The sequence below is a fragment of the Chiloscyllium punctatum genome, chromosome 15, assembly GCF_047496795.1.
Source record: "Chiloscyllium punctatum isolate Juve2018m chromosome 15, sChiPun1.3, whole genome shotgun sequence".
Classification (NCBI taxonomy): Eukaryota; Metazoa; Chordata; class Chondrichthyes; order Orectolobiformes; family Hemiscylliidae; genus Chiloscyllium; species Chiloscyllium punctatum.
The window spans coordinates 11,627,783-11,771,961 of NC_092753.1; the positions used below are offsets into that span (position 1 = coordinate 11,627,783).

Consider the following 144,179-nt stretch of genomic DNA (forward strand, 5'->3'; position numbering starts at 1 on the left):
AAACATGGACTGGGACTGCCATAGTGTTAAAGGTTTAGAAGGAGAGGAATTTGTTAAACAAGTACAAGAAAATTTTCTGATTCACTATGTGGATGTACCTACTAGAGAAGGTACAAAACTTGACCTACTCTTGGGAAATAAGGGAGGACAGGTGACTGAGATGTCAGTGGGGGAGCACTTTGGGGCCAGTGACCATAAGTCTATGAGTTTTAAAATAGTGATGGAAAATGATAGACCAGATTTAAAAGTTGAAGTTCTAAATTGGAGGAAGGTCAATTTTGTCGGTATTAGGCAAAAACATTCAAAAGCTGATTGGGAGCAGGTGTTCAAGGGTAAAGGGATGGCTGGAAAATAGGAAGCCTTCAGAAATGAGATAACCAGAGTCCAGAGAAAGTATATTCCTGTCAGGGTGAAAGGGAAGGCTGGTACGTATAGATAATGCTGGTTAATTAAAGAAATTGAGGGTTTGGTTAAGAAAAAGAAGGAAGCATATGTCAGGTATAAACAGGATAGATCGAGTGAATCCTTGAAAACGTATTAAGGCAGTAGGAGAATACTTAAGAGGGAAGTCAGGAGGGCAAAAAGGGACATGAGATAGCTTTGGCAAATAGAATTAAGGAGAATCCAAAGGTTTGGTAATAAATACATTAAGAACAAAAGGGTAACTAGAAAGAGAATCGGGCCCCTCAAAGATCAGCAAAGCGACCTTTGTGTGGAGCCACAGGAGATGGGGAGATACTAAATGAGTATTTTGCATCAATGTTTACTGTGGAAAAGGACATGGAAGATATAGAATTTAGGGAAATAGATGTTGACATCTTGAAAAGTGTCCATATTACAGAGGAAGAAGTGCTGGATACGCATAAAAGTGGATAAATCCCCAGGACCTGATCAGGTGTACCCTAGAACTCTCTGGGCAGCTAGGGAAATCATTGCTGGGCCTCTTGCTGAGATATTTGTATCATCGATAGTCACAGATGAGGTGCTGGAAGACTGGAGGTTGGCTAACATGGTGCTACTGTTTAAGAAGGGCGGTAAAGACAAGCCAGGGAACTATAGACTGGTGACCTTGACGGTGGTGGGCAAGTTGTTGGAAGGAATCCTGAGGGACAGGACGTACCTGTATTTAGATGGGCAAGGACTCATTAGGGATAGTCAACATGGTTTTGTCCTTGGGAAATCGTGTCTCACAAACTTAATTGAGTTTTTTAAAAAAGTAACAAAGAGGATTGATGAGGGCAGAGTGGTAGACATGATCTATATGGACTACAGGAAGGCGTTTGACAATGTTCCCCATGGGAGACTGATTAGCAAGGTTAGATCTCATGGGATACAGGGAGAACTAGCCATTTTGATACAGAACTGGCTCGAAGGTAGAAGACAGAAGGTGGTGGTGGAGGGTTGTTTTTTAGACTGGAGGCCTGTGACCAGTGGAGTGCCACAAGGATCGGTGCTGGGTCCACTGCTTTTTGTCATTTACATAAATGATTTGGATGTGAACATAAGAGGTATAGTTAGTAAGTTTGTGGATGACACCAAAATTGGAGGTGCAGTGGACAGTGAAGAAGGTTACCTCGGATTACAACAGGATCTAGACCAGATGGGCCAATGGGCTGAGGAGTGGCAGATGGAGTTTAATTTAGATAAATGTGAGGTGCTGCATTCTGGGAAAGCAAATGTTAGCAGGACTTATACACTCAATGTAAGGTCCTAGGGAGTGTTACTGAACAAAGAGACCTTGGTTCTTAGCTCTTTGAAAGTAAAGTCACAGGTAGATAAGATAGTGAAGAAGGAGTTTGGTCTGCTTTACTTTATTGTTCAGAATATTGAGTACAGGAGTTGGGAGGTCAAGTTGAGGCTGTACAGAACATTAGTTTGGCCACTGTTGGAATATTGCATGCAATTCTGGTCTCCTTCCTATTGGAAAGATGTTGTGAAACTTGAAAAGGTTCAGAAAAGATTTACAAGGACATTGCCAGGGTTGGAGGATTTGAGCTATAGGGAAAAATTGAACAGGCTAGGGCTGTTTTCCCTGGAGTGTTGGAGGCTGAATGGTGACCTTATAGAAGTTTACAAAATCATGAGGGGCATGAATAGGATAAATAGACAAGGTCTTTTCCCTGGGGTGGAGGAGTCCAGAACTAGAGGGCATAGGTTTAGGGTGAGAGGGGAAAGATATAAAAGAGACCTAAGGGGCATCATTTTCACGTAGAGGGTCTGTGGAATGGGCTGCCAGAGGAAGCAGTAGAGGGTAGTACAATTGCAACACTTAAAAGACATTTGGATGGGTATATGAATAGGAAGGGTTTGGAGGGATATGGTCTGGGTGCTGGCATGTGGGACTAGACTGGGTTGGGATATCTGGTCGGCATGGATAGGTTGGACCGAAGGGTCTGTTTCCATGCTGTACATCTCTATGACTCTGTATCTTCTGGGCTCAATATCAAACTCAACAATTTTAGGACTTAAGGCACCTCTCCCAAGTCCTTATCCCTATTCCACACAACAGGCCTTGTTGTCACATGGTCTGCTATTACACACAATATTACAATGTTAATAGTCCCCATTATCAGCTATCCATTCTCCTAGGCTGATTGTTATCCAGTCCTGTGTCTGTCCAAGAGTTCTTCTCACTCTTTGGACACTATATCCACCTATTGTTTACCCCTTACCCCCTCCCACCCAAGCGTATCTTCAGCATAATAAAAACTATTTCCTAGCTACCATCACTTTTGAAGAAGGGCCACTAGATCTGAAATGTTAATTCTGATTTCTCTCCATATATGCTACCAGATCTGCTGAGCTTTTCCAGCAATTTCTGTTTTTGTTTCTGAATTCCAGAATCCACCGTTTTTATTTGGTTATAATCAGTGGTAGATTGAGAGGTAAATGTTCACTAGAATACCATTGCAGATTCATTAAGACAGCCAAGGACCAAAACCGATCCAAACTAGAGACCCAGAAAGACACCTGGCAACTTTGGCAAGGACTGAATGACATCACAGGTTCTAAAAAGAGACAGTGCAAGATAGCAGATGATGACATAGATCAACGTCTTCTATGCTCGCTTTGAGCAGAATTTCGGCAGAGAGGTAACACCTATTCTGACAAGTCCTGACGAACCTATCCCAACAGTCACTGCATCAGAGGTCCGATCAGTTTTCCTTTGTGTGAATCCAAGGAAAGTGATGGAACCAGACAGAGTACCAGGCCGGGCACTCAGACCAGGCGCAGATCAACTGGTAGAGGTCTTCTCGGACAGCTTCAACCTCTCCCTGCAGCAGGCCACTGTCCCTGCCTGTTTCCAGAGGGCCAACATCATCCCTGTGTCTAAGGAGGCTCATGCAGCATGTCTCAATGACTACCGCCCAGTGGCCTGAACTTTGGTGGTCATGAAGTGCTTTGAAAGGCTGGTCATGGAATTAATCAACTCCAGCCTCCCCACTACTCTTGACCCACTCCAATTTGCCTATTGGACCAACAGATCCACGTAAGATGCCATATCACTTGCCCTTCACTCCTCCCTAGAACATCTCGACACCAAGAACAGCTACGTAAGAATCCAACTCATTGACTACAGTTCAGCCTGCAACACTATTGTCCTCTCAAGACTGATTACTAAACTTCGTGATCTCGGAGTAAGCCCCACTCTCTGCAACTGGATCCTCAGTTTCCTGACCCACAGGCTACAATCAGTGAAGACTGGGGACAATATTTCATCCTCACTAACACTCAACACTGGAGCCCTTCAGGGGTGTGTACTCAGCCCCCTACTGTACTCACTGTATACCCATGACAGCGTTGACAAATACCACACTAATGCCATTTATAAGTTCGCTGATGACACCACCATAGTCGGGCGCATCTCAGATAGTGATGAAACAGATTACAGATGGGAGATGGAAAACCAGGAAAAATGGTGCACTGAGAACAACCTAGCCTAATAATGCCGGCAAAACCAAGGAACTCATTATTGACTTTCGGCGGGATGTTACTCATGCCCCCCTACACATTAACATCACAGAGGTGGAACGAGTGGAGAGTGTCAAGCTCCTGGGAGTGGTCATCCACAACAAGCTTTCTTGGACTCTTCATGTGGTTACAAAGGCCCAACAACGTCTCTTCTTCCTCAGGCAGCTGAGGAAATTTGGCATAACGGCGAATACCCTTGCCAACTTTTATAGGTGTGCCATCGAGGGCATTCTGTCTGGATGTATCACTTCCTGGTATGGCAACTGTACCATTCAAGATCGGAGATGGTTACAGAGAGTGGTGAACTCGGCCCGGACAATCACAAAGGCCAACATCCCATCTATAGAATTCATCCCACCCTGGCAATGCTTTTCTACAATCTCTACCACTGGGGAGAAGGCACAGAAGCCTGAACACATGCTTCCTGACCCACAGGCCACAATCAGTGAAGACTGGGGACAATATTTCATTGTCACTAACATTCAACACTGGAGCCCTTCAGGGGTGTGTACTCAGCCCCCTACTGTACTCACTGTATACCCATGATAGCGTTGACAAATATCAGACTAATGCCATTTATAAGTTCGCTGATGACACCACCATAGTCGGTCAAATCTCAGATGGCAACGAAACAGACTACAGATGGGAGGTGGAAAACCGGGAAAAATGGTGCACTGGAAATATTGAATGGACTGACAAATTCTTAACAATCGCCTGCACCTGTGTTTTTGTTTTTGCCGCTATTTACATATTATTTACTATCTATGCTACTTAACTCTGTGATCTGCCTGTATTGCTCACAAAACAAAGCTTTTCACTGTGCCTCGGTACACCTGATAATAAACTCAATGCAATTCAATCCATCTGAATACTACATGAGTTCTAGAATAAAGATTGTGTTAGAAAATAAATTATATGACAAAAATCTCTTCACTTTTGAAGTGAAGAGAGGCCCTGTCAGATGCACTATTTGGAAAACGCAGGAGTGCAGGACCTCATCCACTGAATGATTTGACAAATGCTTTTGTGATATGAGATTTCCGTGTGTACTGGTTCCTTTTTAGTCTGGTACACCTGGAGAAATGTATGCAATTCTGAGCACAGTTCTCAGGGACCTTGGAGGGAATGTAGCACAGTTTTGTCAGAATGATAACTATACGTTAAGGATGAAGCTATGTAGAGAGATTGGACAAACTATAGTTTTATTCCCTGGAATTTAGAAAGTTGAGGTAATCTATTTGAAACATTTAAAATGTCAGGGGAAGCAGAATCATGACTATAGGTCGGAGCTCCTTCCTGTTGACATTTTTAACATGTAATTAAAGTATGTGTTTTTTAAAAGAGTTCTGGTATAACCAAAAAGGGCTGCAGATGTAAATTAAGTGGCTGTCAGAGAGAGAGAGAGTGAGCGAGAGAGAGATAAAACCATAGGAAGTTACACCTGAATATGTGGAAGGAATCTGAAACATTCGCTATGCAAAGGGAAATAGGTAAGTCAAAACAGACTGGACTGTGATTTCTTGTGATTACAAAGATAATGAGGGGATGACGACTCCCTGCTTAACACAAGTCACACCCTGCAGACCATGTCCCAACCTACAGACACATTTTGTGATTTTCCTTTTGAGGAAGACACAAGGACAGGGATTAAACATTCAAATTTAACTCAACTGCAGAGTGCTAGTGGGACTGAGGTTTTTGGTGCATAGTGGGCTACAGTATCCAAGTGTACTAACTAGAGTTGGAGTATTTGCATGTTGTGAAGGTCACAGAAAATTGTTGATTTAAGATTCATTTGTGAATTTGGTATAAAATCTACATTAGGAATGTTATATTGTTATTTATTGTTATTTATTGGTTGAGGTTTCAAACCAAGTCCTTTTAACCACCTCATTAACGAATGTAAATGTTCCAATGGCATATTTTGAAGTAACGTAGGGCAGTTCTTTACAGTATCCAGACCCTTAGATAATCCTCAACCAATGATAGTCAAATAGACTATTTGGTCATTATTTCCCACCATTTGTAGGACATTGCTATGCACATATTAGTAGTCACATAGAATTTCAACTGCATAAAGTACTTGTTGGGCTGTGAAGTACTTGGAATGTCTTATGAAATGGCACAGCACAAATGTATGTTATCTGTGGCTCCATTTGACAGCACCTCTCCCTGAAGTTCAGAGGTTCAATTTCCACTCCAGGATTTTTCAGCACAAAAATCAGTACTGATACTCAAGCGCAGCACTGGGGAGAGTTGCATGGTCAAAGAATGTGAGCTTCAAATGCAATGTTAAACTACCTCACAAGTGGAACCAAAACATTCCCACAGCATTGTTTCAAAGAACAGATTGTTCTTCCCGGCATCCAGGCTAATACTTACCATTCAATAACATTACATTAGAACAAATTATGTGATCATTGTCACACTGCTATTTGTGGGTTTTGCAGTGCTCAAACTGGTGGCATTTTTTCCCTAAATTTCGAAAGTATTTAACTGGCTGTAGAGAGCTATGAAACACCCAGTGGTTGTGAAAAGTCTCATCATTGCAAGTTTTATTTCCTTGTAAAGTGCAGATGCTGGTTAAACCCACTCTCCATGGATGGACAAAATATTTGATGATTAAAGGAACTGAAACAATCAATTTCAGAGAATAAACTTTCTGTTGTCCTCCAGAAAATCCACAACAAAATAAAATTCAATAAATTAAGATTAAATCCAGAATGGTAATTGATACTAGTGAACACATTTCTTTAATTTAATTTAATTTCTAGTTAGGCTGAAGTCTTAATTATGAGAAAATCATCCATATTTTCATTCTCTGTCTTTATGATTTGGCTAGAAATATTCACCAATTGCTGACAGAGCCACTGATTCATTCTTTCAGTTCTGTTTCTGTAACAGATTGGTATTTATCCCTTTAAAATGGGAAATTTCAGTTTCTGCGACCTCTAAGTATTTTTATTGCTCACAATCGGTGGGGTTGGACTACTTTCCACATCTCTCAGGCTTTACTCCCATGACAGACTCTTGACTTTTTTCTCTCACTGTTACTCATTGTGTTTGCATTTTGCGGATGCATGATTTGATCTCCATAGTCAAAAAGCGCGGCACTGGAAAAGCACAGCTGATTGTGAGGAACACCAGAGTCAACTTTTCGAGCATAGGCTCTTCATCAGGAATGATCTACCATAGTCAGTCAGCATTTTGTGCTTTTAATTTTCTACATTTTGGTTCTTTGTCTAATTTAGTTGTCATGAGTATCTCTTAGAAGATGTCCTTCTTAGTTTTGTGCGTTACACAGCATGTGTTGAGTTGTAAGAAGTGTAAGGTGTTGAAATGCTGAAATTAATTTTTGAACTTGCTGAGTAAATAGTAACTTGCGAGCAGACAATTTAGCGAAGACAAAGTTGGGTAAATCTGGTAGTGGTGACAGAAACTTGGTAAGAATGGGAATTTGGTGCTGGAGAGAAGGAAGTGCTCAATAATTTAAAACAAGTAAGTGAAATAACATAACAATATTTTAATTAACTAGATCTATATTAAATACGACTTTTGTGGACAATATCAACATTAATGGGGCCCAAATTGTATTAAATGAAAACTTGGATTATTTGAACAATCTAAACGATAAATAGGAGTAAGGGAATTAAATGGATAGGGAAAGCTAAATATATATGTAAATAAACCATAAATAGATGGCACTGTGACAGCTGAGACCAATTCCCTCAAATTCCTGTGGATGTGGGAACTCCAAGACTTTTCACAAATCCTGAAAAACACCTTGTGCAAAAAGTGCCTCCAGGGGTTCAAATAAGAGCTCTGGGTGTCTTGTCTTGTGATGCTGCTTGAATAAGTGCAAGGCATTGGGAGGCTGTGTTTCCTGTACCCCACATCCCATGAGGTAGTTACTCTGAGCTTTAGAAACTTCAGAAGAATAGTAACTGAGTATCTGGGTGGATAGGAAGGTGCACATCAATAATTCTTTGGGAGTGTGGCACTCATAAAAATTGTTTTCAATGCTGGCTATTGGAGAGGGTGAAAATATCTCAGAACAGTGCAGCCTAGAAACCATGGTGCTGTGAGGTGATTACCTGCAACAGGTAGGCACAGCAAAATACAAAGATGCAATGCTGATAGGGGAGTAATACACAGTGGGGATTAAAAGACTCCCCTATGCTGCTTGACAAGGACAATTAACACATGTTGACCTGTTAATATATCAATCATCTTAGTGTGCAAACTCATCAACTTCTCTAAAAAGCTGCTTCATCAAAGTCCTCAATTGCATTTCCTGTAACAGAACTTATACAAAACAATGCCTTTTGGAGAGTTGGCACCAGGGCCTGGGTAAGAAGTCATTGTCTCTGATTCCTCTCCAACTTCTGAGCCACCTTAGGCCCGAGTGTCCTAACTTTAACCTTCCTCTTTAAATCCTTAGGGTGCTTGGAATTGAGAACTATAATCACAGTGGGGTTGGACTGCTGTTTGTAGCAGTTTTACACAACTGCGTGCTTTGCTAGCACGTATCAGAGTGTCAATCACATTTCTGTGGGTTTGAAATCCATTTAAATCAGACAGCTAAGGATGAAAGTTTTTTTTTCCTGAAAGAGATTTAATAATTCAGCTGCATTTTTATGGAAATCTAGTCACTTCAAAGTCATCATTTTTGATAGATTTTTCCAAGATTTATTTAAACAGTGAACAGTTGCTATGGTAGAATTTGAACTCTTGTCTACAGTTCAAAAGTGCGGATTACTAATCCAACAAAGGTTGGATTTTCATCCTTGAGGTGGTAGCAGGAATTGGGAAATTTACTGGCTCTGTAAAAATAAATAAATTACTAAATATATTACTTTTGTTCCAGGATGGTGGCTGTGCTCTGGAATCAGGCCTGCAACTGTTGGAAAGGATTGGGGAGCAGGAGCTGCCGGTGGACAATGGGCTGTTTAAAAAGCTAGTCTCAGTGCTCTGGTACTTTGCCCCAGTTGTACAATTGGTTCTGCTATAACACGCTTTTCTTCAATGCGAATTGGCTTTTACGTGATTGAAGAATATAGACCATTATTTGTAGAACGCGAACTTTCCTTCCCTGCATTGGTATAATGCAATTCCAGTCCTATTGGTTTATGTGGTATTGCTATGATGTGATTTTCTTATAATGCGGGATTGCAAGGGATTGGAACTATTAGACCAGAACAGACTGTAATGAAAACAATAAAAGAGAAAACAACTTTCACTGCTCCCACACATTCCCCATCCCTTCTCTATTGTAAATTTATGTCCCTCAGCCACCTGAATAATCCTTTGATGCCTTCCACATGAACCAGTGTTGATTAAATAACTCAAAAGGCCTCACAAACTCCATGCCAATCTATGTTCCTCCCGCACTATCCCTGGCCCTTATATATTCCATGCCAATCCATGCCCCTCCACGCCAATCTATGGCAATTTAATGCCAATTATCCAACATATAGTCTCAGAAGAACCATTGGACTCAAATTGTAAATGCCATGTGTGAAAAGGCTTTTATAACTTACTTAAAAAAGTTATTTTATGACATATTCATAAAAAGGTCATTGTTAAAGTTTCAATTGCCAAATTGAAAAGCACTTGACATTGTTTTCTTTAGTGTAAATAAACACTGAGCAATTGAGAATTCAATCTTAGAGACAAAGTTTTCAATCAAGCAATGTTTACCTTAGGTGCAACTGCTTCAACATACTAATGGACAGCTGAGCTTGCCATGTAATCAGGTATTCTTGCCTGTCTTCATCCTTCAGCCAAAATAACTCAGTTTTCATATATCAAATATTAAGCTAAGGGAAAAGAGAAAGTCAAACAGAAACAAGAGAAAAAATAAAAACAAATAGGGAGGAAAATATACTGTTTGCATCATTCGAATTTGATTCCTTAAAACTTAATAAACTGAATTGTTAAAGTAAACTCTAAAAGGTAACCAGACAAGAAAGCAGGATAGGAGAAAGCGAGGAATGAATTTCACTGAGTGTGAATAAACCTCTTGATTCGTGGCATCCACTTATAATAGGAGAGATGACGGAGTACTAAATACAATAGAGCCAAAAGAAGAATAGGTTTAAGGTTTGAAAATGTCACTCCAACAGGGTAGTGATAGGAGTGAAGGGATTGGAAAGAATGAGAATAGCTAGTGGAATTGTTAATGAGTAAGGAAAACACTGGAGATAAAAGAATGAAAAAAAAAGCTACAGATGATTAGAGGTATGAGTGAGCAGGCAGTTATTGAGGACAACATTTTCACTTCTTTGTTTGAAATAACTCTGCAGAGGCTGATATCCCATCATCAAATCACTCTTTATTTACACATGAATGGTCCTTGGTTATAGTACAGATCGTTCTGGCATAACGTGTGTTTCATCAACATGAATTGGCTATAACACAATTTATGCATTGTGGACGCTGTTTGGATAACACAAACTTTCTATTGAATGGGTATAGCAATTTTCTATGTCGCAATTTTCTACAGCGTGATTTCTGTAGTTGTTTTCCACAGTGCGATTTTCTATAGCGCTAAGTTGCAGAGGAATGCAACTGTTGCATTATAGCAGAATAATGCTTCATACAGAGTCAGGCACCACAGAATCAGTATTTGACAATCTACAATTTTACGTTAGCCACAGGTCCCTGATTAGACCAGGTTAACAGCACCAGTCAATGCATTCAATGAGGCCCAGTTGGTTACAATTATGACAAAGTTCACCCAAAATGTATCTCCTTTACTTGCTATTTTATATAACATAGTCCATACCTATCACTTGACATGCATAAGCTGATGAGATGGGTATAGATATAAAACAAGTAAGCAGAGACACAGGTAGTGAAACAATGGAGAGAAGAAAGACAGGCAGATACATAAAAGGAAATTCAAACTGACATAAGACCAGACGGTTTGACAAATGTTTATTAAAATTGTAAACCATGTGTTCTTTAAATATTTTATTTGAAGACCAATAAAACTGAAATATTTTAGCAAGAAATAAGAGGTCCTTACCCAAATACAATGTTAGTAATCTTTATTAAGTCAGCTCAAGGTTTATAAAATCTAATAACGTTTGCACAAAAGCATCAAAACATTGCTATCACAACATTTTAAAGATCTGGTGCACTTAACAAAGTTAGGTTTTAACCAGCTTGCCAACAAATTCATTTTCATAATAATTTTCTGCTTTAATTTTAGAAACATTTCCGAACTGAAACTACACCATGCAATATTAATAACATATGCATTGATACACAGTGAAATTCCTCTATCCAAAAAGAAAACATAAACAATGTTAATATTTTTGTTAAAGTAACCAACAAAGGAGCTTTATTTGCTACAAACATTGCCTAGTATAACTTCTGTCATTTTGAACATCATTCATAACAACAACTTTGTTGTTTTAAACATATTAACAGTATTTATTGCTTGTATTTTATATGTTCAATATAGTAAAACTTCCACATTTTCAGTGATGGGAGTTATTTATTCTGTAATTCCAAGACACTGTCTCAGGTGTGCTGCAGTTTTTTCCATCTGTTGTATGTCCCATGTCAACTGCCGTTTGTTCGACTGAACTTTATTCAATTGACAATATAAACGTTTAAGTATGGCTTCACACCTTTTTTTCTGCACCTGAAGAAATTAAATGTTTTTTTTAGATTGATCCAAAACAAGAGCAATAATTAAACATGTATATCTTCCAAACTCTTGAGAAATCTATTTACAGATAAATGACATACATATGAAGTACTGTGATAAAGTGTAGGAATAATTAGATCAAAGCAAGGGATTTAGAAAGAATTGGAACAAAGGTACAAATATGAGGAACAGGGGATGAGACACATGAAGGATGGAAGAAAGGGAGTAACAGAGTGAGAAAAAGGGACTAGAGGCAAGGAGCAAGAGGGGCAAAGCCTGTGAGGCACATGCTGATGTGGCATGTAAAAAGTAAAATAAGATAGGAGGTGGTAGAGACACAGCAGACAAAAAATGGAGTGGGACAGGTTGAAGAGAAGAAGGGAGACAGAAAACAGAGCAAAAGGAAGAAATGGATGGAGTGAACAAAAGGCAGAAAGCATGGTGCGGAAGAAAAGAATTGGTAAGGAACGGTGTTGTATAAATAGGCAGCTTGTGATTTTTAAAAAAACTATAACAAAATAGCTGAAGAAAATTGTATTTGATGTAGCATTTCACATAGCTCAAATCATGGCCTTCACAGAGAGATAACAAAATGCCTTTGAGAATAACAGCAAACTCTGAGTAAGATGGAGCTAGAATACAGACAGTAAGTCTCTTCTTTTCTGATAAGGTTAGCTCAGATGGAAACAGTCAGATTCAAAATTACCTTTTTAATCTGAAATATAAAGGAAAAGCTTGACCCACCTTAGATGAGGCCTTTTAAACAATTATAATTGCATATTAGAGTGGAAACATATATTTGCACAATAAGAGTAGTTTTAATATATTAGACACAGGGACATGTAATTAGATTTCTGTAGACAGTCAGTCTTGGATGCAGAGACTAGTTTTGATAAACCCCATTAGAAAACCTTGATAAAAAGCTTTGGTACCAGCTAGTTCGAAGTTTGTTATTTAGTATAGATTAGAAGAAAAGCCTGAGCCTACACCAATCAAGATTTTTAGGTTATTGTCACTACATATTAAATACACCTACATGAATATGTTACAACTTAAAATGCAACCAATCAACTAATATTAAAGGAATTCAACTGAATTTCCTTTCAAGAAATAGCAATAGGCAGTAGAGAGGAGCTTTCACTCCATGCGCAGGGAGACCGGAACAACAAAAAAGTATAAATAAGATAACCATGTCAAAGAGCACCAAGTGACAAATAACATAGCAAGAGGGGCAGAAACAATTATGAAACAGGGTAATTATGACATTGTGAGAATAAACAATCATTGCTTCACAATTGAACAGTCTAAAGAATAATGGAAGAAGGACAGAAAAAAAATGATAAGTCAAGGCTAAGAAAGAGATCATACCCAGTAGAACCTTAATGAATACAAATAAGATTCTTTTAATGACTTGTAAAGCTATAAAAGTGATTGAATTTCATTCCTATAGATCAAATTTAAATAGATGCTATCTTATTTAGAAAAAGGTAGTATGAAAAGTTTTAAAGTAATCATAACAAGGTTCAGCCTGGCATCAAACTTCAGTTTTAAACCATCTTAAAGTATGCCCATAGAAGAAGGTGCAAATGACAGAGAGACTGTGTTTATTTGACTTTTAAAACTCGTGGGAGAGGGGTGCCACTCCTGAAATTGGCAGCTTTGTCACAGAATTGTAGTATTAGATGTAACTATGTACAACTTTATAAGTATCTTTCTATTAGAGCCATTACAAACTTTATAACAATTGGTAGAAATTAACCTCCCTTCAAATCTTCTGTAACAAGGTTAGCGAGGAATATAAATTGCAAGACAGAATTTGAAAAGTCCTTAGTAATCAGCAAGTATACGATGCAGCCGGCAAAATCTGGGAAGGAACGTAATAGTCAGTATTGCAATCAGATGTATTGTAAGAGTCCATGAACAGGTGATGGGGGTCTGGCAAACATCGCAAGATGATGGGAAGATCTCAGGTTGACCACAAAGTTGTCTAACATTGATTGTGTATTCACATTGTGGGATATGGTGGATTAATGTTACTTCTGCAATTATGCAATTCCATCTTACAAAGTAAAATGAACTCACACCAGTGTGTAATTGTTTTAGCCAAGAGCTGAGTCAACAAGAATGGAAACAATGTGGAGGAAATATATAATTGTTTTTGTATTAGCTAAAACTCTATGTCAGAAGGTAGACATTATGGGCAAGTAGATAAGATGTTGTGAGGGGATGAAGTTAAGCTAGATACGCCTGTACAAACAGTAGATATAAACATGTGCTTCCCACTTTTACAAAAACACAGGAACAAACCCCAATTAAAAGGGTCATAGGGATCAGAACGGCCTCGGGAAAGGCACAGATGAAGGGGGTAGATAATGATGAAGAAGGGATATGCCTAACAATGACCTATAACAGGGTAAGGTCAAACAGCCTTGTGAGACCAGAAATAAGCATTTTATCACAGACAAGGCCGGATAAGGCAAGAGGCAAACAGGGGTAATGGGGGCCGGTCTTAGGGAAGTGGACGATGTATGCAGGGGAGGGAGCAGTGTAAAACAATAGACATCAAATCATATAAATGTTATGTATGAATTGAATTTAGTGTGTGTATGTCCCTTGCCTTGAGAAAGGGACATCACACCCACTTGCAAGTGTAAAATAAATGGCACTACTGATTCAGATCTTGTCTCGGACTGAAATTATTGAAGTGAGTGGGCTTTGTTTCTCACAATTGGGGGCTCGTCCGGGATTTTCTTCCATCACCGGGGGGAGTGGCTGGCCTTGGACACTGGGAAGACGCGTCCCGTTCCCCATTGAGGAGCGGTCTCGTGTCCCGGTTTGGTCTGCTCCCTTGGGTGACTGGTACGAATCCCACAAGAGAGACATCTGAATCAGACAGTGATAGGAGCTCGATAGACAATACGGCACAAAGGGGCCAGGCAACTCTGTGCACAGACCAAGGTAAGAAACCTGACTTTTAAGTATTGCCTTGGTGGCCGGGATTGAGTTTTAGTAGTTAATAAGGGACTAACGAAGGAACTCAATATGGGTTGTGTCGTAGGTAAGGAAAAAGCCTCTGGGAAAACAAAAGAAGGAAAAAGCAATGGAATTGGAGGCGGGGTCCCTTACAACATACCTCCAGAAAGTTCTTTGGGGAGGATGTTGTGGAATTGGCAAAATAATACTTGTACAGGGGAAAAAGATGATTAAATATTGTTGCTTCATATGGACTAAGGAATCCATTCTTCGTCCCGCCTCTTTTGGCCAAAATTCAGGTCGGACAAAGACTGGGTTTGTAAATATCTGAATTTATTTGTCAATGAGTGAGAGAGAGAGAGAGAGAGAATGAAGAGAGCTGTACAGCTGGTCGAAAGTTTAACCCTTTGTGATTTGGTTTGAATGCACATTTGTTTGTTGGTGATTGAATGTTTGCGTTTTATTCCCTGGAGCTTGAGTTCCGGGACTGTTTTGATTCTGATTTTTATTATGGAAACTTAACATGATTTCTTTTAAGGTTAAGGATTCTATAGAGATTATGAAAGAAAAGAATAATACCTCCTGTTCTTCTTACAGGTCATGACTGTCTTACTATCAGTTTCTAACTAATCTCTTCTATCTTTACATGAAAGCGATTTATGGAGGACAGTTGAAGTTTCAGTTCAACATTAGATTGTAGTAAAAACAAGATCCTATGGTTAATATCTGTGACCTTGGATTCGGCCATTGTTCATGCATTAGAAGTTTTTTTCTTTAAACTTGAATAGACAAATAATTTTAAGGCAGCTCTGATTATTTCAAGACCTATAGTATTGTAATTGAGCAATGATTGGTCAGGACTACTTAAGAAAACTAATTTTGGATTTAAATTAAGGGACTAAAACTGGGTGATTACAGTGGATTTCAAAATTGGGAACTGTATGCATTTTACATTTTAAATATTAAATACTGAATAAATGAATGTAAATATATAAATATATTTACAAATTTGGAACAGGCTTTAAAGTTAGTCAAGCATGAATTGATGAATTGGTGTTTGAAGTTATGGGGAGCTAGAAATATTGCAATATTTCATTAAAAAAAAAAGAAAGAGGGGAAGAACGTAATGACTTATCCCCTTCGGGAGGTACCAATAGGGGACAAAGATTGGGTTTGTAAGTGTCCCCCTCAGCAGTGGGGAGGTCAGAATATTTAAAAAAGAAATGAAGGTCCTGGTTGAGGATCTGGTAGGGTTGTCTGAACAAACTGATCAATTTTTGGGGCGCAGTCTGTATACCTGGGCTGAGTTAATGTCTATTTTGAATATACTATTTACTGGGGAAGAAAGGGGACTTATATGGGGAGCAGCCATTAAAATATGGGACAGGGAACATCCGATTGGAGATGGAGATGCTGGACAGGGAGAGGTGAAGTTTCCCCTCAGAGACCCCCAGTGGGAAAATCAAAATCCGGAGCATAGAGAAGAAATGAGGGAATTGAAAGACCTGATTCTAAAAGGAATAAAAGAGGCAGTTCCGAAGTCACAGAATTTGACTAAAGCCTTTGAAGTTAGACAGGAGAAAGATGAGACTCCCTCAGCTTTCTTGCAAAGATTAAGAGACTCAATGTGGAAATATTCTGGAATGAACCCTGAGGACCCAGTGGCACAGGGTCTTTTGAAAGTACATTTTGTGACAAAGGCATGGCCAGACATACAGAGAAAGATACAGAAGATAGAAGGGTGGAGTGAAAAGCCATTAGATGAATTGTTAAGAGAGGCACAGAAAGTGTTTGTAAAGAGAGAGGATGAGAGACAGAAACAGAAGGTGAAAATGATGGTAGCTACGGTTGATGAGGTAGTTAAGAAAAGAATGGAACCAATATTGAGCAACCGGAGCGGCGGGTGGCAGCATGTCGGACAGAGAGGACAAGGGGAGCGTTTGATAGAGGTTTCGAGCGACAGGGGAAGAGCTGGAGGTCTCCACAGGCAGGATGCTATTATTGCGGAAAGATAGGGCATTTTAAGCGGGAATGTCCGGCTCTGAAAAGGGAAGAGAGGGCAATTCCGCTTATGAATTTTGATGAAGAATAGGGGTGTCAGGGGTTCCTGCCCTCGGGGGCCCACCAGGAACCCTTGATAAACCTGAAGGTGGGACCCTATAAGGAAGAGGTAGTCTTCCTAGTAGATACGGGGGCAGCACGGTCATCACTGAATTTTAAACCAAAGAAAGTAGAAATGTCGACACGGTCAATTACTGTTTCAGGGGTTAAAGGGGAGGGATTTACTGTTCCAGTATTTGAACCTATGATGATAGAAGGTCCTAAGGATAGGGTCAAAGGGGAATTGTTGTATATCCCTGATATAGGAAGTAACTTACTAGGGAGAGATTTAATTATCCTCTTAGGACTGGAGATTAGAATTCAGGAAAAAGAATTAGTTGTCCAAATGGCAATGTTGACAGAGGATATGGAGAGAGAGATAGACCCTATTGTATGGGCTAGAGAAGGGAATCGTGGAAAATTACAGATCCCCCCCCTTGAAATAAATTTAAAAAGGAAAGGGGACATTGTCTGTGAGCGACAATATCCCATTTCCATAGAAGGTAAACGAGGACTGCAGCCAGTAATTGAAGGATTGATTAGAGATGGATTGTTGGAGCCATGTATGTCTCCTTATAATACCCCAATACTACCAGTGCGGAAATCCGATGGAAATTATCGATTGATGCAGGATTTGAGAACATTATATCAAATAGTACTGATCAGGCACCCAGTGGTGCCAAACCCCTATACCTTATTAAGTAAGATCCCTCATGACCACAAATGGTTTAGTGTGATAGATTTAAAGGATGCCTTTTGGGCCTGTCCCTTGGCAGAGGAAAGTAGGAATTTGTTTGCCTTTGAGTGGGAAGACCCTAAGACAGGACAGCAACAGCAATACCAGTGTACTGTGCTTCCCCAGGGGTTTACGGAATCCCCGAATTTATTTGGACAGATGTTAGAACAAGTATTGGAGAAATTTAGCAGCCCCAAGGGGACTACCCTGTTGCAGTATGTAGATGACCTCTTAGTAACAGGAAAAAGAAGAGAAAGAGTAGTAGAAGCCACTAACAAATTATTGAATTTCCTGGGTCAGCAGGGACTGCGGGTATCTAAAAACCAACTACAATATGTGGAGCAAGAAGTGAAATACTTGGGACATTTAGTTAGTGAGGGAAAGCGAAAGATAAGCCCGGAACGGATAGAGGGAATAGTGGGAATGCCACTGCCCAGCACTAAAAGGGAGTTACGCAAATTTTTAGGTCTAACGGGTTATTGCAGATTGTGGATTGATTCCTATGCACTGGAGACTAAGAAATTATATCTCAAACTATTAGAGGGGGGAACCCAAATGTCTAAGTTGGGATGATGAGGAAAAAGAACTAGTTGAGAAACTCAAAAGAGATTTGATCCATGCCCCTGTGTTAGCCCTACCTTCCCTAGATAAACCTTTCCACCTCTTTGCTACCGTGGATAAGGGAGTGGTTTTGGGAGTATTAACCCAGAGGTGGGGGAAGGGATTAGTACATGAAGAATTGATTAAACGGGTCTTGGAGTCCCTATTACTTCCCAGAGAAATAGCAGTAGTGCATGTAAATGGTCATCAGAAAGTAAATGAACCAAAGGTTAGGGGAAATAGATTAGCCGATGAGGTGGCTAAGGAAGCAGCCCTGAATCCACAAGAAGTGGCGATTCATTCCCTAATACCTACTGTCCCAGGTCCTCGGGAAGCTCCTATATTTACTGAAAGTGGAGAAAAAGAATTGAGAGATTTAGGGGCTGTAAAAACAGCAGACGGGCCTTGGAGGTTACCTGATGGAAGGGAAATGTTAAACAAAATGATGATGCGAGAGATTATGGCTGTCCTACACCAAGCCATTGGGGAGTACAAGCAATGTGTGATTTAGTTCTTAGGGAATATGGATGTAAAGGAATATATACAATTGCTAAACAAATATGTGAGGGATGTATCATATGCAAAAAGGTAAATAAGAAAGTCTTGAGAAAACAGACCCCGGGAGGAAGAGACCCAGGACTGAGACCTTTCCAGAGTATACAAGTAGATTATACTGAACTCCCCAGGGTAGGCAGACTAAAATATATGCTGGTCATAGTAGATCATTTATCTGGTTGGGTTGAGGCATACCCCCTAGCTACCGCCACTGCAAGTGGAGTGTCTAAAACAATATTGGAGCACATAATTCCCCGATATGGGCTCGTGAACCATATTGATTCCGATCAAGGAACACACTTTACTTCTAAAGTGTTACAGGGGGTAATGAAAGGGTTGGGAATTTCCTGGGAGTTCCATACTCAATGGCACCCGCCATCATCAGGAAAGGTTGAGAGAATGAACCAAACACTCAAACGACAGCTCTCTAAATTGATAATAGAAACTAGACTCCCTTGGACCAAATGTTTACCTATAGCTCTCTTGCGAGTACGAACAGCCCCAAGGAAAGATTTGGGACTATCCCCCTATGAAATCTTATTTGGATTACCTTACTTGGGAACGAATGGAGAATTGCCAATTCCCGAAACTAAAGATTTGTTTTTAAAGAAGTACATACTGGGTTTGTCCTCCTCTTTGTCTTTCCTAAGAAAACAGGGTTTATTGGCACAGACTCCACCCCTTGAATTCACCGTTCATTCCATCCGGCCGGGAGATTGAATCTTAGTAAAATCATGGACAGAGACTAAATTGCAGCCGGACTGGGAAGGGCCGTACCAGGCTCTTTTGACTACCGAAACGGCAATAAGGACAGCGGAGAAAGGCTGGACTCACTACACTCGGATCAAAGGGCCAGTGGACCCTCCCGTGGAGAAAGAAGTCTGGACAGCCGAATCAACGCAAGATCCGCTGAAACTCAGACTAAAGAGACTTTGAGTAACTAATTATATAGTGGCGACGCGAGCGCGGGATTATTTCTGTAAGATTGTATATTAAGTCTTTTTGTGCTTCAGCATGATGTTTAGAATACTGGGAATGCTTAGAGTTATGATGCTAGCTCTCTTAGTATTGGCATTTCATCAAATATCATTTTCATATGTATTATTAACGGTTCCTGAATCTGATAACCCACAAGTAATAGACGCTGATGTATGTAGCTTAGTAAATTGTGGGGACGTAGATAATCAGAGACAGTATCGCAGCTCTGAGATACATCTTAAGTCCTATGGGGATGGCCTTGGGGACGGTACTTGGTATAACAGTCTTGTCACAGTACACCGGGCCCCCTTCCGACCAGCTCGCGATTGCCCTGATAAAAAGTGTAACCCAATATACCTAACAATAAGGAAAACCACATGGCACGAAACAATCCTGGGTGGGGCCACCTATGAGATACAATTAAATGAAACATTTGGGATAGAAATGAAAGCAAATGGGAAGGATTTCTTGGGCTATTGTTTTTGAATTAGCGTAGGACAGGGAAAACGGGTAGAACTACTGGGTAATAAGATACAATCTTTCACCCCTCCCGATGATCCTAAAGTAGTAAAATTTATAGAGGTAAAGGACTTGAAACAGACCATTGAAATAGAAACTGGGTACGGGGATGCAAATGCCTGGGTTGAATGGGTAAAGTATACTGTAAAAAGTCTGAACAAAAGCAATTGCTATGCATGTGCCTCCGGTCGACCAGTGGCCCAGGTGGTTCCCTTTCCGCTCGGGTGGAAGCGAGACAGGAAGGGCATGAAATGTATGATAGCCCTGTATCAGGATGAGACTGCGTGGAATGATAGGAATTGTACCTCCCTATCACTGATGTTCCCTCCCTTGGAGAAGAAAGATGCAAAAGTTCCCCCCCTGTTTTCTGCCGCAGTTGGAAATCACACATCGTGTGTGTAGACGAGGTACAAGTCAGTCGAAAGATTTGGGGGAGCTGAAACTATGTACAGAGATTAAGAATGTCACCGAAACGGAGAAGGGAGGGAACTACTCAGCATTAAAGGTTCCCCGAGCGGATCTGTGGTGGTACTGTGGAGGCAAAATATTGAGACCCACGCTATCTCCAGATTGGAGAGGGATATGTGCAATTGTACAATTGGCAATTCCATTTACCCTGGCATTTGAGAAGGAAAACAAAGGAGGGAAAAAGGGAAGGGGTAAGAGATTACTGTGAGACACTTCTTTCGATGACAGGATTTATCTTGATTCGGTAGGAGTCCCTAGGGGGCTACCTGATGAATTCAAGGCTCGTAACCAGATTGCAGCAGGCTTTGTGCCAGCTCTCTTTTGGTGGGTAACAATTAATAAAAATGATCATACCCTGTATACGAGGGCTCACCCAAAGGTTGATTGAAACAGCCTTAATGAAACAGATGCCCCTAAAAGGGAATCAGGCTGAAGGACTTTATCGACTAAATAATGAGGAGATGAGTGAGACCAAGATGGATGAAATCTCTGGGATGATGCTTGCGAATTTCGGGAGCGATGCTTAGAAATAAAATATTTGCAGAAGATAACAAATGGTAATTAAAGAAAGAGGGGGAATTGTGGGATATGGTGGATTAATGTTACTTCTGCAATTATGCAATTCCATCTTACAAAGTAAAATGAACTCACACCAGTGTGTAATTGTTTTAGCCAAGAGCTGAGTCAACAAGAATGGAAACAATGTGGAGGAAATATATAATTGTTTTTGTATTAGCTAAAACTCTATGTCAGAAGGTAGACATTATGGGCAAGTAGATAAGATGTTGTGAGGGGATGAAGTTAAGCTAGATACGCCTGTACAAACAGTAGATATAAACATGTGCTTCCCACTTTTACAAAAACACAGGAACAAACCCCAATTAAAAGGGTCATAGGGATCAGAACGGCCTCGGGAAAGGCACAGATGAAGGGGGTAGATAATGATGAAGAAGGGATTTGCCTAACAATGACCTATAACAGGGTAAGGTCAAACAGCCTTGTGAGACCAGAAATAAGCATTTTATCACAGACAAGGCCGGATAAGGCAAGAGGCAAACAGGGGTAATGGGGGCCGGTCTTAGGGAAGTGGACGATGTATGCAGGGGAGGGAGCAGTGTAAAACAATAGACATCAAATCATATAAATGTTATGTATGAATTGAATTTAGTGTGTGTATGTCCCTTGCCTTGAGAAAGGGACATCACACCCACTTGCAAGTGTAAAATAAATGGCACTACTGATTCAGATCTTGTCTCGGACTGAAATTATTGAAGTGAGTGGGCTTTGTTTCTCACAACAGAATTGCATGTGTCGTTAGAGGGGAGATGGCAAGCACCGATGTCAATATTGCATGTAACCATTGTGGCATGGTATGTATAAATATCCTGTACTTTATTGGATAGGTAGAGTGTCCTAGAGACCTCTCCTGTGCTGCATTTTGGTAAGGAGCTTGGAGTAAAGATTGATTTGTGCTGCAACTCAAGACTCCTCTTTAAATAAATCTTTTCCAACAGATGGGGAAGTGAAAAAGGTGTGAAAAGGATAAAAGGTAGTGGAGGGAATGAAGGAATAGAAATGAGAGGTGGAGAAAGGATAAGAATATGAGAAAGAAAAAAAGAGGGCAGACGGTGAGGAAGATAGTGAGGAGGGAATTAAATGAAAGCATGTGGAGAGGAGGGTTATAGATTGGTGGATGGTTGTAAGGAGTGTAAATGTGAAAGAACCTGGGAAAAAGGAGTAGAAAGGCAGTAGGAGTATACTTAAGAGAGAAATTAGAAGGGCAAAAAGAGGACATAGGATAGCTTTGGAAAATAGGGTTAAGGAGAATCCAAAGAGATTTTATAATTACATTAAGGACAAAAGGGTAACTAGGAAGAGAATAAGGCCCCTCAAAGATCAGCAAGGCAGCCTACGTGTGGAACTGCAGGAGATGGGGAAGATACTAAATGAGTATTTTGTATCAGTGTTTACTGTGAAGAGGGACATGGAAGACATAGAATGTGGGGAGATAGATGGTGACATCTTGCAAAATATCCACTTACAGAGGAGGTGGTGCTGGATATCTTAAAATGCAGAAAGGTGGATAAATCCCCAGAGCCTGGTCAGGTGTACCCCAGAACTTTGTGGGAGCTGGGGAAGTGATTGTTGAGCCCTTTGCTGAGATATCTGGGTCATTCACAGTCACAGATGAGGAGCCAGAAGACTGGAGGTTGGCTTACACAGTGCCACTATTTAAGAAAAGTGGTAAGGAAAAGCCACAGAACTCTAGACCGGTAAGCCTGACATTGGTGGTGGGCAAGTTGTTGGAGGAATTCTGTGGACAGGATTTATGTGTATTTAGAAAGGCAAGGACTGATTAGGGATAGTCAACATGGCTTTGTACGTGGGAAATCATGTATCACTAACCTGACTGAATCCTTTGAAGAAGTAACAAAGAGGACTGATGAGGGCAGAGCAGTGGATGTGATCTATATGAATTTCAGTAAGGCATTTGACAAGGTTCCTCATGGTTGCCTAGTTAGCAAGGTTAGATTTCATGGAATACAGGGAGAACCAGTCACTTGGATACAAAACTGGATTGAAGGTAGAAGACAGTGGGTGGTGGTGGAGGGTTGCCCTTCAGACTGGAGGCTGTGACTAGTGGTGTGCAACAAGGATCAGCGTTGGGTCCACTGCTTTTCATCACATATATAAATGATTTGGATGTGAACATAGGAGGTATAGTTAGTAGGTTTGCGGATGACACCAAAATTGGAGGTGTAGTGGACAATTAAGGAGGTTACCTCAGAGTACAATGGGATCTTGATCAGATGGGCCAATGAGCTGAGGATGGCAGATGGAGTTTAATTTAGATAAATGTGAGGTGCTACAGTTTGGAAAGACAAATCAGAGCAGGACTTATAAACTTAATGGTAAGACCCTGGGGAATGTTGCTGAACAAAGAGACCTTGGAGTGCAGGTTCATAGTTCATTGAAAATGGAGTCGCAGAAAGATAGGACAGTGAAGAAGTCATTTGATATGCTTTCCTATTTTGGTCAAAGCATGGAGTATAGGAGTTGGGAGATCATGTTGCGGCTTTTGGAATATTGTGAGCAATTCTGCTCTCCTTCCTATCTGAAGGATGTTGTGAAACTTGAAAGGGTTCAGAAAAGATTCACAAGGATGTTAGGAAAAAGTGAAGGGCTTATGCCCTAAAAGTTGATTCTCCTGTTTCTCGGATGCTGGCTGACCTGCTGTGCTTTTCCAGCACAGGGATCTAAGGGGCAACTTTTTCACACAGAGGGTGGTGTGTGTATGGTATGAGCTGCCAGAGGAAGTGGTGGAGGCTGGTACAATTATAACATTTGAAAGCACCTGGTTGGGTATATGAATAGGCAGTGTTTAGAGGGATATGGGTGGACAGGTTAGGATGTCTGGTTAGCATGGATGAGTTCAACTGAAGGATCTGTTTACATGCTGTACATCTCTATGACTCTATGACTCAAAATATGATGACAAGGTCACAGAGTCATATTCTGTAACTAAGGATTGTAGCTAGGTACCTAAGATGGTGCTGTAAGTAGCAACGTTTAAACTTTTCACTTTACTCATTTGAATACATATGACCACAAAGATAATTCAATTCAATTCAATTCACCATATGCTCTTTGAGCTGCGGGTCTAATTGCTTGGGACACCTCCACATCTGCACCAACAGTAACAGCCGTGCTATCCAATTTAATTTCCTGTACAATCTGCCTCACTCTTAACTCCCCCAAGAAAGCAGAAAGAATCAAGCCAGGGAGTGGGCTGTATGGTATCAGGCTCCTCACCCCTGATGTGGAGAGCATCTTGACTCTGACCACCTCTGGTGGCTGACTGACTGTGTTCCAGTGTCCCTGGACTAATATCAGAATTTGCTCTTTTCAATGCACTGGGACCCCCTCAATGAAGGCTATCCTCCACAACTTTCCTGAGGCCTGCTGACCACCATGTCAAACTTTCTGCCTATGTCTCAGAGCTAAATGGCACACCTTGACAGAACTAACATGAGCCTAGTAGTTCTGGCTGAGGGGGCAGAGCACACAAAAGCAAGGCAGTTCAAGACAGGGATGCTGTGAGTATCCAGGTTAGCACAGAGTAAGTGAGTGAAGAGCCTGCAGATACATGAGTTAGATGTGTTCCTGAACACACATCATCCTTGCTGCAGCATTACAATTACAGTTGCCAGTGCAGTCTAAGACGTAGCATTAAAATGCACAAGAATTCTCTATTGATTGTAGATGTGTTCATGAGGTTTGAGAGGCTGGCACACATCAAATGTCATTGCTTGTGGACCTGGGGTGCCTGTGGCAAATGGTGCCTGAGATATTGGTGCCTGGTGTCCAAGATAAAGGTCCTTCAAGCTGAACGCACTAGGTACGCACTCTGAATTCCATACTGAGATAACTTAATGTCCAGCTAGTTTGGTGCATTTGTAAGTGAGGATGCTAGTACTAATGAGACAAGTTAAAAGGCATTTACCAGGCAATAATCCCCTTTAAGTGGCAACTTGGTGTTGCTGAGCAAGAAATTCACCACATTACTTGTCAAATCATAGGAAGTAATGCAAAATGCTCCAGATATTGAGCTACGTCTCAAAGTCTCGCATGATTATGCCAGAAATCTCACCATGACAATGCTATTTCAGACCCTTAAAAAATTCTGCCCATAATATTTGGTCACATGGCCAATACTGCTAACACCGAACCAGAATGGTTTAGAAGATCAAAGTTAGTACTACACAATAGAAGATAGATTGTGGTTTTGCATACTTAGTCTGTAGATAGCTAGCCTCTTTAGCCTCTTTTGTGAAGCATTGATCAGATATACAAGAAATCTAGAGATCTATTGATTCTGTGTTTCGGGTGGACTTTGCATAATGGCAGATAGGGATTCCAAACTGATATTTTGGATTGGCATGTCCATTCTTGGAGACATTCCCATTCATGTAACTGAACTAGAACTTTTTGGGGGCTTGAGATAGTCTATGGTCAATTAAGCAACGGGTTCCTCATACTTGGCAGCCATGTTAACAACTCATTGGTGTGTATTTTAAAATATAAAAGACACTTCCAGTTACAGGGTATGAAGCTGGGAATTTGGTGAGTGAGGGAATCCAATGAGGAGGGGAAAGAGGTCCTTTGTTCATTTTTAAATTTTGTTTGCATCCACAAGAGTTGGGGTTAAAAATGGCATGAGCGACAACAAAGGGCCAGAGGGAGCTCATGTCTGTAAAATGCTTAACTGCATTTGGAGAAAAATAAAAAGTGACATCAAAATGAAGCAGATAAATGATTAGTTGGTGAGTACTTTACCATTTTGCTCAGTTTTCTTTTAAAGCTCAGAAACTGTATTAGTATTTGTAAAATTATATTAATAAGCTTTACTCACTGTAATAAAACTTGAATGATAGAGTTTATTAATAAAAATAAATGATATTACAAAATAAAGATGGGCAAACAGCACGTGTGTTGTCGCTACAGCATGTTGCAGCTCCTGCATGCCACTGTAACTTAGGACAAATTTGTCTGTAATAAGTCTGTGCAGCTTGAGGAAGTTTGGCTCAGAGTTGAGTTGCAGGCAGAACTACAGACACTTCAATGCATCAGGGACGGGGAAAAGTTACCAAGAATCTTCATTCCTGGAGATGGTCACACTGTTTAAGAGATAGTTTCTCCTTTGGTTAATAGAAGGAGGATGTGACTGCAAAGGATATGGGAACTCTGAAGGCTGGGGTGGAGATGCTTCAGCTTTTGCAATTGTTCAACGGGTTTGAGGTTCTTGCACTCCGTGTGGATAAAAACAGTGAGTGCATGGAGGGTAAGCAGATAGAGCATGATACCAAGCACAGGAAACCATTCAAGCAGGGGATTTAACATGAACATAGTAGTTGTAGCTGACCGCTTAGTCAAAGAAATAGACATGGTCCTCTGTAATCAAGAGTGAGAGTCCAGATATCTATGTTGCCTGTCTGGTGCCTGTTTTTGGGACATCCTACCAGAGATATTTGTAACATCCATAACCACAAGTGAGGTTTCACAAACTTGATTAATTTTTTTGAGGATGTAACTAAAAAGATACATAAGGGCAGGGCAGGAGACATTGTCTCCATGGACTCAGTAAAGCCTTTGACAAGGTTCCGCATGGTAGCCTGATTAGTAAAATTAAATCAAATGGGATTCGGGGACAGATTGTCAACTTGATACAAAATTGGCTTGATGGTAGGACATGGAGGGTAGTGGTAGAGATTGTTTTTCATTTGTGACCAGCGGTGTTCCGCAGGAATCATTGCTGGGTCCACTGTTGTTTGTCATTTATAGAAATGATTTTGATGAGAAATTTTGGAGGTATGATTGGCAAGTTTGTGGATGACACCAAGATTGACGGTATAGTCAAGAGTGAGAAAAGTTACAAAAGGCTCTTGATCACTTGGGAAAATGGGCTGAGAAGTGGCAGATGGAATTTCATTTCCATAAATGCGAGGTAATGCATTTTGATAAAACAAACAAGGGCAAGACTTATACAGTTAACAGTGGGGCCCTGGGTAGTGTTGTTGAACAGAGAGACCTAAGGGCTCGGTACACAATTTTTTGAAAATTGTGTCACAGTTAGACAGGGTGGTTATGAAGGTGTTTAGCACACTTGCCTTCATTGCTCAGACCATTGAGTATTGGAGCTGGGACATCATGTTGAGGTTATACAGGAATTTGGTGAGGCCACTTTTGGAGTATTGCATTCAGTTCTGGTCGCCCTGCTTTAGGAAGGTTATTATTAAATTGGAAACGGTGCAGAAAAGATTTCCAAGGATGTTATCAGGACTGAAGGATTTGAGTTATAAGGAGAGGCTGGATAGGCTGGAATGCTTTTCACAGGAATGTAGGAAATTGAGGGGTGACCTCATAGAAGTTTATAAAATAATGAAGGGTATAGATAAAGTGAATAGCGAATGTATTTTCCCTAAGGTTGGGGAGTTCAAAACTAGGGGGCATATTTTTATGGTGAGAGGAGGAAGATTTAAAAGGAACCTGAAGGACAACTTTTTCACAGATTTGTATGTAGGATGAACTACCAACGTAAATGGTAGATGCAGGTAAAGTTACAACATTCAAAAGGCATTTGGACAGGTACATGAATAGGAAAGATGTACAGGGATATTAGCCAAACTCAGGCAAGTGGTACTAGTTTAGTTTGGGAAACTTGTTCAGCATGGATGAGTTGGATCGAAGGGTCTGTTTCTATGCTATATGACTCTAGGCTGGAGGGGAATGTACAGTTGGAAGGAAAGATTCAGTACTCATTATTCAATGATGAGTAGATAGCAATGACCATAGGCAGAACTAGGAACGAGATTCTGCTGAGGGAGTATAAACAGCTATGGACTAAATTAAGAAAAGTAAAACCTCAAAGGCTTATTGAAAAATGAGCAAACAGGCAAAGAGTAAATATAACTGAAGAGTTTCAAGATTAGTGTGGGAGAAACAGACTTTGATTACTGTGCACTAGCACTGGCGAAAATGGGAGGCGATATGTTGGGATGCTCTTCAGAATCATGTTGGGATCAGTTTTCTTGTGAATCATATAACTAGGGCTTTAACCTAAGCAATGGGGTGAGGGACCAAGTTTTGGAAGATTTTATTAATTAAAAGGAGAAGGGAAAACAACAGAGTAAGTTAGCAAAAAGGGAAGCGCCAGGGACACGGGTTCGATTCCCACCTCGGGTGACTGTCTGCGTGCAATTTGCACGTTCTCCTCGTGTCTGCGTGGGTTTGCTCCGGGTGCTCCGGTTTCCTCCCACAATCTAAAGATGTGCAGGTTTGGTGAATTGGCCATGCTAAATTGACCATGGTATTAAGTGCATTAGTCAGGGGTAAATATTGGGTAAGGGAATGGGTATGGGTAGGTTACTCTTCAGAGGGTTGGTGTGGACCTGTTGAGCCAAAGGGCCTGTTTCCATACTGTGGGGAATCTAATCTAATCTAATCTATCTAAAATTTGACTAGATGGGCTAAAGTGTACAAAGAGAACGGTGTGACTGTAGATCAGGTGGGAGATTTCAAAAACAGCAAAATGACAGATGGGACAAGGTATTTGCAGAGGGGCTGAATGGCCTAATCCTTTTTCAACTTGTATGTTTCATTTGAAAGACACACAGCTTTACATCCACTCTACTTTGAGATGAGATTCCTCTCTTGACCCAACCACCAGTGTGACTTAAAGAGACTAACAGCTGCATATAGGTTTATTGCTGGTTTATTTCTTCTGGTAGCTGCAGCAATTTTAGATACTTGATCAAGGTGTTGAAGAAGGGATAAGGAAGAAGGGGAGAAAGATTCTTAGCAGGAGGCCAAAACTACAGGAGATATTTAGTGTGCTGATTTATTTGCAAGAACAGATTGCAGGAGTGTTGTGATGACTGGGAAGTCATTTATATAATGGTATTCTCAGAGATGCTGGCAGTAGTTTAAGGTTCAATGCAGCAAACTGAGAATACATGATAAGAGTCAGAGCGCAGCTGCAGGTTGGAGTTGAGACCACTGACCTCAGAAACAGAGAATTGCTAGCATTTGGTGCAGTAGTAGTGTCCCTACCTCTGAGCTAGGTTCAAGTCCCACTGCTCCAGAGGTGTGTAATAACATCTCTGAACAGGTTGCTTAGAAAATATGTAATGAGCTTACATCATGATACTAAACCTTGACCAATCATACATAAGCACAGCAAGAGCTTCTATTGACTTTGGCAATTTGCCTCCTGACTTCTGCAGCTTTAAATAAGTTGGTGGTAAGAAGTTAAAATGTATGGTCACTGTGACAGCCACAGGAAAACAAAATCACATGGCCGTGTGGATTGCAGCCATTGCTGTTAGATGTTGCGCAAGTCTATAGCAGCCTCTCTGAAAAAGTATAGTTCCCCTGCGCTCTGCTCCTCACATAATTCCAGGCATGTGACTCAAGGACTATAATCACTATTGGCTGGGGAAACCCTCTGGGCAGTCCCCCTGTGCATAGTTCACTATGTTTATTTAACCAGACTACTGTCACCAGGATAGCATTCACCTTCAGCTCTGAACTTTCTCAGGATGTACCAGGAGAATGATGTTCAAAGAAGTAGTCTCCAAAGTTCCCTGTGAAAATGTAAACAATGTAAATGTGATGATTGGTACAGTAAATAGATACCAACGATCTGAAATTTTACAGGGGATATCCTCTCTAAACGCCACTTCTTATCACTGTTTGAAAGCTGTTGCTGCACTATAACTGAATGGGTCTAGTCCTGCCCAGTATTTCCATTCTGACATGTTAATATGAAGTTTGGGTTTTGCTGTAGACTGCTGTTTGCTTCAGATAAATCCCTTGGTCACCCTTAAAACTCTGTCCTAACACAGCGATGGGTAAGGAATAGTGGGAGTAGAGCAGTAAATTGATCACTGTGATTTTGAAGTCTTTCTTAACTCACTTCCAACAGCAGAGGGAAACCTTTTCTGATTAAAGGAATAAATCACACCGCCAATGTTTTTGTTAAAGCCTTTTACTTGGTAAAGTTATCTGCAACAAAATAAACTTTACATGGAAAGTGTGATCTCTAATAGTCATTGAGATGTACACCATGGAAACAGACTCTTCGTTCTAACTTGTCCATGCCGACCAGATAGCCTAAGTCAATAGCCCCATTTGCCATCATTTGGCCCATATCCCTCTAAACCTTTACTATTCATGTACCCATCCAGATGCCTTTTAAATGTTGTAATTCTATCAGCCTCCACCATTTCATTTGGCAGCTCATTCCATACACGCACCACCCTCTGCATGAAAAAGTTACCCCTTAGATCCCTTTAAATCTTTCCTCTTTCATCCTAAACCTATGCCCTCTAGTTTGGACTCACTCACCTGGGGAAAAGTCCTTGTCTATTTACCCTATCCTTGTCCCTTATGATTTTATAAACCCCTTTAAGGTCACCCCCTCAACCTCTGATGCTCCAGGGCAAACAGCCCAACCCACTCAGCTTCTCCCGGTAGCTTAAACCCTCCAACCGTGGCAACATCCTTGTAAATCTTTTCTGAACCTTTTGAAGTTTCACAATATCCTTCCTACAGCAGGGAGTCCAAAATTGCATGCATTATTTCAAAAGTGGCCGAACCAATGTCCAGTACACTAGCAACATGACCTCCTAACTCCTATGCTAAATGCATTGGCCACTAATGGCAAGCAAACCATACACCTTCTTAACCATCTGATCTACATGTGACTCCACTTTCAAGGAACCATAAACCTGCAGGCCAAGGCCTCTTTGTTCAACAACACACCCCAAGATTTTACCATTAATTATACAAGTCCTGCTCTAAAGTCTTTCCAAAACGCAGCACCTCTTATTTATCTAAATTAAATTCCAACTGCCACTCCTCAGCCCATTGACCCATGTGATCAAGACCTTGTTGTACACTGAGGTAACCTGCTTCACTGTCCACGACACCTCCAATTTTGTAGTCAAATGCAAAACTTACTAACTATACATCCTATGTTCACATCCAAATCATTTATATAAATGACGAAAAGCAGTGGACCAAGCACCGATCCTTGTCGCAGACAGCTGATCACAGGCCTCCAGTCCGAAAAACAATCGTCCATCTTCTACCTTTGAACCAGTTCTGTATCCAAATGGTTAGTTCTCCCTGTATGCCATGTGAATGTTGAATACTTAAATTTTGTCCCTCCAAGGCAGATTTGTATTTCACGGCTCAGGGATGGGCAGGACTGGCAGCTTAATGTTCCAGGATACAAATGCTACAGAAAGGATAGAATGGGAGGCAAGAGAGGAGAGGGGTGTGGCATTTTTGATAAGGAATAGCATTACAGCTGTACTGAGGGAGGATATTCCCAGATATACATCCAGGGAAGTTATTTGGGTGGAACTGAGAAATAAGAAAGGGATGTTCACCTTATTGGGATTGTATTATAGACCCCCTAATAGTTAGAGGCAAAGTGAGAAACAAACTTGTAGGGAGATCTCAGCTATCTGTAAGAATAATAGGGTAGTTATGGTAGGGAATTTTAACTTTCCAAACATCAACTGGGACTGCCATAGTGCTAAAGGTTTAGATGGAGAGGAATTTCTGAAGTGCATACAAGACAATTTTCTGATTCAGTATGTGGATGTACCTACCAGAGAAGGTGCAAAACTTGACCTACTCTTGGGAAATAAGGCAGGGCAGGTGACTGAGGAGTCAGTGGGGGAGCACTTTGGGGCCAGCGACCATAATTCTATTCGTTTTAAAATAGTGATGGAAAAGGATAGACCAGACCTAAAAGTTGAAGTTCTACATTGGAGAAAGGCCAATTTTGATGGTATTAGGCAAGAACTTTCGAAAGCTGATTGGAGGTAGATGTTCATAGCTAAATGGACGGCTGGAAAATGGGAAGCCTTCAGAAATGAGATAACAAGAATCCAGAGAAAGTATATTCCTGTCAGGGTGAAAGGGAAGGCTGGTAGGTATAGGGAATGCTGGATGACTAAAGAAATTGAGGGTTTGGTTAAGAAAAAGAAGGAAGCATATGTCAGGTATAGACAGGGTAGATCGAGTGAATCCTTAGAAGAGTATAAAGGAAGTAGGAGTATACTTAAGCGGGAAATCAGGAGGGCAAAAAGGGGACATGAGATAGCTTTGGCAAATAGAATTAAGGAGAATCCAAAGGATTTTTACAAATATATTAAGGACAAAAGGGTAACTAGGGAGAGAATAGGGCCCCTCAAAGATCAGCAAGGCGGCCTTTGTGCGGAGTCACAGAAAATGGGAGAGATACTAAATGAATATTTTACATCAGTATTTACTGTGGAAAAGGATATGGAAGATATAGACTGTGGGGAAATAGATGGTGACATCTTGCAAAATGTCCAGATTACAGAGGAGGAATTGCTGGATGTCTTGAAATGGGTAAAGCTGGATAAATCCCCAGGACCTGATCAGGTGTACCCGAGAACTCTGTGGGAAACTAGAGAAGTGATTGCTGGGCCTCTTGCTGAGATATTTGTATCATCGATAGTCACAGGTGAGGTGCCAGAAGACTTGAGGTTAGCAAACGTGGTGCCACTGATTAAGAAGGGCGGTAAAGATATGCCAGGGAACTATAGACCAGTGAGCCTGACCTTGGTGGTGGGCAAGTTGTTGGAGGGAACCCTGAGAGACAGGGTGTACATATATTTGGAAAGGCAAGGACTGATTAGGGATAGTCAACATGGCTTTGTGCGTGGGAAATCATGTCTCACAAACTTGATTGAGTTTTTTGAAGGAGTAACAAAGAAGATTGAAGAGGGCAGAGCAGTAGATGTGATCTATATGGACTTCAATAAGGTGTTCGACAAGGTTCCCCATGGGAGACTGATTAGCAATGTTAGATCTCATGGAATACAGGGAGAATTAGCCATTTGGATACAGAACTGGCTCAAAGGTAGATGACAGAGGGTGGTGGTGGAGGGTTGTTTTTCAGACTGGAGGCCTGTGACCAGTGGAGTGCCACAAGGATCAGTGCTAGGTCCTCTACTTTTTGTCATTTACATAAATGATTTGGATGCGAGCATAAGAGGTACAGTTAGTAAATTTGCAGATGACACCAAAATTGGAGGTGTAGTGGGCAGCAAAGAGGGTTACCTCAGATTACAAAAGGATCTGGACCAGATGGGCCAATGGGCTGAGAAGTGGCAAATGAAGTTTAATTCAGATAAATGCGATGTGCTGCATTTTGGGAAAGCAAATCTTAGCAGGACTTATACACTTAATGGTAAGGTCTTAGGGAGTGCTGTTGAACAAAAAGACCTTGGAGTGCAGGTTCATAGCTCCTTGAAAGTGGAGTTGCAGGTAGATAGGATAATGAAGAAGGTGTTTGGTATGCTTTCCTTTATCGGTCAGAGTATTGAGTATAGGAGTTGGGAGGTCATGCTGTGGCTGTACAGGACATTGGTTAGGCCACTGTTGGAATATTGCGTGCAATTCTGGTTTCCCTCCTATCGGAAAGATGTTGTGAAACTTGAAAGGGTTTAGAAAATATTTACAAAGATGTTGTCAGGGTTGGAGGATTTGAGCAATAGGGAGAGGCTGAACAGGCTGGGGTTGTTTTCCCTGGTGTGTTGGAGGCTGAGGACCTTATAGAGGTTTACAAAATTGTGTGGGGCATGGATAGGATAAATAGGCAAAGTCTTTTCCCTGGGGTTGGGGAGTCCAGAACTAGAGGGCATAGGCTGAGAATGAGAGGGGAAAGATATAAAAGAGACCTTGAGCTGCCAGAGGAAGTGGTGGAGGCTGGTACAATTACAACATTTAAGAGGCATTTGGATGGGTATATGAATAGGAAGGGTTTGGAGGGATAGAGGCTGGGTGCTTTCAGGTGGGACTAGATTGGGTTGGGATATCTGGTTGGTATGGACTGGTTCGACTGAAGGGTCTGTATCCATGCTGTACACCTCTATGACTCTATGACAATAAAACAAGGTTTGTGTGCTGTGCAGTAATTATAATTTGTCATCTTTTTCTTTCTTTTTATGAAATCTGAGTCTTTAACATAATTTCCTAGTTTTCTTCTCATGACCCGTTGGCAAACCTTATCATTCATGATTTGGAGATGCCAGTGTTGGACTGGGGTGTACAAAGTTAAAGATCACACAACACCAGGTTATAAGGTAAAAACAATGACTGCAGATGCTGAAAACCAAATACTGGATTTGTGGTGCTGGAAGAGCACAGCAGTTCAGGCAGCATCCAACGAGCGTCGTTGGATGCTGCCTGAACTGCTGTGCTCTTCCAGCACCACTAATCCAACACCAGGTTATAGTCCAACAGGTTTATTTGGAAGCACTAGCTTTCGGAGCACTGCTCATTTATCAGGTGGTTGGGGAGTAGAAGATTGAAAGACACAGAGTTTATAGCAAAAATTTACAGTGTGATATAACTGAAATTATATATTGAAAAAGATCTGGATTGTTTGTTAAGTCTGTCATCTTTTAGAATTACCATATTGGTTTCAGTTCTTTCATATGTAAATTGCAAAACCTTTTTAAAAAGTTACATTCTCAAGTGAACTTTAACAATTGGTGTCATGTCGGCCCAGATAATGCATTGGAGGTGTGAGTTGCCCTGTGTGAGACTGTCTGTGTCACAGTTGTCAGACTGATTCTAATCTAAAAAATGGATTTACAGATTCCTACATGGATTCATCCAGTTTTTGAGGAAAGTAAAATGTTCACCTGCAAGTACAAATTCACCCCACAAACGTATATGTGTATTTGTGCACGTGTGCATGTGTGCGTGCATGTGGGAGGGTTATGACTGTCTGTGAGAGAGTGTGTGTATGGTGTGAGTGTGACTGTAAAGGGGTATAGGTTTGTGAGAGAGTGTGTGCATATGAGTGTGGGAGTGTATGTATGAGCTTATGAGAGAGGGTCTGCGTGTGTGTGTGAGTGTGTGTGTGCTTGTCTGTGGGTGTGTGTATAGTGCAATGGGGTCACCTGTTGTGTGACAGTTGAGGCCATCCCCATGGGTAGCGAACTTGGCTATCAGCCTTTGCTTGGTCACTTTGCGTTGTTGCCTGTCCCGAAGTCCACCTTGGAGGATGGCTCCCCGAAGGTCCGAGGTCGAATGTCCTGATCCACTGAAGTGTTCTGCGACTGGGAGGGAACACTCCTGTCTGTTGATTGTTGTGCGTTGTCCATTCTTCTGTTGCCGTAGCCTGTGCTTGGTCTCGCCAATGTACAATGCCTTGGGACATCCTTGCCTGAAGTGCATGAGATAGACAACGTTGGCTGAGTCACATGAGTACCTGCCACGTACATGGTGGGAGGTATCCCCATGCGTAACGGTGGTATCAGTGTTGACATTTTGACACGTCTTGCAGCGTCTACTGTGACAAGGTTGTATGGTGTTGTCCTGAAAGCTGGGCAGTTTGCTACGAACAATGATCTGTTTAGGTTTTGTGGTTGTATAAAGGTGAGGAGTAGAGGTGTGGGAAGGTCTTGGCGGGGTGGTCATTCTTATTGATAATGTGTTGTAGGCTGCAAAGAACATGGGGTCGTTTTTTGGCTCCTGGGAAGTATTGGACAACCAAGAGTACCCTGTCGGTTGCAGCGCATATCTGTCTCCTGAGGAGCTCATTACGGTTCCTCACTGTGGCATGTTGGAACTGGCGGTCGATGAGTTGAGCGTCATACCCCATTCTTATGAGGGCATCCTTGAGTACTTCCAGCTGCCCGTCATGTTCCTCCTCATCTGAATAGATCCTGTGCAGGTGTAGAGCTTGTCCATACGGGATGGCTGTTTCAGGTGGAAACTGGAGAATTGTAGCATTGTGAGGTTGTCTGTAGGTTTGCGGTAGAGTGAGGTGCTGAGGTGTCTATCCTTGATGGAGATGCATGTGTCCAAGAATGAGACAGATAGTAGAGAGTAGTCCATGGTGAGTTTGATGGTGTGATGAAATTTGTTGATATCATTGTGTAGTTGTTTCAGTGACTCCTTGCCATGGATCCAGAGGAAGAAAATGTCATCAATGTACCTGGTGCATCGTGTTGGTTGGAGGTCTTGCGTAGAGAAGAAGTCTTGTTCGAACCTGTGCATGAAAAGATTGGCATATTGGGGTGGAAACTTGGTCTCCATGGCTGTTCCATGTGTCTGGATGAAGAACTGGTTGTCAAAAGTGAAGACGTTGTGATCGAGGATAAAGCGGATGAGTTGTAGGACAGTGCTTGGAGATTGGCAGTTGTTGATACTGAGTACTGAAGCTGTTGCCGCGATGACATCACTGTGGGGGATGCTGGTGTAGAGTGCTGAAACGTCTATTGTGATGAGTAACGTTCCCAGTTTGACTGGTCTGTGGGTGCTGAGTTTCTGTAAGAGATCTGTAGTGTTGCGACAGAAGCTGGGAGTCCCCTGTACAATGGGTTTCAAGATGCTTTCAACATAGCCAGAGAGGTTCTCACACAGGGTCCCATTGCCTGATATGATGGGACATCTTGGTGTATTGGCTTTGTGTATCTTTGGAAGGCAGTAGAAGTCGCCTATGCAAGAAGTATGTGGGATGAGGGCATGTTGGGAACTCTGAAGGACTGGATCGAAAGTTCTTATTAATGTGCTCATTGGGTGTGCTCTTTTGTCAGATTGGCCAGTCACTGCCTGTATTGTTCCTGGTTGTTCAGTTGTCGGTACACTTCCTTGCAGCAGTCTGTTTTATTCTGAATGATGGTGGCTCCTCCTTTATCTGCTGGTTTGTTGACAATGTTGTGATTGGTTTTGAAAGCATGGAGGCGTTGCGTTGAGGTTTGGTGGTTGTTTAAAGGCAAGATGCGGAGGTGTGGGGAAGGTTTTGGCGAGGTGCTCATCCTCATTGATAATGTGTTGCAGGCTACAAAGAACATGATGAACCTCAAGATAAGAGACTTAACAAACAATTCAGGTCTTTTTCAATATATAATTTCAGTTACATCACACTGTAAACTTTTGCTATAAATTCTGTGTCTTACAATCTTGTACTCAACAACCACCTGATGAAGGAGCAGCGCACTGAAAGCTAGTGCTTCCAAATAAACCTGTTGGACTATAAACCTGGTGTTGTGTGATTTTTAACCTTATCGTTCATGTTATGAGTTACATTTATTATGTAGACACTGCACAAACAATAACAAATATTTTCATACAGGTGTTGATTAAATATCTCATTAAATACTGGGAAGATTAATGCTAATATTTTGGTCTCCACTCCAAATTCCATTCCATAGCTTTCAGTGCCATTTCTCTCCCTTGCAACAGCCTAAGATCAAACCAGTCAGTTTGCTACTTTGGCGTCACGTTTGACCTTATGAAAAACTTCTGACCACATATTATCACATCATCAAGACAACCTATTTCCACCTCTGTAACAAAGTTTGACTTCATTGTCTCAGTTCATCTGCTGAAACCTTCAGTTATTCCATTATCACCTCTGGATTTGACTACTCCAATTTATAGGAGAAAGTGAGGACTGCAGATGTTGGAATCAGAGTTGAAAAGGATCGTGTTGAATAAGCCTAACCGGCAGCATCCAAGGAGGAGGAGAATCGAGGTTTCCAGCATAGGCTCTTCATCAGGAATTCCTACTCTTCTACTCCAATTTATAGCTTGTTTATTTCCCACTTCACTCTTCGCAACTTCTATCATTCAAAATCCTTACCTTGCATCAAGTCCTGTTCAATAACTCACATGAGTATCCATTAAAGCTACATTTTGATAAAATAATTCAATTTTTTTTGTTTTAACCCATAGCTTTGGCCTTCATCTGTCTACTAACCCATTAACCCTGCTAATTTGAGATGGCTTCACCTAAGTTTGATCTCTTCAGCATCCATTAATTTCAATGTAGCAAGTTGTGCCTGAGACAATAGACAATAGGTGCAGGAGTAGGCCATTCTGCCCTTCGAGCCAGCACCACCATTCATTATGATCATGGCTGATCATTCTCAATCAGTATCCTGTTCCTGCCTTCCCCATAAACCTTGATTCCACTATCCTTAAGAGCTCTATCCAACTCTTTCTTGAAAATATCCAGAGGCTTGGCCTCCACAGCCTTCTGGAGCAGAGCATTCCACACACTCATCACTCTCTGGGTGAAGAAGTTTCTCCTCAATTCTGTTCTAAATGGCCTACTCCTTATTTTTAAACTGTGAACTCTGGTTCAGGACTCACCCATCCACGGAAACATGCTTCCTGCCTCCAGAGTGTCCAATCCTTTAATAATCTTATATGTCTCTATCAGATCTCATCTCAGCCTTCTAAACTCAAGGGTATACAAGCCCAGTCGCTCCAATCTTTCAACATAAGATAGTCCCGCCATTCCGTGAACCTATGCTGCACTCCCTCAATAGCCAGAATGTCTTTCCTCAAATTTGGAGACCAAAACTGCGCACAATATTTCAGGTGCGGTCTCACCAGGGCCCTGTACAGCTGCAGAAGAACCTCTTGGCTTCTATACTCAATTCCTCTTGTTATGAAGGCCAGCATGCTATTAGCTTTCTTCACTCCCTGCTGTATCTGCATGCTTGCTTTCATTGACTGATGTACAAGAACATCTCGATCTCGTTGTACTGCCCCTTTACCCAACTTGACTCCATTTAGGTAGTAATCTGCCTTCCTGCTCTTGCCACCAACGTGGATAACCACACATTTATCCACATTAAGCTGCATCTGCCATGCATCTGTCCACTCACCTAGCCTGTCCAGGTCACCCTGTAATCGCCTAACATCCTCCTCACATTTCACCCTGCCACCCAGCTTTGTATCATCAGCAAATTTGCTAATATTACTTTTAATACAATCATCTATATCATTAATGTATATTGTAAAAAGCTGCAGTCCAAGCACTGATCCTGGCGGTCCCCCACTGGTCACCACCTGCCATTCCGGAAGGGAGCTGTTTATCACTACTCTTTGTTTCCTGTCAGCAAACCAATTTTCAATCTAAGTCAGTATTTTGCCCCCAGTACCATGCGCCCTAAGTTTGCTCACTATCCTCCTATGTGGGACTTTATCAAAGGCTTTCTGAAAGTCCAGGTACACTACATCCACTGGATCTCCTTTGTCCATCTTCAGAGTTACATTTCGGTTTGAAGCTTTAGGATTTCTTGCCTAAATCTCTCCTTTACTTTACCTCATTTTTCTCCTTCAAGGCATTCCTTAAAACTTATTATTTTGACTAAATCTTTGATTATTTGACTGAATATCTTCTTTTATGGCCCAGTGTCATATTTTGTTTCATAATGCACTTGCAAAGTAACTTGGGACATTTTATTATATTAAAAGGTGTTATACAAATCAAAGTTTTGTTGATTGTACTTGTACATGCACAGTACATCTAATTTACAGTCTTCATATGCCATCTGGTGGCTATTTGTAAAAGTTTTGCTGTAGTTTTGGATTGCATTGCCCCACATGCTGTGGAGTTTTAATTCAACAATGAGCTCTGTTTTGTCAGGATAATTGCTTGGAAGTCAGCCAGGATGATATGTGGATCGTGATGTAGTCGAGAAAAGCCACGACTGAGCTAACCGAGGAATGCTGTAATTTGCAAGCGGAGGTCATGGCTCGATGCCAAGCAAAGTGAGAGAGTAAAGCCCATACTACAGATCACTCAACATACTAATGTGAAATTAATAGATTAAAGTCCCAATTTGTAGTCCAGCATGGGATAATGTGTGCTTTCAGGACCAGGGGCAGAAGAGGATATCAGCCATGAAGTGGGATGGGACTGGGGAGGGGAGGCCGCAGAGAGCATACAGGAGAAAGCATGCTGGTATGCTGAGATTTACCCTTCCCAGTGGAACCCCTACTCTCAGGACTCTCACCACCATCAGCACCCCTAACTCTGCTTCCCTTACCCAAAGAACTTCAGTTCCAGCCAACCATAGAGCCCTTTCTGGCCTCAATGAACCCTCTAGCCATCATATGCCGAGAACTGTGACTAGCATTGACACCACCCAATTCATGATGGCATAAATGGCAGAAATAGCCAAAAGAAAATCTCTTTCATATCCACCTCAGACCTCTATTTATTTTTTGATAACTCCCACCAAAAGAGACTTTTGCATGGGCTAGAAGACCCTGAGGAAATCAAACTAACAGTTATGTGCTTGAGCTCTGCAGTCCTCTCTGCTTTGCACTATCCAGAAAACATGGGCAGAGGAGAACCTGAGGACAAGAAAACTGCAATTTTAGCTGTGTTCAGACACAATAGAAGGGCTAAATGATTGTTGGCAAAAGAAAAGGAACACTCAACCATATTCACCAGATGCTTATGGACTCATTTCACTGGTGTCTTCTGCAGTTGGACAGAACACTGCTCGAAGTGCAGAACAGGACCTAGTCTCACATGCTACTGAAGAAAGTAGGAAGATATGTGATCATTTTGACCCATCCAATGACACAGACATGGAATTGTGGATGCTTTGGCAAATGGCTCACGCATGGGAAAAGAAAGGATTTGAACCAGGGTTAGAAATAGTCAAGTCCAGCAAGGCTGGAAAGATGAACCGAGTCAGGGTAAATCCCAACCCTGGCCCAGTATGGGCAATGAAGGGGAAGATGGAAATAAAAAATGGCAGCTACAGAGATATCCTACCCCCATAGGGAAAGGTTGGGACCCACTGCCACAGGGGAGGGGCTACAATTATAGTCAGGTAGGTCATTATGCCAGGGAGTGCAAAGCACCCCACCAACAAGCACAGGGAACAAACGAGAGATACCCTATCATGCAACTAGACACCTTGGAGTGCAGGTTCATAGCTCCTTGAAAGTGGAGTCGCAGGTAGATAGGATAATGAAGAAGGCGTTTGGTATGCTTTCATTTATTGGTCAGAGTATTGAGTACAGGAATTGGGAGGTCATGTTGTGGCTGTACAGGACATTGGCCAGGCCACTGTTGGAATATTGCATGTAATTCTGGTCTCCTTCCTATCGGAAAGATGTTGTGAAACTTGAAAGGGTTCAGAAAAGATTTACAAGGATGTTGCCAGGATTGGAGAATTTGAGCTACAGGGAGAGGCTGAACAGGCTGGGGCTGTTTTCCCTGGAGTGTCGGAGGCTGAGGGGTGACCTTATAAAAATAATTTACAAAATTATGAGGGACATGGATAGGATAAATAAGCAATAGACTCCCTGGGATCGGGGATTCCAGAACTAGAGGGCATAGGTTTAGGGTGAGAGATATAAAAGAGACCTAAGGGGCAACGTTTTCACGCAGAGACTGGTACATGTATGGAATGAGCTGCCAGAGGATGTGGTGGAGGCTGGTACAATTGCAACATTTAAGAGGCATTTGGATGGGTATATGAATAGGAAGTGTTTGGAGGGATATGGGCCAGGTGGGACTAGATTGGATTGGGATATCTGGTCGGCATGGATGGGTTGGACCGAAGTGTCTGTTTCCATGCTGTACATCTCTACGACTCTATAACTGGCTGCAGAGTCTGGATACTGCATAGGATATAAGTCCTGACAACATTCTGGAAATGACACTGATGACTCATGCTTAGGAATTGGTGTGTCCTTAGCCAAATTGTTCAGTTCAGCTACAATGGTGCATCTACCCAATAATGAGAAAAATTACCCAGCCTATGCCTTTTCCATAGAAGTAGGATAAAGTCAAGTTAGCAAAACTGGAGTTAATGGGAATCAGAGGCAAAACTCTGCACTATTTAGAGTCATATCTAGCAGTCACAGTTCAGCTTTGAACGTCCATAAGATACTCAGAAATACTGATGTTTGGAGGTATTTAGCAAATTTAAGCAGGCTCCTAACAATTTATACTGAGAGAAGGAGGAAGACTTGTAGTGTCTTGGGTTTTCAACCTTGTGAGCACCTAGGTGTATAGTAACAGAAATCCAATCCAGAATGGCTGCTAGGCAACAACTTGCACAAAAGTCCCTAAAGTCATTTCAAAGCCAAAGACAATAATCTCAGTCTCCTATCCTTTAAAAAGCTCTTCTCATTTTCTCCCAAATTTGTTTGACTTTCTGAAATTAGCAGATAGATCAGCATTCATTATAATATTGTCCTAATTTCCAAAAGACCACATGGTAATAACCTTTTCAACCCAGAAAATGTCTAAGCAGTTCTGTATCTTCCTATTTTTACACATAGGCCATAAATTTAAATATGTTCCCAGTAGCAGTTTGAACATCTGTGGTTCACAGAGATGGATAAAGAAGTGCAATTTCTTTCAAACAGATCAAATTTCATTCTTTGAAATTTGCGTCACAGGTAGACAGGTTAGTTAAGAACGCGGTTAGCATGCTTGCCTTCACTGCTGAGACCTTTTGAGTATAGGAGCTCGGATGTCATGTTGAGATTGTACAAGATGATGGTAGGACTCTTCTGGAATACCATGTGCAGATTTGGTTGCCCTATTATAGGAAGGATACTATTAAACCGGAGAGGATTTGGTAAAGATTTACCAGGATGTTGCTGGGAATGGAGAGTTTGAGAAATAAAAATAGACTGGAAAGGTTGGGACTTATTTCACTGGAGCGTAGGAGTTGAAGGGTGACTTTATTGAGGTGTATAAAATCACAAGGGGCATAGATAATGTGAGTGACAAGGGTCCTTCACTTAGAGTGGGGAATTTCAAAACTAGGAGACATATTTTAATGGTGAGATGAGAAAGATTTAAAAAGAACATGAAGGACAACTTTTGTTTTACACAGAGAGTGGTTCATGTGTGGAATGAACTGCCAGTGAAAGTTGTGGATGCAGGTACAGTTATAATGTTTAAAAGACATTTGGGTAAGTTCATGAATAGGAAAAGTTTGGAGCGGTATGGGCCAAGTGCAAGCAGATGGGACTAGTTTAGTTTGGGAACATGGTTGGCATGGACTGGTTGGACCACATGGCCTGTTTCCATCTTGTATGACTCTATGGCTCTATAAAATACACCTTGTGGACTTTAGTCATTTGTGCAAGAAGTCTAAAGCAGCAGGAATCATTTGACGAGGCAGGTGAACCTTTTGGATGAGTACAGGAGTTCCTTTTGGAAAGATGAGGTGGCATTTTGCAAAGAAAAGATTTATTTTGTGATTGTTAAAAGTAGGAATGAATGTGTGTAACAAGTAGATACACTCATTGCCACTGTCAAGCTGTCATGGTATTTAAATTTCCAAACACGTTAAATTACAAAAAAAAAATTCAGCCTGCTTGACTGCTTGCAATTTCAATAGATGGTTTCTGACATGAGAACATGAGCTTCCATTATAGGTTGGAGGAACGATTCTACAAGGTATTGTAAACATATTGGGGTTCTGTAAGCTCATGAGTTTGATTGACTGAGTCAAGTGGTTATAATGTCTCTAATATGCAGCTATTAATAAAAATAGTTGCTTTCATAAAAATAAGTGCTTTCAAAATTTTAAATAAAACAGTATCTCTCAATCTACATTGTTCAGACAAGTCATGATTTTAAACAGCCTTCTCAAATCTCCTTGCAAGTTTTTATTATCTTTAAAAGGACTGTCAGTTCGGAATAGCCCAACATTTGTGCTGGGTGTGGCAAACAGGGGCAAATTAGTGCCCCTCTTTGCAAACAGGCACCTGGGAGTCCAGGTGGACAGGATGGTGCAGAGCAGGGACAGTACCCTACGACTGGCAGAGGATTCCCTCCCATCAGACCCTGCAAGACTGGTCTGAAGTTGTATCTGGGTTATTGCAGTCTTAGTCATCTGGTGGAATGTCTAGCAATGAAGGAAGAAGATCAATGACTTTGTCCATTTGCCAGGATAAATGACACCATCTTCTTTCCGTTACTTCACTCTCATTCCATCTGTGCTACTGCATCCATCTCCCACCAAGGTCCTCCCTCCTAATCCTGCATGGCTTCTGCACTGTCTACTCACTTGTTTGGGACATCTTTTCACCTTGACCTCAAAACAACCAGTACCAAAAGTTGTGCCACATACCTTCATTTCACTCAATCTCTGCCTTCCTCTCATTTCAGGAAATAATTGTCCAAATAGGGCAGAAGGAGCCAAATCTGATGATGGGCTGCACAATATTTGGCTCTTTATCCACTATGTCCACATCTTCAGACCAAAATTGGAGGCTACTCTTGACATACTCGACCTGGATTCCTTGACCGAAGACTGCCTCCCTTGATACAACTGAGGATTGGTAACAACTATGACAAGAATCCTCGCTTTGCATCTTTGCTAAATAGCAGTGCAAATTAGCCTGGTCCAATTTGTGAGCTGGGTACCTGTCAGTTATTCACAAGAATGATTCCAGGAATGAGAAATTTTGTTTATGAGGATAAATTAAAGTGGTTGAGACTATTCTCCCTGGAGAGAAGTCTAACAAGAGATTTGATACAAGTTTACAAATCATGAGTGGGCTGGATAGAGTAGATAGAGAAAAGCTGACCCCCGCCGCCCACCCCCACCCTCCACCCTCTTACAAGAAACAAGAATGGTAGAACATAAATTTAAAGTTATGTGGAAAGAATCAAGGGTAATGTGAGAAAAAAAACATTTTCATTCAGCAGTTAGGATATAGATCTCATTGCTTGCAAGCGTGGTGAAGGCAGATTCATTTCAAGAGGGCATTGGATAATTATTTTGAAGGAAATAGTGTGCAAGGATGTGGGTAAAAGCAGGTGTACTGCACTAAGTAATGAAGCTCATTGGAAAAGCTGGTGCAAGCACAGAAGTCCACAGAATCCCTACAGTGTGGAAACAGGCCCTTCAGCCCAAAAAGCCCACGCCGGCCCTCCGACAATTAACCCACCCACACCATTCCCCTATCCTATATATATGCCTGACTTATGCACCTAACCTAAACATTCCTGAACACTATGGGCAATTTAGCACAGTCAATTCACCTAACCTACACATGTTTGGATTGTGGGAGGAAACTGGAGCACCTGGAGGAAACCCATGCAGACACAGGGAGAATGTGCAAACTCCACACAGAGAGTCGCCCGAGGCTGGATTCGAACCCGGGTTCCTGGTTTTGTGAGGCAGCAATGCTAACCACTGAGCCACCGTGCCATCCTAATGATGGGTGTGAATGGCCTTCTTTTTCCCCATAACAATTCTGTGGCAGCATGCAAATAGCCCTTGCACCAGCTAGTTGAAGTTCAACTTTACAGTGCAGAAGTGTCCTAGGGATCAGAAAGGTGTTATAAAGATCCTGAGAGGCTGGTAGATATGAGATGCCAGCATCAACGCATGGGGGATGAGTACAGCAAATGCCTTGGAATGTGATATTGTCATTGGGTGTCGAGGAATATATTCCAGGGTGCAGGTTGCCAGGTACTTGTCTTGACTATCATGATGGGAATTGTTGATGATTAGTTTCTTTGAAGTAAGTGGTAAAATAGGAAGTTGCATGTTAAAAGATGAGATCATTGCTAATGAGGCTGTTAACCAGCAATAATCTCTGTCAGTAGGCATCTTGCTATTCCCTCAGTAAAATCATGTTTCGACTCCCAAACTCATGTTGGAAAATGCAATGAGTTGCTCTCAATTTCAAGAAAGGCCACACCTGACTTCATATGTGATTCTCCCAGATTACTCGCCATAGCACAGATTGTTCAAGCCCCTACAATCGGTTCTGATATAAATGCAACAGTTCCGTTCTTGCGTGATCTCACGTTACAAAAAAGTGCACAATAGTTGGTGCCATTTAAACTAATGGGACCAGAATCGCATTATAGCTAATACGGTTTAGAAAGGTTCGCATTCTACAAATAATGGTCTAAATTCTTTAGCTGTGTTAAAACCAATTCATGTTGAAGAAACACACACTGTAGCAGAACAGACTGTATATCATTGCAACCAACTTTCCAAATGAGACCAAAGCAAAGTTTTACAAAGGTTCAGAATAATTTATTTGCCTGAGGATTATCAGATCAGATCATGAATGTGTTGAATGGCCTACTTCTACTCCCAAAATATTTTGCATTTCATGACTTTAATTAGAAATCCCAGGATTCCATACGTCTATTAAGCAATTTCTCAACTTGTTCTGCATAGTCATTGATTTATACACATATGTCTCCTGTTTCTGTGCCGCTGAAGCCACTTTGGAATTTTATCCTTTATTTCCCATTGTCTCTCTTCATTTTTCATCCCAACATGTAACACATCACAGCTACTTGAAACTAATACACGTTTAAACATGAAAAAGGAAGCAGAATGTAGTGAAGGTGAACAAGGTAAAAGAGTCAAGCACAATACTGCCGGAAAGAACAGAATATCATCAAGTGGGAAATCCCTTGTGTATCACATTAATTATTTTCTAAAAAGATTCAGCTGCATCCTTTAGATATGATTTAACCTTTGCAGCCTTCTCAAAATTTGAACAACTTATTTTTGCTAGGAAACCATTAACTCCCTCCCCAGTTACCAATACAATTGCCGTTTAGTCTGATTTAGCAATCTGTATGTAATGCCACAAAATAAAGGATTCATGGGTTTCCTGCCATTCAGTAAATGTTTTGCACCCTGAAGGGTTATATCTGAACAATTAACCTGTATTTTCTCTTTACAAATGCTAATAGACCTGCTGTGTGTTTCATCAATTTCTATTTTGCTTCTTTTCGTTCTGTGCCTGGTCCAGGCTCTGCTCCCTTTATTCTACGCAAATATTAGCATAGATTTACAACATGCCACAGGGGTGTAAAACTGCTATTGCAGATCAGTTATTTTTACAGAAACTGAGCTGATTTCCATTTCTATTGATCTGATTGATAATGACTGGCCAAACTGCAGACTTTTTTTATGTCTGGGTGATAAATGGTAAAATCTCCCATGATGCATCTCTCGCTTGATTGATATTGCGTAGTGAAGAGTGGCAGAGCTGGCAGATGTCCCTGTGATGATTTGGGAGGATTCACTGATATAAGAGCTTAAAGAGGTCATAAACTTCTCCGTTATGCACAGGCCAGTCTAGTGTAAATGAAATTACTCTGATTGCTTCTCTTGTGAATTGGATTCAATGAACATAGGTTGGCTGACAAAACCAGAATGCAATTTGCCAGATAATAAATCAGACATTGAAGCTCATATTCTCACGTAAACTGTGGGATTTCCATCTATAATTTTTATAGTAATTGTTGGTTTAGTAGTTAGTAACTAGTGGTCTTCCTGTGTGTTTGAAGCTAATAATTAACTTGTAAGCATTTCTGCTTTCATGGCAATTTCTTTATAAACATTTTTTTTGAAGCGTGGCTTTCAGCGAATAGGTTTTGTGCACTTATGAGTTTTATTTTACATTGCTTGTGACCCAGCATAATAAATAATGGGCCTCAAGTGCTTGTTAGGGAGTTCTGGAATTTTTTTTAAGCTTAAGGGAAACACTTTAGCTGAATTAGAGAAGCTTTTAGTTTCTTTGGGTATAGTTAATCCTGTAAAGAACTTGGAATAGGATGGCTTATACAGCAGTGCTCCTGAGAAAGGAATGATCGAAATAGTGAATTAGATTACCATGGGGTGAAGAGCGAAGAGTCAGTCGTAGACCAGAAACACTGGAAATAAAAACTCTGAAAAGGAATGTCGTGTCTCCAGATAGAAGCTATCTGGAGTTCTAGCTGAAGTTGCAGGTGGGTTAAACTTACCAAGGTATTAAGTATAAGGACTCTGGTGTGAGGATCAAATCAATGGTGTTTTGGATTCTATATAAAAGTTGTTTTGTTTCTTTGCAATTTATAAAAGTGTGTTGTGAGATTAATGGGGTTATACTTTTGCTTTCCATTTAAAATCTTTGCATTTATATCTTTGTTTCTTTTGTCCTAAACATCCACCATGTTGTTAAAGTTAAATCGACAGCATTGCAAACTTACTTTTTCAAATAGAGATCATTTTGCTAAAATCAAAACAAATAAAACTATGATCTAACAAACTGTGGATCTCAACTTTTAGTTTGGAATTCCAAATGTTATTAATTAAATAGCTCTTAACATGGCTCTCTGTAAGATTCAAGATGATGGCAGTCTGAAAAGTCTGCTGTGTTGGGCTCTGTGCCATACCCCAGGCAAGGTGGGCTCCTACCCTCCCCTCATTAGCCACCCCGAAGAAAGATTGTTAGTGAAAACAGGCAGAACACCTAGAACATTTTAACTTTGGATTTGGAGGCTCTGGAGTCGAGATGAAGCCAACTAAGAGAAAAGGAGCAAAGCAGGCAGGGCACTCCCCTACTGTGCTGGGCATACCCACAATCGCTGCTTCGACTCCCGTGGCAGGCATCACTGAGCTCTATGGAGCAGCAGCACCTACTATTGGAGTTCGCAAAACTCAGTGAAAAAATCAAAACTGCGCTGGAACCAATTTCTTCCATGCTGATAAAGCACGAGCAAGAGATTCAGTCATTGGATTGACATATGGAAGTGGTCGAGCAAAGGACTGCAGCAGAGAACTCTTAGGGGCAGGTCCAAACCTTGGAAGGTCAGGTTCGGGCCTTGCTGGATCAGGTTGATGACCTCGAAAATCGAGGTCGGAGAAAAAAACTGCATGTAGTGGGTCTTCTGGAGTGTGAGGAAGATGAAAATCTGGCTGAGTTCCTGGAGAAGTGGCTCCGGAGGTGTTGGGGCTGGAGATCGAGTTGGGCCGAGTGAGTGTGGAGCAGGCCCACCGGATCGCAATGTGCAGGACCGAATTGGATCAGTGCCCCCACCCGGTCCAAGTGCGACTCCAGCACTATAAGGAAAAGCAGTTAATAGTAGAAAGACTGGGAAGAGATCCACAGGCTCTGGTTTATAAAGGTTAAAGAATAATGTTTATTCAAGACTTTTCTGGGGTCATAATTAAGAAGATGAAGGCTTTTGATGATGTTAAGAAAAAAATTAGAGACTTAAGTATTCAATATTCTCTGAGTTAAAAATCACACACCAGGTTATAGTCCAACAGGTTTAATTGGAAGCACACTAGCTTTCGGAGCACTGTTCCTTCATCAGGTGGTAGTGGAGGGCTCAATCCTAACACAGAATTTATAGCAAAAATTTAAAGTGTGTTGTAACTGAAATTATACATTGAAAAATTGATTGTTAAGCCTTTCATCTGTTAGAATACCATGATAGTTTCACTTCTTTCATGTGTAAATCACAAAACCTTTTTTTAAAAAGTTGCATTCTCAGGTTAGCTGTTAACAATGGTGATAGCTAAACAATATGTTGTAGGTGTTAGCCCCCTGTGTTCTCTGTCTATACTGTGATGTTTAGATTGATTCTAATCTAAAAAGTGAGATAACGGAGTTTTACATGAATGCATGCAGCTTTTGAGCAAAGTACAATGTAACCCTGCAAATACAAATTCACCCCACAAAATATATGTGTGCATGCAGGACTTTGTCTGTGTGTGTGTCTGTCTGGGTTGGGGGTTGTGAGTGTGAGAAAGTGTATGTGTGTGTGGTGAGTGCAGAATGTCTTAAGTCTGTGAGGGGGTGCATGTGTGAGTATGGGTGTCTGTAAGGGTGTGTGTGGGTGTCTGTGTGCACGTCTGTGTGTATGTGTGTCAGTTTGTATGTGTGTATAGAAGTGCCTGTGTGTGTGTAAGTGTGTGTGTGTGTAGGAGTATCTGTGTGTGTGTATAGTGCAATAGTGGTCACCTGTAATGTGACATGAACCCAAGGTCCCGGTTGAGGCCCTCCCTATGGGTACCAAACTTAGCTATCAGCCTCTGTTCGGCCACTTTTCGCTGCTGCCTGTCCTGAAGTCCGCCTTGGAGGATGGTCACCCGAAGGTCCGAGGTCGAATGTCCTGGACCACTGAAGTGTTCCCCAACTGGGAGGGAACACTCCTGTCTGTTGATTGTTGTACGGTGCCCATTCATCCATAGTTGTAGCCTTTGCTCGGTTTCCCCAGTGTACCATGCCTCCAGGCATCCTTGCCTGCAATGTGTAAGATAGACAACGATGGAGAGTCACAGGAGTACCTGCCATGTACAAGGTGGGAGGTGTTCCCACGTGTAATGGTGGTATCTGTGCCCACACTCTGACACGTCTTGCAGCGCCTACCGTGACAGGGTTGTATGGAGTTGTCCTGAGGGCCAGGCAGCTTGCTATGAACAATGATTTGCTTGAGGTTTGGCGGTTGTTTAAAGGCAAGTAGTGGAGGTGTGGGGAAGGTCTTGGTGAGGTGCTCATCCTCATTGATAATGTGTTGCAGGTCAAGAAGAACATGGCGTAGTTTTTCAGCTCCTGGGAAATACTGATCAACGAAGGGTACCCTGTCGGTTGCAGCACGTGTCTGTCTCCTGAAGAGGTCATTACAGTTCCTTGCTGTGGCACGTCGGAACTGGCCGTCGATGAGTTGGGCATTGTACCCCGTTCTTCTGAGGGCATCCCTGAGTACTTCCAGGTGTCTGTCACGTTCCTCCTCATCTGAGTAGATCTGGTGTACGCGTAGGGCTGGTCCAGGGGATGGCTGATTTAATATGTTTTGGGTGGAAGCTGAAGAAGTGTAGCATTGTGAGGTTGTCTGTGAGTTTGCGGTAGATGTGGTGCTGAGGTGTCCATCCTTGATGGAGATGCATGTGTCCAAGAATGAGACAGACAGTTGAGAGTAGTCCATAGTGAGTTTGATAGTGGGATGAAACTTGTTGATGTCACTGTGTAGTTTTATCAGCGACTCCTCGCCATGGGTCCAGAGGAAGAAAATGTCATCAATGTACCTGGTGTACAGTGTTGGTTGGGGATCCTGCATAGAGAAGAAGTCTTGTTCAAACCTGTGCATAAAAAATGTTGGCATATTGGAGTGCAAATTTACTCCCCATGGCTGTTCCGTGTGTCTGGATGAAGAACTGGTTGTCAAAGGTGAAGACGTTGTGATCAAGGATAAAGCGGATGAGTTGTAGGATGGTGTTTGGAGATTGGCAGTTGTTGGTGTTGAGTACTCTGAGGTACCCAGGTGTACTACATTTTAATTATAGGGAATCTGTCTATAAATTTGACTTGGTGAAAAAAGCAAAAGAATTTATGAACGCTCTGAAATAATTGACTTGGACCGAGGGGGAAAGATGTTTGCAGACAATAACAATGTTTTTTTATCTTCTCTTTCTTTGTTCTTTTCCCTTTTGTGGTTTCTGGCCTTATAGGCTTGGTATTGCTTTGTATAAAATTCAGTTTGTTTAATATTGTATCTGTTTGGTAATTATCTGTTATTTTGCTGTTCTGTTTTTCTGGATGAAGGGTGGTTACTCCCGGTGTAAAGGTGTGTGGGCTTGAGGTATGGGGGGTGGAGTGCATCCATTGTTAACTTTCAGGAGTGTAAATAACATGTGTTTTTCCCCATTGTCTGGATTTGGGGCATGGCCTTAATTGGAAGATGCAAGGATGGCTGTAAGGTTGGGAGTGAATGTCCCCTATGGGCAAGAGGGGAGATCGCTAGTGATTTGTGGCTTTTGTGTTTATTTATTCAAATTAGGAGTAGTGGTTAGTTTCTTAGTTTTAGTAGCATTTGCAGGAATAGTTTTTCGATTTTATAAAGTCTGTGTTTTTTCCACTTGCCACACATTGAATGGGCTTTTACATCTCGGAGGACCGTGGGCTGCAGTGAGCCGTCATGGCTAGCAATCTGTTCAGGTGGTGCACCTTGAATATAAAGGGGAGCCATTCCCCCATTATAAGGAAAAATGTGCTCTCGTATCTTAAAAAGAAAAGGGTTGACATTGCTGTACTGAAAGAGACACATTTAACTGAAAGGGAACATCTGAAGTTACAGCAGGAAGGATGTGGTAGAGTATTCTCCTCCTTCAACTCCAAAAGCAGAGGAGTGGCCATACTGGTACAAAGGAACCTCCCATTTCAGGTGATAGATCAAATCAAGGATGAGCGTGGATGCTCATTCTCAAGGCTCTGGTCCACGGAGAAGAGTATGGCATCCTGAACGTTTACTGTCCCCCAGCTCATCCTCTCAAATTTTTAGTTGACGCAGTCTCTAAATTAATTGCGCTTGACATACGCCATGTGATTATAGGAGGAGACTTTAATCGTCTCATGGACTCTGGGGTAGACAGGATGCCAAGAGGTCTGTCAGGTGTATCTCTGCAGTCTAGACAACTAGTGGACTTGTGTAAGGAGTTGGTACTAGTGGATGTGTGGAGGTGTCTCCACCCTAATGGGAGGGATTTTACCTTTTACTCCAACTCGCACAAGTGCCACACAAGAATTGTTATGTTCTTTATTCCGTCGGTTTGTTTGGGCTTGGTGTTGGCCTCCAGGTGTTGGGAGTGGAAGGGTAGTGGAACAGACACTGGCGTATGGATCAGTTTCTGTTGAGGGATGGCAACTTTGTACAGTACATTACAAGGGAGTTTAGGATTTTCTGGGACATCAATTGGAGTACAGCCAGTAATCCATTGGTCCTTTGGGAGACCATGAAGGCATATTTAAGGGGTCTGATTATTTCATATTCAACAACTAGAAAGAGGCAGAGAGGAGAGCAACAGTGGGTGCTTGAGGCCCCGCTAAAAGCAGCCGAATCGGCATATTATAACAGACGATCTGTGGTTACATTACAGCAGGTTATGGCTCTTTGGGTGCTCTGGACTCAGTGCTAACACAAGCAGCGAAGAGAGAGGTCTCCTGTGCAAAGCAAAGGTTGTTTGAATATGCGGATAAGCCGGGTAGATACCTGGCTTATCTGGCTAGGAAGAAAAGTGCTCCCCAGTTCATTGTGTCTATTAGGGAGAGAACTAGGTAACATCACTTGAGAGCTGAAAAAGATTAATTCCACATTTCATGATTTCTATGCAGAGTTATACCAGTCAGAAAGCAGTGGGTTGGAGTAGCGAGAATGGAATCCTTTTTGAAAACCTGGACCTCCGTTGTATAAATGCACAGCAGGCCTCTCTTTTAAAGGTACCTCTGATGATACAAGAGGTGCAAGAGGTGGTAAGGCAGCTCCAAGGTGGCAAGGTACCCGGTCCAGATGGATTCCCGAGTGAGTTTTATAAGGAGTTTATACACATGTTAGCTGAATTACTTCTGGAGATGTATCGTCATTTGTATAGCCAGGACTGCTTTCCGGGAGGCCAATATGTTTTAAAGAAATGGTAAGACCCTGAGGATTGTGCGTCACATCGACCTATCTTGTTGTTGAATGTAGACTTCAACATTTTATCAAAGGTGCTGGCTCTGAGGTTGGAAAAGGTGTTGCCTGTTATTATAAAAGAGGACCAGATGGGTTTTATCAAGGGCTGCAACTCTTCCAATAATATCAGAAAGGAATTGAATATAGTGCAAGTATGTGAGCAGAGATTGATTCCAGACTTGGTAGTTTCCCTGGATGCAGAAAAGGTGTTTGATCAGGTGAAATGGTCATATCTCTTTGATGTTCTAGATCATTTTGGTCTGGGGGTGTCTTCACTTGGTGGGTGGCAATGTTATATAGAAACCCCCAAGGTGGTGGTTATCCCGAATGATGTCAAATCAACCAATTTTAATGTGGGGAGAGGCAGCCGACAGGGATGTCCTCTCTTGCTGCTGTTATTTACTCTGATAAATAACTGTTGGTGGAGGCCATTTGGAAGGACCCTGAAATAGTGGCACCAAAGGTGGGAATTGGGGAGCACAAAATTACTCTTTATGCAGATGATGTTCTTCTGTTTCTGGCTAATCTGGAAAAGTCCATACCCTGTCTATTACAAAAAATTCAATTATTCACCAGTTTTTTAGAATAGAGGATAAATTTTGCAAAGTTGGAAGTCATGCCTGTGGAAGGATAGGTGGAAGTGCTTGGGCTGAAGGATGGAATGTAGTTTCCTTTTTGGTGGCCGCAGAAAGGTTTTCTCTACCTGAGAATTTTTATTACTCTTGCCTTCTGTCAGCTGTACAGAGCTAACTTCGTACAATTGTTTGAGAGGATAAAGCAGGACTTGCAGTGGTGGAAGGGGCTACCAATTTCGTGGCTTAAAATGAATGTTCTTCCTTGGCTATTATATCCTATGAGGATGCTCCCGTTGTTGTTACTCAGACAGATGTTGTGGAGGTTTAACGGTTGGTTTGGGTCCCTCATTTGGTGCTGTAAGTGGACCTTAATTAATTTTACCAAGCTGCAGCTTCTGCAGGATATGGAGAGTTGGATCTCCCAGATCTGAAAAGATACCAAATAGGCACCCTGCTGTCATATGTGGGTGACTGGGTATATAAGGACTCGAGGTCGATATGGCTGGATGTTGAGGCCTTGCAGGCAGGGTGTCCACTCGTCAATTTACTGTTTATGGACAAGATGCGATCCACGGCTGAGCACTGTGAGAACCCAATTATCTTAAATACGGTGAAAGCATGGAGGATAATGCGCCAGGGTGACGGCAATTTGCTCAAGACCTTGCCATTCATTCCATTTGTGAGAGCCCCAGGATTTAGGCCAGGGTCAATGGACTCCATCATTAGAGCATGGGAGTGTAAGGGAATCTCCAGTTTAGGAGATTTATTCAAGAGGTCTTGATGTCTTTCAACCAATTAAGTCAGATATATGGGATTCCTAATAGGGACCTTTTCTGATACTTTCAAGTTAGGGATTATATACAGAAGAAGACCATGCTCTTGGCTCAGTTCTACAAGTTGGACACAGAGAGAAGAGTGCTCCGATGTGGGGCGCTCTCTTGGTTAGTACTATATACCATTTGCAGAGGGGGAGCATTGGGCAATATGGAGAGACTCCATGGGATCTGGAATCAGGCGTTGGGGAAAGAAATTTCATTGGAAACATGGGAGGATATATGGGAAAATGAAAAGAAAACTTCAACATGCAATGAAGCACAAGCTATGCAATTGAAAATCCTTCACAGGGCCCATATGGCACCAGAGAGGTTAGCAAAGTTTAAGAAAGGTTCTTCTCCAGGATGTCTCAAGTGTAAAATCAGCATGGGTACCCTTACACATTGCTTTTGGTCCTGCTACAAGATTCATGGATACTGGGGTGCCATACTGAATGAGCTGGAGAAGATCCTGTGAATTGAAGTGAAGGCGGTTCCGGTATCCCTTCTTTTGGGATTGCCGAATCTGCCCTCTCTCGATGAACATGGGAAGCGGTTATTTAATATTCTTACAAACTGTGCGAGGAAGAACATTCTAATGAACTGGATATCAGAAAAACCTCTAGGTCTTGCGGGGTAGTGCAGACTTGTGATGGAGCACATCCCCCAAGATTATCTGACGAGAATGATGCACCATGGAACAGAACGATTTTATAAGACATAACGGCCCTTTCTAAATTACATAGACATAGACCTATCGGTGGTACTGATTATGGCCTTCATATTGCCATGATGACTGTGTATGGTGGCCGGGGGGCCACGAGGGGAGGAGGTCTGGTAAATATGGGTATATTAACTGTTGCTCCCACAGATGGGAGCTTAGGTGGAGGTGCAGCGAATGGAGCAGTGTAATGTAATATAATTTAGTTTAATTGGATTGTAATTTAGTTTAATTCTATTTCTTTTCATCCGAGTTTATTTTAACTTGCGTTAAGTAAATATGAGACGATTATATTTCGTAGAGTAGTAGGTATTTTATTGTTAATGTTAACAATATAATAATGTGATATTATTTCTGCTTCTTTGAATTTTTGTAGTTTCATAACTTTTCTTGTAAAAGAGTAAAATATTTTCAATAAATACATATATTTTTTTAAAAATGGCTCTCTAATAGTTGAACAAATTCCAATGACTCATGCATATAAATGGTGGAAAGCTGTTTTTCTAGGGTTCTTGTGAATTTTCCACCAAAACTACAGGGATTGAGAGGGAAAGCTGTTAACATTCATCTGCAATCTGGCTACATTTTCTTCCCAAAATTCTTTCATCTGATTTGAGGGTAACTGCAAGGCTACCCTCCTTGTTATCCATCCTATCTGCTTTTGAAAGGTTGGTGATGAGATGCATTAATGTGTCAAATTGCCCCTGTCAATTTGGTGTAGGCATACCCATATTTATTTTTTCATCCTGTGACAATGAAGGAATGATGATCTAGTTCCGATTCAAGATGGTGTGTGGTTTGAAGTGGAACTTGCAAGTGGTAATGCTTCCATGCATCTGCTGCTCTTGCCCTTCTAGGCATTATTAGAGGTGCTAATGAAGGAGCCTTGGTGAGGTGATGCAGTGCAGATGATCCAGGGTGTGAAAGTTTAAGGTATTTTGATGTTTGGATTGTGTTGAGCTCAAGTGTTGATAGACCTGCCCTCATCCAGGCAAGTGGACAATCAAATTCCTGATGGTAGAAAGTATTGGGAAAATTCAAAACAAATTTACTTACTACAGAGTTCCTGGCCTCTGACCTGCTACTTAAGTTGATGGTACAGTGAGTGGCAATGTTGATTAACATTAAGTGGAGTTGATTGTTAGAAATGGTCACTCCCTAGTACTTATGTTGTGTGAATGAAAGTTCCATTTGTCAGCCAAAAAACTGGTGAATGTGGGCTTGGACTGCTTCAATATCTGAGGAATCGGTAGTGGTACTCAGCATTTTACAGTCATCAATGAATTTCCTTATTTCTGACCTAATGATGGAGAGAGGACACTGAAGATGCAGCTGAAGATGACTGGATTCAGAACACTACAAAGAAAGACCTGCAGTAATGTCCTAGAGATAATTAGTCTCTGACAACTACAAATCTTTTTCCATTGCATTAGGTATGATTCTAATTAGTGGGGAGCTTACTCTGCTACTACACTTGTGCTGATGGTTTGTTTGACATATTAATGATTTTTGTAGAAAATATGTTAAGGATTATTGCTAATACTCAAGAGGCCAAATTCAGAAAATATTATTTCAATTTATGTTTAATTTGAGTGCTTGTTTTAATGAAGTTTACAAAGTAATCTGATTTAAGTTTAATACTACACCCTATTTGGGTTCTTCGGGTAAATAACTCAAATAATTACTGCAAACTGGGGAGGGAGTTGCAGGGAGAATAGTGAAATTCTGTGAATATGGAATTCCTGTCAAGCTTAATGGAAGGACTTAATGATCATATTTTAGTTCTCTTTCCTGCCTGAATGCTGGCCAGATTGACGGCTTGGAGCATTTTCCAGCAGAAAAGTCGGCATAGAAGGATGCACATAAGGAGCAAAGGGGATCCTAGTAACCAGAAAAGACTGAAGCTTTGTGTGGGAAGGAGTTGGATGATCACAGCAGAATGTTGGCATGAGGGACTGGCTACAACTGCTGTTTCCTATTCCACAAGCAGTGCTATAAAAATACTTAGCTCAATGATCCAACAGCTCCTATCTCCATTTAGCAGTTAGGTTAAATGTAAGCACTACTATCTCACAGCACCAGGGATCCGGGTTCAATTCCAGCCTCAGGTGCCTGTCTGTCGATTTTTCACATTATCCCCCAGTCTGCGTGCATTTTCTCGGGGTGCTCCGGTTTCCTCTCACCGTCCAAAGATGTGCAGGTTAGGTGGATTGGCCAAGCTAAATTGCCCATAGTGTCCAGGGATGTGCAGGCTGGGTGGATTAGCCATGGGAGATGCATGGTTATAGGGATAGGTCTGGGTGGGATGTGTTTTGGAGGGTCAGTGTGGATTTGCTGGGCCAAATGGCCTGTTTCCACACTGTAGGGATTTTATGACTCTATGAAATTAAAATCAAGCTCCCAACTGCATTGTGTAAGCCTCATTTACAAAACATAATTGAAGGCTCAGCAGTTAGCACTGCTGCCTCACAGCGCCAGGGACCCAGGTTCAATTCCTGCCTTGGGCAATTGTCTGTGTGGAGTTTGCACATTCTCCCTGTGTCTGCGTGGGTTTCCTCTGGGTGCTCCGGTTTCCTCCCACAGTCACAAAGATGTTCAGGTTAGGTGAATTGGCCATGCTAAATTGCCCGTCGTGTTAGGTGGATTAGTCAGGGGTAAATATAGGGGGGTGGGTTTCTTTTCAGAGGTTTGGTGTGGACTTGTTGGGCTGAAGGGCCTGTTTCCACACTGTAGGTAATCTAATCATAATGAAAAGCCCTTCTTATCAAAAAAAGAGACAGGTACACAACAAAAAACTGTCAACTAAAAAAAAAGTCAGTTGGCACTTATACTGCTGGTTCAAGGTCACATTTCACAATTTCAAATGTTCAATCCCACCCAGAACCACTAATATCAAGTTTGCAAATACAGATTTGTTACCTCTATCTCTTTCTGAAGCTGAGCATGTCGTTCTTGCTCCTTGATTAGCAAAACTGATTTTTCATTAATCGCTTCTCTTATTTCTGGGATTTCGGTTTTTAATTCTGTAATTTCTTTCTGTTTAAACAATAAAATATACTTTAATTTTTTTCAGTATAAAAGCCATTGCTCAATGAAGCATCTCAGTTTGTTTTAGCATTGGAGTGAAGGAAAATATTTTACGTGTTGATAAACACTGAAGAACCTCAATCTTCAATTATTAACAGAATGGGTGAGCGGAACAAGTAAAATATCAAGCATCCTGCCCATTGTTAAGCTTATCGAGACCTTCAAATTAACTGCTGCATAAAGGCCTCAATCCAACTGTACCTCACCTTTTTGGGCTAGAAGAGGAGGACAAAACAAGCAGCCCAACACCTTTGGCTACCTGGGCAACTGTCAGGCAAGAAGAGGTTATGTCACAGAAGGGCACAGAGGTCACCTCAAATGGAGATATGCACCCTCTCCCCAGAGCTCTCTAACTCAACTACCTACTCCTCACAACCTTTGCAGAGTTCTCTCAGCAAGCTTACCCAAGAAACCTCGATTTAGACCCATCTGGGAGATATTTTACTTTGGGACAGCTTATTAAACCTAGAAATGCCATGTACACTCTTCTGACACTGCTGGCTAATCAGGATGGTTGGCAGTTTTCAATGTCAGGACTGATAAGACATTCTGTTAAGGATGCAGCCAATGCAAAATCACTGCCAAGCAGCTGGATTTTTGATAATCAAAGCATTAACTAAGCTTTTGGTTTGGGAGTCAAGGGTTCGGTATTCTGTCTCCTCTGGAAAATCTACCCCAAAACTGGAAAGAAATAACACATGCTTTCAAAATTATGAGCAGTTGGGGCTTACTATAACATGAGGATAGGAAAGTCAAGATAATGGAGTGTAAGATGGTTAAAAATAATTCCAGAATATAGTACATTAAATAATAACTTGGAAAACGTTTTCAACCTGTACTTGTTTTGTAATATTTCCTTCAGGATTCATAAGATCTGTCACCAATTCTTCTTTCTTTGTCTTTAATTCTTGGAGCATAAGCATTTTTTCTTCAAGTTGCATCATTACTGGATTTCTACTTTCTACCTGATTCATCACCTCTTTATGAGCCAATATTTTTTTTCGATATTTATCATATTCAGACAGCAACTTCAAATATTTTTCTTCTTGTTGTTGTATACCATACTGGAGTTGCAAATTGCTTGCATTAAGATTCCAGAGCTGGGCCTCCAGATCAGCACAACACTGTCGCCGATTTTCTGATTCATTCTCTAAATGATAAACCTCTTTCTCAGTTTTTCTAATTTCCTGCAGAACAACTTTATTTTCCTTTTCCAGTTCAAATAATTTGACCTGTAAATAAAATTAGATTTATTTTAAAACTGAACAGTAAGCATTCATTCTATTCAGATATCAAAGAGGAAAACAGTGCTTCATATTTTAATGGTGTTTTTTGCAGTACTTTGCAGTAGACGTAGCCTCTATGGATTTCAGCAAGGCCTTTGATACGGTTCCAAATGGTAGGCTGCTCTGGAAGGTCAGATTGCATGGAATCCAGGGGGTGCTGGCAAATTGGATACAAAATTGGCTTGATTGTAGGAAGCAGAGAGTAACAGTGGATAGATGCTTGTCGGACTGGAGGCCTGTGACTAGTGGAGTGCCTCAGGGGTCGGTGCTGGGCCCATTACTGTTTGCTATCGATATCAATGATTTGGATGAGAATATACAAGGCATGATTGCTGATGACACTAAAATAGGAGGTATTGTGGACAGTGAGGAAGGTTATCAGAAATTGCAGCAGAATTTTGATCAGCTGGGGAAGTGGGCTGAGAAAGAGCAAATGGAGTTTAATATAGATAAGTGTGAGGTCTTGCATTTTGGAGAGTCAAATCAAGGTAGGGGTTCATGGTGAATGTTAGGGCCTTAAGAAGTGTAGCGGAAGAGAGGGATCTGGAAGTTCAGGTTCACAGTTCTCTGAAAGTGGAGTCACAGGTAGACAGGATAGTGAAGAAGACTTTTGGAACACTGGCCTTTAGCTGTCAGGGCACTGGGTACAGAAGTTAGGAAGTTATGTTTGCAGTTATACAGGGCGTTGGTGAGGCCACATTCAGAGTACTGCGTTCAGGTTTGATCACTTTGTTATCGGTAGAATGTTAATAAACTGAAAAGGGTGCAGAAGAAATTTATAAGGATTTTGCACTTGGACTCAATGGTCTGAGTTATAGGGAGAGGTTGGACAAGTTGAATTTTTTTCTTTAGAGCAAAGGAGACTGACTTTATAGGATTGTAAAAGATCATGAAAGGCATGGATAGGGTGAATGTCCTTGTCTTTTTCCCAGGGTTGGGGAATCAAGGACGAGAAGACATCCATTTAAAGTTAGAAGGGAAAGAACAAAAGGGAACTCGAGGGGAAACTTTTGTTACACAGAGGGTGGTACGCATATGGAATAAGCTGCCAGTGGAAGTGGTTGAGATGGGTATATTAACAACATTTAAAAGGCATTTGGACAAATACATGGATAGGAAAGGATAAGGGCCAAGTGCAGGGAAATGAGGTTAGCGTGGACGGACATTTTGATCGGCATGGACCAATTTGCACCAAAGGGCTTGTCTCCGTGCTGTACGACTCAATGACTCTATTGCCATATGTTCAGATATTTAACTAAAGGTAGATTCTTACTGGTCTAACTGGTTAATATATCCTAATGCCATTAATATAATTAGATTAGATTCCTAAAGTGTGGAAATAGACCCTTCGGCCTACCAACCCTTCGAAGAGTAACACGCCCAGACCCATTTCCCTCTGACTAATGCACCTAACACTATGGGCAATTTAGCATGGCCAATTCACCTGACCTGCACATCTTTGGACTGTGGGAGGAAAGCAGAGCACCCAGAGGAAACCCACACAGACACAGGGAGAATGTGCAAACTCCACACAGATAGTTGCCCAAGGCTGGAATCAAACCTGGGAGCCTGGTGCTGTGAGGCAGCAGTGTTAACTACTGAGCCACTCGTAATCTAGTCCAATAGGTCAAATGTTGCAGAAGTCATAACCTAACAGTTGGACAAGATATAATTCAGTTCATTTTTATTATTAGTGATATGCATTGGCTTAAGAAAATGTTGGAATTTGAAAATGAATTGTTAGACTTAGTGGAAACCTATGATTTGACAATACGAATTCTGCTCCAATACACCATGACACAGTTCCATATGCTTAATAAATAAATTTATTATCTTCTCAAGTAATCTAATATAGTGAAAGTAATTTTTAAGTTACAATTGAAACGTGCCAGGCTGGCTTCCAGATGACAATAATCAATGGAAGTTACATTTTGAAAGATTTTACTGTTATGCTGAGTAGAGTCTTCCTAGTACAGAGGAACCTCGATTATCCAAAGGACATGGCGGGTAGTATTTTACTTGATTAATAAAATTCTGGATAATCGAATGCCAGATAATATAGTTTAGCCGAGCATCTGGATCTTGCGATCTTGCTGGATAATCCGATATTCGGATAATCGAATGCTGGATAATCGAGGTTCCTCTGTATCTGATTAACATAGGCAATGGTGAGACAACTGGTAATACGTGGTGAGAATGGAAAAAATTGATTCTCAACAGAAAAAAGAAAATCTGATTTTACACCCAAGATGAGAATCTTGCTAGTTAGTGGCAAGAGATCTAATTCATACATGAACATTTGCTTTTTACATAATCTCACCTAATTTACAGTTTGCTATTTTCCCAAGTCATGTGAGATACTAGATGACAATAATTCCTGAAATGGAAGTTTGAACATGTGGCTACCAGTTGCAACTCACTGATACTTTCTCTGGGTATTCATCTTGACCAGCATTCCCAACATCTCAGGAATGCTCCATGGGCAGCATGGAGTTGGATCAGCAATGCACCAGTCTCACAATGTCATCAGGGAACAGTTAGGAATCACTTTTAATACAATTTAGCACCTCAATTGTGCACCTTACATTGCGGCACTGCCACCAGATTGGTTTGTGCACAGTAATAAGCACCCATCTCATGTATTAGAACAGGGTGCATTTCAGGGTTTACTTGTACTCACAGCATCTCCGCCTCTCCTTACCTTTTAGCACAGATAGCTAGGCAACTCATCATGTTTGGCAGTAATGAACAGTCAAAGGGCTGGTACTTCATCAGACAAGAAAGGTGGTGAGGTGTCCTGAGTCAATGAATAGGAATTACAGAAGGTAGAAAGGGTTAGGTCACTTGACAGGATTAAATAGGCTTGAACCATTGAGCCAAAAGCCTGCATGCAATACGGAATATGGTAGACCATGAGACTTGGTGAGAGGTGGGTGTGCAAAGGCAGAGTTGGGGTGGCATGACATAACACAGAGAAGATTGAGGCAGCTACTCTTGCCGAATAGAGAAGGTCATTAACCTTCTTGGTCATTGTTGTGCGGTTCTCTATACAGTGGACATTGCTCTCACCTGGGTGACTACTTAAGACCAGGCTAACAGTGTGTAACATGGTAAGCAGCTGGGGCCTAAATATGGAGTTAACAGCATATACACTAGAAAGACAGCAGTGCCATGGATCCGTAGTGCACATTTAATAAGGTGAGTAGCAGAGAATTGAATGAAAGAAATCACTAGTGCTCTGGGAAAGAAACTCTTCCTTAATTGCCCCAAAATTGATGCTTAGTTGTTTCTGGGTAACATTCAGTTCCTTTATGTGTTCTGATCATTCCTATATGTTTAAAAAATTGCAATTAAATGTTAGGTTTTTGAAGCAAAGTATATTTTCAGAACTTAAGTAGAAGAACACTGACTTAATTAGTGGTTAAACTGTTAATCAGTATTGAAATCATCTCCCCAAAGACCAAAAACAGTAAAGAATGTGTTATAAAACCAAAACTGAAATAAAAACTGATAATGCTGGAAATACTCAGTACTCTCAGAAGCTTAGCAGGTCCAGAAACATCTGTGGAGAAAATTCTATTAGGTGAGAAATGTTAACTTTATTTCTCTCTACACAGATGCTACCAGACATCTACCAGATGTCTGCAGCGTGGTCAGTGATCTGAAATTTATCTGGTTCATTTATCCCCTTTTAGCTTTTTTTAAAAAATGTGTTCCAATTTTAAAAATAGCCAGCAACAAAGCTTCAGTTTCATATAAAAATAAAACAATGCAGATGATGGCAATCTGAAACAAGCACAGAGAATGCTGGAGAAACCCAGCAGGTCAGGCAACATCTGTGGAGAGAGAAACAGAGTTAATGTTTTGAGTCAAAAACTGTTTTTCCCATTGACAAAGGCAGAGGAGCCCCAGTGCAAAAGTCAGCATTAGGAGGGAGTTATAGAACTCACAGAATCCCTATAGTGTGGAAACAGGCCCTTTAGCCCAACAAGTACACACTGACCCTCCAAAGAGTAACCCGCCCAGACACATTTCAGTGACTCCATCTAGCAGCAATTGCAAGGCAGCGTCATTAAACCCTAGGTACCAGCATCTGCTTGTTTGCAAACATTTCTTGGCTGCTGGGGCAACCATTATCCATCCCTGGGAAGTTTATGGTTTGCAGCCAATGGAGTGGTGCCAGCTGTCCTTTAAATATAGCTCGTAAACTTCTGTCCTCGGAAGGTTCCATGAAGGGCGACAGCCTCCTTTTTGCTTGCCAAGTCTACAGCATCTTACATGCATTGAAAATGAGGTGAAGATAACATGCACTGGCATTAGATTAAACACCACATTTCAGACACTTGCTGCCATATTCTCACACCAAAATAGAAAACCTCAAGTGAGTGAGCTGGACACAACCTTCTCTTCCTCCTTCCCTAAAAACCTATCCCAGGGTTTCCCAAACTATGGGTCACAATGATTTGTCCTCAGTAGAGGTGCCTTAAAAATTCTGGGTATTGCAACTCACAATTCCTATAATGGCAGTCAAGTCGTACAACTATGCCCAGGAAAACAATTACAGAAGTGCTTAACACGGAGGTGAAGCACACTGTCCGATTATCCTGTCAATCAGAAATATAGACACCCAAAGCAGCTAATCTACTGCAAACTATTTCTATTGTCAAGTTAAGCAGCCAACGATGGTTCTTGTTCTGAACAACAGCAGTCACTTGTCTATTAAGACAAGCCAAAATCTCTAGCTGGTAAAATCCCTCGTTTATTCTTTCATGCCAGTTTTGTATCATGGATATTTCTGCTGAACACGCCCTGGTCAGTGAATTTAACATTGCTGATAATACCTTTTTTCCTCTCCTTCTAAACCCCTGATTGAGGCCTACTGCCTGACCAGAGTGGCTGATGATGACTGCTAGCCCCACCATTGATGCCAGGGGTAACACAATGGCTCAGTATTAGCAGTGCTGCCTCACAGAGCCAAGAACCCGGGTTCAATTCTAGCCTCGGCCAACTGTCTGTGTGGAGTTTGCTCATTCTTCCAGTGTCTGTGTGGATTTCCTCCGGGTGCTTTGATTTCGTCCACAGTCCAAAGATGTGCAAGTTAGTGAATTGGCCATGATAAATTGCCCATAGTGTTCAGGAATGTGTAGGTTAGGTGCATTAGTCAGGAGAAATGTAAAGTAATAGGTTTGGGGAAAGGGTCTGGGTGGGATACTCGTTGGAGGGTCGGTGTGAAATTGTTGGGCCAAATGGCCTGTTTCCATACTGTAGGTCCCTCAGTCAACATGGGTGCAACTGACTCCTTCACAGACAATCCCTAGCTCATCCCTCTACAGGTAATTCCTGAGGTCTACTCCCCAATTCAACTACTAACTGGGAATGTGAGACAGTGGGTGCATGTGACTGAATATGAGAGAAAGTGAGCGTATGTAAGCATGTGAGCAAGTGACTGAGTGAATGTGAGAAACTGAAATGAGAATTCAGCTTTTGTATTTACTTGTGGGTTCCACTATGAACAATTTCTTTCACAATCCATTCACATCTAGCAGTGAGCCTTTTAAATTCTTTGGAAATGAGAAACAAAAAAGTAAGAATTCTATCTATAACTGTTTTTATTCACTCATGGAATGTAGGTGTCTGACATAGAAAATAGGAGCAGTAGGCCACTCAGACCTTTGAACTTGCTCCACCATTTATAATGATCTGTTCCCACTTTTCCACTTTGTCCTTTGAACCCTTTAGTCCCAAGTGGTATATCCAATTAATTGTCCTGGAGAACTTCATGGTGTGCTTCCTTCCTGAATCACTGCTGTTCCTGGAAATGTTGTGATGTTCACAGTGCTATTAGGAAGGGAATTCCAGGCTTTCCTCCCATTAGAGGTGAAGGAATGGTTTTATAGTTCCAAGTAAGGATGTTGAGTGACTTGAAGAAACATTTGTAGATGATGTTTCCATGTACCAGCTGCCTTTCACCTTTTTGATAGTAGCGGTCGTGGATTTGATAGGTGCTGTTGGAGGAACCTTGGAGAGTTAATGCAGTGCGTTTTATAGCAGGCACAATGTGATGAGGTCAATTTGACAAACTGATAAGACAATTTCAGGCAAACAAAAGAACTATTACTTATTTCAAATGTATGTATGGAGAGGAAATTTTAATACATTGTGAATACACTCTGTAGGTTACAGAAAATCTTCAAGCTCTATCCAGATTATAGCATGCACATTACAATTCTACATTTCAATGTCTATGTGTCTCACATTATCGTTGTTCTCCCACAGTCTCTCATAGACATTATCATTCTCTTACAAGACCGCTGATGGTGTGGCTTCTATGCTATTAGCTTTGACAGTCTGAATGTCTTGCTATTCATTTCTTATTACTAGTTTTTCTTATTAATGACTATATGCTAAAGCTTCAACCCTTAACTAACTTAACCCCTCCAGTACACACTACTGCCTCTGTGGCAAAGGGAGTGAATGTTGAAGGTGATGGATCAAGTGTGATAAGATTATCTTTGTCCTGAATGGTGTCAGGCTTCCAATGTTGGAGCTACACTCATCCAGGAAAGTGGGGAATATTCAATCACATTCCTGACTTGCCTTGTAGATGATAGACAGGTGCAGTGACAGTTTCCTTAAGTACAGGTTCACAGGTTTTTCAGTGAGACTTGAAGAAAGGCAGAATTGCAGTGTAGTGAAAACATGAAATTAAATAAGGTGAAGCAATACTTGGAAACCATTCATCGGGATTAGAGTGGAGAAAGCAAAATAATTTATCCAAATCTGGAAAGAGGAGTTTCTGCAGCAACAATCTTCCGTCATTTTGTTTCCCAGTGTGCACTTTCAACTTCCAGCATGCTGGAAGGTGGTAATAGCTTTCAGCATCTGTTTGAACGTTTCAGTGAGCTCTTGAACATCCAAATTTTACATCTTCCCAGATCTCCACCCTACAAGTCTTGGACTTGCATATTTTTTCCACCCTGCCCGGCATATGAGGTGACCATGCCAGGTGTGAGCATTCACTGCCTCCTCTTTGAAGCCAGGATGCTCCTGACTGTGGACAATTCACCCTCCCACATTATCCTTTCCAAGTGATTCTTCAATGTATACCCCTTTGCAGATACTGTCGCCCCCCCCCCCCCCCCCGCCCCCCATTCACATCTACTCCTCTCTTCCCAATATCCTGAAGCTGCCATTACCGAAGACCAAACGGCATGGCAAGACAAGGCAGGCAAAGCATGTATGCTGACAGCGTCCAGGTAGGTGTTGTGTACAAGTTCTAAAAGAGCAAACAAGCAATCTGAGATGTAGCCTGGTCCAGTCTGTAAGCTGAGTGCTTGACTGTATGCACAAAGTGCTCCCCCACTGGCACCTCAGCCATTTGTCCTGCCTTATTTCCCAACAGAAGATCAAGTATTGCTCCTTCTCTAGTAGGTACATCCACATAATGAATAAGAAAGTTTTCTTGTACACACTTAACAAATTCCTCCCCATCCAAGCCCTTAACACAATTACAATCCTATGTCCATGTTTGCAAAAGTTAAAATTCACTACCATTACATCCCTATTATTCTTACAGACATCTGAGATCTCCTTATATATTTGCTTCTCAATTTCCCACTGACTATTGGTGGGGGCATATAATAGAATCCCAACAAGGTGATAATCCTTTATTTCTCATTTCCACCCATATAACTTCACTGGACAATCTTGCAGGTCTATCTTCCCTAAGTATAGCTGTAATATTGTCCCTAACCAAAAATGCCACTTCCCCACCTCTCTTGCCTCCCTTTCTATCCTTCCTATAGCACCTATACCCAAAACATTAAGCTGCCAGTCCTGTCCATCCCTAAGCCTGTATCAACTATGATATCCTGGTCCCAAGTTCTCAACCAGCCTTAAGTTCATCTGCCTGACCTGTCAGACCTCTTGCATTGAAGTAAATGTTGTTTTATTTTAACAGGGAGTACACCAATGAAGGTTATTGTGTTGCTACTTTCCTTGATTTTAACATTTGATACAGTTTTTTAGGCTATTATATGCTGCTGCTTTGTTTTATATGATACAGGGGTAAGGATTACTATACCTCTGTTTTGTTTTAAATTAATACTGGGATATAGCACTGGAGGCTATTCTACACTGCTGCTTCTTTTACTTTTGCACTTTAATAATAAAGACAATGTCTCTCTCCCTTCGCTATAAACCATCTTTTCATGCACCCACCTCCCCACAGTGCCACTCCTCCATTGTCACAGCTCTAAGTGTAAGAGAAAATAATTGGGAAGCACTGACCTACCTGCAATGCAGGCTGGATGAGTAGGAAAACTCAGTCTGAACGGCAATGTGCTTCTGACTCCCAGTTTAATATGAATTCTGCCATGGCAAACACAAAGTTAGTTAAATCCACCTTAGCTGGGCCCCAATACCTATCTTTTCCCTGGTGATCAGGACTAGTTCTTCTTCTCTCTTTAGTTCTGTTCTTAACTGAAAGAACAAAATGGGCCAAATAGTGGAAGGGCAGAATACAGAAACCTTACTAATATACTCTGACTTCTTGGAACATACAGTGTCATCATTTAAAGTTATTACATCCAAAACAAACTTATAATGACCAAAAAGCAAAAATCATTTGTATTTTAATCAATATCAATGCTAAAGTCACTGGTTACAGCATCATTAGTGCTCATTTATTTCAGGCAGAAATTGCTGAAGGCTAGTCTTTTATTGGAAAATAAGTTAGTGATTGATATCAGGACTGAAGATTATCATGTTCCCAAATCTCCTCTGAAAAATTGTTTTCTTTTTTATTCACTGTTCTCAAGTATTATTTACAAATGAAACTATCATTGGATAAGTGCAGCTGACATAATTTCAGTTTGGAACTACATGGTTTTAGATTAAGGTACTTTGAAGAGAATTATTACAATCCATCACACTATGTTTTACCTTTTTAGTGAACGTAAATGTATGTGATTTGTGAGACATCATATGTAGCAGGAAGATTACATTCACATCACTATAACTCTATTATCAGTAGGGACCATAACACATGCTGTCATGATCCTCTCAACATTGGTAGACAGATTGCACTTCAGGCAGACACTTTATTTAATATTAAATGGTAAATGAACAGAAATTGGCATGAACAATTGCCTCGAAATGTGGGTACGCTTTTTATCAGCATAGGACTAAATTATAAGTCTGGGGCACCCCTGACATTGGGCCCTAGACTTCTTTAGCATCAAGCTGTCAAGCCTCTAAGAACTTGTCAGTGAAGAGTGATGATGATCAGGTCACTACTAGCATCACAGTGGCCTTAAGATAGAAGGTCTGACTCAGATTGGTAAGAGTCATCAATGGATGGAAAAATCAAAGGGTAGGATGGAAGGAGATTGGAAAATAGGGAATAAATCACAATCTGGAGGGAAATCAAAACATCGATTGTGGGTCAACAGACTGGTGATTTTGTTTGGGGGGGGGGGTAATGTTCTACTGAGCTGGTTGGGGTAGAGATTAGAGATAGAATGGGGACAATGTCTGATGGAAACTTTATTAATAAAACGTGGGTTGGGAAAAGCAATACTGCTCTTCCCGGCTTCCTGTTCCACACTCTTGCTCACCTACACTCTCTTTCTGGTGATAACCAATATGGAGAGATTGTACATGTATTAACACTGTTATTTGCACAGGCATCAATCTGGTTCTAAGACTGTTGGCGAAACAGAAACCAAGAGAAAAGTTTATTAACTTCTCAGTCTTCCAGTTTCTTCCACACACAAGCCCCTCTTAAGTTCAGTTTAAAATTCCCTACTTTTCATTTATCTACTGAGAACTAAGGCCTTGGTTTGCTTTTTTTTAAAAAAAGCTGTGACACAATTCCCAGTGATTGATGTATTTGTACTCCAAGATGTTCATGTTATTCTACCCAGAATATTTTCTGCATTTAAATCTACCAAACATTTTGAATAATTCTGTTGAGCAAAACCAGGGCTTGCAAATTCTTTCACAGTAAATAGCAACAGCAGCATTACAATATTTGTCCAATTTTAGTTTTTCCATATGAAATAACTGTATGAAGACCGGTATTCCATCACCAAGTCACCCTTTATTTACATCTGGATAGTATATAACACTGACCCAGTTAGTACAGAAATATGCTCTTAGTGTGCAAAACCCCGATATTCCTTTTTATTCTTTTTGTTGTTGTGACACAGTAAAATAGAGACATTATGTAAAGACTTCATTCTATATTTGTCCACCACCAGAAAACACCCATGTGTTAACAACCCCAACCCTCTTTATACCTACCAAGTCAATTAATTCATCAATCTGAATCACCTTAACTACTCACATTATAAGTGATCTCTGGCAGTTACATGTTTAAGAAAATATTCTTTCCTTGTGAGTGTCAACAATGGAAGCTACTGAGTTGTTCAACAGAATGAACTACATGTTGTCTCCAAGTCTGTACAACTGTACAGTTTTCTGATTACGATTCTGTTAGTTGTAAATAACGAAAAGTCTCTTTTCATTTTATCTTTGCAAAGTATGTTACTAACATTGGTTTACACCCAACACATGTTTTCGAGTACTTAATTTTGTAAGATCCTGTCTAAAGAACAGCATGGATGGTACACTGAAACTAACTTGAAATCTTGTTTTCTCAATGTAATATAAACCAGTTTACCTGCAAGTTATTAAGAATATTCTTGCTTTTCTCTGCTTCTGCATTCTGTTGATGCTGTTGATGTGCTACTTCTTTAACTATCTGGGAAAGCGAAAGCTCTGTGCTTTGTCTTGTCATATCTCAAAAAGCAAAGAAAATCACCAAATATGATTAGTATGTCAATTATGTTGCATTACATTTATTCTACATAAATGGACTTAACAGTATGCTACAAATAACATTTAAAAGTGTGAATTCCCTCAAGTGTAGGTAAAAGGGATTAGTCTAATTTAGTGTTTGTTGGTCAGCATAGACACAGTAGGCTAAAAGGCCTTTTCTGTGCTGTATGAATCTCACTACTTTTCATGCACGTATGACACTTAAACAGCACATGAAATCTACTAAGTGAATAAATTCAAGTGTGAGTTGTTTCTGTCACTTTTGTATTTTCAAAATACTATTGGCTAAATTTCCTTTCGGTTTTTGAATCTTCTGTAATTTCAGAGTCCTGAGTAGTTTTATTAGGATTGTCAGTGTGAGAGGCATTTAATAGCAGTTGCAAGTTTCTTGGGTTTCCACCATCAATGTACTCTGGACAATTCAGACTAAGATTCATGACGCATAATTATTACCAGGATGACTTGGTATATGGAAAATGAGGTGTATCTGATATGGAAAAGACTGATTCTGAATTCAGATTGCTGCAGCACCAAAATGCTTTTCAACACTTTTTTTTAACCTTGCCTTCAAATACGTAGACTTGCTCCTCAAAATGTCAGACTGCTGCCAGATAGTTGAATTCTCCATCATTATAAGTTAGACAACAGTTATTGCAAGAGTTATCTCAATACATGTCAGGAGTCGAATTCATGTTGCTTGTCATCTGCGTGTATGGCTACTAAGGATAGCTGGTCGTGTCGTTTTGTTTCGTGGCTAGTTGGTGTTCATGGATGCAGATCGTTAGCTGTCTTCCTGTTTGTCCTATGTAGTGTTTTGTGCAGTCCTTGCATGGGATTTTGTACACTGCATTGGTTTTGCTCACACACACAGATGACAAGCAACATGAATTCGACTGGGACAACACTACTATTATAGGACAAGCCAAACAGAGAACAGCCAGGGAATTCCTATTGGCATGGTACTCATCTGCAGATTCAATCAATAAGCACATCGACCTGGACCCAATATACCGACCACTGCAGCGGACAGCTGGAACTGACAACCGGAAGCGGCAGATTCAAACCACTACAAATGCCGGAGGAAAGATCACAGAAGCGCTTCACAAGAGGCTCCCAAGCACTGAGGATGTCACCGAGACAGGGGACGAAACATCTGCAACACAAATTCCCAGCTCGGCGAACAGAACCACAACAACGAGCATCCGAGCTACAAATCTTCTCCCAAACTTTGGCCATGCTAAATTACATATAGTGTTCAGGAATGTATGGGTTAGGTTTGTTAGCCATGGGAAATGCAGGGTTCCAGGGGTGGGTTTTGGAATTATCTTTGGAGGGTTGATGTGGACTTGTTAGGCCGAATGGCCTGTTTCCACATTGTGGGGATTCTATTAAAATAATACCTTCTTCCACAACAAGTGCTAAGTCCCAACGAGCCATATGACCTTGCCCTAGAAGGTGCCATATGGATTTTCCTTTTAGTGGCCTGCTTTATATGGGCCTCAGGTGCTAATTTGACCTTCAAAGAGCTTAAGTAAATTAGGATATAATTAGAATTTCTACTTAGTATTTCTAGAAGTGTGTTTCTCTTTAAGTACCTTCATCTTACCCAAGAAAGTCACCTCTTTTTCTCTTAACCCCGTTTCCAATACTCTGCTGACTATTGAGCTTATCTTCCCAAATAAGCAGATGTCCTTGGTGGTTCTCACTCTTCAGGTGTTGTCCCTCTCATGTTGAAGTCTGTGGTCATCACTTCTCTTCTCAAAACGTGGGAGATTAGAAATGTAGTTTCTGCAGGTGGGGGAGGGGGTGTTGTGGGGGGAGGGGAAGGGGAACATTACACAAACGGTCACGGGATTCTTGCAGCATACTTAAGGCTAGGATTTTAACGAATATAGAGATTTTTATTTAAGAAATAGTTTTAAACTAAGAACTAACTTCAAAGGGTTGTAGTTGACCACAAAAGAAGCAGCAGGGGCATTTCAAAATAAAGCTTATAGTATGATAAGAGAAACTGGATAAAAGAACAAGCTGTAACAAACAAGGAACAAAGAATGCAGACATACAAGGACAGCAGGATGGCCAGATAAGAAAATAACTAGAAAAAAAACAAGTGAGGTAATCGGCTTATGATAGGATGGGAAAAGGGAGGCGTGATTCCACAACTTGCAAACTGAATAAGAATGCTTACATGCTTTGTTTTTGCGCGCATTTCTGCTTGATTGCAGAGGCATCCGGTACATGCAAGGCTTAATAAATTGTTCTTGTTTCCAAGGCTTTGTCTCAGGCTGATTTGTGAGCGAGTTCTGTTTCTCACAATTGGGCGCACGTCCGGGATCCTAAACTCCAACCGCTCGACACTCTTGGGACGACGGGGGAGGTGCACCTCGCTGATTTCGGTGACCTCCAACTCCCTTGCTTGTCGTTCGCGGTTTGGGAGAGTACGATCCGGACTGGGAGACCCTGGAAACAAGGCGGGCAGACGCGGCGGTTTCGGACGGGCAACTCTTGTGCACAAGACCCGGATAGGGTAAGGTCTTAAAGGATATATCCGGGCGACCAGGGGCAGCGGTATTTGCTGCAGGAATTGCCGCGGGACAGGGCACACCGAAACGACCAGGTAACTCTGTGCACAGACCAAGGTAAGAAAAGAGACCTTTAAGTATTGCCTTGGTGGTCGGGACGTACGGAAGTATGGCGAATTGGTGATATATAAAATAAAGCATATGTCAATGGAAAACAGCCCGTGTCAGAAGGGTTAGTAGCTGAAGGGCTACTGAGGGTGCACTTTGTAACTAACTTATGGCCAGACGTCCGGAAGAGTATTCAAAAGCTAGAGAAGTCGTTGCCGGAAGCTCAAAGTGTCTGTGAGATATGGTCTCTGTGTGTGTGTGTGTGAGAGAGAGAAAGAGCTGTACAGCTAGTAGAAAGTTTAACCCTTTGTGATTCCGTTTGAATGCACATTTGTTTGTTGGTGATTGAATGTTTGTGCTTTGTTCCCTGGAGCTTGAGATCCGGGACTGTTTTGAATCTGATTTCTACTATGGAAATTTTAACATGATTTCTTTAAAGGTTAAGGATTTTACAGATTATGAAATAAAATGTTAACTCCTGTTCTTTTTACAGGTCATGACTGCCTTACTATAAGACTCTGGTGCGGCCGCATCTGGAGTATTGTGTGCAGTTTTGGTCGCCTCACTATAGGAAGGATGTGGAGGCACTGGAACGGGTGCAGAAGAGGTTTACCAGGATGTTGCCTGGTATGGTAGGAAGATCGTATGAGGAAAGGCTGAGGCACATCGGGCTGTTTTCATTGGAGAAAAGAAAGTTTAGGGGTGACTTGATAGAGGTGTACAAGGTGATTAGGGGTTTAGATAGGGTTGACCATGAGAACCTTTTTCCACGTATGGAGTCAGCTATTACGAGGGGGCATAGCTTTAAATTAAGGGGTGGTAGGTATAGGACAGATGTTAGGGGTAGATTCTTTACTCAGCGAGTCGTGAGTTCATGGAATGCCCTGCCAGTAGAAGTGGTGGACTCTCCCTCTTTATGGTCATTTAAACGGGCATTGGATAGGCATATGGAGGATAGTGGGCTAGTGTAGGTTAGGTGGGCTTGGATCGGCGCAACATCGAGGGCCAAAGGGCCTGTACTGCGCTGTATTTTTTCTATGTTTCTATGTTTCTACTATCAGTTTCTAACTAATCTCTTTTATCCTTACATAAAAGTGATTTATGGAGAACACTTGAAGTCTCAAAAAGCATATAATTGGTCAGATTAATCAGACGAGTCAGGACTCTGAAGGGGGTGTGGAAGAAGGTGACACTGGACCTCGCCAAGATTAATTAAAAGTAGCAACAATGGGAGGCACGGGGAGTTGCCTGTGTAACGATCAATCTGTAAATAACATTAAAGGGGAATATATTCCACCCGACAGTCCTTTGGGGAAAATGTTGGGTAATTGGGAACACAACTCCCGGACGTGGGAGAAGATAAGGCTACAATGATAAACTATTGTTGTTTTGTTTGGACTAGAGAAAGTATTAAGGCGCCTGTTTTTTTTTGGCCCAAGTATGGGTCCGATGAAGATTGGCTGTGTCAAGATATTAATACATATGTCAATCGAAAAGAACCATACATTCAAAAAGAGTCCGATTATGCAGCTTGTTGGATAGGGAGCGCGGGGTTAAATTATGTCCTATGAATACGGAGGAATCAGGGAAAGAACAGAAAAAGAATGAACAAAGGAAGCCACAATGGGATCGCTTAACGTGTTTGCCGTCCCCATATATTACTCCCCGGAATGAGCTTATAGCTCACGAAGTAGAACTGAGTCCAGACACAGAAAGAGGAATGGACTCTGAACTAAAACATGCAGAACCTAGGAGGCTCAGAATCACTCAAGCCACCACATGTAAAGGAGGGGCAGAGATAATGGAAAATATAAAATTATGTCCCTTACGAGAGGTTCCGATTGGGGAAGGTACAATCGGATATGTAAACGCTCCTTTAACTAGCAGTGAAGTTAGGATCTTTAGAAAGGAAATGAAAACTTTAGTAGAGGATCCGGTTGGACTAGCCGAACAATTAGATCAATTCCTAGGGCCTAATTTATATACCTGGGGAGAACTGATGGCAATTTTAGGAACATTATTTTCAGGGGAAGAACAAGGTATGATTAGGAGAGCGGCTTTATAGGAATGGGAAAAGAAGCACCCAGTTGGGGAAGAAGGGGCCCCAGCAGAACAGAAATTCCCAAATGTTGACCCTCATTGGGAAAATAATGGCAGAGAAGTTAGGGAGTCAATGCGGGATCTACGAAAAATGGTAATATTAGGAATTAAAGAGGCAGCACCTAGATCACAAAACTTTGTTAAGGCCTTTGAAGTACGACAAGAGAAGGATGAAACCCCTTCTGCATTTCTTAAAAGGCTCAAGAACGCCACAAGGAAGTATTCGGGAATGGATCCCGATTATCCGATAGCACAGGGACTCTTAAAGGTCCACTTTGTAACTAAATCATGGCTGGACATACAAAAGAAATTACAGAAATTAAATGGATGGAGTGAAAGACAGATGGAAGAACTGTTACGTGAGGCACAGAAAGTGTATGTGAAAAGGGAAGACGAGAAGCAGAAACAGAAAGCCAAAATGATGGTGGCAGCAGAAGAAGAAATAACAAAAAGGAGAATGGGATCAAGGGATAACAGGAAGGGTAGGGGAGGACATGAAAGACAAGGGTCAGATACCAGGGAAAGGAGGCAACAGGTAGGGTGTTACCATTGCGGGAAAGTGGGGCATTTTAAACGGGAATGCCCGGAATTAGCACGAGAAAGGGAAACTGTTTCCCTAATGATCTTAGTTGAAGATTAGGGGAGTCAGGGGTTCCTTCCTCCTGAGACCCACCGGGAACCCTAGATAAATTTAAACGTGGGACCTGAAGGGGAGGAGGCAGTATTTGTGGTGGATACGGGAACGGCACGGTCATCCCTAAGTTTTAGACCTACTGGTATTAAATTGACTAAGGAGTATCTTAAGGTTTCCGGAGTAAAAGGCGAAGAATTCTTGGTGCCTATTTTTGAACCAACCCTAAATAGAAGAAATTATGAAGAAGTGATAGGACAATGACTATATATTCCTGACATTGGAAGTAATCGATTAGGTCGGGATTTGATTATATTGCTGGACTTAAAAATTGGGGTGGAGGATACTGCAGTAACTGTAACGATGGCTATGTTAACACCTAGTGAAGAAAAACAAATCAGCCCTGATGTATGAGCGAAAGTGGATAACACAGGGCATCTAAATATTACGTTGACTCGAGAAGATGAGACAGTTCGGGTTAGACAATACCTATATCGTTGGAAGGCCGTAGAGGTCTGCAACCAGTTATAGATTCTTTGTTAAAAACTGGACTGTTAGAACCATGTATGTCACCCTTTAATACCCCAATACTGCCTGTCCGCAAACCAGATGGAACCTATCGATTGGTTCTTAGGGCATTGAACCGATTGGTTCGAACACGACACCAGGTGGTACCTAATCCATATACTTTGCTAGGCAAAATACCGTGTAACCACCGCTGGTTTAGTGTAATAGATTTAAAAGATGCATTCTGGGCTTGTCCTCTGGCCCCAGTAAGTCGCGACATATTTGCTTTTGAATGGGAAAACCCATACATTGATAGAAAACAACAGTTCCGATGGACAGTACTTCCCCAAGGATTCACAGAATCACCTAATCTATTTGGGCAAGTACTGGAACAGGTTCTGGAACAACATAAAATGCCTTGGGGAACGTCATTGTTACAATATGTGGACAATTTACTTGTATCAGGACAAAAGAGAGATGATGTGGGTTTAGCCACCAATAGACTGTTAAATTTCCTAGGGCAACAGGGTTTAAGAGTATCTAGGAATAAATTGCAATATGTAGAGAAAGAGGTGAAATACTTAGGACACCTTATTAGTGAGGGCACTAAGCGCATTAACCCTGAGAGAATTAAAGGGATAGTAGAACTGCACCTTCTGACCACCAAACGAGAATTATGGACGTTCTTGGGGCTGGTGAGCTATTGTAGATTATGGATAGAAGCATACGCCCAGAAAACGAAGGGGTTATATTACAAATTGACAGAATCTGAACATGAAAGACTGCACTGGACAGAAGAGGAAAAGGAAGGGTTACATGAGTTGAAATGTAGTCTAACACAAGCTCTGGTGTTGGCCCTTCCCTCCCTAGATAAACCATTCCACCTTTTTGTGACAGTAAAAGATGGAGCAACCTTAGGAGTGTTAACCCAGAAAGGAGGGGGAAAGAGACAGCCCATAGCCTTCCTGTCCAAGATCTTGGACCCTGTCTTGAGAGGATGGCCTGAATGTATACAGGCAGTAGCAGCCACTGCCATACTGGTAGAGGAAAGCCGTAAACTTGCTTTTGAAAGGGCGCTAGTCGTTAGTACCCCCTATCAAGTTAGAACTGTGTTAAACCAAAAGGCAGGGAGATGGTTGACAGACTCACGAATCTTAAAATACGAAGCCATTCTGATGGAGAGAGATGACCTTGTGTTAGCAGCAGATACCTGTCTAACTCCAGCTACTTTCCTATGGAAGGAGAACCTCTGGACAAACGAGAATTAGAACATGACTGTCTGGATGTCATTGAGCATCAAACCAAAGTTAGACAGGACCTAAAGGATGTCCCCTTATATGACGGGGACAGACTGTTTATAGATGGGTCATCAAGAGTAGTACAAGGAAAAAGACACAATGGATATGCAGTAGTGGATGGTAACGAGAATCGAACGGTTGAGGCTGACCGGTTGCCTAACACATGGTCGGCCCAGACTTGTGAGTTGTATGCATTAAACCAAGCTTTAAAACAATTAGAGAACCGAGATGGGACAATTTACACTGACTCTAAGTATGCCTATGGGTGGTACATACCTTCGGAAAAAATATGGCAAGAACGTGGACTAATCAATAGCCAGGGAAAGGAATTGATACATGAAGAGTTGATAGGACAAGTTTTGAAAAATTTGGAATTACCCGGGAAATAGCTATAGTCCATGTACCGGGGCATCAGAAGGGGAACACTCTAGAAGCAAGAGGGAATAGGCTAGCAGACGAGGCAACCAAAGAGGCAGCTATGAGCCATACAGTAACAAAAATACGGGTTCTCACGCCCATAGTGGAGTCCCCTTCTGTGAACCCCGTGTACACGGAAGAGGAAAAGGAATTCCAGGAAATAGGGGCCACTAAGACAACCCAAGGAAGATGGATCCTCCCGGATGGAAGGGAGTTATTAAGTTAACCAGTCATGAGAAACATCCTAACCACCTTGCACCAAGGCAGTCATTGGGGCTCCCAAGCTATGTGTGACATAGTGTCAAGGAAGTACGGATGTAAAGGGATACACACATTAGCCAAGCAGGTATGCGCAGGATGCCCGACTTGCCAAAAGATTAATAAGAAAGTAACGAGAGGGGGGCCAAGAGGTGGAAGAAACCCTGGGGTAAGACCTTTTCAAAGAATACAGGTAGATTACACAGAATTACCCCCAGTAGGGAAACAAAAGTACTTATTAGTCCTAATGGATCACCTAACTGGGTGGGTGGAGGCATTTCCAATGTCCTCAGCTACCTCGAAGGGAGTAGTGAAAACTCTTTTAGAATATATAATTCCTTGAAATGGAGTGGTGGAAAGTATAGATTCAGACCAAGGTAGCCATTTTACCTCTAAGATCCTACAAGAAGTAATGGCGGGATTAGAAAGCTCTTGGGAATTCCACACTCCTTGGCACCCGCCTTCCTCTGGACGGGTGGAATGAATGAATCAAACCTTAAAGAAGCAATTGCCTAAGCTAGTCCTAGAGACTCGATTACCATGGACAAAATGTTTACCTATCGCGTTGCTACGCACTAGGACTGCGCCTAGACGTGATATAGGCCTCTCTCCTTATGAGATGATGTTTGGATTACCTTTCTTGGGTGGAAGAGGGGAATTACCAACCGTAGAGTTCAATGATAAGTTTTTAAAGAATTATATTGTAGCGCTCGGCTCTTTTTTGTCTGTTCTTAGCAAGAAGGGTCTGTTGACCCAGACACCTCCACTTGAGTTCGCAGTACATTGGATACGACCGGATGATTGGGTCCTGATAAAGACCTGGAAAGATACCAAACTGCACCCAAACTGGGAGGGACCGTTCCTAACCATCCTGACTACTGAAACAGCCATCCGAACTGCTGAAAAGGGTGGAGTCATTACACTCGTGTTAAGGGCCCCGTGGACGCTCCTTCCCCTTTGGCAGAGTGGCAAGCTCATCCTACAGACAACCCTCTGAAAGTCAAGCTGAGCAAAAAGAATGGACTGAGATAAGAGGCTATTAAGTATTGGTTAAAAAAACTGTATCCCAAAATAATTGTTAAGTGTTGCACGGACTCACTCCTCCCTGGCATCCCTGGTTAGGGAATAGACAGATAGGGTTGTGAGCTGAAATGAGTGGTCAGCTTTATATTGTCACAATAATATTGGCGCTAGCTGCCAAGGTGGGTGGGAAAAATCATTTTACCACTTTATGTCAGAATTATGCTAAACTAAAGGGGCATACCGACTGTTGGGTTTGTGCGGAGATCGCACATCATGGGGAATCCGGAATTCCTCTCACAGTAATACCACTTACCAAAGAAGAAGTGTACGATGTACAACAATTTGACTCAGGCTCAAATGATACAACTTGGAGATTTGAAAGGGGTAATTATAACTTAGTGGGGTTGGTTCCCTCGACCAGCCCCGAAAACTCTGGATGCTATCGATGGCCTTAGAGTTTCCCCACCGAAAGGAGCAGTATATACCACTTGTTTCTGTAATCAGAATGATACCGCACCCTTCCGATTAGGAAAATCATCTTGTGTCTACACCAGCCAAGCCACTGCCACGACCATTCTCCGAATATTAAACGGAACATATTGGGTATGCGGCCTGAAAGCCTATCCATTTATTCCCAGGGAAAAATACATTCGCGTGACTGAATGTATATGAATGCATGCATGTTATGATGTTGATCAAACTGCCTCAAAGCCAGAAAGGTTGGAGTGGCTGCTGCTACTTTGCCTATATAATTCCCCATTTGAGGCTGTAAAAGAGAGCCCCAAAATTCCTCGGAATAAACAGGGAGGAAGGTGAGAAACCCGGAAAGTAACCGAAGGAGATCGCCTCCTCTGGAGTTTGATACCTGTGTACGGGACCGCTCGAGCAGGAGTAGAAATACAAAGGTTAGCGGCTTCCCTGTGTGGGAAATAGGTAAATTAATGTTACTTCTGCAATTCTGCAATTCCATTTTACAAAGTAAAATGAACTCACACCAGTGTGTAATTGTTTTAGCCACGAGCTGAGTCAACAAGAATGGAAACAATGTGGAGGAAATATATAATTGTTTTTGTATTAGCTAAAACTGTATGTCAGAATGAAATGTGACTGCAAAACAATGGTAGACATTACGGGCAAGTAGATAAGATGTTGTGAGGGGATGAAGTTAAGCTAGATATGCCTGTACAAACAGTAGGTATAAACATCTGCTTCCCACTTTTACAAAAACACAGGAACAAACCCCAATTAAAAGGGTCATAGGGATCAGATCGGCCTCGGGAAAGGCACAGATGAAGGGGGTAGATAATGATGAAGAAAGAATATGCCTAACAATGACCTACAGCAGGATGAGGTCAAACAGCCTTGTGAGGCCAGAAATAAGCATTTTGTCACAGACAAGGCCGGATAAGGCAAGAGATAAACAGGGGTAATGGGGGCAGGTCTGAGGGAAGTGGAAGATGTAAACAGGGGAGGAGCAGTGTAAAACAATAGAAATCAAATTATATAAATGTTGTGTATCAACTGAATTTGGTGTGTATGTCCTCTGCCTTATAGACACTGGACATCACACCCACTTGCTAGTGTAAAATAAATGACACTACTGATTCAGATCTTGTCTCGGACTGAAATTATTGAAGTGAGTGGGCTTTGTTTCTCACAATTGGGGGCTCGTCCGGGATGTTCTTCCGTCGCCAGGGGGAGTGGCTGGCCTTGGACACTGGGAGGATGCGTCCCGTTCCCCATTGAGGAGCGGTCTCGTGTCCCAGTTTGGTCCGCTCCCTTGGGCGACTGGTACGAATCCCACAAGAGAGACATCTGAATCAGACAGTGATAGGAGCTCGATAGACAATACGGCACAAAGGGGCCAGGCAACTCTGTGCACAGACCAAGGTAAGAAAATTGACTTTTAAGTATGGCCTTGGTGGCCGGGATTGAGTTTTAGTAGTTAATAAGGGACTAACGAAGGAACTCAATATGGGTTGTGCAGTGGGTAAGGAAAAAGCCTCCGGGAAAACAAAAGAAGGAAAAGGCAATGGAAATGGAGGCAGGGTCCCTTACAACATACCTCCAGAAAGTCCTTTGGGGAGGATGTTGTGGAATTGGCAAAATAATACTTGTACAAGGGAAAATGATGATTAAATATTGTTGCTTTGTATGGACTAAGGAATCCATTCTTCGTCCCGCCGTCTTCTGGCCAAAATACAGGTCGGACAAAGACTGGGTTTGTAAATATCTGAATTTATTTGTCAATGAGTGAGAGAGAGAGAGAGAGAGAGAGAGAGAGAGAGAGAGAGCGAATAAAAAGAGCTGTACAGCTGGTAGAAAGTTTAACCCTTTGTGATTTGGTTTGAATGCATATTTGTTTGTTAGTGATTGAATGTTTGCGTTTTATTCCCTGGAGCTTGAGTTCCGGGACTGTTTTGATTCTGATTTTTATTATGGAAACTTAACATGATTTCTTTTAAGGTTAAGGATTCTATAGAGATTATGAAAGAAAAGAATAATACCTCCTGTTCTTCTTACAGGTCATGACTGTCTTACTATCAGTTTCTAACTAATCTCTTTTATCTTTACATAAAAGCAATTTATGGAGGACAGTTGAAGTTTCAGTTCAACATTAGATTGCAGTAAAAACAAAATTCTATGGTTAATATCTGTGACCTTGGATTCGGCCATTGTTCATGCATTAGAAGTTTTTTTTAAACTTGAATAGACAAATTCTTTTACGGTAGCTCTGATTATTTCACGACCTATAGTATTGTAATTGAGCAATGATTGGTCAGCACTACTTGAGAAAACTAATTTTGGATTTAAATTAAGGGACTAAAACTGGGTGATTACAGTGGATTTCAAAATTGGGAACTGTATGCATTTTACATTTTAAATATTAAATACTGAATAAATGAACGTAAATATATAAATATATTTACAAGTTTGGAACAGGCTTTAAAGTTAGTCAAGCATGAATTGATGAATTGGTGTTTGAAGTTATGGGGAGCTAGAAATATTGCAATATTTCTTTAAAAAAGAAAAAGGGGAAGAACGTAATGACTTATCCCCTTCGGGAGGTACCAATAGGGGACAAAGAGATTAGGTTTGTAAGTGTCCCCCTCAGCAGTGGGGAGGTCAGAACATTTAAAAAAGAAATGAAGGTCCTGGTTGAGGATCCGGTAGGGTTGTCTGAACAAATTGATAAATTTTTGGGGCCCAGTCTGTATACCTGGGCTGAGTTAATGTCTATTTTGAATATACTATTTACTGGGGACTTATACGGGGAGCAGCCATTAAAATATGGGACAGGGAACACCCCATTGGAGATGGGGATGCTGGACAGGGAGAGACGAAGTTTCCCCTCAGAGACACCCAGTGGGAAGATCAAAACCCAGTGTATTAAGAAGGAATGAGGAAATTGAAAGACCTGGTTCTAAAAGGAATAAGAGAGGCAGTTCCGAAGTCACAGAATTTGACTAAAGTCTTTGAAGTTAGACAGGAGAAAGATGAGACCCCTTCAGCTTTCTTTGCAGAGATTAAGAGACTCAATGTGGAAATATTCTGGAATGAAGCCTGAGAACCCAGTGGCACACGGTCTTTTGAAAGTACATTTTTGTGACAAAGGCATGGCCAGACATACAGAGAAAGATACAGAAGATAGAAGGGTGGAGTGAAAAGCCATTAGATGAATTGTTAAGAGAGGCACAGAAAGTGTTTGTAAAGAGAGAGGACGAGAGACAAAAACAGAAGGTGAAAATGATGGTAACTAAGGTTGATGAGGTAGTTATGTTACCTGATGGAAGGAGAATGTTAAACAAAATTATGATGCGAGAGATTATGGCTGTCCTACACCAAGGCAGCCACTGGGGAGTACAAGCAATGTGTGATTTAGTTCTTAGGGAATATGGATGTAAAGGAATATATGCAATTGCTAAACAAATATGTGAGGGATGTATCATATGCAGAAAGGTAAATAAGAAAGTCTTGAGAAAACAGACCCCGGGAGGAAGAGACCCAGGATTGAGACCTTTCCAGAGTATACAAGTAGATTATACTGAACTCCCCAGGGTAGGGAGACTAAAATATATGCTAGTCATAGTAGATCATTTATCTGGTTGGGTTGAGGTATACCCCCTAGCTACTGCCACTGCGAGTGGAGTGTCTAAAACAATATTAGAGCACATAATTCCCCGATATGGGCTAGTGAATCGTATAGATTCCGACCAAGGAACTCACTTTACCTCTAAAGTGTTACAGGGGGTAATGAAAGGGTTGGGAATTTCCTGGGAGTTCCATACTCCATGGCACCCGCCATCATCGGGAAGGGTTGAGAGAATGAACCAAACACTCAAATGACAGCTCTCTAAATTGATAATAGAAACCAGACTCCCTTGGACCAAATGTTTACCTATAGCTCTCTTGCGAGTATGAACAGCCCCAAGGAAAGACTTGGGACTATCCCCCTATGAAATCTTATTTGGATTACCTTACTTGGGAACGAATGGAGAATTACCAATTCCCGAAACTAAAGATTTGTTTTTAAAGAAGTATATACTGGGCTTGTCCTCCTCTTTGTTTTTCCTCAGGAAATAGGGTTTATTGGCACAGACTCCACCCCTTGAATGCACCTTTCATCCCATCCAGCCGGGCGATTGAATCTTAGTAAAATCATGGACAGAGACTAAATTGCAGCCGGACTGGGAAGGGCTGTACCAGGCTCTTTTGACTACCGAAACGGCAATAAGGACAGCAGAGAAAGGATGGACTCACTACACTCGGAACAAAGGGCCAATGGAATCTCCAGTTGAGGAAGAAGTCCGGACAGCCGAATCAACGCAAGATCCGCTGAAACTCAGACTAAAGAGACTTTGAGTAACTAATTATACAGTGGTGACGCGAGCGCGGGATTATTTCTGTAAGATTGTATATTAAGTCTTTTTGTGTTTCAGCATGATGTTTAGAAAACTGGGAATGCTGCTAGAATTATGATGCTAGCCCTTTTAGTATTGGGATTTTGTCAAATATCATTTTCATATGTATTATTAACGGTTCCTGAATCTGATAATCCACAAGTAATAGACGCTGATGTATGCAGCTTAGTAAATTGTGGGGATGTAGATAATCAGAGACAGTACCGCAGCTCTGAGATACATCTTAAGTCCTATGGGGATGGCCTTGGGGATGGTACTTAGTACACCGGACCCCCTTCCGACCAACTCGTGATTGTCCTGATAGAAAGTGTAACCCAATATACCTGAAAATAAGGAAAACCACATGGCACGAAACAATCCTGGGGGGGGCCACCTATGAGATACAATGAAATGAAACGTTTGGGATAGAAATGAAAGCAAATGGGAAGGATTTCTTGGGCTATTGTTTTCGAATTAGCGTAGGACGGGGAAAACGGGTAGAACTACTGGGTAATAAGATACAATCTTTCACCCCTCCCGCTGATCCTAAAAGTAGTAAAATTTATAGAGGTAAAGGACTTGAAACAGACCATTGAAATAGAAACTGGGTACGGGGATGCAAATGCCTGGGTTGAATGGGTAAAGTATACTGTAAAAAGTCTGAACAAGAGCAATTGCTATGTATGTGCCTCCGGTAGGCCAGTGGCCCAGGTGGTTCCCTTTCCGCTCGGGTGGAAGCGGAGAAGGGAGGGAACTACTCAGCACTAAAGGTTCCCCGAGCGGATCTGTGGTGGCACTGTGGAGGCAAAATATTGAGACCCACACTACCTCCAGATTGGAGAGGGATATGTGCAATTGTCCTTCTCCATTTCAGTAACTTTCTTAATCTTCGTACATAATTTCAGCTCCCCCAAATCTTTCGACCGACTTGTACCTCGTCTACGCACACACGATGTGTGATTTCCAACTGCGGCAGAAAAGAGTGGGGAACTTTTGCATCTTTCTTCTCCAAGGGAGGGAACATCAGAGATAGGGAGGTACAATTCCTATCATTCCATGCAGTCTCATCCTGATACAGGGCTATCATACATTTCATGCCCTTCCTGCCTCGCTTCCACCCGAGCGGAAAGGGAACCACCTGGGCCACTGGCCTACCGGAGGCACATACATAGCAATTGCTCTTGTTCAGACTTTTTACAGTATACTTTACCCATTCAACCCAGGCATTTGCATCCCCGTACCCAGTTTCTATTTCAATGGTCTGTTTCAAGTCCTTTACCTCTATAAATTTTACTACTTTAGGATCAGCGGGAGGGGTGAAAGATTGTATCTTATTACCCAGTAGTTCTACCCGTTTTCCCCGTCCTACGCTAATTCGAAAACAATAGCCCAAGAAATCCTTCCCATTTGCTTTCATTTCTATCCCAAATGTTTCATTTCATTGTATCTCATAGGTGGCCCCCCGCCCCCGGATTGTTTCGTGCCATGTGGTTTTCCTTATTGTCAGGTATATTGGGTTACACTTTCTATCAGGACAATCACGAGCTGGTCGGAAGGGGGCCCGGTGTACTGTGACGAGACCATTATACTAAGTACCATCCCCAAGGCCATCCCCATAGGACTTAAGATGTATCTCAGAGCTGCAGTACTGTCTCTGATTATCTACATCCCCACAATTTACTAAGCTGCATACATCAGCGTCTATTACTTGTGGATTATCAGATTCAGGAACCGTTAATAATACATATGAAAATGATATTTGACAAAATCCCAATACTAAAAGGGCTAGCATCATATTTCTAGCAGCATTCCCAGTATTCTAAACATCATGCTGAAGCACAAAACGACTTAATATACAATCTTACAGAAATAATCCCGCGCTCGCGTCACCACTGTATAATTAGTTACTCAGAGTCTCTTTAGTCTGAGTTTCAGCGGTTTTTGCGTTGATTCGGCTGTCCAGACTTCTTCCTCCACGGGAGGGTCCACTGGCCCTTTGATCCGAGTGTAATGAGTCCAGCCTTTCTCCGCCGTCCTTATTGCTGTTTTGGTAGTCAAAAGAGCCTGGTACAGCCCTTCCCAGTCCGGCTGCAATTTAGTCTCTCTCTATGATTTTACTAAGATTCAATCGCCCAGCTGGATGGGATGAACGGTGAATTCAAGGGGTGGAGTCTGTGCCAATAAACCCTGTTTCCTGAGGAAAGTCAAAGAGGAGGACATGCCCAGTATGTACTTCTTTAAAAACAAATCTTTAGTTTCGGGAATTGGCAATTCTCCATTCGTCAATCCACAATCTGCAATAACCCGTTAGACCCAAAGATTTGCGTAACTCCCGTTTAGTGCTGGGCAGCGGCATCCCCACTGTTCCCTCTATCCGTTCCGGGCTTATCTTTCGCTTTCCCTCACTAACTAAATGTCACAAGTATTTCACTTCTTGCTCCACATATTGTAGTTTGTATTTAGATACTCGTAGTCCCTGCTGACCCAGGAAATTCAATAATTTGTTCGTGGCTTCTACTACTCTTTCTCTTCTTTTTCCTGTTGCTCAGAGGTCGTCTACATACTGCAACAGGGTAGTCCCCTTGGGGTTGCTAAATTTCTTCAATATTTGTTCTAACATCTGTCCAAATAAATCCGGGGATTCCGGAAACCCCTGGGGGAGCACAGTCCACCGGTATTGCTGTTTCTGTCCTGTCTTAGGGTCTTCCCACTCAAAGGCAAACAAATTTCTACCTTCCTCTACCAAGGGACAAGCCCAAAAGGCATCCTTTAAATCTATCACATTAAACCATTTGTGGTCATGAGGGATCTCACTTAATAACGTATCGGGGTTTGGCACCACTGGGTGCCTGATCTGTACTATTCGATTTAATGTTCTCAAATCCTGCACCAATCGATAAGTTCCATCGGATTTCTGCACTGGTAGTATTGGGGTATTATAAGGAGACATACATGGCTCCAACAGTCCATCTCTAAACAGTCCCTCAATTACTGGCTGCAGTCCTCGTTTACCTTCTGTGGAAATGGGATATTGTCGCTCACAGACAACATCCCCTTTTCCTTTTTTTAAAAAAATTACTTCAAGGGGAGGGATCTGTAGTTTTCCACAATTCCCTTCTCTAGCCCATACAATAGGGTCTATCTCTCTCTCCACATCCTCTGTCAACATTGCCTTTGTACAACTAATTCTTTTTCCTGAATTCCAATCCCCAGTCCTAAGAGGATAATTAAGTCTCTCCCTAGTAAGTTACTTCCTATATCAGGGATATACAACAGTTCGCCTGTGACCGTATCCTTAGGACCTTCTATCATCATAGGTTCAAATACTGGAACAGTAAAGCCTTCCCCTTTTACCCCCGAAACAGTAATTGACCGTGTCGACATTTCTACTTTCTTTGGTTTAAAATTCAGTGATGACCGTGCTGCCCCCGTATCTACTAGGAAGACTACCTCTTCCCTACTGGGTCCCACCTTCAGGTTTATCAAGGGTTACTGGTGGGCCCCGGAGGACAGGAACCCCTGACACTCCTATTCTTCATCAAAATTCATAAGCGGAATTGCCCTCTCTTCCCTTTTCAGAGCAGGACACTCCCGCTTAAAGTGCCTTATCTTTCCGCAATAATAGCATCCTGCCTGTGGAGACCTCCAGCTCTTCCCCTGTCGCTCGAAACCTCTATCAAACGCTCCCCTTGTCCTCTCTGTCCGACATGCTGCCACCCGCCGCTCCGGTTGCTCAATATTGGTTCCATTCTTTTCTTAACTACCTCATCAACCGTAGCTACCATCATTTTCACCTTCTGTTTCTGTCTCTCATCCTCTATCTTTACAAACACTTTCTGTGCCTCTCTTAACAATTCATCTAATGGCTTTTCACTCCACCCTTCTATCTTCTGTATCTTTCTCTGTATGTCTGGCCATGCCTTTGTCACAAAATGTACTTTCAAAAGACCCTGTGCCACTGGGTCCTCAGGGTTCATTCCAGAATATTTCCACATTGAGTCTCTTAATCTCTGCAAAAAAAGCTGAAGGAGTCTCATCTTTCTCCTGTCTAACTTCAAAGACTTTAGTCAAATTCTGTGACTTCGGAAGTGCCTCTGATTCCTTTTAGAACCAGGTCTTTCAATTTCCTCATTCCTTTTTAATACTCTGGGTTTTGATCTTCCCACTGGGTGTCTCTGAGGGGAAACTTCGTCTCTCCCTGTCCAGCATCCCCATCTCCAATGGGGTGTTCCCTGTCCCATATTTTAATGGCTGCTCCCCGTATAAGTCCCCTTTCTTCCCCAGTAAATAGTATATTCAAAATAGACATTAACTTAGCCCAGGTATATGGACTGGGCCCCAAACATTGATCAATTTGTTCAGACAACCCTACCGGATCCTCAACCAGGACCTTCATTTATTTTTTTAAATGTTCTGACCTCCCCACTGCTGAGGGGGACACTTACCAACCCAATCTCTTTGTCCCCTATTGGTACCTCCCGAAGGGGATAAGTCATTACGTTCTTCCCCTTTTTCTTTTTTAAAGAAATATTGCAATATTTCTAGCTCCCTATAACTTCAAACACCAATTCATCAATTCATGCTTGACTAACTTTAAAGCCTGTTCCAAACTTGTAAATATATTTACGTTCATTTATTCAGTATTTAATATTTAAAATGTAAAATGCATACAGTTCCCAATTTTGAAATCCACTGTAATCACCCAGTTTTAGTCCCTTAATTTAAATCCAAAATTAGTTTTCTTAAGTAGTCCTGACCAATCATTGCTCAATTACAATACTATAGGTCGTGAAATAATCAGAGCTGCCTTAAAAGAATTTGTCTATTCAAGTTTAAAAAAAACTTCTAATGCATGAACAATGGCCGAATCCAAGGTCACAGATATTAACCATAGAATTTTGTTTTTACTACAATCTAATGTTGAACTGAAACTTCAACTGTCCTCCATAAATTGCTTTTATGTAAAGATAAAAGAGATTAGTTAGAAACTGATAGTAAGACAGTCATGACCTGTAAGAAGAACAGGAGGTATTATTCTTTTTTTTCATAATCTCTATAGAATCCTTAACCTTAAAAGAAATCATGTTAAGTTTCCATAATAAAAATCAGAATCAAAACAGTCCCGGAACTCAAGCTCCAGGGAATAAAACACAAACATTCAATCACCAACAAACAAATGTGCATTCAAACCAAATCACAAAGTGTTAAACTTTCTACCAGCTGTACAGCTCTTTTCATTCTCTCTCTCTCTCATTGACAAATAAATTCAGATATTTACAAACCCAGTCTTTGTCCGACCTGTATTTTGGCCAGAAGAGGCGGGACGAAGAATGGATTCCTTAGTCCATACGAAGCAACAATATTTAATCATCTTTTTCCCTTGTACAAGTATTATTTTGCCAATTCCACAACATCCTCCCCAAAGGACTTTCTGGAGGTATGGTGTAAGGGACCCCGCCTCCATTTCCATTGCTTTTTCCTTCTTTTGTTCTCCCGGAGGCTTTTTCCTTACCCACGGCACAACCCATATTGAGTTCCTGCGTTAGTCCCTTATTAACTACTAAAACTCAATCCCGGCCACCAAGGCAATACTTAAATGTCAGGTTTCTTACCTTGGTCTGTGCACAGAGTTGCCTGGCCCCTTGTCGCCGTATTTTCTATTGAACACCTATCCCTGTCTGATTCAGATGTCTCTCTTGTGGGATTCGTACCAGTCACCCAAGGGAGCAGACCAAACCAGGACATGAGACCGTTCCTCAGTGGGGAACGGGATGCGTCTTCCCAGTGTCCAAGGCTAGCCACTCCCCCCGGCGATGGAAGAACATCCCGGACAGCCCCCACTTGTGAGAAACAAAGCCCACTCACTTCAATAATTTCAGTCCGAGACAAGATCTGAATCAGTAGTGTCATTTATTTTACACTTGCAAGTGGGTGTGATGTCCAGTGTCTATAAGGCAGAGGACACACACCAAATTCAATTCATACATAATATTTATATGATTTGATTTCTTTTGTTTTACATCGCTCCTCCCCTGTTTACATCGTCCACTTCCCTAAGACCGGCCCCCATTACCCCTGTTTATCTCTTGCCTTATCCGGCCTTGTCTGTGACAAAATGCTTATTTCTGGCCTCACAAGGCTGTTTGACCTCATCCTGCTGTAGGTCATTGTTAGGCATATTCTTTCTTCATCATTATCTACCCCCTTCATCTGTGCCTTTCCCGAGGCCGATCTGATCCCTATGACCCTTTTAATTGGGGTTTGTTCCTGTGTTTTTGTAAAAGTGGGAAGCAGATGTTTATACCTACTGTTTGTACAGGCGTATCTAGCTTAACTTCATCCCCTCACAACATCTTATGTATTTGCCCGTAATGTCTACCATTGTTTTGCTGGCACATCTCATTCTGACATACAATTTTAGCTAATACAAAAACAATTATATATTTCCTTCACATCGTTTCCATTCTTGTTGACTCAGCTCGTGGCTAAAACAATTACACACTGGTGTGAGTTCATTTTACTTTGTAAAATGGAATTGCAGAATTGCAGAAGTTACATTAATTTACCTATATCCCACAAACTGACTGGTAGATTTTACACGAATAACACCATGTGCCCTTTTACACTCTTGCTGCTTTCACTGCTTAAATATGGGGGCAAGGTGAATAACTTAAATGCCCCTTTGTGGCAAGAAAACACACAATCTTGAGGGATCGCAAAAGCAAAAACAAAATCAAGAGTGGAAGGGGTGAAGAAATTTGCCAACTATCCTTCAAAAACCCTGAACTCCCAGAGTTTGATATTTTGCTCTGCGGAAAGTGTGGCTCGTGCACTTTTTACCCCAAGAGAGCAAGAAACCAACTCAACTCTGCGCAACGGAGGGGGGGACGCTGAAATGGAGCTGGGTGGGGTGAATAAAAAGAAAACACTCTGAGGCTTTAACACGACAGAAAGGCTTGGTGTGGGGACAATGACTCCCCTCGCCACCAAGCAAAACGACCTCAGACAGGCGCTTGCTCCCTCGCCCGTGTTTTTAATTGAACAACGCACGGCAATTTTGTTGTATTTTTAAAATCGGCTTACTATTGTTGTCGTCTTGGGCTATCATGCAGCTCGTCGGTTGATAATCTGGTTGCATGTTAGCACCTTTTACTGTCTCGCTCTCTCTCCGTATGTCCCCTCGGTCCACGTGCAGGTTCGAAGCCGTTAACCGCCGCTCCTCGAGCTGCACCTTTTCCCGCCCGGGCCGTGCGCCACGGAGGAGCTGCGAGAGCGAGTGAGTACTATCAACAACACTTCAACCTTAATAATCACAACCTGACCTCAAAAGCACGAGGATGGTTCCGAAACATTAACTCTGCATAGATGCTCAGCTTTTCCAGCAATTTCTGTTTTTGTGTCTCCTTTCCGCGTTGCTTCATTGCCAAGGGGTGTTCATTATTGCATGAAGGCATTTTTCCATTGCCCATTTTAACTCATCCATATTCTCAGAGATGAATCCCTACAGTGTGGAAACAAGCCCTTCGGGTCAACAAGTCCCACATCAGACCTTCGAAGAGTAACCCACCCAGACCCATTCCCCTTCCCCTTCCCCATTATCCAATATTTACCCTTGACCAATTTAGCATGGCCAATCCACCTAGCCAGCACATCTTTGGATTGTGGGAGGAAACCCGAGCACCCAGAGGAAACCCACACAGACACAAAAAGAATGTGCAAACTCCACAAAAACCAGTTACCCGAGGCTGGAATCAAACCAGGGCCCGAGCACTGTGAGGCAACAGTGCTCACCACTGAGCCATCGTGCCACCCCAATTGGTTTTTTTTGAACATCATCCTCTTCTGTTTGTTTTATGCGGAACACTGCTCATTTTTTAGTTTCTTACCCATCCAAAGCCAAACACAAGTCGACATGTCAGAAAAAAAACCCAGATGTCAATTAACCTCGGTGCTCAGTTCTGGTGCCTGAGTCTCACCTCGTTTACTGGTGAGAAAATGCATGTTGTACATTATCAAGAGACATCTGTACATCACCAAGTGTGCTGACCAAATATTTCTACCTCAGCTAAGATCACCAAAACAAAAGAGAAAACATTGACTTGCTCACGTTAAACCTGTGAGAGCTTGCTATGTGCAACTGCTTGTTACTTTTGCTAACATTACTATAGTAATGTTACTTCAAAACTGCCTCATGTCTGCAAAACACTGAGGGATGGTCACAAAATATGCTATTAAAATACAAAAACCAAATCACTTTTTTTTCAATCTATACCTTTCCACTTGCTGAATTGAAAATATATTAACAAAACATCACTGTGGTGTGTACACTTTTCCAGTCGGTGCTCCAAATGAGCAAAAGTCTACTGTGGACATCTGAGAATATTCATTTTTAGAATAAGAGGTGTGATCAAAGAAATGTTAATCATAAATCTTTTTGAAAACTTGAATATTTGTGTACTGTAAAACAGAAATCTAGCAAATACTAACCAAATTGACACAGTCAAAAAAACTAACAAGCCAAAAACAATTCTGAATAGGTGTTATTACAGGCTGCAATTGTTCAAAATATAGTATACTGAACAATGTGGTTTCCAAGAGTGTGCTTCATTGCCTGTACTCAAATGCTTCTGTATAATTGCCTCCAGTATGGAGTCATCAAGTCATCATCCTTCGATCCAAGTTTCCCAAACTAAACTAGTCCCATTTGCCAGCATTTGGTCCAAATCCCTCAAAATCTTTTTTATCCATATTTATGTCCAAATGTTTCTTAAATATTGTATTTATAGCCGCCTCTAACACTTCCACTGGCAGTTAATTCGTTATTCAAATCCCCCTATATGTAGAATACAGTGTCAATCAGGTCCCTTTTAAATCATTCCCCTTTCATCTTAAAATTATGCCCTCTAGTTTTGAACCCCCTACCTTATGGAAAACATAAGATTTACCTTTTCTATACCCCTCATGATTTTGTAACCTTCTAAAATGATCACCTGTCAACCTCCTGCGCTCCAGTAAAGATGCTGATGCGATCACATCTGGAATACTGTGAGCAGATTTGCTATCCTTATTTAAGGAAAGATATTATTTTATTGGAGGCAGTTCAGAGAAGATTTGCTAGGATGATCCCTGGTCAGAAGGATTTGTCTTGTGAGCAAAGACTAACAGATTGGGACTCTACTCACCGGAGTTTAGAAGAATGAGAGACGATCTCATTGAAACAAGACAGGGTATAGTCTCAGAATTAAGGGGTGCCAATTTAAGACTGAGATGAGGAGGAATTTATTTTTTCAGACGGTTGAACGTTTTTGGAACTCCAAGCCATAGAGTTGTGGGGGCAAAGTTAAAGCTGAGGGAAATAGATTCTTGATCAGTCAGGGAAATCATAGGAGTTGGAATGTCATGTTGTGCCTGTACAGATGTTGGTGAGGCCACTTTTGGAATACTGTGTACAGTTTTGGTCGCTCTACTACATCAAGAAAAGGGTGCAGAAAAGACTTACAAGGATGTTACCTGGATTGGAGGGTTTGAGTTTTAAGGGGAAGCTGGATAGGCTGAAACTTTTTCTTCCTGCTGCCTAGCAGGTGCTTTTAATGTGGCACCTGATATACTTAGAATCCCTACTGTGTGGAAACAAGCCATTTTGCCCAACAAGACCCTCCAAAGAGTAAATCACCCAAACCCATTCCCCTACTACTCTATATTTATCCCTAACCTACATATCCCTGAATACTATGGACAATTTGCCTAACCTGCACATCTTTGGATTGTGGGAGGAAACGAAAGCACCCAGAGGAAACCCACGCAGACACTGTGAGAACGTACAAAATCCACACAGACAGTTGTCCAAGGCTGAAATCAAACCCGGGTCCCTGGCGCTGTGAGACAGCAGTGCTAACCACTGAGCCACCATGCCACTTATTTCCTAGGTGTCGGCCAATTTCTCCACAGTACTAAAATTTATAAAGGGAATAGACTGAAGTCTAAGAAGTTTAGACCATTCAGCCAGAACCTGATTAGTTCTCTGTGTGCTCTCTGTATTAAAGCATTATGGCTACCATATAAAGTGTTGTGTGTGGATTCCTTCAAGCCTGAAGTGGTCTTGTGTGGATTAGGACACCCACCTTTCTGGTCTGTCTGGAAGAACCTCATTGAGTAAACAATATGAGGTTTATTATATTAATGAAACTGTTGACAGGTCACATGAATATGATCTACATTATTACAGAGAATGTTAGGAGCACATTAGCTTAAGATCTATTTTGTACAGACTCCTTCTTTATTCTGACCAAGTTCTCATAATGTTAACACAATGAGTGATGTTTACTTCATTCGATTGATTATTAACCCTTCCAAACCTTTCAGACACATTTACAGCTTCCCTCCCAAGTCCTGTTCCCTAATAATTTTAATGTTGCTATAACTTGTTGATAATATTTTCATTTACCTCTGCACCCTTTTCTTCAAAGTTTTTGAATTTTTATGTTCAGATGATCTAGCATTTTCACTACTCTCACTATATATGTTCTCTTTGAATTTGCAAAATTGATAGATTGCTGTGTAGAAGGTAATTGACTTGGATCATCTTCCTGAAAATCTTATGTCTGTGTTGCTTGAGTTGGAGAGTCTTTAATTTCTTTTGTGGAGAACATTGATGATGAATGCCTATTCTTTATAGCTGGTGATGTGGTCCCTGCTTTAACAGGCAATTTTTTCTTTGCTCACTGTTATCTCTTCTTAGAGGTGTCTTCTGTGGCATTGTACGCACCACATATTTAATTTGTGTCCATTAAATTTTGTTCTCATTTCTCCTGAAAATTGATGCTGAAGTATGTAGACTTATTGTTTTAATTTCTTAAACACTTAGGGCTTTCTCCTTTTCACTCTGATTGAATTATTGGAGAAATCAGCTTGTCCACTGTCACAAAGCTGGTCCTTTTACAAGGTTATTTTGTATTTGATTTGTTTCAGAGGTTCTAAACAACCCAAGTTTCCAACATGTCTGAAGTTTGACTGGTTCATTGGGGCCCCCTTGTTGATACCTAACAGATCATGCTTCAAACAGAAAGCTTTCAAGTCTTTAAAAAAACTGCTATACAGAGGAACCGCGATTATCCGAATATCAGATTATCCGAAGGAGATCTTGAGGTCCAGATAGAAACAGTAAATCAAAGAAGTGTTTTCAACACTGATCGCGCCTATTGTTTACAATGGTTAAAAATGAGGAAGGACTTATGCCCGAAACGTCGATTGTCCTGTTCCTTGGATGCTGCCTGACCTGCTGCGCTTTTCCAGCAACACGTTCTTAGCAATGATTAAAAATGAATCCAGCTTACTGAAATGCTGCTGAGAAGAGTCCTGGATATCGATGGGAGCCCTGGCACAGTCTCCAAATGACTGACTTCCTGCCCTCTATCTCTCTCTCTCTCTCTTCCCTCCCCCCAACACTTTCCCTGGAGTTCTACACAGGGGTGTACCCTAAACCCCACTTCCTCAGATAACCTCTCCAACATTGTCCTGTATAGGTCAAAGGTAAAACTTGTCAGAATGTTGCAGTAAAAGGTTTTGTGTGGGTATGTATGTGCGCGCGCGCATGCTACTTGGAGACTCATTCCTCAAAGGCAGCAGCAGTCTTACTGTTGGTGTCCAGCCTGACTGCCCCAGAAGTGGGGGAGGACGGGTGTGGTGCAGAATGGGGGGGGAGGGGGGGGCAGACAGGTGGTGGGGTTGGAGGGGGTTGGGGGCGGGTGGGGGTGGACTGGGGCGGGGTTGGATGGGGTTGTGGTGGGCAGGGGTGGGGTGGACTGGGGCAGTGTTGGATTGGGTTGGGGCAGGCGGGGGTGGGGCTGGATTGTGGGGCGGGTTTGGACGGGGTTGGGGTGGGCGGGGGTGGGGTGGACTGGTGGCAGGGTTGGATTGGGTTGGGGCAGGCGGGGGTGGGGCTGGATTGTGGGGCGGGTTTGGACGGGGTTGGGGTGGGCGGGGGTGGGGTGGACTGGTGGCAGGGTTGGATTGGGTTGGGGCAGGCGGGGGTGGGGCTGGATTGTTGGGCGGGTTTGGACGGGGTTGGGGTGGGCGGGGTGGGGTGGACTGGTGGCAGGGTTGGATGGTGTTGGGGGCAGGCAGGGGTGGGGGTGTTCTGTGGGGCGGAGTTGGACGGGCTTGGGGGCGGGCGGGGGTAGGAGTGGACTGGGGCAGAGTTTGACAGGACTAGGGACAGGTGGGGGTGGGTGTGGACTGGGGTGGGGGTGGACTGGGTGCTGGGTGGTGTCAGATGGGGCAGGGTTGGACAGGGATGGGGGTGGCCGAGAGGGGGATAGGGTTGGACAGGGTCAGGGTCAGACATGGTTGGGGTTTTGGACGGGGGCGAGATTGGGGGTTGGACAAACGGGGTTGGGGGTCAGATGGGGGTTGTGCGGGGGTGAGCACACGGTGTGCTGCTGCCTAGTCTCCTGAACGGGGAGTGGACTGTAGCAAGTGGTCTCCTTCCAACCGGAAAGATGTTGTGAAACTTGAAAGGGTTCAGAAAAGATTTACAAGGATGTTGCCAGGGATGGAGGACTTGAGCTATAGGGAGAGGCTGAACAGGCTGGGGCTGTTTTCCCTGGTGCGTCGGAGGCTGAGGGGTGACCTTTTAGAGGTTTACAAAATTATGAGGGGCATGGATAGGGTAAATAGGCAAAGTCTTTTCCCTGGGGTGGGGGAGTCCAGAACTAGAGGGCATAGGTTTAGGGTGAGAGGGGAAAGATATAAAAGAGACCTAAGGGGCGACTTTTTCACGCAGAGGGTGGTACGTGTATGGAATGAGCTACTAGAGGATGTGGTGGAGGCTGGTACAATTGCAACATTTAAGCGGCATTTGGATGGGTATATGAATAAGAAGGGTTTGGAGGGATATGGTCTGAGTGCTGGCAGGTGGGACTAGATTGGGATGGGATATCTGGTCGGCATGGACAGGTTGGACTGAAAGGTCTGTTTCCGTGCTGTACATCTCTATGACTCTTAAGTGCTCGCTGTGTCTCCCAGTGAACTGATGGTGGGGGTAGGAGGCTTCAGCAATGCTGTAGGTTTCTTACACACAAGTGTGTGTATCTGCCGAGAAACAAACCCTGAGACAGAGAGAGGGAGCACGGCAGGCAGAGCGAGGTAAAAGGAAACTTCCGAAAATTCTGAGCCCCAGAGGAAAGGTCTTGAATCAATTAACCGAATAATCAGTTATCTAAACGAAATAGTGCCTGCCCATCTCGTTCAGATAATCGAGGTTCCTCTGTAATCAAGGGGGCATGGTGTGGTGGTTAGTTGAGTCAGGGTCACAGTTGAATCTGGACTCTCTCCCCCTCCTTCTGCCCTTCTGATTTCGTAACCTGTAAGCATTTTGTGTCATTTTTACTCTTTGTGCTAAGGGGTTTGTTTATTCGGATTGTTGCAAGTATTTTGGAACAGCACCATTAAGTCAGGATAACCTGTCCAGTTCAGATAGGATCAGTTATTCGGGTATTCTATTTTCGGTTTGTTGTGTTTCTTTCCATAACTTTGTGAATAAATTCTGTGTGTTTAAAACTCGGCAGTATGACCAGCTAATTCATTCCAGGAATATTTACTATATACTTACCTGAAACAAAAAGCAAAGTTATGGTGTGGGCTACCTGCTTAAAATGTTTTGAGTGGTCAGGCCTGGTCCATAACACCACTTCTTCACATATGTTTTCTTTTGAGTAGATTACCTGCAGTATGTTATTTGGAGGTTCAGTCTTACTTGATGTGATGTCCTTTATTATTATGGAGGATTCTTCTTTGGGAGGTGGAGCGGTCAGATATTTTGGTTGAACCCATTACATCCTAATCACTTCAACATCTAATGTCAGATTTGAATTTGTTTAAACAGTTGTTCACAGCTGCATTGCAATCTGACTTAATTTAGTTGCAGATACTGATATTGTCTGTCAATCACTAGATATAGTATATCATCTCGAGTTGTGTTGATGGTGTAGCTGTTGGCTCTTTGTTTGCACTTTATTTTGATTTTGTTGCCGTCGAAATCTGAATTCTCATTGGTTTGATAGTCATGATGTGGGGGAGTCTAACTCAAGATTCGGATACAGACAGAATCTAACCTCACACCTTTAATGCAGTGTCTGAGTTGAGATGTCACCTTTTTTCTTAAAACCTTAAGTTATCTCGAGAAGGTGACTTAAAAGAAGTTCTGGGATTTCCATATTAATGGATCAAAACCTCCAACCCATTCTAAACGATGAAAGACTTAACAACAATCCAGTTTGGTTCAATATATCATTTCAGTTGCACGACACTGTAATCTTTTGCTCTAAATTCTGTGTCTTATGACCTTATGCTCCATAACCACCTGATGAAGGAGCAGTGCTTCAAAAGCTAGTGCTTCCAAATAAACATGCAGGACTATAACCTGGTGTTGTGCAGTTTGATAGTATCACAAAAATCATAGAATCCCTACATTGTGGAAGCAGGCCATTTGTTAGATCTCATAGTTTCCAATGTAAATTCAAGTTGCGGGGTGCTTTCAGGTAACCTTTATTGCAGCTTTCTTTTCAGTACAGCTTCATTTCTCCAGAGCAATAAGGCACACAAAAAGTTTCTAAGTAGTTTATTTTATACAGCTCAAGCTCAAAGTGGACACCCTCCTTCCTTTTGTTTACTATTGGTAAGCAGTGGTGAGTTATCCCTTTGTAATTGGATACAGTTCAATCTTGCCTCAGCCATTTATTTGCAGTCATGTACACAGTTTAACTGTTGATAGTCCTTAACCCGAAGGAAGTAATGCTACACTCAGCAATTTCAATGTATTTCCAATAAAGCTGATCATATTACTGAACAACAAAGAGATGGGCATGCTTGTGGGGTCCACCCCTGGTTCTCGATGGATTCATGATATTACCAGACTCTCTTATCTTTCTGTAATGATATGGGGGCTGCTTTTACTGTCTGAGACTGGTTTGAATAATTTCCTATGATGCTTTTAGTGAGTTTTTTTGTATATATGTGGATCGATAACTACTTAGGAATCTATATTTATGATTATCTGAAGACTTTTAACTAAAATCTACTCTTAGTATTGTAACTTAATGATGAAGTAATTCAAGAGAGATTCACTAATTAGTGTGAAATGTTCTTATCTATGTCTTATGTGTAAATACCTGCAGCTGCGTATTCTGTCTCAGTTTGGTGACCTTGAGTCTACAGAACTACTATAATTCTACTTGTGAAGACTACATTAAGCAAATATTTTCCCAAGGTCTCTAACTACTGTCAGCCATGTTCTTCTGCATTAGCCATGGGCAGCTGTCAGCCATTTTGTACTGCTTAGTCATGGGCAGTCCTAACAGCATTCAACCCAAGTCCACATCAAATCTCTGAAGAGCATCCCACCCAGTCATACCTCCTTATCCTATCCCTGTAACCCTGCACTTACCGTGGCTAATCCACCTAGCCTGCACATCTTTGGACTGTAGTCAAAAACATTTCAGCCAGACCACTATAGTCACCTTTTACCTTCTCCTTTGATGGTATGAAATAAACTTTTCACTCCAACATAACCAATCTCAAGCGATTCTGCTTTTTGTTCAGGTTTTTGTTTTGCTTCCTTCCCTGAAGTGCATTAGTGAATCAGATGAATATTTATGACAATCGACAGTCTCCTTTAGTCTGGCTTTTAATTCCAGGTTTTATTGAATTCATATTTCACCTTGTGCCACTGAGGATTTAAACTCTTGCCTTCCCACTGACATTACCCTGGGGTTCTGGATTATTAAACAAAAAATCCACAGCACTGCAGATGCTGGAAATCAGAAATGAAAACTTGTCTGAAGAAAGGTCATTGGACCCGAAACGTTAACTGTGATTTCTCTCCACAGATGCTGTGGAATCTGCTGAGTTTTTTCCAGCAATTTCTGCTTTTGTTTCTGGATTGCTAGTCCAGTGACATTACAACAATGCCTCTGCCTCCCAATGTTGGAGTTGCTTGTAGTATATCTTTAACATTAAGTGTGAAAGCTTCAGGTTCATGTAGCTGAACTGTCAGCTGTAAACAGTGTTTTGTCAACCACGGCTCTCTATCTGATAATTCTATGATGCTTGTCTCACTTGAAATTCATGAAATGCCTACTTGATATAAGTATCTGCATGTCAAAATGTTTGATCTGTGTCATTGATTTCTTGTGGGAAACTTTGGATTTATCTTCTACTGGAGACTTTTCTTTGTCATTTATCTCTTAAGCTCTATAACAGCATAAGAAATACTAACAAGGTTAGGATATTTGTCCCTTTGTCCCGCATTTCTAGAAAATCATAGCTGATCTGCCCCAGACGTTAACTTCTCTTTCATATCAGCTTGTAGCCTTTAATGCCTTGATACTTCAAACATCTATCTACCTTCCCTTTAAATACTTTCAGTTCTCTAGACTCTATAAGTCTCAAGGATATGTCTTACTATCCTCTAAGAAGAAAAATCCCTTCACATCTCAATTTTAAATGACTGGCCCTTTATTCTGTAATTCTATCCCTAGTTTGAGATTTCCCCATTTCGGCTATTTGGATTAGCCATGGTAAATATGGTGTTGTGGGGATAGGGTGGGGTGTAGTTCTGGGTGGGATGTTCTTTGGAGGGTTGGTGCAGACCCGAAGGGCCAAATGGCCTCTTTCTGCGCTATAGGGATTCTATGATTTTGTTATTCACTACTGGGTTATGCAGGGCTGGAAAGCTTAAATCTGATCTGTTAGTTGTGGAGTTGGTTAACCCTGTCAAATACATGCTGCTTCACATGCAAGTAGTACTGCGTTGTAGTGTCAGCGTGTTGGCACTTGTTCTTAGTTATACCTGGTGCTGCTCTTGACAAACTTCCTGCACTCTTTGTTGAACTACTCTTCATTTGGGCAAAATAGCAGCTGTCTAGTGTGCAATCATGCCATCCAGTGAATTGCACCTGTCTTGGCACTTCTGCAAATGTGTTTATTGTCCCCCGGTCACTTCTAGTAGTGTTAGTCTCTGAGCATGAGCTTATGATTGAGTGAGTGTCTGTTCTTCTTCCAAATTCTGTTCCTCTATCTCCACTTACTGACGGTTACTGTTTGAGGAAATTTGAAATGATGAAAAGACAAGGGTTATAAGGCCTTGAGAGAAGCAGGAAAAGAATAGGTACATTGTCTATACCTTTGAGACAAAAATTGTGAGATGAGAGAGAGGAGGGAAGAGAGGAGGATTAGATATGAATTCTCTGATTGTTGATCTCTTCAGCCCACCAGTGACTATGGCCATGTGATGTCTTTTCCTCTGATGACTAACACTCTCCATGAAAGAATTTAAAAGTTATATGAGCACTTGTCCTCCTCCAGCTTTTCCCTATTGTGCTACAATTATTCCACAAGGAAAATTTGTCAATGAGCAGCCCCTAATAAGCTTGAGCGATTGGCTGTCAGAGTTGAAATTCTGGTAGCATGTGTCTGGTGACATGATTGGCTGCAGGTATGAGACTTGTATCAGTGCTAAGTGTGTTCGTGTGTTGTTGGCTTATGATTATTAGAGTTGAATACTTCGAATCACAGGATCCCGACAGTGTGGAAACAGGCCATTTGGCTCAACAAGTCCATATTGACCCTCCAAAGAGTATCCCACCTAGACTCATTCTCCTACCCGATTACTTTACATTTCCCCTAACTAATGCACCTAACCTACACATCACTGAACAGTATGGGTGATGTAGCAGGGCCAATTCACCTAACCTGCACATCTTTGGACTTGGGAGGAAACCAGAGCAGCCGGAGGAAACCCACACAGATAGAGTCATAGAGATTTACAGCATGGAAACAGACCCTTCGGTCCAACCCGTCCATGCCGACCAGATATCCCAACCCAATCTAGTCCCACCTGCCAGCACCTGGCCCATATCCCTCCAAACCCTTCCTATTCATATACCCATCCAAATGCCTCTTAAATGTTGCAATTGTGCCAACCTCCACCACATCCTCTGGCAGCTCATTCCATGCACGTACCACCTTCTGCGTGAAATGTTTGCCCCTTAGGTCTCTTTTATATCTTTCCCCTCTCACCCTAAACCTATGCCCTCTAGTTCTGGACTCCCTGACCCCAGGGAAAAGACTTTGCCTATTTATCCTATCCATGCCCCTCATAAGTTTGTAAACCTCTATAAGGTCACCCCTCAGCCTCTGACGCTCCAGGGAAAACAGCCCCAACCTGTTCAGCCTCTCCCTTTAGCTCAGATCCTTCCACCCTTGCAACATCCTTGTAAATCTTTTCTGGACCCTTTCAAGTTTCACAACATCATTCTGATAGGAAGGAGACCAGAATTGCACGCAATATCCAACAGTGGCCCAACCAATGTCCTGTATAGCCGTAACATGACCTCCCAACTCCTGTACTCAATACTCTGACCAATAAAGGAAAGCATACCAAATGCCTTCTTCACTATCCTATCTACCTGCGACTCCACTTTCAAGGAGCTATGAACCTGCACTCCAAGGTCTCTTTGTTCAGCAACACTCCCTAAGACCTTACCATTAAGTGTATAAGTCCTGCTAAGATTTGCTTTCCCAAAATGCAGCACTTTGCATTTATCTGAATTAAACTCCATCTGCCACTTCTCAGCCTATTGGCCCATCTGGTCAAGATCCTGTTGTATTCTGAGGTAACCCTCTTTGCTGTCCACTAGACCTCCAAATTTGGTGTCATCTGCAAACTTACTAACTATACCTCTTATGCTCGCATCCAAATCATTCATGTAAATGACAAAAAGTAGAGGGCCCAGCACTGATCCTCCAGTCTGAAAAATAACCCTCCACCACCGCCCTGTCTTCTACCTTTGAGCCAGTTCTGTATCCAAATGGCTAGTTCTCCCTGTTTTCCATGAGTTCTAACCTTGCTAATCAGTCTCCCATGGGGAACCTTGTCGAACGCCTTACTGAAGTCCATATAGATCACACCTACTGCTCTGCCCTCATCAATCTTCTTTGTTACTTCTTCAAAAAACTCAATCAAGTTTGTGAGACATGATCTCCCATGCACAAAGCCATGTTGACTATCCCAAATCAGTCCTTGCCTTTCCAAATACATGTACATCCTGTCCCTCAGGATTCCCTCCAACAACTTGCCCACCACTGAGGTCAGGCTCATGGGTCTATAGTTCCCTGGCTTGTCTTTACCGCCCTTCTTAAACAGTGGCACCACGTTTGCCAACCTCCAGTCTTCCGGCACCTCAACTGTGACTATCGATGATACAAATATCTCAGCAAGAGGCCCAGCAATCACTTCTCTAGCTTCCCAGAGAGTTCTCGGGTACACCTGATCAGGTCCTGGGTATTGATCCACTTTTAACCATTTCAAGACATCCAACACATCCTCCTCTGTAATCTGGACATTTTGCAAGATGTCACCATCTATGCTGGGACATCTGCTGTCATAAACTACATAAATGATTTGGAGAAATACAAGGCTGATTTAATTCGTAAGTTTGCGGATGATACAAGGATTGGTGAAGTTCCAGAAAGTGAGAAAGATTGTCAGAGGATATAGCAGGATATAGATCAATTGGAGGCATGGGCAGAGAAATGGCAGTTGGAGTTTAATCTGGACAAATGTGAGGTGATGCATTTTGGAAGGCACAGCTGCAAATTTGACAGTGAATAGCAGAACCCTTAGGAGTATTGACATACAGAGGGATCTGTGTGTGCAGGTCCACAGATCACTGAAGATGGTAGCACAAGTAGATAAGGTAATAAAAAGACTTATGGCATGTTTGCCTTCATTGGAAAGGGTATTGAGTATAAGGATAGGCAAAGAGGAAGTGGTGGAGGCTGGTACAATTGCAACATTTAGGAGGCATTTGGATGGGTATATGAATAGGAAGGGTTTGGAGGGGTATAGGCTGGGTGCTGGCAGGTGGGACTAGATTGGGTTGGGATATTTGGTCAGCATGGACGGGTTGGACTGAAGGGTCTGTTTCCATGCTGTACATCTCTATGACTCTGTCTATTTCCCTACAGTCTATATCTTCCATAACCTTTTCCACAGTAAATACTGATGCAAAATATTCATTTAGTATCTCCCCCCCTTTCTGTGGCTTCACACAAAGGCCGCCTTTGAGCGGCCCTATTCTCTCCCTAGTTACTCTTTCGTCCTTAATATATTTGTAAAAACCCTTTGGATTCTCCTTAATTATATTTGCCAAAGCTATCTCATGTCGCCGTTTTGCCCTCCTGATTTCCCTCTTTAGTATGCTCCTACTTTCTTTATACTCTCCTAAGGAATCACTTGATCTATCCTAAGTATACCTGACATATGCTTCCTTCTTTTTCCTAACCAAACCCTCAATTTCTTTAGTCATCCAGCATTTCCTATACCTACCAGCTTTCCCTTTCACCTTGACAGGAATATACTTTCTCTGGATTCTTGTTATCTCATTTCTGAAGGCTTCCTATTTTCCAGCCATCCCTTTACCTGCGAACATCTGCCCCCAATCAGCTTTCGAAAGTTCTTGCCTAATACTGTCGAAATTGGCCTTTCTCCAATTTAGAACTTCAACTTTTAGATCTGGTCTATCCTTTTCCATCACTATTTTAAAACAAATAGAATTATGGTCGCTGGCCCCAAAGTGCTCCCCCCCGACACCTCAGTCACCTGCCCTGCCTTATTTCCCAAGAGTAGGTCAAGTTTTTCACCTTCTTTAGTAGGTACATCCACATACTGAATCAGAAAATTGTCTTGTACACACTTTAGAAATTCCTCTCCATCTAAACCTTTAACATTCTGGCAGTCCCAGTCGATGTTTGGAAAATTAAAATCCCCTATCATAACTACCCTATTATTCTTACAGATAGCTTAGATCTCCTTACAAGTTTGTTTCTCAATTTCCCTCTGACTATTGGGAGGTCTATAATACAATCCCAATAAGGTGATCATCCCTTTCTTATTTCTCAGTTCTACCCAAATAACTTCCCTGGATGTACTTCCAGGAATATCCTCCCTCAGCACAGTTGTAATGCTATCCCTTATCAAAAATGCCACTCCCCCTCCTCTCTTGCCTCCCTTCCTGTGGCATTTGTATCTTGGAACATTACGCTGCCAGTCCAGCCCATCCCTGAGCCATGTTTCCGTAATTTCTATGATATCCCAGTCCCATGCTCCTTACCATGCCCTGAGTTCATCTGCCTTCCCTGTTAGGCCTCTTGCAATGAAATAAATGCAGTTTAATTTATTCGTCCTACCTTGTCCCTGCCTGCCCTGACTGTTTGACTCACTTCTGTTCTCAGCTGTACCCTTCTCAGATCAATCTCTTTTCTCTCTCCCTGAGTCCCACCCCCCCACCTTACTGGTTTAAATCCTCCCAAGCAGTTCTAGCAAATTTCCCTGCCAGTGTATTAGTCCCCTTCCAATTTCGGTGCAATCCGTCCTTCTTGGACAGGTCACTTCTACCCCAAAAGAGATTCCAATGATCCAAAAATGTGAATCCTTCTCCCATACACCAGCTCCTCAGCCAAGCATTCATCTGCTCTATCCTCCTATTCCTGCCCTCACTAGCTCGTAGCACTTGGAGTAATCCAGATATTACCACCCTTGAGGACCTCCTTTTTAAATTTCTGCCTAACTCTCTGTAATCTCCCTTCAGAGTCTCAACCTTTTCCCTTCCAATATCGTTGGTTCCGATGTGGACCATGACTTCCTGCTGGCCCCTCTCCCCGTGAGAACATTCTGCACCCTCTCTGAGACATCCTTGATCCTGGCTCCAGGGAAACAACACACCATTCTGCTTTTTCTCTGCTGACCACAGAAACGTCTGTCTGTATCTCTGACTACAGAATCCCCTAACACAATTGATCTCTTGGAAGCCGACGTACCCCTCGTTGCATGAGAGCCAGCCTCAATACCAGAAACTTGGCTGTTCGTGCTACGTTCTCCTGAGAATCCATCACCCCCTACATTTTCCAAAACAGCATACCTGTTTGAAATGGGTATATCCACAAAAGACTCCTGCCCTAGGTGCCGACATTTCTCACCCTTCCTGAAGTTAACCTACCTATGTGACTGTATCTGAGATTTTCCCACCTTCCTATAACTGCCATCCATCACATACTGTTGCTGTTGCAAATTCCTCATCGCTTCTATCTGTCTCTCCAACTGATCCACTCGATCTGATAAGATTCGCATCCAACAGCATTTATGGCAGATATAATCCACAGTAACCCTTAAACTCTCTTTAAACTCCCACATCTGGAAAGAAGTACATATCATTGCAAAGGCCATTTTTGCTCCTTCAGAATCTAGACCCAGAAAATAACACCGACTTATTCCTCTAGTACCACTGCCCCAGGTTAAATTAATAGCTATGGCTTATATTTTAAGTTTAATCAAGAGACTTATCTCCAAAAACATATAATCAAGAATGAATCCACTCTACTCACTACTGCAGCCTTTCTCTTGGACAGACTTAAAACAACAATTAACTTATCTGATTCTGTGCTGTGAACTTCGCCCAACAGTTCCTTCAAGATTAGTTGTGAATTTCACTGTTTGTTAATTTTCCCAGATGCACTCCGATGTCCAGCGGTACACGAATTCAAACAGCAAATGCGGTAACTGTGCAGGTTCGTTCGTTCGTTCGTTCGTTCATTTTCTCTCTCTCTCTCTCTCTCTCTCTCTCTCTCCTGCACTGTCCTCACCATGTGCTTCCTTTGTCTGCTCTTCTCCTTTTTAAACTGTTGTTGTTTTGACTTTTTTTTCCCAAAAGTTCCAAAACAATACAATAGCATATAAAATAGTAATTTCTGCTCCTGGAATTCGAGGAAATCACCTCCAGCGCCTAAAATACCTCAAAAAAAGGAGCAGCTCTTACAGCCAGAAATCTTTTCCATCCTCCATCTTGGATTACTCAGAATCCTGCGGGGAGAATGTGCAAACTCCGCATAGGCAGTAGCCTGAGGTTAGAATCGAACCCAGGTCCCTGGTGCTGTGAGGCAGCAGTGCCAACTACTGAACCACTGTGCCACTCACTAATAATGACTGTTGTTATGGCAATAATAGAAGTTTTTGAATTGAGCACTGGTTTAGGCTACTTTTGCAGTTGATGGAATATGCCATTTCACAACTAATTATTCACGTTGCCAACTCATGTAAGATAATTGCACTTATTCCTGTCCAGCATTCATGTTCATCAACTCTCCTGACTACCTCTGTCCATTGCTTCTGAGCAGATTTATGGGTGGCCTTCTTCCTCCCTGATCTTCGGACAAAGGCTTGCATTGTATCTTCCAAGTTGTCTGAAAATGTTGGAAATTCACTGCATCACATTTTCAGCCATTCTTCAATTTGTCACAGTTCAGCTTTCAAAATAGTCCACTAATTCTTGCAGCCACAGTATATCTCCCACTTATGAGGTGCAGGCTGTTTTCAAGTCACACCAGGCACTTGTCATATTCTGACCTGTGCAACTTGTGTATGATGGAGTCAATTCATTAGGTATCACAATTTAACATGTTAACTTCAAATCAGTGAGTAGTCAGAGGTTAATTATGTGCCTTGATTCTCATGCGTTTTTTCAGAGTTAACCAATTTAACCATTTTAAACTAGTATTTGAATGTAGGTAAGTGTTTCTACTCAAATACTACTAGGATAGAAAGTATATTTTATTAATAATTAAAAACTCAAATAATGTGCAATTAGTTTATTAAATGCAGAAAAATTCACTAATTTGATAATCAGTTTTGTGTACTCTCTCAAAAACTAATTCAAACAACAGATTTTGCTGTTGATGAAACTGCTGAATTAATACAGTACATTTGGCTCTACTGCCTGTTGCTATTTTGGAATGCTATACCCTGAAATAACTGTTTCACCTGAATTTTGCTCATTAATGATTATTTGTTCCACAGCTTGAATCTTTTTGCTGTGCTTTTAAAAATCCTTACCATACAATTGCATGACACAGAGTGAAAGCTACATCTCTGAACTGAGACAGCTATGTGTTGTAGCCTTAAGTGAGACAAAATATAATTGAATAACACTTGCATGGAGCTAAAGAGCAAACCAAATAGAATCTCAAAGTATAGGCTATGCACATTCACTGATGGCATGCTGTCTGAGTATCATAACCAAATTTTGATTCACATTCATTATCAGAGGCAGAGTAATTGGAGTTAACTCTTCGGAGCACTGTAGAACCATAGAAACTCAGGTCAATGTGCTGGAAGGTATGCTGGTCTCCCACTGAAATACAGTAAAAGTGGTTTGTCTAAGGCCCAGGTCCTCTGGTCATTTCTCCAGACTTTTATGGTCTTGAGCCTTTCTCTTAAGTTCCTTGTTGGAGCTTCCCATTTTTCAAGAGTTATCAAGAATGTATCTGCTACTCACCTTTCGCTTCCACGATTGATATGGACTGATATTAGTTTATTTGTGATATCTAATAAGTGATAGATTATACTGAAATCACATAATTCTGCAGATGTTGGTACACTGGTGTGAAATAGACAAAAATCTTCAATTATGTTCCATATTAAACTCACAAATCTATAATGATTACGGTTTTAGTTTTGAATAGATTGGAGTATTAGAAGAAACCTAGTGAATCCATTCTAGACCACATAGCACTGACTGTAGGCATTTACCTTTTCTCTTTTTTCCATACGGAAAAATATTAGTAATTCACATGCTTACACATACAGAAGACCCATGTAAAAGTTAAAATAACATAATCAATTCAGTAAATAAAAACAAATGATGAGGTTAAATTTAAAGGAAAAGCAATCTTCGCAAGGAAAATACAGACTACTGAGTGATGCCTCAGTCATGGTTATTGCAGGGCTGAAACCCAGTCGTTGCAATAAAGGGTTGCCAGGCAAAAACATCACTTTCATTACAAAGCAATAAAGCGTAAAGACAGATTTAATTTATCTCCAGTGGACGAATAACATGTTTTTCAACACAAAATAATTGTGTTATTTTAGAACCTGCTTGAGGAACTTGTTCCACTGAGAAATATACAAAAGTGAAGTCATCGTTTTGGTGTCATTGACTCAGTTATATACTTCATAATGCCTATTTTTTAAAAAGAAGACATTCATGTTGTGAATCTCCCATTAATTTACACGTTAGTTGATTGAATAAATAACTCTTGTAAAATTTTAAATCATGGAACAAATCAGTACAACATACTACTTCTTTTGTTGAATAACAAGGAGAATTTTAATCAAACTTCAAATTGATTTTATTTCTTTTCTATCCTATTGATTGAATGTCTTCTGGGTGTGTGCTGGCCTTGACTCCCTTCCTGTCTTCATGAAAATTACAAAGGGTGAGTGCAAGGCGGCTCAGTATAATATTGTTTAAACTTTCATAGCCTGACCAACACAATTTAAATTCCCTTTGCAGCTTCTAAAGCAGAAAGTGTTTGCAGTGATTTTAACAAGGTCAGCCAGATGAACCTCATAGAATATGAGTTCCTTGATTTGTGCTGTTAATCTGCATAGCCTCACTCAGAACAGATGCCAGAACAGAGGGTCAGCAGGTCAGCCTGCAGCAAAACCAAGCCTTGGCCAAATGGTTTAAAGTTTATTCAGTATCCAGGCTGACAAACCATTGTAGTTGCTGCCAATACGCAAACTCGAGACAGCAAAAGAGTCCCAAAAAACTTAAATTGATTAAGATAACTCATAGGCCAGTATCCAGGAGAGTGCAGACCCTGGAAAGTCCACCTGTATCTGGTTTGGAACAGTTAAATTGTTTAGCAACATCCAATCAGAACCAATCAAAATAAACATCTGGTTAAATGGTCACCTGGTTCTCATGGAGGTCGATACTGGTGCACCATTTCAGTGATTACAGAACCAGTCTTTAATAAAATTTGCTGTAGACTCCAACCCTTAAGTTTGCACAAGATCTCAGTTAGACTGAGAACCTATATCAAGGAACCTTTACAGATTAAGGGTACAACTTCAGTTCTAGTCTCTTAGCAGAAGCAGCTGGTTCAATTACCTCTGATTGTATTAAAAGGCTTGGGTCCAAACTTGATAGGGCGAAATAAGTTAAGAAAGATTCCCCTTGATTGGATCAATATTTTTCAATTAGAAAATTACTGCCTGAGTGAAATCCTAATTAAATACTCAACGGTTATTGAGGAAGGACTGGGGACTCTCAAAGGAGTCAAGGCTACCATGTATGTTGACCAGAAACCAATTCCATGATTCTGCAAGCCTGCCTAGTGCAGTCAAAAATAGAGGTAGAAATCAGAAGGCTGCAAAGTGAAGAAATCATCAGACTGGTCCGGTTTGTGGAATGGGTAACACTGATCATACCAATTGTGAAGCCCGATTGATCAACTCGCCTTGGTGGGATTTTAAATAAATGATTAACAGCTTTTCGCAGCTAGAAAAATACCCAGTCCTCTGCACAGAGGACTTGTATGCAAAGCGGAGCAGTTTATCCTTCACAAAGCTGGGCATGAGCCAGGCATACTTGCATTTGTGGTTGGTTAAGGATTCCCAGAAGTATGTTACAATTAATACCCATAGGGTTTGTGCCAATATAGGTGACTGCCATTTGGGGTATCATTACCCTGTGCAATTTTTCAGCTGATGATGAAGAACATTTTACAAGGTCATGATTTATCTAGATGATATTCTAAAAGCAGGGAAGACTAATAAGGAGCACTTGGAGAATTTGACCAAAGTCCTTAGATGGTTATCCCAGGCGGCATATGCCTTAAAAGGGAAAACAATGTGTATTCCAGGTACCCCAAGTGACCGTCTTGGGCTACAGAGTCGACTAGGCTGGGTTACACTCTTAGAAGATAAAGTGAGGGTGACCAAAGGTCCTCCAGTTCCCAGAGCGTAGTCTTTCCTCGGGTTGGTGAATTATTTCAGCAAGTTCATGCATAACCTGGCCTTCATCCTGGTATCTTTGCATCAAAGCTGTATATAAACATGAGGGACATAGATAAGGTGAATAGCATGCATGTGAGAATTCAAGACTGGAGGTTGGCTAACATGATGTTTAAGAAAGTGGTAAGGACAATCCAGGGAACTATAGACCAATGCGCCTGACGTCGGTGGTGGGCAAGTTATTGGAGGGAATCCTGAGGGACAGGATGTACATGTATTTGGAAAGGCAAGGACTGATTAGGGATAGTCAACATGGCTTTATGCGTGGGAAATCATGTCTCACAAACTTGATTCAGTTTTTTGAAGAAGTAACAGGGAGGATTGATGAGGGCAGAGTGGTAGATATGATCTATATGGACTTCAGTAAGGCTTTCAACAAGGTTCCCCATGGTTGACTGGTGAGCAAGGTTAGATCTCATGGAATACAGTGAGAACTAGCCATTTGGATACAGAACTGGCTCAAAGGTAGAAGACAGAGGGTGGTGGTGGAGGGTTGTTTTTCAGACTGGAGGCCTGTGACCAGTGGAGTGCCACAAGAATCGATGCTGGGTCCTCTACTTTTTGTCATTTACATAAATGATTTGGATGCGAGCATAAGAGGTACAGTTAGTAAGTTTGCAAATGACACAAAAATTGGAGGTGTAGTGGACAGTGAAGAGGGTTACCTCAGATTACAACAGGATCTTGACCAGATAGGCCAATGGGCTGAGAAGTGGCAGATAGAGTTTAATTCAGATAAATGCGAGGTGCTGCATTTTGGGAAAGCAAATCTTAGCAGGACTTATACACTTAATGATAAGGTCTTAGGGAGTGTTGCTGAACAGTGACCCTGGAGTGCAGGTTCATAGCTCCTTGAAAGTGGAGTCGCGGGTAGATAGGATAGTGAAGAAGGCGTTTGGTATGCTTTCCTTTATTGGTCAGAGTATTGAGTACAGGAGTTAGGAGGTTATGCTGCGGCTGTACAGGACATTGGTTAGACCACTAATGGAATATTGCTTGCAATTCTGGTCTCTTTCCAATTGGAAAGATGTTGTGAAACTTGAAAGTTCAGAAACGATTTACGAGGATGTTGCCAGGGTTGGAGGATTTGAGCTATAGGGAGAGGCTGAACAGGCTGGGGCTGTTTTCCAGGAGCATCGGAGGCTGAGGGATGATCTTATGGAGGTTTATAAAATCATGAGGGGCATAGATAGGGTAAATAGACAAAGTCCTTTCCCTGGGATCGGGGAGTCCAGAACTAGAGGGCATAAATTTAGGATGAGAATGTGGTATGTGTATGGAATGAGCTGCCAGAGGAAGTGGTGGAGGCTGGTACAATTGCAACATTTAAAAGGCATCTGGATGGGGATATGAATATGAAGGGTTTGGAGTAATATGGGCCAGGTGCTGGCAGGTGGGGCTAGTTTGGGTTGGGATATCTGATTGGCATGAATGAGTTGGACCGAAGTGTCTGTTTCCGTGCTGTAAATCTCTATGACCCTAAAACTAGGCGGCATATTTTTAAGATCACTTCACCTGTCAAAGAAGTAGCACTCTGAAAGCTTGTGGTTTCAAATAAACCTGCTGTACTATCACCTGCTGTCATGTGACTTCTGACTTTGTCCACTCGAGTCCAACACCAGCTTCCCATCATATTTTTAAGGTGAGAGGAGAAAGTTTTGAAAGGACATGAGGGCGCCTATTTTACACAGAGTGGTTTTGTGTGTGGAATGAACTGCCAGAGTAAGTGGTGGATGCAGGTACAGTTAGAACATTTAAAGACATTTGGATAAGTACACGAATAGGAAAGGTTTGAAGGGATGTGGGCCGTGTGCAGGTAAGTGGGACAGGTTTAATTTGGGAACATGGTTGGCATGGGCTAGTTGGATTGAAGGGTCTGTTCCTTCCTGTATGATTCTGTGAGACTATAACTCTTAAAAAGGATCACGTACCCAAGCCATAGCTTTTAGCGAAGTGAAGAAACATTTATCATCCTCTAGGATGTTGGCACACTATGATCCCAAGCAAGATCTGGTATTGACACCCATTGCCTTCCCATATGGCATTGGGGTAGTATTATCTCGTAGGTGGCCCAACAGAGAGGGATGCCAATTGTGTAAACATCCAGGACTTGGACTAATACAGAGTGTAAATACACCCAGATAGAGTAGGAAGGTTTGGCAGTCATATTTGGAGTCAGGAAGTTCCACAATACTGTTACAAACATAAATTTGTAATAATAATGGACCACAAACCCTTGCTAGGTCTACTTAAAGAGGACAAGGCAGTGCTTCAGGCCAAATCCAGTGGTGAGTTCTAGTACTAACTGTGTATAATTATAAGTTGGAACACCTTCCGGGAGGCCAAGTAGCAAATGTGGATGCATTGAGCTGCCTCCTGCTGGCACATACATCAGCAACGGTACTGCCAATGGAAGAGAACGTAATGGTTTTAAATTTTCTGGGCACAATTCCATTCACAGCTGACAATTTAAGATGATGGACGCGGAAAAATCTGATCCTAGAAACAGCTGGAGGTGTTGGGGGAAACCAAGGGGCAATCACAACCAGAATTGAAACCTTTTTGCACCCGGAGAGACCAGATCACAGTAGAAGACAACATAATGTAGCACGAGTGATTGTCTTGAGCAAATATTGCCTCCAGATACTGGCTGGACTCTACCGTGGTCATTCGGGGGTTTCCACAGTGAAAATGTTGTCCAGAAGTTATGTCTGGTGGCCAGGATTGGATAGCCGCAAAGGTGGGGCAGTGCCCAGAGTGCTAACAAGGACAAACATTACCACCAGCAGCTGCCCCACACTTGTGGGAATGGCTTGTTTACACGTTGACTATGCAGGTTCACTTATGAGTTCAGTGTTCTTAGTTGTTGTTAATGCCTACTTAAAGTGGCTGGACTGTATTGAGTTTATTTGTCAAACAAGGGAACGACAGTAGAAAATGTGCACGTCTTTTGCAATACACGGACTCCCAGAAATGTTGATCATAGACCATAGATCAACATGGTCATTGTTTGCCGTCAGGAATTTTGAGTATTTCCTAAAGTTGAATGGTATTCAACATATAAGGACATGCCCCACACCATCCATCATCTAAAAGTCTGGCAGAAAGAGCAGTCCAAGCTTTGAAGGCAGACTTAAAGAAGCAATCTATGGTTTCACCAGATACCAAACTATCCCAGTTCCTATTTGATTATAGGATCATCCCTCATGCAACTTCAGGGATAAGTCCCTGCTAATGGGGAGAAGACAATGCACAACTTGGGTGGGGTTAGGCGGTGGTGAGGGGGGTGTGGCGGAGAGTGAAATAGCAGACTCTGCTAAGCAAGAGAGACAGTTTACTTCATGGCATGAAATTTGGTATAGAAACTATGGGAATGGCCCTAAATAGGTAAAATGAATAGTCGATGTGTGGTTAGGTCAAGTGATATATAAAGTTTGAGTAGGTGTGATGGTCCTGAACAAGCATGTGGACCATATGAAAGCTACAAATTTGCAGACAGTGTGGGAGCAAAATGTGCTCAGCTCCTCAACAGCCTTTCTGAATGTTTTGGAATGCGTGGGCTCTCCTCTGTCAAGCGTTGAAGATACCTCAGAGTCTGGGATGGACACAGCAGATGTCGCTGCCTTGAATTGAATTGGATTGAATTGAATTGAGTTTATTGCACAGTGAAAAGCTTTGTCTTGTGAGCAATACAGGCAAATCACTTTGTTAAATAGCATAGATAAGTAAATAATAGGTAAACAGCGGCAAAACAAAAACAAATACAGGCGAATGCTAAGAGTTTGTGAGTCCATTCAGTATTCTAATTACACTAGGGTAGAACCCTCGATAGATTTGCTGCCTGAAGAAGAGAATGAATTTCTTCCGAGAAGCTCTGGGTGCAAGAAGTGAGCTACTGTGCATTACGCGTCACCCATGTCAGAGGCAGTGATGGAGGAACCTGACCCAGTGCCCCAGGAGGAGGAACAAAAAAAAACTGGCCTATGTCCTTCAACTCAGAGGGCAAGGGATATAATGATTACAATGGGGTCGGCCAGCTGGAAATCATAGAATATGAGTTCCCTTAATTGGGGCTGTTAATCGGGTCCAATCCAGGGAACCCTGCTGACATATGGCACCCGGTACGGAGGAGGGAGGGCAGGTCCGAAGACCTCCTCGTGGGTCTGCTCCTGGGCCTGGCCAAACTGGCCATCAACAGGTCCAGACAGCGGGCCGTGGAGGGGGTCGTTAGGGCCGACTGCCTGCCCCTCTTCCGGGGTTACGTTAGAGCCCGGGTGTCCTTGGAGAAGGAGCACACGGTGTCCACCAACATCCTGGAGTCGTTCAGGGAGAGGTGGGCACCACAGGGAGTGGAATGTATTACTTCCCCATCCAACTCTATTTTGATTTAATCCCTACCCTCCCCTTCACCTTTTTGATCACACAGCATTGCCCTTTGGTTTGAAGGGCAGTGCTTGTCACTGGCCACTTGGGTGTTTTTCATATCTTCCTGGTGGTGGCAACTGAATAAAGATTTGTGCAAAAAAAACGAAGAAAAAAAAATAAAAAAGAAAGAAGAAAAAAATGAAAAAAAAAGGAGTGGGACATGCCCTGATGTACCCATTTGCCACCGGGTGGTGGGGATCCCCAGTGGAGGGCTCTCTGCGTGGGAGTTTTCCCCCTTTTGCTCGGGGAATTGAGGTGGAGGGTGCTGCACGCAGCAGTCCCTGCAACCACAGACTGCAGTGGTTCATGGACTCTCGGCCCAACTGCTTGTTCTGTGGCGCTGTGGAGTCCATGGACCATGTATATATTGGGTGTGGGCGTTTGCACTTCCTTTTTGATTTTCTTAAAAACCTCCTCCTCTGCTTTTGGTTGCACTTCAGTCCCATACTCCTGGTCTTTGGTCACCCAGTACGGAGGAGGGAGGGCAGGTCTGAAGACCTCCTCGTGGGTCTGCTCCTGGGCCTGGCCAAACTGGCCATAAACAGGTCCAGGCAGCGGGCCGTGGAGGGGGTCGTTAGGGCCGACTGCCTGCCCCTCTTCTGCGGTTACGTTAGAGCCTGTGTGTCCTTGGAGAAGGAGCATGCAGTCTCCACCAACACCCTGGAGTTGTTCAGGGAGAGGTGGGCGCCGCAGGGAGTGGAGTGCATTATTTCCCCCTCCAATTCTATTTTGATTTAATCCCTGCCCTCCCCTTCACTGTTTGATCAAACAGCATTGCCCTTTGATGTGAAGGGCAGTGCTTGTCACTGGTCAGTCGGGTGTTTCCTTTCTTTCTGGTGGTGGAAATTTGAATAAAGATTCATGCAACTTGTGTCTTTCACTGTGTCTCACACCTGCACACACACAACATTGGTGCTGAGGCAAGAATAAGCACTACCGCAGTTAGGCGGTAGTGTGGGAGTTTTGAAAAAGAAAAGAGAAAAAAAAAGAAAAAAATATAAACAGGAGTGGGACATGCCCTGACGTGCCCATTTGCCACCGGGTGGTGGGGATCCCCAGTGGAGGGCTCTCTGCGTGGGAGTTTTCCCCCTTTTGCTCAGGGAATTGAGGTGGAGGGTGCTGCACGCAGCAGTCCCTGCAACCACAGACTGCAGTGGTTCATGGACTCTCGGCCCAACTGCTTGTTCTGTGGTGCTGTGGTATCCATGGACCATGTATATATTGGGTAAGGGCATTTGCACTCCCTTTTTGATTTTCTTAAAAGCCTTCTCCTCTGTTTCTGGTTGCACTTCAGTCCCATGCTCCTGATCTTTGGGCACCTGGTGCAGAGGGGGGAGGGTAGGTCAGAGGATCTCTGCGTGCGTCTGCTCCTGGGCCTGGCCAAACAGGTCTAGGCAGTGGGCCATGGAGGGGGTAGTTGTGGTCGATTGCCTACCCTCTTCTGTGGTTACGTAAACAGGTTAATCTTGCTCGCAATGTAGAAAAAACCCTCCCATCACTTAGATGATCGAGAGTAGTAGTTGACCATTTAGATATGTTGTTTCCTGTGGTGTCCCTGGAGAAGGAGCATGAAGTATCTACCATTACCCTTGAGGTTTTCAGGGAGTAGTAGGCACCGCAGAGAGTGGAGTGCTTTATTTCCCCCTCCAACTTTATTTTGATTTCATCCCTGCCCTCCCAATCAGTTTTTTTGATCATGCAGCATTGCCCTTTGATGAGAAGGGCATTGCTTGTCACTGGTCACTCTGGTGTTTCCTTTCTTCCTGGTGGTGGAAAATGAATAAAGATTTATACACCTGTTGTCTTTCACTGTGTCTCACACCTGCGCTCACACACACACACACACACACAACTTGGGAGCTGGGAAAATATAAACACTACCGCTGTTAGGTGATAGTATCGGGAATAAGAAAAAAAACAGTGACAGCCACTGTGGAATTATTTCACTATCAGTGAAAATATTTAATTTAACTTTTATAATATTGGTAGAGAACGAAAACTTTTATAAAAAAGTCAAAATCATAGTTACTTAAGAAAGTAGACTCAAAATTCAATTGTTTAAAGCAGCAAATTTGTTATTATTCAAGTGTTAAACAAAGCAAACATTACACACTATCTCCAGAATCAATATAAATTAAATATCAATTGACAAGTAATTGTCGTTCGTTACAAACTATAAATTAAATATTAAATGGCAAATACAACCAGGTTCTAACAAACTGACTCAACAGTCTGCTCAACATTTATATCATCAATCTTCTTTGCAAATTCCCGCAAAACTCTGCCCTCCTCATGAAGAAGTTCAAATTCTCTTCTAGAATTTAGAGTGGTTCCCAGCCAACAGAAATGCATAACCAACCTGAGTTCCATTGGCTCTGTATTCAAAATTGGTACACGTCTGAAAACCATGCTCAACAGTTTGTGACTGTCTGGATGGCATAGTTCCACCAATGTTATCTTCAAGGAGCAGAAACAGCTGCACCAACAGTATATTTGCTTATTTCAATTTCTGAATCTAACCTCAGTCTTTTTCTGTCTGGCAGTACTGCATGACTGGAATTATTATCATAGAGTGAACTTAATGGTTTTGTGTCCTTTTTTTAAACATTTAGCTAGTTTTAAACTTAACAGATATTTTAGCTTCAATCCTAGTATTGGTCTTAGTTTCCTTAGAAACTGGAAGATCATTTTTATTTCTTAGTTTCCTTTTCCATTTTAGGTCAATCTCAAAAAGTATAAACTTTGAATCCACTGATTCTATGCACTGTAAAACAGATGCAGAAAATTAAACAAGGAGAGAGAAAGAAAAGGTTGAGAAAGAGAGAAATAATAGCGGCTTTAAAATTAAAAACGTTTTAATTTTAAAAGAATATTCTGCAATAATGAAATCTGTAGAACTGTGACTCCCCATTCGTAAAGGTTTGTTTGCAGCGCCAGAGAGGTTGTTTGACATTAATTAAGACAACATAGCATTAAAAATTCACTTACACTTGAATGAATAAATTCTAACATTTCCTGGCATGTTTCAATGCTGCAGCTATTGGCAAGGTCCTGTTGTGGAGCAGGTTGTGGAGGAGCAGGGTTAATTGGACAACAGATTTCCATTTTTATTGCACATGTATCGATGCCAGAAGGTGCTGTCCAATTTGCTCCTCCATAACGGTGAGCACTGAGTGCCTAATCATTACCACAAAATTGAGCCATTGCTTGATAAAACTGTTAATTTATTTCAGATGTAGTTACTACTTCCCTTGTTATCCAGGGCTGTCATTTCCCTCATTTCTGGAATTTAGCTCTTTTGTACATTTTTGGACCAAGACTATAATCAGGTCAGGAGCTGTGTCCTGACAAAGCCAAACAAGGTTAGTAAACAGGTTATTCTTGCTAGCAATGGAGACAAAATCCTCCATCACTTAGATGATCGAGAGCAGACTGACGTGGCAGTAATTGACCAATTGGATGTGTTGTTTCCTGTGGTCAGTATATTTCCGGTTAATTTTCTACTAAGCATGTAGATGCGACAATTGTAGCCGCAATGAGACACAGATTTCTGTAACATGGAAACAGACCCTTTGGGCCACCTCATCTGCGCTGACCAGACATCCCAATCTGACCTAGTCCCATTTGCCAGCATTTAGCACATATCCTTCTAAACACTTCATATTCATATACCCTAGATGCCTTTTAAATGTACCCACTACCACCACTTTGACAGCGCGTTCCATACATGCATACTCTGCATGAAAAAGTTACACCTCAGGTCCTTTTTAAATCTTTCCCCTCTCACTTTAAACTTATGCCCTCTAATGTTGGATATCCCCACCTAGGAAAAGACCTTGGTTATTCACCTCATCCATGCCCCTCATGATTTTGTAAACCTCTATAAGGTCACCCCTCAGCCTCCAATGCTTCAGGGAAAATAGCCCTAGCTATTCAGCCTCTTCCCATAACTCAAACTCTCCAGTCCCATCAATATCCTTGTAAATATTTTCTGCACATTCTCAATTTTAACTACATCTTTAGAAATATTCTAAAAGTGGCCTCACCAATGTCTTGTACAGCCACAACATGACATCCCAACTCCTATTCTCAATGTTCTGAACAATGAAGGCAAAGGTGCCAAACGCCTTCTTCACTACCCTGTCTACCTGTGACTCAACTTTTAAGGAAGTATGTACCTCTACCCCAGGCCTGGTTTCTTGGCAACACTCCCCAAGGCCCTACCATTAACAATATAAGTCCTGCCCTGGTTTACCTGACCACAATACAACACCTCATATTTATCTCAATTAAACTCCATCTACCATTCCTCAGCCCATTGGCCCATCTGATCAAAGCCTTATTGTACCCTGAGATTATCTTCACTGTCCATTACACCACCTATTTTGGTGTCAATCTGCAAATGTATGAATCATGTCTCCTATATTCACATCCAAATCATTTACATAAATGTTGAAAGCAATGTATTGGGTGGTACAGCTTGTCTAGATGGCAAGTTCTCGAACAGAACTGGAGTACTACAGCTGGGATATTATCAGTCGCCTTTGCTAGGGATTCCCAGTGTTGTCCTGACCCTGCACCAATTTTGATTTCTGCCCACAAATGATGACATTGTTCCTAACAGCTTTGAAACTCAGTGTTGGGACTTTTTTTGAGGCTGTAGGCAATCTGATATTTATGGCTTACTTTAGTTTCAATACTCTTGTTTCCCAATTCAAGAAAAGCCTAATTAGGGTTGGAGGCCAACTACTGATATTCTTTCTGTGTCAATTCATGATGAGGACATTAAAAGAGTTAAGCTACAAGTATCTGGATGTCAAAGTGGATGGTAGATCAAGGTGAAGTGTCAATGCCGCATGTGGTAACCAAGGGACATACACAGTTGTACCATATCAGAAAATTATAGCGTTTTCAAGTTGATTCTACAATCATGAAACATTTTTATTTGGCTGTTGTTCAGAGTGCTATCTTTTTTGGAAGTCTTGACTAGTACACTTGTCTCAGGAAGGCAAATTTATAAGGGTAAAAAGAAGGAAAGTTTTATTTATGAGATGACCTTCCTTGATGAAATCTCCTTTGAAGAATTTTTGTGTTAAGTAAAATGTGTCATGAAGAGTTAGGGTTAGGATTAATTGGGAAGTGTTGCTGCAACTGTAAAAAAACATTAGTGAGACCACACCTGGAGTATTACATATAATTTTGGTCTCTTTACTTGAGAAGGGATGTAGTTGAATTGGAAGAACTTCAGAGGAGGTTTGCTAGATTGATTCTAGAGACCAGGGGTTTGTCTCATGAAGAAAGATTGAGCAGTTTGGACCTATCCTCTCTGGAGTTTAGAAGTATGGGAGGAGATCTAACTGAGGTACAAGACGCTAAAGGGGATTGGCAAAGTAGATATAGAAAGGATGTTTCCTCTTGTGGGGAAACCTAGAATGACAAGTTTTAGGATAAGGGATAGCAGATTTAAAACAGAGATGAGGAGAAATTACTTCTCTGAAAGGCTCATGAGTTTATGAAATTCACTACCCCAGAGTGGGGTAGACGCTGAGACATTGAGTAAATGTAAGGAAGAGATACACAGAGTTTTAATTGTTAATGAGTTAAAGGGTTTATGGTGAGCAGGCAGGAAAGTGGAGTCGAGGCCGAGGTGAGATCAGTGATGATCGCAATAAATGATGGAGCAGGCCCAAGGGGGTGAATTATCTACTCCTGCTCTTAGTCCTTGCATTCTTACAAACAATGAACACAGCCCTTGTGTCAATATTACTATTGGATGTGTTCAGAGAAAGCTTTACAATTGTTTAGCTACAGAATAAATTGTTCCCTTTTTAAGAACTATCATATTGTGTTTGTTTGTCCCTAATGGTTCTTATATAAGAAGATTGTTAATTAATCCTTTTTCATTACATGATACTATATCTAAAATAGGAGAAAGTGTAATAGGAGAAAATCAAGAGAAATTCTTGATGAAGGGCTTATGCCTGAAACATCGATTCTCCTGCTCCTTGGATGCTGCCTGACCTGTTGTGCTTTTCCAGCACCCCACTCTCGACTATAAAATAGCACATCCTTTGCTCATCAACATACTACTCTAGAAAACAATTCCTAACGTGTCCCAGGTACTCATTTTCCACATCTTTATTGGTTAATTCATTTATTCAGTTTATATACAGATTGAAGTCACCTAATGATTACTGTGTTGCCCGTGCTACATGCTCTCTCATTTCCTCATTAATACTATGCCCCAGATTACCACTTCTATTTGGTGGCCTATAAATAACTTTAATCAATGTCTGCTGCTCCTTGCTGTTTCTTGGCTCTATCTAAACAAATTCCACACATTGCTCTTTTAATCCTCTCTCACTTATGTACTAATTCCATCCCTTATTATCAGTACAGCTTCACTTCCTTTCCTCTTGTCTGTCCTTTCTAAACATCAAATATCTGTGAAGATTCAGTTTCCAATGATGGACACCATGCAGTCATGTTTCGGTAATGGTAATAAGATTTTACTCATGTATCTCTATTTGTGCCTTTAGATCATCTATTTTGTTGGGAATATTGTGTGCATTCAGGTTGAGTGCCCTGAATTTTGTCTTTTTGACATTATTCTGTTTTCAAAGCATATCCGTTGTTCATTTTGTTTCTCCTTTCTTTTAGTCTGCCATGCAGCTTTTTGTTCCTGTTACCAACTTTACTTCTTTGCAATATGGGTACCCCTCGAGTTCCCATTCCCCTAACAAGCTTGTTTCAACCCAACAGCACTGGTTAATCTCCCTGAGAGGATATCGGTCCAAGCCATATTAAAGGGTAAATTGCTCTGCTTGTACAGGTCCTCCCTGACCAGAACTGATCCCAATTCCTTGGAAATCTGATGCACACCTTCCTCCACCAGTTCTCCACTCATATATTCAGTCAATTAATCCTCCTGTTCTTATGCTCTTTAGCATGTGGCACTGGGAGGAATCTTAGATTAAGATCTTAAGATCATGTTTTTGAATTTCCTTCTAAACTGACCTCATCCCTATTCCTACCTATGTGTATAGTACCAATGTGGACCATGATTTAAGGCCACTGTCCCCCAAAGGATGTCCGACAGTCACTCAATGACATCTTTGAACCTGGCATCAGAAAGGCAACACAACATCCCGTAGTCACATTAAATGCCTTGGAAGTGCCTGTCTGATCTCCTGACTATGAATCTCCTATAACCATTGCTGTACAATTCTTCTCCCTCCTCTCCAAACAATTGAGTTACCTGTGGCGCTATAGCTATGGCTCTGGGATGTAGTCCCTGAGGAACCATTGTTTCTGAAATGGAATATCAAGCACGATGGACTCAGAGGACTTTTGCACTACTTGTCTACTTTTCTTGGATTACCTGGTAGTCACCAACAGACCATATAATGTAGGTGCATCAAATCCACTCTGGCATTCAAAAGAGATCATGGCTGATCTGATAATCCTCAACTTCATTTACTTGCTTCATCTTGATTGTCCTTGATTCCTTTACTAATTAAAAGCCTGTTTAGCTCAGCCTTGAAAGTACTTAACAATCCAGTTTTGACAACTCCCTTGGATAAAGAATTCCACAGATTCACTAACCTTTGAGAGAAAAGATATTTTCATCTCTGTCTTAAATGAGAGATTCATTACTCAGGCATTACCTATACTGGTTCTTGTCTCTCTCACAAGGCAAAACAATTTTATTTCTGTCTGTAGGTTTCTAATCTGTGGTGTGACCACCTCCCTATCATCTGTGCAGTTGAAATGAGGCTTTCAAGCTGAACAACAATAATGGGTTAAAATTATTAATGGACACTAAGCATCCAAGTACTGAAGTGACAAAGTAACTTTATTGCAAACATGTGAGTGTGGTCTGTTCCCAAAAACAGATCACAAACACCTCTCCTGAGTCCTAAGGACATTTTGCTGGATAATTGGTGCTTAGCACCCCCTTTGATCAAAGTTTGGGAGAAGATTTGTAGCTCGGGTGCTCGTTGTTGTGGTTCTGTTCGCCGAGCTGGGAATTTGTCTTGCAAACGTTTCGTCCCCTGTCTAGGTGACATCCTCAGTGCTTGGGAGCCTCCTGTGAAGCGCTTCTGTGCTGTTTCCTCCGGCATTTATAGTGGCCTGTCTCTGCCGCTTCCAGTTGTCAGTTCGAGCTACCCGCTGTCGTGGCCGGTATATTGGGTCCAGGTCGATGTGTTTGTTGATAGAGTCTGTGGATGAGTGCCATGCCTCTAGGAATTCCCTGGCTGTTCTCTGTTTGGCTTGCCCTATAATGGTAGTGTTGTCCCAGTCGAATTAACGGCACTGTTCACCTCCATCGACAAAACCCTAGCCAAAGAAACAATAGCCAACCTGCTGGACAGACATAATAGACAACAGGATGTTGAACCTATCAACAAAGACGGCATACTTAAACTACTGGACTTGTGCCTCACAACACACTTCACATTCAACAACCAAATATACGAACAAATCAACGGAACACCCATGGGCTCACCGATCTCTGGACTCATAGCAGAAGCAGTAATGCAAAGGTTAGAACAAACAGTCTTACCACAAATTCAACCCAAACTCTGGGTCAGATACGTGGATGACACCTTTGTAATAATTAAAAACACAGAAATAGAGAACACACACCAGATCATCACGCCACACTCACAGGAATCTGATTCACTAGAGAGGAAGAAACGGACAACCAACTCCCATTCCTAGACGTGATGCTACAGAGAACACCAAACGGAGAATTCACTACAAAGGTTTACAGCAAAGCCACACACACAGACCAAGCCCTAAACTATGAAAGCAACCACCCCAACACACACAAACGAAGTTGCATCAGGACACTATTGAAAAGGGCCACAACACACTGCAGCACACCAAAACTACAAAAAGAGGAAGAGGAACACCGATACAAAGTATTCGCCAAAAACGGATACCCTTGCAATTTCATCAACAGATGCCTAAGGGAGAGACAACGGAACGAGGACATGCCGCAACCCAAAGGACTAGCCACACTACCATACATCAGGAGCATTTCTGAACTGACAGCCAGACTACTGCGACCACTAGGACTCATAACAGCACACAAACCAACAGCCACACTCAGACAACAACTCACCAGAACGAAGGACCCGATACCCAACATGAGCAAAACTAATGTAGTGTACAAAATCCCATGCAAGGACTGCACAAAACACTACATCGGACAAACAGGAAGACAGTTAACGATCCGTATACACGAACACCAACTAGCCACGAAACGACACGACCAGCTATCCTTAGTAGCCACACACACAGACGACAAGCAACATGAATTCGACTGGGACAACACTACCATTATAGGGCAAGCCAAACAGAGAACAGCCAGGGAATTCCTAGAGGCATGGCACTCATCCACAGACTCTATCAACAAACACATCGACCTGGACCCAATATACCGGCCACTACAGCGGACAGCTCGAACTGACAACCGGAAGCGGCAGAGACAGGCCACTATAAATGCCGGAGGAAACAGCACAGAAGCGCTTCACAGGAGGCTCCCAAGCACTGAGGATGTCACCTAGACAGGGGACGAAACATTTGCAAGACAAATTCCCAGCTCGGCGAACAGAACCACAACAACCCCCTTTGATCCTGAAAGTCTTTTCTGGAGACACACAGTGCTGAGGGCTGATGTTGTTTCAACAAAGTGAAAACAATACATTCCATTGTTGTAATGTAGCTCCGTTCCCAAGCTGATCTTTATGTCAAAGACTTTCTCTCCTTCTATTAATGGATGTTGCCTGGGACCGTTTGGTTGTGCCTCTTCCATTTCTTAATTAGACTGCATGATAATGGTTATCCTGTTTTATTGTCCTAAATATTACTCCTTAATAATATCAGTAGAGTTGCAGGCAGCTCTGTGATTGTAACCTGTTTAGAGAAATATATAAACTGCTTGAAAGTCAGTATTGTGAAGATGATTCCTGGTTTATTAGTACGGAATGTGTTCCCAGTGGTGTAAAATAAAGGACATATGATGTTTGAATGAAAAACCCTGCATTGATTGTCTGTACATGTGCACTATAATCACAAGCACTGTCTATATGGGCTTAAGCTAAGATGTGCTGCTAAGATGCTGAAGGAGGACAGATCCTAATATGATGCAGCCTGACAGTTTATACCATTAGGTCATCTGCCATGATATGATGATGACAATATCATGAATATGTCCTTTAAAGTTATATTGCACAACATGTTGAGACATAACATATTATAAATTTCAATAAGTCAAAAGATGGGTTTTGTAAAGGAGCTAAACAATGATCAGAATATTTTTGGCTTTATTTTTGCAGCTGTCAACACCAAGGAAACATAACTGTTGCTTAAATTGCAACAATATCTACATAAATTGTGAAAGCTATACAAGGAGCATTTGGAAAATGCTGGTAGGGATCTGGAAGCACTACCAACAGAGCATTTGGCTGTACACAGAATGAAGTTTGACCCATAAAAATGAGAAAAGCATAACATGTTTATAAATTCAAAGAATTTATGAACAGTCATCCACATTTGCACAGAAGGAATTAATATACATTTGTTGAAAATTTTTACGTTAATAGCTGCATCCATATACAAACTGCCAGTTAGATCAAAGGTTTCTGAATTTAGTTAGCATCATCTTTATTTGTTCATTAATTTTCTGTTTTTTTCCTGTGAAACCTTTTTAGTTCCATTTTCACTATCTCTGTTCACAGTGAAAATGGGAAGGTGTACTTTTCTTCTCGAGTGTTTTGTGTCTGATATAAGAGGTTCTTCAATCTTTTGTGTGATTATCCACTCAATGAATAATAAAGTTCTGCAATAATACATCAGATATATAGTAGGACAGCAAGCCTCCTGCTGGTGTGCATGCTTTCTGGGGAATCACTTTCAATATCACATGTCCAACTACAAAAATTTTCAAAAACTCAGCTTTCATAAGGTGTTTGGGAGATGGTAGCATTGTGGTTCTTTAGGCCTTCAGTTATGATAGTTCATTGTTTCCATTGAAATCACTCTAAAAGCTAGAATTACGATTCTTCAGATGTCTTTTGCTCAGAATAAAATTGTAAATGTTGAAATATTGTACCATATTTCTCACTGAAATAACTTGCAAAGTGAAATGCATGACTAAATATAAAAAATAGCAATACATTATGTGATATAAACTTCATATTCTCAGTATTCTTTGTCTTGAAAGCCAACATTCTGTGAGAAATAGCAGCACTACAATTCAGGGATGCAAAGAGTTCCAAGCGTAGTTAGTTGGCAATATACAATTCCCTCCTGCAATATGAAGCGAGGCTTATTGCAAAGTTTTTAATAGGTGATTTCAGACAGTTGAGGGTTCACTGAAAAGCAGATCCAGCGACCCAGTTTAGTTGATGAAGAAGAGATGTAGACTCCATTTTTTTAGGAATGTGGCCAAGAGTTGGATTGTTGGGGAGGCAACTGAATTACGAAAGTGGGAAGGTCGCTGACTCTGGATTGGGAGAAGCTGGAATAGATTCAAAGAGGTATTCAAGCATTTAATACTTCAGTACAGATGAAAATCGTAATTGAATGCAGTATTTGCTTGCTGGAGCTGAAGAAGCTGGTTCTTAGTGAAAAACAGAAGGAAACTTTTAACATGATGAAGCTAGCTTTCTTTGAAAACTGGAGTTAGGTCTGTGAATAAGTATTGTTGTGCAGTTTTCAGACTACAAGATAGGAGGATGATAACTAGAACACAAACAATCTTTGATATAGTCCATATCACTGTGGCTTTCGAGAGAGGGTTTCAAGGCTAGATCATCAAAAGTGATGAATTATAATCTCTTGTGAAATTTAATGAGATTTGATAATCCCTGTGTCACTAATGTTGCTCTGAAATCAGTGGGTTCTGTCTTAAAAGCACTTGCTATTTAATGTGTGTAGTAGTATTTTTCAATCACAGTATATTACCCAAGTTTAGCATGTTAGTCCTGAAGGTTAGAAATAATTTGTGTGCGTAATGTAGATTGTATTACTGTTCAAACTTAGATAGCAAATTTTATTGTTGCTCAAAATCGTGGAACCTTGGTGTTTTTATTTTCCTGGTAAGTCCTGCTAACTGGAACTCACATTTTGTCTACTTCCAAAAATAAAATTTACTTATTCCTAACAAGATAATAACACAATGTCTGGTCCAGGATCATAGTAAATATTTAAAACACAATCTTTCACCTTTACTATACAGTACAGTTATATTGACCAGGCTGTATCCAGTGGCAGAAATTGGTCAGTGAATGGACCAAGTTGACTCCTCCTGACTGAGTTCTGCCACTAGTTGGAACCCAAGACATCAGTGTGAGATTGGGAGGGGAGCCAGCAACCAAGCTAAGAAAGGAGCCAGCAGCTGAGCCAGGAATGGAGCGAGAACGGCAGCGGCTTACAAAAGTGTCTCACTGTGACGTTTTTTTCTTGCATTGCAGTTAGGGATGGGAACAAATGCCAGCCTAGCCAGTGGTGCTTGCATCCCAAGAACACATTAGAAACAAATTGTGATTCAACCTTGGTGTACCACACTTATTTACTGAGCTCTCTGCAATTTGTATCAATGCTGATCATTCACCCTTCTTTTGCATTAGAGTTTTTGAGGTAGTATCCCTTTCTCCAGGTTAAAAGGCCTGGGATCAAGTCTCACTTCAGGATTTGATGGCCTTAGAAAGTGTGTCATATAATGGCCAAACAGATTGATTATCAATGTGCAAATCCTTCTGATATACTTAAGGTAGCTGCATGATAAGAGAAAGACAGTTTCCTGGGCAGTCTTTTTGGCTGGGTGGGAAAAGCAGTAAAACGGCCTCCCACGTTAAAAGTAACGATGCACAGATTCTTGTCATGAGTGGACAACCATACTCTGAGTTTTCCAGCTGTGCAGCTCCTGTTATCCTCCTAGCCCAGAAAAGCCAATTCAGATCCTGCAATGACTTTTCGGCCTTTAAGATGATCCAGTGCTCTATCCTTGTCTTCCTTTTCACCTGGATGAAATTTCGTAATGATCTTATCTACAAACATAGGATTGATTTCAGTCTGTATCAATGACACCCTATTCTCAAATCAGAAATCTAGTTCATTGTAACAATAGCTTTTTTCCGCACTAGAAAATGGTTTTCTTTGACTTTACTTAGTCCCAGCAGTTCTGAAACCCTATTTCTTTTGACGGCAAGGTTTCTGCAGTACTCATTGTTGATTCCCCCCACTAGCCTACTTTACAGAAATTCCAATCTAGCTAGAACTTTGCAGCCTGCATATTATGGCACAGAAAGTCCTTCACATCAATCACTGTGGGAGGTCACTGCCTCTTATGACCAATTCGCATAACTTTACAAGAAGTGACCTTGTATTTCTTAACTTAAACTTACATCATATTGAAAATTCATATATAGTTAATTAACTAAAGAGAACAGTATTAAATTGGAAATAAATTATTCAGTTTATGAAAAGGAAGTACAGTGACAGTGAAACAATTCTTGGTTCAATTCTAAAAGACTCCAAAAGATGAACATTATTATAGAAACACAAGTTACACCAAGTCAGTACAGCTTTAAAAAGTGTTAGCATCACTAATAAATATGTGGATTTACAAAATATTGTGGTGCTAAAAATTTGAAAAATGAACAAAATATTGGAGAATAAAACAGTTACATCAATATCCGTAACCTTTTTTAAGAGAATTAGAAAATGTTACAGATGTGACATCTGAAGCAAGTGTAGGTGCAGGGAAGAGGGTTGGGCTGAGGTACATTAGAACATTAGAATGTTACAGCACAGTACAGGCCCTTCAGCCCTTGATGTTGCGCCGACCTGTGAACCCAATCTGAAGCCCATCTAACCGACGCTATTCCATTTTCGTCCAAATGTCTATCCAATGACCATTTAAGTGCCCTTAAAGTTGGCAAGTCTACTACTGTTGCATGCAGGCCATTCCACACCCCTACTACTCTCTGAGTAAAGAAACTAATAATGGGAGGAGGCAGGAGAGAATGTGGCAAGGATAAAACAGGTCGGTGATATTTTTGAAACAAGGAGTTGAGTTAAATGACAAAAAAATGTGAAAAATAGTTGTGATGGAATAAATAAAAGGTAAGTCACAAGAAACTGTAATTCACAGAATCCCACTTTGCTGCTCCAGTATCCCATAGGCAAGGTGTTATAGAAACCCCAGCACTCCCTCTGTGCAAGGAGGTGACTAATGGAAATATGTGAAATTAGTGGAACACAGCCCTGAACCACTGTTCATGTGGCCACTAGCATTTGTACGGCAGGTGTATCAGGATGCTCCAGTGACCTGCTGTGTAGAGTCAGGGTGCTTAAGAAATGATTAAATTGGACTCCTGGACAGAAATTAATTGCTATAGCATAGATTTCCCAGCTTTTGGGAAAGTCAGCAGTAAAACAGAAGAACTTCACACTTCATCAGAGGTGTCAGGAAGCCTGGTGTTAACAAAAGTTTAGTACCGTATATATTCTTGTAATAGTTGATCTCATGTAAAAGTCAACGCTCGATCTTTTGGCCAAATAACCTAGAATTTTCCACATATTTCGTGTAAAGGTCAACCCTTGTTCTTCACAGATAACAGATCAGCGTTTATGAATTAATGTGCTAGCTGTCACGTCCTGCTCCGGCTTCCCAGTCTGCCGGTTGTCTGCTCAATCCTGGTCTTACAGCCTGCTGGCTGTTGTGTTCCACTCCGGAATTACCATAATTCATTGTTTATTTTTCTTTATTCGTTTAGAGATAAATTGGATTTCTGCTAATGATACGGTATAAATTTTGACAAGCATGAATTTCAGTCCCTCAAAAGTAGTAGTTGACCACATGTAATAGTTGACCACATAAATTTAACCTTAAAATGTAGTCAAAACAATTTGACTATTATTCGAGTATATATGATATTCACAAGTCCTTTCTCAGTGTCTTCTGGAAAACAGTTTGATGAGAATGTTTGGTATGAATGAGTTATTTCTGTAGTGTTGTGTCTTCTCATTCCCAGAAGTCTGAAATAATCACACTATTAACACCGGAGTTTACACCCAATATATTTCTCACATCTCACATCTTTCCATAAGATGATTGATGCTAGATTGATACAATGGGCTGAATTTTGCATGTCCTTGCTAGACGTGTATCTTGGTGGTGTGTTGGAGGGTGTGGGGGGCACATAATGTAGGGAGGATACCCAGTCCACCACCTTTCCACTCACTTGCAAGTTTACTCCCATAATGTAAAAACTGTGCTTAAATTAAAGTTGACCCAAATGTAACTAAATAATTAAGGGCAGTTGAGCTTCTTTAAAACTTGATTGATCCTTGATATTACTTTTGTCCTGCCATAATAATTGTCATGGGCAGAAGAATGGGAGTGGGCAGGCTGTTTTCTTAAAGCATTTTTAATAGGGTGAAAAGAAAGGGAGGTACTGTCTTCAGAAGGTACCTTTTACACACCAGGGGCACCGCCCCCAGAAGAAAGTACCCCTAACTTCCCTGTCTTTCTGCATGGGCTTTAAAACTCAACCTTTCACCTGCCTGTAACCCTCTCTGCTAATTTTCCTCATTTATCCAGGTCCAGTGTTCATTAGGGGTTTCATCCTAAAGCATCTACAACCTGGCTCATGGCATGATACGTCATGGTCTTGATTACTGTCTCCTGATGAAGGTGGGGATATGACTGGAAAATAGGAAAATTAGGACTTCAGATTCCAATTTGTATTGCCTTCCCAATCCTGTGCTATGTTTGCAGGTTGGGAAGGCCATGAGTACAAGCATGCCACACAAACTTCTGTGGTCGGAGTCACTATTGTGAAATTTGAGGTGTCTTGTCCAAGATGCTTCTGTGTGCTAGTGCAGATTTTGAAAGTTTGAATAGCTTTGCCAAATTTGAGAGTTTGTCACCATTGAGGGAAGCTTGCTAAGGAACCTGATACATTCTGACAGGCAGGTGTTAAATGCCACTACCAGATGCATTATTGTAATGTAGATGTGTTTTTTAATGCAGTTTAAATTACTTACAGTGTGAAAACAGGCCCTTCAGCCCAACAAGTCCACACTGACCCACCGACGAGCAACCCACCCAGACCCATTCCCCTACACCTAACACTACGGGCAATTTAGCATGGCTAATTCACCTAACCTGCACATTTTTGGACTGTGGGAGGAAACCGGAGCACCCGGAGGAAACCCATGCAGACACGGGGAGAATGTGCAAACTCCACACAGTCAGTCACCTGAGGTGGGAATTGAACCCAGATCTCTGGCACTGTGAAGCAGCAGTGCTAACCACTGTGCCACCATGCCGCAGTAATTGATTATTGAGCTCTAGTCTGCAAAGATAAGTTATCCATTACATTTATCACCATTAGTAAAGTATTGATGTATATTGTAGTACTTGCCCCAGAATATGTACTGCTAAATTCTCTTGTTATGGTTTGTACTGAGATTTAAATGTTCAGCGGTCTTTAGTTTTGAAAAAAATATGGCCTTGCTGTTGAACATTAAAAAAAACTAAGCACTTGCTCCATTCCATTGATTGGCAGGCAACGGACTTCGAAATAGAAATGAAGCATCACTGGCAGCTTAGAAGTAGGAATCCTGGTGTTTCAGTTTCCATGAGCTCCATTGTTTACATCTCCAATGATTCATCTTGATAGTTGTGGTTCTTATGAATGACTGAGTTTCAAAAGGCCCAGAACTATTTATCTCAGCAGAAGGCATTATTCACATTTTGAGTGATAGTTTAAAAGTTTATTACAGGGTTATTTGTCTTTTTGGAAGTGAATAAATGTTTATTTTACAAAAGATTTACCACTTGAGATTTATAGAACATAGAACAGTACAGCACAGAACAGGCCCCTCAGCCCACGATGTTGTGCCGACCACTGATCCTCATGTATGCACCCTCAAATTTCTATGACCATATGCATGTCCAGGAGTCTCTTAAATGTCCCCAATGACCCTGCCTCCACAACTGCTGCTGGCAATGCATTCCATGTTCTCACAACTCTCTGTGTAAAGAACCCGCCTCTGACATTCCCTCTATACTTTCCTCCAACCAGCTTAAAACTATGACCCCTCGTGTTAGTCATTTCTGCCCTGGGAAATAGTCTCTGGCTATCGACTCTATCTATGCCTCTCATTATCTTGTATACCTCAATTAGTTCCCCTCTTCTCCTCCTTTTCTCCAATGAAAAAAGTCCGAGCTCAGTCAACCTCTCCTCATAAGATAAGCCCTCCAGTCCAGGCAGCATCCTGGTAAACCTCCTCTGAACCCGCTCCAAAGCATCCACATCTTTCTTATAATAGGGCGACCAGAACTGGATGCAGTATTCCAAGTGCGGTCTAACCAAAGTTTTATAGAGCTGCAACAAGATCTCATGGCTCTTAAACTCAATACCCCTGTTAATGAAAGCCAAAACACCATATGCTTTCTTAACAACCCTGTCCACTTGGGTGGCCATTTTAAGGGATCTATGTACCTGCACCCCAAGATCCCTCTGTTACTCCACACTGCCAAGAATCCTATCCTTAATCCTGTACTCAGCTTTCCAATTCGACCTTCCAAAATGCATCACCTCACATTTATCCAGGTTGAACTCCATCTGCCACCTCTCAGCCCATCTCTGCATCCTGTCAATGTCCCGCTGCAGTCTACAACAGTTCTCTACACTGTCAACGACACCTCCAACCTTTGTGTCATCTGCAAACTTGCTGACCCATCCTTCAATCCCCTCATCCAAGTCATTGATAAAAATTGCAAACAATAGAGGCCCAAGGACAGAGCCCTGTGGAACACCACTCACCACAGACTTCCAGACAGAATATTTTCCTTCTACTACCACTCGCTGTCTTCTGTTGGCCAGCCAACTCTGTATCCAGACAGCTATGTTCCCCTGAATCCCATTCCTCCTGACCTTCTGAATGAGCCTACCATGGGGAACCTTATCAAATGCCTTGCTGAAGTCCATATACACCACATCCACAGCTCGACCCTCATCAACCTTTCTAGTCAGATCCTCAAAGAACTTGATAAGGTTTGTGAGACATGACCTGCCCCTCACAAAGTCGTGTTGACTGCATTTAATCAAGCCATGCTCTTCCAGATGGTCATAAATCCTATCCCTCAGAATCCTTTCCAACATCTTGCAGATGACAGACGTGAGACTTACTGGTCTGTAATTGCCAGGGATTTCCCTATTTCCTTTCTTTAAGAGAGAAATTACATGTGCCTCTCTCCAGTCCTCAGGTACGACTCCAGTGGAGAGCGAGGATGAAAAGATCTTCGCAAGTGGCGAAGCAATTGCATTTCTCGTTTCCCAAAGCAGCTGAGGACAATTCTGGTCCGGGCCTGGCAACTTGTCAATCTTAATGTTTGACAAAATTTTCAGCACATCAGTGTCCTCTATCTCTATCCATTTCAGCATGCACACCTGCTCTTCAAAAGTTTCATTCACTACAAAGTTCATTTCTTTCGTAAAGACAGAAGCAAAAAAACTCATTTAGGGCTTCCCCTACCTCCTCAGACTCCACACACAAATTCCCTATGCTATCCCTTATCGGCCCTACTCTTTCTTTGACCATTCTCTTATTCCTCACATAAGTGTAAAATGCCTTTGTGTTCTCCCTAATCCGTTCTGCCAAGCCTTTCTCGTGCCCCCTCCTGGCTCTCCTCAGACCATTTTTAAGCTCCTTCCTTGCCTGCCTATAATCCTGTAGAGCTGAGCTTGACCCTAGCTTCCTCCACCTTATGTAAGCTACCTTTTTCCTTTTGACGAGAAGCTCCACTGCTCTCGTCATCCAAGGTTCCTTTATCTTACCACTTCTTGTCTGTCTCAGAGGGACATATTTATTCATCACTTGCAACAACTGTTCCTTAAACAGTCTCCACATGTCTATAGTGCCTTTAGCATGGAACAATTGCTCCCAATCCATGCTTCCTAACTCATGTCTAATTGCATCATAGTTTCCTCTTCCTGAATTAAATATCCTCTCATTTTGCCTAATCCTCTCCTTCTCCATAGCTATGTAGAATGTGAGGCAGTTATGGTCACTATCACCAAAATGCTCTCCCACCGCAAGATCTGATACCTGCCCCGACTCGTTTCCAAGCACTAAGTCTAGAATGGCCTCTCCCCTCGTCGGCCTGTCAACGTACTGAGATAGGAAACTCTCCTGAACACACCTTACAAAAACAGCTCCATTCAAATCTTTTGCTCGAAGGAGGTTCCAATCAATATTGGGAAAGTTAAAGTCACCCATTACAACAACCCTACTACGTCCACACTTTTCCAAAATCTGCCGACCTATGCTTTCTTCCATCTCCCTGCTGCTATTGGGGGGCCTGTAGTAAACCCCTAAAGAGGTGACTGCTCCCTTGCTGTTCCTAATTTCCACCCATACTGACTCGGTAGGCAGATCTTCCTCGACAATGGAAGCTTCTGTAGCTGTGATACCCTCTCTGATTAGTAGTGCTACACCCCCTCCTCTTTTTCCCCCCTCCCTATTCTTTGTAAATGCTCTAAACCCTGGAACATCCATTAACCATTCCTGCCCCTGAGAAACCCATGTGTCTGTTATGGCCACAAAATCATAGCACCAAAAATTTATATTTTTGAATGACCTTTTTTGATAAATGTCTTTCAGTATGAAGAAGTTTTGAATATGGCAGCTGTATTTGATTGTTAGAAGATACTTTTTAAATGGACGCTAACTCTGTGGCAACATGGGAAGCAAATGGTGGTATGGGGAATGTGAAGGGCCATGGGTATATGTGAAGAAGCATGGAGATATAAGGGAGCATGGAAGGAACATGGGGATAGTTGGAAGGATGAACCTTAGAGCTAGTCTGTTTCTTCCTTGTATTTCTTTCTTAGTGCGCACTCACTGACCTCATTACCTAATATCTGTATGGGTTGTGTTTCTTTCTTAGTGTACAAGGCTTTAGTGCAATGGAGCAGGCTGCCAAACTCTATGGCTTTCATTGTCCTTTAGCGTGGTGGGAGAGACAGGCAGCTTGTGCCTTAGGGCACACCAAACAGTCAATATATCAGTCAATTGGGGTTAGTACTGTAGTATTTGCTAACAGCTTATATGGTGAACACACTATATGTTCTGGAGATAAATGGCAAAGTATGAGAGTCAATATGCAGATGCTCTTAGTAGAAAGAGGGGCATACTGTAGACAGTCAGGGGTGCTACTAAAGTTAGTTAAGAGATCGTCCATTTACACAACAGGCCATGGTCAACCCTGCTGGTCAAGTACTACCAGTCCAAGATTTATAAGTTGGTCAGCTGGGATGCTGTGGATACATCAGTCTCGGATATGGGGCAATTCTTCTTGCAGTAGACAAAGGGAGGATTGAATATGATAGCAGTGAATGCAAGAGCAGTTCATGGTGATGCATGAGCAAGAGAGATGGTGAGGTGTCCCCAGTGAGTGATTTGGAAGCACAGAGGGTGGGAAGTAGGTAAGAGTCATTGAATTTACATGATACATACAATAGTGAGAGTTGTAATCCATGACCCTAGGCGAGAGCCATGTGCAATGTACAGTTAGAGCGAGTGCTGACCCTGTGAGTGTGAGGTAGCAGAGCGAATATGGTGGCACTTACATTTGCAGAGCATAACAGCTCATTAAGCTTCTCCCTGCACTGTTGTAGGTTGGAGTTTACCTGGGACACAGAATTGATCTGTGCTGCAATCTCTTTTTCAGGCTGGCTGGATCTGCTGGTGGCCCTCTACTGGTAGTCAAGAGAGAAGGACTGCCCTTCTCTGCACCATTCTGTCCACCAACACATTCAGGTCCCTGTCCTTGAAGTGGGATGCTCGCTTCACTATTTGCAGCCATGTTTCAAGGCTTGATACCATGTGTTCTTCTGAAGAGATGTGCAGCAGCATTTTCAATCTGGTAGCAGAGACATTGTTGCTGGAATTTCTCATCAGTGGCTACCACTTCCACCTCTCTTGCCATGTGATTCCCCAAAAAACATGTTCAGGAGATTGGATGCATAATTAATGAGGCAAAGAGTGGAAGACTGGGTGAGAAAATGTGCTGAGAAAGTTGAGTGGATACCATGAAACTCACTCACCAACATACTTTTATTGCGGGAAAATAGGTGGTGCTTTTTGACTAGCAGTGGACCGAAGGACCTCATTCTATGCTGTAGATCTGTATGACTCTAGGATTAATTGCAAATTGAAGAATTCCACCCACTGACTCAGCAAGCAGAATTTCAGAAAGGTCAAACTCCATTTCCAATTTTAGAAGTAATGATTTTTAGGCAAGACAAAACAAAATACTTTCTGCTCCAGTTTCTGGGCTAAAAATGCAGATGCACCAATTGTGGGCCTGGATATACAAAAAAAAAAGAATTTTGGGTCTCATTTCATCTTTAATCAAATCTCATCATTTATTCCATTTACCACATATTAAAAACATGTTATTGTCAGCACAGGTGCATTAATGTATGCCATGTCTAACAACATTTCTACATTTACCTGCTCAACATTGTACATTTTAATATTGTATGTCAGCTTATGCAGGGAACAATGAATGTGATGGATGCACTGTAGATTTGAATAGGACTGCCAAACCTAAATCAAGTTATCCTGAGAGCTATCCATAATAAGAAACAAGCATTAATTAATTAATACCAGTACCTCTGAATGACCTCATGCTCAAATTGGGCAGGTATTGTTTGTCTTTGTCTGCTTGTCTTGTTTTTACCTTTATCGTCTCTTCATCCTAATTAAAGACATAATTAGACTAGAAATAATATGGCTTAATTTAAAGTTATACCTAATAAAAATCAGCGATTTGTCAATAGCTCATTGATTTGGTCAAGTAGTAATTTAATCTATAGAGCAGCAGTGACTTTCCTGGGTGACATTTGGTTTTGAAACAGTGTTCATTTATCAATGTTTGAACAGGAGCAGATTATATTTGAAATTAAAACCAAATTTCTCTCACCACCCTAAACTGTATTTTCTTCACCACCAGCATCAAGTGGCAGCAGTGAGTACCATCTTCAAGATCCTTTTCAAAAACATCTTTAGAGCAACTGGAAACCATCTTCTGGAAAATACAGTTAGCTGACCTAGTGGTTAATCATGCAAAGACCAAATTCACTAAAGCCCAAGTGACTATTTAGAACTCATTGTAGATTAAGGATAAGCACTATCCCTAGTCATCTCTAGTCAGTAAGGTCCTGGGGAATTTGCTGAACAAAAAGACCTTAGTGTGCAAGTTCATAGTTTGTTTGAAGTGATAGTGAAGGATAGATAGGATAGTGAAGGCAATGTTTGGTATACTTGTCTTTATTGGTCAGCACATTGAGTGCAGGAGTTGGGAGGTTATGTTGTAGCTGTATAAGACATTGGTTAAGCCACTTTTAGAATACTGCATGCAATTCTGGTCTCTGCTATAGGAAGGATGTTGTGAAACTTGAAAGGGTTCAGAAAAGATTTACAAAGATGTTGTCGGGATTGAAGGTTTGAGATATACGGAAAGGCTTAATAGACAGGGGCTGTTTTCCCTGGAGCATCAGAGGCTGAGGGGTGACCATATAGATGTTTGTAATATCATACAACATTGAATAGTACAGCACAGTACAGGCCCTTTGGCCTTTTATCCTACTCTAAGATCAATCTAACCTACATACCCTTCATTTTACTACCATCCATGTGCCTATCCAAGAGTTTCTTAAATGTCCCTAATGTACCTGACTCTACTACCACCGCTGACTGTGCATTCCACGCAACCACTGTGTCAAGAACCGATCTCTGACATTTTAAACCTTCCTCCACTCACCTCAAAATTATGCCCCCTTGTGATAGCTATTTCTGCACTGGGAAAAAGTCTCTGACAAATCACTTTATCTATGCCTCATCATCTTGTACACCTCTGTCAAGTCACCCCTCATCCTTTTTCCCTCCAGTTAGCAAAGCCCTAGCTCCCTTAACTTTTCTTCAGAAGACATGCCCTCCAGTCCAGGCAGCATCCTAGTAAATCTCCTCTCCACCCTTGCTATAGCTTCCACATCCTTCCTATGAGGTGACCAGAACTGAACACAATATACCGAGTGTGGTCTAACCAGGGCTGTATGGAACTGCAGCATAACCTCACAGCTCTTAAACTCATTCCCCCTGCTAATGAAAGCCAACACACCACACCCATTGCTCTACCTTAATCAATGCATTTTGTCATATCCTCAAATAATTTAATAAGACTTGTAAGGCATGGCCTGCCTTCACAAATCCATGCTGACTACTGCTACGTGGAAAACCATAGTTTGGTTAATAATAAATCCTGTCTCTCAGAATCCTCTCCAATAATTTGCCCATCACTAACATAAGACTGACTGGTCTGTAATTCCCAGAATTATCCCTATTCCCTTTCTTGAACAAGAGAATAACATTTGCCACCCTCCAATCATCTGATACTACTCCAGTGGAGAGTGAGGATGCAAAAATCATCGCCAAAGCCGCTGCAATCTCTTGCCTTGCTTCCTGTATTAATCTAGGGTATATCCCTTCTTCCCATCTATTCTCATGTTTTTCAAGATTTCCAGTACATCCTCCTTCTTAACGTCAACCTGTTCAAGCATATCAACCTGTTTCATGCTGTCCTCACAAACATCAAAGTCCCTCTCTGTAATGAATACTGAAGCAAAATATTCATTAAGGACTTCACTACCTCCTCCGACTCCAGGCACAAGTTTCCTCCACTATCCCTGATCGGCCCTACCCTCACTCTGGACATCCTCTTGTTCCTCGCATATGTATAGAATGCCTTAGGGTTTTCCTTAATTCCACCCACTAAAGCTTTCTCATGCCCCCTTCTAGTCTCCTAAGTCCATTCTTCAGTTCCTTCCTGGCTACCTTGTAACCCTCTCGAGCCCTGTCTGATCCTTACCTCCTCAATCTTAAGTAAGTTTCCTTCTCTCTCTTGACCAGATGTTCCACATCCCTTGTCACCCAAGGTTCCTTCACTCTACCATCCCTTCCTTGCCTCAGTGGGAAAAACCTATCCAGCACGATCAGCTGGACAACTTCCAACTTTCTGTCATGCATTTCCCTTAGAACATCTCTTCCCAATTTAGGCACTCCATTCCTGCCTAAAAGCATTGTAATTTCCCCCTCCCCTATTAAATACTTTCCCACTCTGTCTGCTCCTGTCCTTTTCCATGACTATAGACAAGGTCAGAGAGTTGTGATCACTATCACCAAAATGCTCTCCCACCAAGAGATCCGATACCTGACCTGGTTTGTTGTTAAGCACCAAATCCAATATGGCCTCCCCTCTAGTTGGCTTATCTACATATTGAATCAGGAATCCTTCCTGGACACATCTGACAAAAACTGCTCCGTCCAAACTATTTGAACAAAGGAGGTTCCAGTCAATATTAGGGAAGTTTGAATTCACCCATTACAAAAACCTTGTAACTTCTACACACTTCCAAACTCTGCCTCCCAATCTGCTTCTCTGTGTCTCTCTTGCTTTTGGGGGGTCTGTAAAAAGCTCCTAGTAAATAGACTACTACTTTCCTGTTTCTGACTTCTATCCATACTCACCCTATAGACAAACCCTCCTCGATGATCTCCCTTTCTGTAGCTGTGATACCATCCCTGATTTGCAAAACCACTGCCCCACCTCTTTTGCCTCCCACCATTATTCCTTTTGAAACATTTAAACTCCAACAACTAACAACTATTCCGCCCCCTGTGATATCCAAGTTTCTGTAATGGCCACAACATAAGTACTGATCCATGCTCTAAGTTAGTCACCTTTAATCCTGATACTTCTTGCATTAAAATAGACACACTTCAACCTATCACGCTGCAACTTTGCCCTGTCAACTGTCTATCCCTCTTCACAGACTCTCAGCACGCTGTATCTGGCTGGTCACTAACGACTCCATCCTCAGATCCATTGCTCTGGTTCCCATCCCCCTGCCAAAATAGTTTAAATCTTCCTGAAGAGCTCGAGCAAACCTCTCGCCCAGGATATTGATGCCCCTCCATTTCAGATGCAACCCACATTCCTGTACAGGTCCCACCTTCCCCAGAAGGTATCCCAATGATCCATGTATCTGAAGCTCTCTCTTCTACATCAGCCCTGCAGCCACAGGGCTTGGTCTCCATTCCTAGCCTCACTAGCCTGTGGCACTGGTCATAATCCTGAGATTACTACTCTGCTCGTCCTTCCTTTTAGCTTCCAACCTAGCTGCCCATATTCTCTTTTCAGGTCCACCTCTCTTTTCTTTGCTTTGTCATAGGTACCGATATGCACCACAACTTCTGGCAGCTCCCCTCCCCCTTAAAAAATCCTGTAGACTTGATCCGAAACATCTCTGACCTTAGCATCCGGGAGGCAGCATACCATCCGGGAGTCTTGTTCGCAACCGCAGAATCTCCTGTCTGTTCCTCTCACCACGGAATCTCCGATCACTATCACTCTCCTACTCTCCCCCTTCCCTTCTGAGCCACAGAGCCAGAGACCTGGCTGCTGAGGCTTTCCCCTGGTAGGACACCCCCTCTCCCCCTCCCCCCTCTCCCCCTCCCCCCCCCCCCCCCCCCAACCAACTGTATCCAAAATGGTATACTTATTGTTGAGGGAAATGCACTGTCTGCCTATTCCCTTTGCCTCTCTTGATGGTCACTCAGCTATTTATATCCTCTATCTTAGGTGTGATGGCTTCCCTATAACTCCTGTCTATTACCCCATCAGCCCCTGAATGATCCAAAGTTCATGAGGTACATGGATAGGGTGAATAGTCAAAGTCTTTTTTCCCAGGTGGGGGAGTCCAAAACTAGAGGGAATGGGTTTCAGGTGAGAGAAGAATGATTTAAAAGGGACTTCAGAGGTGGAGGTTGGTATAATAACAACGGTTAAAAAGCATCTGGATGGGTATTTGAATACGAAGGATTTAGAGGGATATAGGCCAAATGCTGGCATTTTGGACTGGATTAAATTGGGATATCTGGTTGGTATGGATGGGTTGGACTAAAGGGTCTATTTCCATACTGGACAGCTCTATGACTCTATGACTACACAGCAGCTAAGTTCTATTAATGGTAAGGTTCTGGGGACTGTTGCTGAAGAAAAAGACCTTGGTGAGCAAATTCATAGTTCCTTGAAAGTGGAGTCACAGGACAGTGAAAAAGGTGTTTGGTATAGAATAGAGTCATAGAATCATACAGCATGTAAACGGATCCTTCAGTCCAACTAGCCCATGGCAACCATGTTCCCAATTCAAACTTGTCCCACTTACCTGCATATGGCTCACATCCCTCTAAACCTTTTCTATTCACGTACTCATCCAAATGTCTTTAAATGTTGTTACTGTACTTACATCTACCACTTCCTCTATCAGTTCATTCTGCACATAAAACACTCTCTGTGTAAAATAGTTGCCCCTCATGTCCTTTTCAAAACCTTCTCCTGTCACCTTAAAAATATACAGAGTTGACAAGACTGGGTTACACTCGTTGGAAGATGAAGTGAGGGTGATGGTAGGTCCCCTAGTTCCTGGAGCTTAGGTCTCTCTTTGGGCTGGTGAATTATTACAGAATGTTTGTACCTAACCTAGCCTCTGTCTTGGCATCTTTGCATCAAAGCTGTATAAAATCATGATGGACATAGATAAGTGAATAGCATGCATGGGGAATTTAAAACTAGGGGCACATTTTTAAGATCACTTCACCTGTTGAAGAAGCAACACTCTGAAAGCTTGTGATTTCAAATGAATCTGTTAGACTGTAACCTGGTGTCATGTGATTTCTGACTTTGTCCACCCCAGTCCAACACCATATGCTTGCCTTTATTGGTGAGTGCATTGAATATAGGATTTGGGAGATCATGTTATGGCTGTACCTTGGTTAGGCTAGCTTTAGCTAATAGTTAATCTTTTCTCTAACCTTGGCCAGCTTTTATGGGCTTAGCCAATGGAGATCCACATCAATTGCAGCATAGTTTGATTCTGTATATGCATTTAAATGTATTGAGCAGCATCTACTTGACAAATAAGGAGTGTATATTTCTTAGTATTTATGTATATTCCAGCTCGTGTCGGAAGTTCAATATTAGCCTCAATCTTGTATGCTTCCAGTTTATGTCCACTGTTACCCTCTGCTTCTAGGTCAGTGACAATGAGATAAACCTGTTTGACCACTTCTTAGTGGTGAAATGGTTTTATCATATTGACATGACACCACTGTAGTGATTGTAACAAGGTTAGTTAGGTAGACCTCATAGAATATGAGCTCCCTCAGTGAAGCTGTTAATTTGGTCCAATTAGGGAGCCCTGGCTGACAGATATAAACAGGAATGTTTTGATTTAGTCCCTGCCCTCCCCTTCACTGTTTTGATCACACAGCATTGCCCTTTGATGTGAAGGGCAGTGCTTATCACTGGTCACTTGGGTGTTTTTCATATCTTCCTGGTGGTGGCAATTGAATAAAGATTGGTGCATTTTGTGTCTTTCACTGTCTCACATCTACACACACACACCATGGGTGCTGGGGAAAAATAAGCACTTAGGCGGTAGTGTGGAAAAAAAAATAAACAGGAATGTCAGAGTTTCTGGTCACTGGTCACTCTGACAGCTGGTTTTGAGGGAGCCGGACCAACTTCAAGAATACCACCCTCCGTGGAGCTATTTCAACTGCCTTTCCTTTTCTTCCTGATCTGGGGTCTCAATTCACTTCCCTAAGTTTATTGAGTACTCCGCACAGGTGTTTAAGGGGTTGCTTGATGTTTGTAGGAGCACTAAAGTGTAAGCTGGAAACTTCATGACTCTTGAATAAAATCATGCATTGGCTAGTGAGTTAATAATATTGGAAAAATATGCTTATTGATGTCAAGGAAAAATAGTCTCATTCTGTCACTAAATTTTGAATGGTGACATGAGAACCTTGCCAGTGAGGGCAAAAGGTCTATTTGCTTGCATTTACATTGCATTATTACTTAATTTCACCTCATTGATTTGCATGTTCCCTTTCTCCCACATGTCTGATAGATCTAGGTGGCAACAATTCCTAACTGGAGGTCAGAGTAGATACCTGGGGACTTCAGTTTACTGCTTGATCTTCCAGGCCTGCATGTTGCACAGCAGTCCCCAGCCTCACAATGCATTCTGCATGGTCTGCATCTGCCCACACACCTTGCATCCACAGATGTCAACATCAGACATTCACCAGCTTCTCTGCACCATCACGACACATCTCTACCTCGCTCAGAATACAGCGAAATACAGCTTAGAACACAGGTTTATTCTGAGAGGATGTTTTCCCTCATCGGAGAGTCTTGGACCAGAGGACGTAGTCTCAGAATAAACAGGTGCCAATTTAAGACTAAGCTAAGGAGGAATTTCTTCTCTTTGGAACTCCTTGCCACAGAGAATGTGGGGGCAAAGTCCTTACATGTATTTAAGGCTAATATGTTAAGAGTCTTCTTCAGTAAGGGAATCAAGGGTTACACAAGGAAAGAGCAGAAAAGAGCATGAGGAATGCCAGATCAGCCATGATCCTGCTGAAGGTTTGAGGGGCCA

At 41.8% G+C, this 144,179-nt stretch overlaps 1 protein-coding gene across 1 annotated transcript; it reads right to left on the reverse strand.

Annotated features, from left to right (window-relative positions):
* Nucleotides 1-11,476: 11,476 nt before the first annotated feature.
* Nucleotides 11,477-70,439, reverse strand: LOC140485952 (coiled-coil domain-containing protein 122). Its single transcript, XM_072584393.1, has 4 exons — nt 70,323-70,439; nt 59,186-59,584; nt 58,185-58,301; nt 11,477-11,626 (listed from the first exon to the last, which is right to left on the reverse strand). The coding sequence occupies exons 1-4, from the start codon at nt 70,437-70,439 to the stop codon at nt 11,477-11,479; spliced, it is 783 nt and encodes a 260-aa protein (XP_072440494.1).
* Between the last annotated feature and the right edge of the window lie 73,740 nt (nt 70,440-144,179).

Bases quoted from the DNA above. Each gene is read 5' to 3' on its own strand.
- LOC140485952 (XM_072584393.1), bottom strand. From the start codon at position 70,439: ATGACAAGACAAAGCACAGAGCTTTCGCTTTCCCAGATAGTTAAAGAA. The intron at 59,585-70,322 runs GTAAACTGGTTT...TTTTATTTACAG, and splicing joins ATATTCTTAATAACTTGCAG to GTCAAATTATTTGAACTGGA. The intron at 58,302-59,185 runs GTTGAAAACGTT...TTGTTTAAACAG, and splicing joins ATATTACAAAACAAGTACAG to AAAGAAATTACAGAATTAAA.